General features: G+C 39.6%; 10 protein-coding genes across 14 annotated transcripts in view; 4 read left to right on the top strand and 6 right to left on the bottom strand.

Moving 5' to 3' along the window:
* fgf10a (fibroblast growth factor 10a) overlaps positions 1-8,376 on the bottom strand; it is a 12,802-nt gene extending 4,426 nt beyond the window's left edge. The window contains exon 1 of the mRNA XM_087792510.1: positions 7,133-8,376. Coding sequence (XP_087648636.1) covers positions 7,133-7,571 — 439 coding nt within the window. The 5' untranslated portion in view covers positions 7,572-8,376. The remainder of the gene's footprint in view (positions 1-7,132) is intronic.
* A 28,457-nt stretch (positions 8,377-36,833) lies between these two features.
* Positions 36,834-72,468, bottom strand: rai14 (retinoic acid induced 14). 3 transcript variants are annotated; one of them, XM_087791264.1, is made up of 21 exons: positions 72,253-72,468; positions 69,609-69,690; positions 51,020-51,150; positions 49,376-49,464; positions 49,228-49,292; positions 48,617-48,674; positions 48,286-48,356; positions 45,341-45,447; positions 45,090-45,274; positions 44,157-44,182; positions 43,896-43,982; positions 43,679-43,765; positions 43,014-43,136; positions 42,533-42,622; positions 40,629-41,165; positions 40,117-40,571; positions 39,401-39,563; positions 39,176-39,343; positions 38,953-39,108; positions 37,727-37,792; positions 36,834-37,604 (listed from the first exon to the last, which is right to left on the bottom strand). In XM_087791264.1, the coding sequence occupies exons 2-21, from the start codon at positions 69,642-69,644 to the stop codon at positions 37,518-37,520; spliced, it is 2,787 nt and encodes a 928-aa protein (XP_087647390.1). In that variant the 5' UTR covers positions 69,645-69,690; positions 72,253-72,468; the 3' UTR covers positions 36,834-37,517. The 3 variants fall into 3 exon arrangements, with proteins under 3 accessions (XP_087647390.1, XP_087647392.1, XP_087647391.1); XM_087791266.1 differs by lacking the exons at positions 42,533-42,622; positions 72,253-72,468 and having other exon boundaries at positions 69,609-69,701; XM_087791265.1 differs by lacking the exons at positions 43,896-43,982; positions 72,253-72,468 and having other exon boundaries at positions 69,609-69,701.
* A 3,532-nt stretch (positions 72,469-76,000) lies between these two features.
* Positions 76,001-83,780, top strand: scarb2c (scavenger receptor class B, member 2c). Its single transcript, XM_087791263.1, has 12 exons — positions 76,001-76,201; positions 76,504-76,661; positions 77,031-77,175; positions 77,993-78,184; positions 78,264-78,355; positions 78,680-78,799; positions 79,721-79,899; positions 79,976-80,094; positions 81,284-81,357; positions 82,445-82,496; positions 82,570-82,722; positions 82,815-83,780. Exons 1-12 carry the CDS (start codon positions 76,082-76,084, stop codon positions 82,851-82,853), a joined length of 1,443 nt encoding a protein of 480 aa, XP_087647389.1. The 5' UTR covers positions 76,001-76,081; the 3' UTR covers positions 82,854-83,780.
* Positions 83,781-84,955: 1,175 nt separating this feature from the next.
* On the top strand, positions 84,956-85,449 carry LOC148079626 (liver-expressed antimicrobial peptide 2). The gene is made up of 3 exons (XM_087792366.1): positions 84,956-85,018; positions 85,075-85,214; positions 85,317-85,449. The coding sequence occupies exons 1-3, from the start codon at positions 84,956-84,958 to the stop codon at positions 85,348-85,350; spliced, it is 237 nt and encodes a 78-aa protein (XP_087648492.1). The 3' UTR covers positions 85,351-85,449.
* A 1,597-nt stretch (positions 85,450-87,046) lies between these two features.
* On the top strand, positions 87,047-98,774 carry LOC148079625 (uncharacterized). Of its 2 annotated transcripts, XM_087791253.1 has the most exons (10): positions 87,047-87,225; positions 90,237-91,389; positions 92,325-92,478; positions 92,536-93,342; positions 94,518-94,594; positions 94,667-94,841; positions 95,708-95,813; positions 95,878-95,924; positions 95,992-96,583; positions 96,643-98,774. In XM_087791253.1, exons 2-10 carry the CDS (start codon positions 90,280-90,282, stop codon positions 96,752-96,754), a joined length of 3,180 nt encoding a protein of 1,059 aa, XP_087647379.1. In that variant the 5' UTR covers positions 87,047-87,225; positions 90,237-90,279; the 3' UTR covers positions 96,755-98,774. The 2 variants fall into 2 exon arrangements, with proteins under 2 accessions (XP_087647379.1, XP_087647378.1); XM_087791252.1 differs by having other exon boundaries at positions 92,325-93,342.
* cimip2b (ciliary microtubule inner protein 2B) lies at positions 98,756-107,173 on the bottom strand. Its single transcript, XM_087791262.1, has 7 exons — positions 107,104-107,173; positions 106,457-106,542; positions 105,235-105,443; positions 103,936-104,084; positions 103,487-103,571; positions 99,247-99,459; positions 98,756-99,171 (listed from the first exon to the last, which is right to left on the bottom strand). The coding sequence occupies exons 2-7, from the start codon at positions 106,492-106,494 to the stop codon at positions 99,050-99,052; spliced, it is 816 nt and encodes a 271-aa protein (XP_087647388.1). The 5' UTR covers positions 106,495-106,542; positions 107,104-107,173; the 3' UTR covers positions 98,756-99,049.
* Positions 107,174-107,932: 759 nt separating this feature from the next.
* Positions 107,933-113,258, top strand: LOC148079623 (uncharacterized). Of its 2 annotated transcripts, XM_087791244.1 has the most exons (7): positions 107,933-109,988; positions 110,110-110,740; positions 112,038-112,199; positions 112,309-112,492; positions 112,560-112,645; positions 112,741-112,811; positions 113,005-113,258. In XM_087791244.1, exons 2-7 carry the CDS (start codon positions 110,141-110,143, stop codon positions 113,090-113,092), a joined length of 1,191 nt encoding a protein of 396 aa, XP_087647370.1. In that variant the 5' UTR covers positions 107,933-109,988; positions 110,110-110,140; the 3' UTR covers positions 113,093-113,258. The 2 variants fall into 2 exon arrangements, with proteins under 2 accessions (XP_087647370.1, XP_087647369.1); XM_087791243.1 differs by having other exon boundaries at positions 107,933-110,740.
* A 704-nt stretch (positions 113,259-113,962) lies between these two features.
* rnf208 (ring finger protein 208) lies at positions 113,963-121,997 on the bottom strand. Its single transcript, XM_087791242.1, has 2 exons — positions 121,422-121,997; positions 113,963-115,863 (listed from the first exon to the last, which is right to left on the bottom strand). The coding sequence occupies exon 2, from the start codon at positions 115,059-115,061 to the stop codon at positions 114,288-114,290; it is 774 nt and encodes a 257-aa protein (XP_087647368.1). The 5' UTR covers positions 115,062-115,863; positions 121,422-121,997; the 3' UTR covers positions 113,963-114,287.
* Positions 121,998-124,136: 2,139 nt separating this feature from the next.
* Positions 124,137-132,724, bottom strand: slc5a1 (solute carrier family 5 member 1). Its single transcript, XM_087791240.1, has 15 exons — positions 132,572-132,724; positions 132,319-132,390; positions 131,507-131,611; positions 131,355-131,414; positions 131,163-131,267; positions 130,990-131,095; positions 130,519-130,599; positions 128,770-128,978; positions 127,240-127,375; positions 127,051-127,158; positions 126,842-126,992; positions 126,597-126,765; positions 125,304-125,519; positions 125,111-125,210; positions 124,137-124,761 (listed from the first exon to the last, which is right to left on the bottom strand). Exons 1-15 carry the CDS (start codon positions 132,698-132,700, stop codon positions 124,547-124,549), a joined length of 1,962 nt encoding a protein of 653 aa, XP_087647366.1. The 5' UTR covers positions 132,701-132,724; the 3' UTR covers positions 124,137-124,546.
* A 9,980-nt stretch (positions 132,725-142,704) lies between these two features.
* The window catches only part of gnaz (guanine nucleotide binding protein (G protein), alpha z polypeptide), a 26,995-nt gene continuing 26,206 nt past the window's right edge, over positions 142,705-143,493 (bottom strand). Inside the window, exon 3 of the mRNA XM_087791239.1 lies at positions 142,705-143,493. This exon is cut by the window's right edge and continues 1,064 nt beyond it. The gene's annotated coding sequence lies outside the window, so the exon portion shown is untranslated.

The following is a 143,493-nucleotide window of genomic DNA, read 5'->3' as shown; positions in this document are numbered from 1 at the left end:
TTTTTAGATTCATTTAAGGAATCAAAATACTGTCCTCGTTATCTGAATCTGCAAACAACGTCCTCTTATCTTATAATTTTATAATAAAATGTTAATTTAATACAAGTAATTTGCCTTTGTCACATGATCAATATCATACGGAGTAGATTGGGAAGTCCTGTCATTGTTTCTTTTGTAGTATTCTTGCAACTCAACCTTTAGAACTGTGGAATTTTGTGTTTCCTTAATAACTTCCATGGGAATTTTATGTCTTCCCACTGAAACAAAGTCAACGGGTTTGTAGCTACATCTAAAAGTTAAGGGCGGTTGTGAAAATGTCACAATAGTTTATTTTTCCACGACATTCCAATGTGTTTCAGCATTACACCGTGGTCGTTCACATTTTGACCTGAACACAGTGACCAGCTGTGAGTGTCGCCCGTCTGAAATATGGCTTCTTGTCGACCCAAGCAAAGGGAAAAAAAAAGCTTCCATGCTGATTCTTTGCTCAGTGGATTCATCATTGAGACAATCTGATACTATCTTCTTGGCTTCTTTAAGGAAAAGTCACATCGTGATCGGTGTGTTTTCGTCTTCATGTTGACAGAAATCTCCTTCTTTTGCAACAATGAGGTCTGTGATTGTCATGTTTGTCCCTCTGTTGACAAAGTTACTCAACATTTTTGTCAATTTCAATGGAATTTTTAGGAAATGGTAACAATGGGACCATGAAAGATGATGAGACTTTAGCTAGCAAGCAGTTGACATCGAAACAAGTTCAAATCATTCGACAGAGTTTCCGACAGTTTTGGATTGTAAAATATTTTTTCTTTATTTTAAGGCAGTTGGTTGATCATGTTATATGAGGTGTTATATGATTTGATGATTCTATAATGTGCTGGCAATCTTGTGTGTAATCTGTTTTCTATGATGGACTACGCTTTCTCTCTGTGTGCTATTGTGTGTTGTTTTAACAACTGTGATTGATTGTTGTGGACATACATGGCCGCAATGTCACCCTTTTAGCCACATCATGAATTTTAAGTTTCTCAACATCATAAATAACTGTTTCAGATTTTCACCATGGCCAACATTATTTCACAGACAAGGAAATCTAAAAGTGTTTTTCTCTGTGATTTCTTTTTTTTTATTATAATTTTTTATCAAAATTCCCAGCGGTAACTGTCTCCACAGTTCGCCTTTTGTTGAAGTTTTCTGGCATTTCTCATGTTTTTATTATTAGCAGATTTGTTTTATTTGTGATTCCTGACTTGAATTATTATCTGATTTTCGCTTCATAATGCTTTTATTTCCTACTCAGACGGGAAATCTCACCACTGTCTGTCCCGTCGGACAAGAATAGCCGTGTGTATATTGTTGCTGTGGCAGGACACCCTGGGATTATTTCAGAATCAAAAGAAAACCGTTAACTCTTCATTTAAACACCAAGCTATAGTGTCAGGATTCGTGTCCAACTTGCGTAACCTGAGACCACTTTACAAAGGCACGGCGAAGCCGCAACAAGTCGTATGACATATGCTTCACATCAGCTGGAAGGAAACCAAGAGTTGACGGCGCTGATGTAGAGGAGGGCAACGGTGTAAAATGGTTAACCACCAGAGCAGCCAGCTTCTGTCAGATGTATTTCAGGGTCGACGCGGCTGGACTTGTGTTTTTAAGGCATCGCGCTGCGGACGTCGTCTGCATTTCCCACATTTTTCATGTACAGTTCAGCTGCCAGCGTGACACAAGCCAACTGTTGTGGTTCAAGGGTTACAGCAGCAGAGCTATAACAACACGCTTCGGCGCTCTTTCGCTCGGACACCACGGCTCTGAGAAGCATCCTTGTAGTTTTATCGTTGAAAAACCTGCAGCAGTAAATGGCTAACCAGCACACAAACACACACAGTAATTAGCAGACATTCCTGCCTGCTTTGTTCAAACAGCCGGGCAGAGCGTTGACTACCTTTGATGACTCTATTAAGTGCCTCACTTTTATGCAGTGAGCATGTGTGTATTTGATGTTAAGCCACTCCTTGAGCGCTGGTGTGCGTGCGTGTTCACTTTTGTGTGTTTGTGTGCAGCCGTGGTCCTGGACGTTATCTGTCACAGTTGCTGTTCTTCCCCTCCCACTGCTTTACTGACAATTAACTTGTTCATGTATGTTAGATTTTAATATGTATTGGTTTTGATGATTTAAAAATAGTTTTAAAGCAGTTTTTACTGATCGCATTATGTAGGTTATATATTAATATAAATATCCTTAGACCCTAATAAAGTGTGCTTATTTCGTTGCAGAGCCTTTATACATGCTTAAAGTGCAACTAATGTCTTGATTTATTGGTCTTGGACCTCTGTTGTAATTGTCAGTATGTAAGTAAGTAAGTAATAGTTATTTGTAAAGCGCCTTTCTAGACCAGGGTTACAAAGCGCTTAAACAATGAAAAGCAATAGGGACTCGTTGTATAAACAAAGCGGGGCGTGATTACAGCTGGCTGGAGGAGGAAAGAAGCCATTATTACGTCATATTGGACTCTGCTCTCGTAACCTCTCGTTCGCTGGGATTTCAGATGCGGGAGAACTTCGTAAAGTAATAACTTCAAAACATCATCAGGATAAGGGAATTATTGAATCTTGTAAGTCGGGAGAGTTGGGTTTTTTGCACGAGTTTTCACCCTTTAAACTGGAAGTGTGATGTGAGGACTGGCAAGCATTGAAATGCATTATATAGTCTACATTAGATATGCATGACATTAGATATAGAAATTGTTAACGGTGCATTTTATGCTATTCTTGTTTCAACTGTGCTTTCTTGCCAACAGTGCGACTGCTGTGCTCTATTATTATTTAGAACAATGTTTATTCTACCAGCGGTTACAGCATTGATGAGTCACGTTCAAATTGATTAGAGGCCTTTTAAAATGACGCAAAGCTTGTATCTCCTCCTCCCTTCTGTCTCGAGGATATTTATGATCTTCCGCTCAAAGAATCCACCATGTAAACAATGAAAATGGCTGTCCATCAGAACCATGGTGTCCGACTTTAATTCTTGACAGAGAAGAATCGCCACTTGTTTTTTGTTTTTTTGTTTGTTTGTTTTCGAAGACACAACGTGCTTGCATCTTTTTCACGCTCTAAGGCTGTTGTTTAAGGTTGTGCTGAAACTGCTGGGGATTGTGCAGGATCCGCCCACAAAAATCTGGCTCTCGTTCTAGCATAGCGATGGCTGACACATTAATGGTACGCAGAGTGAACTGATGAAGAACAATCAAGCCGTGATGAAAAACAGTGATCGCACAATGAGATGGAGTGTGTTGGGACTTGTTACACAAATATTTTTGCTTGAAACGTGTAAAAAAATCTTTGAAGGGGCTTTTTTTAATGATTATAAAGAATTATTCTTGGTTCTATTCGTTAAAACCATTTGATAGTTTAGCAACTTTCCTGACAATTATGAAAAAGAAAGATGAATTAATTTTAATCTCTAAATCTCTTTATTGATATTAATGATATATTATACAATTTTTTAATACCAAAGGCTCCATTGAAAAATATGTTATAATGTATGTTGTATTTACGAATTACATTATAAAGTACAATTCTTCATTATTCACCTAAATTAAAAGTAAAATGCTTGAAGTGATCCAAAAACACAGTTGGCCTCCACATATGTCCCCGGCACTCCTTTAAATATCATTCGGGTCAGAAGATATTCCAAGTAATCGAAGTCCTTCTTAGGGGGCGTGGCTAGAAGAGGCAGGAATGAGAACTGTTGAGAATAAACTTGTTTTTCACTTTTATCTATCGCAGCTTTAACATTTAGTAAATGGTAACATCCATCACCTCATTCTCTTCTTTGCAAAACTTGGATAAATAGCCATTTATTGCATTGAAAAATGTTCCAGGTTATCGTAAATTATAATCAATGTGTCACTTAAGAATGTTACAAAAAGATACCTTGACTGTAGCCTTCTTAATTATTTCCTTATTTAAATAAATCAGAAAACTGTTAACTGTTAATAGTAGGTGAAGAACTCTGTGTTTCGAGGGGTCTTTATAAGATACAAAACTCTGAAAAACCTTTCGAAAGCTGTGCTAAAAGACGCCCAAAAATGTTGTAAGACTTGAGACTTTTGAAATGCTCTAACTTACCATACTATTTTTGTTACATAGCTTTACTAATAATAAGAGTAGTTGGAGCACGACCGCTTTCGACCCTTTTCGCCTTTGTGAACTAATGAGGCCAAGAACAAAACATCTGTCTTCTGTTTGAGTTGTTGGGGGGGAAAACAATGGTCAATCACACCCTGAAGTGGACATTTTTTAATCTGGTAAATGAAATAATACTAGTGGTGTAAATGGTCATTTACAGAACTTAACATAGGTCTAATGTTTTGACGATAAAACGCAGCGTTATTAATCCATGTTGGTGGAAACAAGTGTGTGAGTTTTAAGTGTTTCGAACGTCATGTGTTCAAGTCTTTTAAGGACAATTCATGAATTTTTAAAGAAACTTTTTTCATAGTCATGTTTTAAATTGCCACAATGATGAATTTAAATGAAAAAAAAACTTGAGTTCATGGCTTAATAGTGTCTCTTTTTCAAATACTTCTTGTTTATGTCACATTAGTTTTATTTGCTTTTTTCTTTTTAGCAACAATGTCATCACGTTCAGTTATTCTTCCAGAAAAGCAACCTCGTTCAGTGACGTGAGTGGAGCATTCTTATTTACGGTGGAAGGTCCATGAAGATGTCAAAGTAACTTTGAATGAAAAGCTATGCTGACACAGAATTCTGGTACATCCCCAGCACCTCATAACTCTCTTTTATGGGCCACACCGTTACCTTTTCCCACGAGAACTCTAAACACCACTCATCAAATGGAGAGCAGAGAGGAGTTTGAAGAGGGAATCCAACCATCTATTAAAAAATCCTCATGTGTATTCCAAACCTGTTTATATCCAGCTCACTTTAAATAGGACGAAGCTCAAGAGCTCCATTTGTATTAATTAATGGACCTTCAGACAGATTGAATCCCTTTTTTTTTTGTGCTGCGTACGTTTTGCTTGGATGCGTCAGTGGCTGGTTTTACAATACATCTGGCTCAAGTGAAAATCCAAGATCATTTAGCACCCTTCAGCACTAATTACCAATAGCATGACCACAGACTTTGTGTCCAACAACAAACACATGTTTGCTTCACAGCTTTGGTTTTTCTGGTTGTAAACAGGCTGCGACACTCACAGCAGCAGCAGCTCGAGACATGAAAGGGCAATAAAAATGATCATGGTCTTCATAAATATTGATGAATTGGAAGGACACACAACACAGAATGAAGTTCAACACTAAAGGTTGACAACTTGATTAAAACGAGGGAGGAGATCCTTGACCTCGGGCCCGGGCCTAAACTTCTGCCTCACCTCTGACACCCATCTAATGACTCGTATTTACACACTGACCCCCCGACCATTACCATGCCGGCGGAGCACAATAATCACTCCTGCCTCATTAGTTTTGCAATTGATGATTTCCTAAATGGATGCTTAATTTTCTCCTGCAAATACGCTCATTTTTGTAATGGGAAACACCTGAGAATTCTACTCGGGGATCCATTAGTTTGTCTTGGCCGATGTCTTGAAAGATGGATTAATGTGTGGAAATGTTTTGCGCTGGTCATGTTGTGAATATAAAAAGTTGTGGAAGATCAAAGACTGGCTTAAATAGCGAGTTGGAGAAGAATGATATATTCTGTTTCTCAACAGGGTATAATTTACTGAAGTACATGGAAATTACAACTACATCGGGGGTGGTGGCGCTAGCGTGTAATTTGCTGTGAATGTATGTTAGAGGACACTGGCTCAATTTATCAGCTGGATGCAGGCTGATGAAAATATGAAGCGGACATCATGTTTCGTTCACCGCCAGACTTTCTCTTTATTTTCCCGCCACGATTGGGGGGGCGTTCAAAAGCCGACGAATTACATCTTCAATGGCCTGACCTGATGCCATAATAGTTAGTGACACGTTGCACTCTAATAGTTATTTTTTATGGATGTGTGTGTGTGTGTGTGTGTGTCAAACAGGACTGCAGGCGAGGGGAGGAGGGAAGAGACGCTAATTGAAATTCCTTCAGCCATGTCTGGCAGAGCCGTGGTGTCTGAGTGGCACACACACGTATAGACACACTCGCATGCACACACATATTCACGCTGGCCCTGGCCCTAATAAAAGTGGGCTTTGCCATATGGAGGCCATGTGCAAGACTGGCCTCTCTGTGCTCAGGTTGGTGCGTGTTTGTGTGCATGTTTGCATACTCTCAGCAGGAGAAGCTTGTACAGCACCACAAACTGACCCGCAGACAGATGCATTAAAAACCCCGCGACATGTGCTATGCCCAGGTGTGCGAGCGACGGAGACGACTTTGCCCCTAATACTGGACAAACATGTTATGAGTATGAAGTTCGCATCTCTCCAGGAGATGTATTTTAGCGGCAGGTAGATGCAGGATTCGGTTTTTCTCTACATGACAGGACGTCTCGCCTCAGGACATGCAGCTATTCTGAGCTGCTCAGCCATGAAGCCAAAGAACTTCCAGATGTGTTAACTCTGAGATAAAGATGTGGACCGCTAATAATAACAACTCGTTATCAATATTTCAGGTCGTTGGTCCCAGATTTGAGAAATGTCTTTTTTAGAAAAAAGCACCTAAATGAGACACTTGAATAAAGGAATAAGAAGTATTTATTTCAACATGAAATGTACTTTCCTAGCTGACACTATTCAATCAAATAACATTATAAATGTGTTTAAGGTGACATTTGCATGAACGTTTCCACAAAAATACAATATCACTAATTTCCAGTTTTAAAAAAAAGGTCACCACATGTTCAACATGTGCCTCCATCATTTCTGCTCAATAATAGAAGAAATAACTTTCAAACTAAAGTTCTTGAGATACTAGATATTTCATTTCATTGACTCAGTTTACTAGTACAAAAGAAAAAAACTTCTTTTTTTTTTTTAGTAACAATGTCAAAATGTGTGTGATTAGTAATGTTATATTTTTGGTGGGAAAATATTGTTTTAAATTGGTCATAATGTTTAATATTATCGTGGGATTGACTGTATTATAGGGCATCAATAAGGCACTTACTGTATGGATCGTCCTCGCTCTTGGTGCCGTTAACTTTCCCCTTCTTGTCGATGCGGAGGAAGAACTTCTGGAAGGAGAAGAGTTTCCGCCGCCGCACATCTCCTTGCAGATGGTTGTAGCTGCTCCGCACGTGACGCCCGACGATCGTGGCGGAGGCGGACATGTTGATCGCCCGCGGCAACCTCGCCGACGAAGCGCCCACCGGCACGGGCGAGGTGGACGGCGGAGGGTTTGAGATGAACAGGTGACGGGGGATCCCCCTCTGTGCATCGCGGACCCTCGCGGAGGCCGGCGAGGACAAGGGCGACGAGGATGAAGGTCCCAGCAGCAGGAGGGCGAGCAGAAAGGTCAGGGAGACGAGGCGTGAGGGAGGTCTGCAGCAGGCGCAGGAGGAGAACCAGGCGACCGGTGCACCTTGTGTCACTGTCCATCTACACATGGTAGTGGAGCTGGGAGAGCTGTGGAGGTGCTCAGGGGCTGGTGCATGCTGAGCTGGGTGCAGAAGAAGGGAGCAAGAGTGGGAGAACCCCTCCTGTCAGACTGATATACTCCTCTGTCTGGACCCCCGACCCCTGCAGGACTGTAAGACGTGGGACCCTGTGAAGAAGCGGGCTTTTTATAGGAGCGCGATGTCTGTGGAGTCCTTCACCGAGCGAGCTGTTTGTGGCTGATTCTGGGCTGTTTATTCCTCAGCAGCTGGAATTTGCCAACATCCATAACTCAGATGACTTCGCAGCAGGAACAACTGGGGGCATGCCCCCGAGATCACTCGCCTCCTCCTTCCTCTCCCGCGGCTGCTCCTAATCTCTGCTTGTCCTCCAAACACACTCCAAACACTTGTTTTGCTGCACTATTGGAAAAAACGCTGATCGCAAAAAAAAAAAGCACAGTTCACATCACTCGTCCATTCATTCGATCAATACTCCAGGTTCTTCCCCGGCGCTCGACTGTCAGACGAGGGTGGAAATATGCCCGAGTGATCAGGATCACATGCGATGATTGAATTAGAAAGTTTGAAAAAGAAAATCTGTTTCTTGTTAAATGTCCAAACAAATTTCGATGAATTCAAATTTGAAAAGGTCCAAACTTTGTTGTTTGTTCTCCACGTCAGTCAGATGTGTTGAACTGAGTTCAGGAGTTTATCCTCTGGTCTCCGCCGAGCGTCCGTCCGTGAGCTCCTATCTCTTCCTCCGTCTCTCCTTCTCTGAGCGCCGGAGCGGTGAGTTTCCTCTCTTCTTTTCTCCTGTGTGTGGCTCTTTACGCCCCCTCCTCCTTTTTCCTCTGCCTCTCTCCCTCCTATCTCAATCAGTCCTGCCTCTCTGGTTATCTGGAGTTTCTCTTGAGGTGAGTGAATTTTGTCATTCCTTTCACCTTATTTATCTGCTGCAGCACCCACATGTCATCTCTTAGTGTAATTGGATGTCTATGAAAACCACTTGGCTTTGATGAGAGTGTGTTTGTGTGTGTTTGTGTGTGTGTGTGTGTGTGTGTGCGCGCTAAGAGGGGGGAGGTGGGGGGGGGTTTCTGTCACACCCCATTTTCATTTTCCCTCCTTCTCCCTTGCTTTTTTGTTGTCCACCCCTTCCAAACTCCAGCAGTTGAATGAACCCAAAAGGAAATAAATCTTCCCTTCATCCCACTTTCCTTTAATCATGGCCCACCACCCGTTTTTTCTGGTCTTTCAAATTGTAATGATGAACAGCATGCTTTCAAATCATAAATATACACAACATAAAAAAGTGTGTTCTTTACCATATTACTTACCGTTTGTTACACGATATGATTTAAACTTAACATGTGAAAAACTTGAAACAACATTGTTGTCGTCTACCTTTGTTCTAGAGGACAAGTTGGAAGACATGCCTAATGTCCATCCACATAAAAATCTTTTGTCAACCAGATAATGTAAAATGGTAAAAAGCTCTATATATTTGTGTTAGATCCTCTCTGTTTTTGACAGTTTTCATAAAATTGTTGGGTCACATGTGGTCGAATCTCTCCGTTCCAAAAGCCAACATATTTGGTAAACGTCTGAAGCTCCTAATCTCTTATCTGATCGGGGGGACACTGGCCACCGGAGAAGGGAGACATTTTTGTCACATGATATCTTGTTCTTTCATGCTGCAGAATGCAAGGCAACAGACGAGTCGACAAAACTAAACATTTAACCGATCTTTCACTCTCAAATTCAACACTAGCAAACTTCACAATCTGTTGCTTTTGTCTAGTATATAGTGAACAAGTGTTGTGCGTTCAGAAATGCTGCACACTGTAGTCGTAACAAGTGCTGATATTGGCTTGTGTTGCGTTCAAAGATTGTGTCTATTGTGGGTTTTCTTTGTCTGTCATGTCTAGTCTAACAACAGATCATTGTCACTGTAATGTCTTGTGTTCTGGTTGAGAGAGGATGATCCTGGACGCTGGTTGTTTGAAGAATCTAGGTCTGCCGTCTGGTTCAGAATTGTTTAATTTCCTTTCCTACATTGTCAGACAACAGCCATGTCTCCTCCTGTTCTTCTTTTTTTTTTACTGTTCTTTTATCATCCCAGTGTGAATGGAAACGTTCAGAATATGAAGCAAGCCTCACTGGGCATTATTTATAAACATTATCGCCAAGCTTTTATTACGGTAATATTCATTTTTAATTACTCAACTTCACAGTGGACATGTTCGGGTTACTTAACATGTGTTAATGACCTGATAATTCACACATTTGTCAACACCTGTTGATAACATTCAGCACCAAGGACAGCACTGAGATTCCTAGACCTGCCACATCTGATTGAAGATTCACTTAATTATGTTTAAGTATGAACCTTGAAACACTTCTACAGAAGCCCTATTTATAATTTTAAACATGTGCATATGCATGATTAAAATATACTTATGTAATAAATAAGTATGAAACAAATGTTCAGTGTTTTCAATTTGTTTGTTTGGTCTGTATGTGGCAAATGGGAGTTTTAAGAACCAAATGCAGTTGATAAAAGAAACAATAAGTAACATATTGACATCATATTCCATAGTGCTATTGGTAAATGTTGATGCCATCTAGTAGAACTCTAGCTATTATTTTAACAATACTCTTAACTATGTAACCATGTCTAGACGACCCAGGCCAGGAGAGTCTGTGAGTGTCATGTGACCATCAAACTACTTTCTAGTGGTGTGTCAGAGACAGTGTTTTATAGAACCGAGAGGTTTTTTTTTTTAATTAAAAGGAAAATAAGACAAGAAACTGACATTACAAGATCCATTATCTGTTTTTTCAACAATAGGGAAAAGCCATGACATTGCAGTTACACTCATCCAACATTAGGGGGAGAAACCGCATATTGGGGCTTTACAACTACTTTTGTTAAATTAAATGCACTTTCTTTTACAGAATAAAGAACTTGCATCGTTTAGTTGACTTTAAATGTTAATTATTTTGAACATGTAATATAATTGCTATTAGAAGCGGCAAATAAATAATGTATAATGTGAATAAGTCCTGTTGAATTGAATAAATCCATCATGAATTACAAAAGAAAGCAACAGGTTCCTTTGATGACCTCTTACTAATTGATGTACGAGCAATGTTTTCAGAGCCTCTCCCTGAGTCACGTTATTCTTTGTAGCAATTCTAATAAGTCTCAGATGTTGTGGTCCAGCCATGCTGGAGGGGAAAACTATTCGTCACACCAGAAAACAATTTGTTGGATGCAGCAGAGTTTTTTTTATGTTTGCATCTTTTTTTTTTTTCTTCCCCTGATTTACTTGAAAGGACTGTTGGGGGTTTCCCCCTCGAGGATCTTTGTCATCTCAAAGCGATTACATGGTTTTAAGCACATCTCTAAAAACCCAATAGAAACATGATCAATCAAGACAAATGCACCATTTTTGATCAGGTCAAATATAAATGCAGAAATGTTTTACCAATTTGGAAGTGGAGGTGGGGGGGTGTAACATCTGTGCTTACTTTCCTGACAACTGCCAAATAAAAGTCAACATCATGGAGAAGCTGCTCGGGTCTGTTCTGTATTCCGTCCTCGGACCTTTGGAAAGATACAACATGACACAGATTCTAGACTTCAAACTTCCCTTTGCCTCTTCCGGTCATGTCTTCCTAAAATCCCGAGCCTTTTCCTGAAGGGAGGACAAGAACCATCAGGGACCAGCGGTTCAGCTCAGAGATTCTAATTGGTCCATTGAAGTCGAACGGGGCAAATTTAAACTCATTATCTCATCAAAAAACCCTCTAAGAATTGGCTCTGGCAGTGAGACTTAATGAGACATATTAAAACACTTAGTGGGTAAATTAGTTTGTAATTTAACGTTTGTTATAAACAGTTGAAATAGTTATGGTTAAAACATCAGTTAGAAACATCATTTAATGTTCTCGTGTTGAGGCTTTTGAAATTCAAAACTCGAAAACGTCAACTTGGATTTGGTCATTTCGTCATTGCCTTGGAATGTTGAGTGTGAACTTTAAATGGAAGCAAACATGGATGAGTGTGTTAACTGCTGCTAAAAAAAGCAACATGACTTAAACACCTCTTTCCAAGGCGGCTTCTGAAGGTATGCTGGACTCCTAAGTGAGGAGATGTGACCTTCTTCTTGGAACATCACATAAACAAAGATGTTCCCAGACCGTGACATAAAACAATACGACCAGAGCATTGATTTAAAACTGTTTTGTTTTGGTTCTGACACCCGAGGTCCTATAAAAAGAAACAAAAAGTCACTTGAGTGCTACACTAGAAGTTAGTTATTCCTACCACATTGTTTCATCGTTTTGTTTGTTTTTTGTTTTACCAAAACATTTAAAATTAGGATCCAAAAGATCAAGTTGTTATTATCTGCTTATATTTAGTCTGATATAATTAATTTTATGTACATTTATTAGAGAAAATGACAATATAATATTTAATAGATGATGTGATTTGACAGAAAGACACAAAATATGACCTTAAATTCGCCTGCAAAGCTAGCAAGTTAACATTTGCTTTTAAATGTCCTTCACTTTACAATACAGTTAAGAAAAGATTTATTATTTTAGCCATCTAAATATTTATTACTATTGATTCATGGAGGCAACGAGGTATCTATCTAACTTACTAACTTATATATGACCTTGTCTTCCATAAAATGTTTTAATGATCATCTGTTACCAATTAAAGAAACAGTGTCTTTGTAGTAGCTGGACATGAAGCGTGAAGGGGTTGAATGTGAAACTTTGATGCATGATTTTGATTATAAGTACAGGATAATTTTAATAACGATATGAATGGGTTTTTTTTTTTTTTTTTAATGATTTGAATGAATATGTTAGTCATTCTATTCTTGACTCTCCAAACATGGGAAGTTTCCGTTTGCTTGGTTTTAATTTACAAATTTGTATATTTATCTTTATAAGACGTGTACACATGCATTATGTAATGCTTAGTAATGTTAGACTAAGCCTTATTGTCAACGGGTTTACTGTCCAGCAAGCGTGGCGTGACACTACACGGCACATAAACAGCGGCACTCTTACAGAAACAATGTTAATGTCACCATCATCGCGGGCGCCTGAAGATCTGGTTCCTGTCATTGAGGGGATTGTTTTATTGCATTGACTTTAGATCATGATGGAACATGATAAACTGTATATGTTTTAGCACTGCCTCTTGGCATTTAGGGGGCTCAACCGTCATGCGATAAAGGCATCAGTGGGATGGACTGTTATCCATCACTGTAAATGTATCTGAAGGTGCAAGTCGCAATAAATCATTGTCAGTAGAAACTACACAGGACAGTCTAAGTGCGTGGCTGTTCTTCTTCATCCACAATTGTGTCACGTAGGGGAATGACTGAAGTCATCATAGGTCTGACTTTATATCTGATTTTATTAAGCCACACCAATTAATTAAATGGATAGAAATGTGTATATACAGTATATAGTCCACACCTATATAAAAGTACTAGGTGTCCACATTCTAACAAGTTTACCCAGAATTCTTGGTTTTTTTAAATGCAGTGTTTGCTTGTGCTCATTTTTCAGCAAAAATACGACCAGATAAAAACAAATAAAATCCAGAATATTTATAGTCAAGTTGGGGCCATCTGCTTTTTTCTATGAAGGTTTATGTCATCTTTTGCCTGTCAGTTTCTTTACGCTGCTGTCTTCAATGATTTATATTTAACAGCCAAATCGATAGACTTTCAAATAACAGCATCTGCATTTCTGTCTATGTTTGGAAGATTACAGCGTGTTTATTATGCACAAATGTACTTGTTGTTTTCTTGGCATGTAGATTTTGGTGCATTACTGCCACCTCTCTGGAATCTATAGTTGCACTTTGTGTATTATCTCTACTTCCTGGTGGTCGCTAACAACTATAAACCCATAGCTAAGCCACAGTAGTCCTGTAATTATATTACATATTTGCCATGCTTACTCTTCACATGATCGAAGTGGAAGTACCACATCTCTGACATCTGCCCCACAGAAACGTCCTTTCACCAAACGCTATGATTCTGTAACGATCAGTGCGATCAACAAACAGTCGTCACCGAGCAGAGAGAATGTGTGTGAAGCAGGTGTTGATTTTATAAATGGCTGTAGGCTGCTCTGATGGGAAGTATTTGTTGCTTCTTTTGTGAGTTGGCTTGGTTCGGTCAGTATAAACTAACACCATCATTAATGCTTGATGTGGTTTCACATGAAGAACCAGTCGGTTGTAACACAATGCCCACCAGGCAAGAGTCAATCGAGCACTCAGACCTGACCGACCTGGCAAAACCTTCAAGGGAAACGGTGACAATAACTGTTATGTTGAGGCGGTGAGTTCACTCTCTGCTGAACCAGAACCACACATTAATTTGTTATTACAAAAAAAAGAAATACTTAGAGTCCATCTGCAGCCAGTTAAATTATTGATTGCTCAACCTGAAAAGTGTAATCCCCCCACCAGAGTGTACCAGCACTGAAATGAATTTACTTTGGCATAGTTGGAAAATTATTCACCAGAAGTCATGTGACTCTACAAGAACTACCCTTTGGAAGGAAATCCAAGAATACAAAGTTAGATTCTAGTTATGTTTTGAAGGTTAGGTTATTATAGAGATGACAAAAAAAGTTATTCAGATAACAAGAGAAATACCTTTGTGAACACGGATGCAATTTTAGGGAAAGGGTGTTAAGAGTGCACATCGGCTTCACTGAAATATTGATGGTGAGACTGTGAGCGAAGGTTCAAGTTGATTCGTGCAACAGGTGGAGAGGAGAGATGAATTAATGATGGCTCATTCTGTAGCTAAGACAGATGAAACGCTTGTTTCCAACTCTAAAAACTGGTCAATTAGCCCTTCGTTTTTTACTAAATTGCATCAAGAGTACAGATTTTATCAATGATGTACAACACTTGGCATGACCGTTCACAAAATTATGAAATGTTTTCGGTCAAAAGTACAGATGCTTGTTTTGTCAAACGTCCTTAATTTGTCGTTTCATATACCTTTACCTTTTCATCAACATCAGAAATAAAACAAGTACTTGATTGAAAAATGATTTGAAAAAGATTAAATTATGAGATAATTATAATTGAATCTGTTAGATTTTTACTGTTTTCAAGTTGTTGTAAAAAGGACTCTTTTCCTGTAAATGCCAAAATCTTGTCTGAAATGTTTCTAATTCTGGAAAACATTGAGATCCTGTGTAGTAATGATTCAATTGTACAAGACGTACAGTATCTGCTCATGTTGTGAAGCATGTTGAGCTAATGAATAGCAGAGATAATGGAGTGAGAGATGATTCTTGTCTTTTCTGCCGTTGAAGAAGGAACCAGTCAGTTCTTCTCCCTCTGAGCTGTCAGGAATAGTAAAAGCTTGAATATTGAGTTGCTCTATCCTGGCAGTCAGTTGTAGACAAATTTGTACGCACTTACAATCGTTTCCAATGATTCATACCACAGGCTGCAAGTGCTTGATTGCTGCAGCCGCAGACATGTTCTCTAGCAATAAACCACGATATCGCATCACCCCGCTGTTCAGTGCATTCTTGAAAGGTTCATTTGTACAGATTTAGACAGTGCCAGCTGAAGTATGATGCCTCATGTGATGCAAGGGATTCCAAGTATTTTGAATGAAACTAATCTAAATGTAATATCCGATATTTATTAGGTCAATTGTGATTCTATAATTTGAAAGAATCCCAAGTTGACCAAGACCGTTGGGTGTTTTTGACAGTGTTGATGAATATAAAGTTGTGTTGCACAATCTTGTTGGTGGACCAAAGTGCAAGATCCTAGCTAGCACATGTTTCTCTGCTTCTACTGGAATGGCCGTATTTTTCTTGAGTAACATTGATCAAATCCAACTGCTGTAGTCTTTGCCAGCCAGCCTTACTGGAACCAAACCATGACTCCAGACAGCTGCGAACTTGTTTCACCCGTTCCTTTAGGACCAAATTTAAGTAAGGAGAGGGTCATTTCCTTTGCCACCAAGCCTTCATGAAAGTGCTAAAAACTGATTCCTATCATCCCATCATCAGGAGGTCCAGCCATGGTGGACATCTGCTAGCAGAAACATTATTTGGCGAAAATGCTTCCAGACTTTTCAGGTTCAAAGAGTTTCCTCAAGAACTTATTCTTGTTTTTTTTTTGTTTTTTAAATCACATTTTAAACTGAGGCGCAGCAGAAAGCCGAGCACATGTTGCGCGAAGGTAAGTGACAGGTTAACGGAACCGAGGAAAAAGTGAGAAGTGGGTCTATTATGTTACCGGCGATGTGTCGCCTGACGACAGACGCCGGTGGTGCGACACACCAACTCTCTTCCACTACTTTGCTGATCGTTGCAACCAGAACCCTTCCTGGATCTGAGATTATGTTTCAGGTGTTAGGTTTAAGTGGAAACGATCACAGTGACCCCTTCCTCCCCCCCCCCCCCCCTCCTAGAAGTCACTCAACAAATGACCACTGTACTTGCGGCTCCTCCATAAATGCTCTCAGCAGATACCGATTATCTCCGTACACAATAGATTAGCGCAGCGAGGACACGGTGGCAGAGGTTTAAAGGCAATTATGTCTGGGTTTTTTTGTGTTTTTTTTAAGCTCTGTGATGTGGTGAGAAATCACAGGAGTCTCCAGGTATGTTCCTACACAATGAATGGCTAATTCAAAGCTCTGGAAATGCATCCCGTCTAGACATGTGAACAAACCGAAGGAAAAAGCAAGCCTGCCTACGAAAACAATTTGTTGAAATCACACAAAAAATATTAGTCTTTGAAGCCTTGGATTAATGCATGAATTAACCTGTCAAACGGTTTTAGTGTGTGGATCACTTTTTTTTGAAGTCACAAGTTTTATTCCTCTTGTCTATAATATATGTCTTGTCTATATATACATATATATACCTTAACATTTACTTTATTTTCAAGTCTTTCCATGTCAAAAATCATCAGTAATGATTGTGAATAATTCTAGAAACCACAAGATGATAAGTAAGACCTGTGAAAGAAAATTATAGGAGTTGAAAAGTCCTAGATTGAAAGGTATTTTATGGTCAACGTAGTTGTCAAGACACTGTTAAAACCGAAGCCGTGAACCTTTTTGTCCAATTATTTTGAACATTAACCCCTTTAAGCTTTCTTATTATCTATGTCATGGTCTCCATGTCTTTTTCTTCGTCTCTCTTGCCGTATTCTTCTGGCATTGATAGGGTTAATTTTGGAGAGTTGTGTTCAAGGCCACATAGAATAAAAATCAACAAGTTGAAAATAATATTAAACCACAGATTTGGTAATGAGGTCATGTATATTTCTTGTGGCCCACGGTGGACGAGATACATTTATATATTGGAGAATTTAAAATACAATGACATTTTTGATTGTAAAAATAAAAAAAGATTTTTAATGTCACATGCTTTTTATGACATGATGACATCAATCAATACTAAAAATCTCTTTTACTTTTTGTCCATTTTTGTCTTACTCGGCGAGTGTCCTGACCAGAGAAGACCCAGACACATAAAACTCTTAAGAAACTTCTTTAATAGAACCACAAGAAACATGTACAACTCAACTAATCCCGTGTGTTGACAGTGTTTTCGCCTGTTTACACTCTCCAGTAATGATGGCGTCATTAGAAGTGAGACGTCGTGGCACTTTAAAGGAGTCACACTTTACTCATTATTGCCTGTTGAGATGATGAAGAGATTCTCTGCTTCCCCCTTGTCTTGTTGTTGATGCCTGGGATACACATTCCACCAGCAGATGTCCTGACTGGAGCTGAAGCCCCCTGTTCATTTACAGTTTAATTCATCATTTAATTTACAATCATTCATTACATAACATTTTCTGTCGAATCACAGTTTAGTAAGTCTGTCAATTGGGACTGGCTTGAGATATGGTTTTCCCTCGACGATGAAATATCACGATAATGAGACTAACATTTTGAATAGCTTTGATAAATGTATGTTTTTTTAATAAGTCAATTAAACTGTCTTAATTGGTCACAAAGCGAATGGATAAACGGAGGATACACCAGTTGCATAATTTGTTTGAATTTAAAGCAGATAACTAACTTGGATGACTTGGATAACGCCGTTTTAAATTCCCATTGAGCAGCTACATTAACACAACTTTACTTACTTTTAAATAAATTGAAGAGTTATTAGTATAAATACCACATTTTTCGGACTACAAAGTGCTTAAAGCGCGGTGCGGGTTCTTAGTGCCAGAAGACTTGCTCTGTGGCTTTAATTCTTACCAAAGTTGTACTTAAGCATTTTTATAGACTTTTGAGAGCTGTGTACCAGATTACATCATTTCAAAGTCATTGAGCACAAAACAGAATGAGTAAATACGGTATAAGACACAAAGTCTGAAAACACGGTATGTTTTAAGATCATAAAATGTCTTTTTTAGAAAATATAAAATGAAGAGAAAAAGACACAAAGGTTTTAAATCGTTGTGTATTAGTTTGAGGTTAAATGCATGTTTGTTGACATTTAAGTCCAAAGTGTAGTATTTAAATTAAAAAATATATATAACTTGTACGTCAAATATATTGTTTTCTTATCATTGGTAAAGGTCTGATATCTAAATGTCTGAGTAACTTAACTTAAAATCCAAGTAATATTTCAAAAGTTTGATGCTCTAAAACTATTGTCTAAACTATTGTTTCTATATAGTAAACACACTAAAGGGACATATAGAAGGTGTGTGTGTTTTAAGTTGTGTAGCAGACAAACAGCTGCTGGTGCACCTGAGAAAGGAACAATATTAAACAGGGCTACACTCTGAAAGTGTTGCATTTGATGTCGTAAGTCAGCACCAGCGCTGCCATGTGTAAGAACCTCGAGCGCCAAAGCCAACTTAGTCATATGGAGGCAACAACAGAACCACACAGATCTTTGATGTGCGGAGGCAGTGCCGGCCGAGCCCACATGCTCGAATGATTAATGACTAATGGAAGAGACTTGGATGACGGGGAATCACAGTGAATTGGGTCATGACCTTTCACTACAACAAACAAACATGCCACATCACATTTGTTCGCCTAATAATGAGTCTTATGGTTGATCTTGAGCGTGATGACGTACCTTATGAGTGATGAGGCAACATGAGCCGCTCAGAAGAGAAGAATAACAATTTGCATGTGTGTAACATCAGCAACAGCAAGTAAATCAAATCACTTCTGGGCGTCTCACTCGCCGCAACAACATGACCACGCACCTGTAACTCATTTGAAAGGTATTGCAGCTCCAGAAATAATTACAGCGACTAATGGGCTTATTCAATACAACATAACTTTGTCCGTGGACTCACTGCCAACGCCATTTGTCGACAGGCTTGATCGGAATCTTCATGTATAATATCTCAAAGCAGGTTTATTTCCAATAGTCATGTAAGAAAATTGATGTTTCATGAAGCAGGATCAAGTGAATAAGTCTGGACAGACAGTTTGATTTACTGCAGGGATGGACAATGATATCTCCCAACAGATACATTACATACTGTTGTGAGGGGCGCGACGACCAAACAAACAGATGAAAAGAAAATAAGTTTTAAAATGATGAAGGGAAAAAATGTTTTATTTTATTTTACACAAATTTTATTTCAAATAAAATAAACTATGACAAATCATGTAGATATAATGTCAAGGCACTTTTTTCGTTCAAATCTATTTCAATGGCCAAGAAGTAATGAATTATTAAGAGTTCAACTATCGCATAATCCCTTTTTTTTGCTGCTGGAAACATTTCTGCAGGATTTCTTTCGAGTCAAAATCCTTATTTAAAGAGTCAAGGAAATTCAATTGCTTAATGACACACCAACACTTTCTTCATGACACTTTTTCACTGTATTTTTTTCAAGTAATAACATAGTATAATAATAGTAAAGATTTGTAAAATATAATAGTACATTTTTAAAGGGCAACTAATGTGTTATTTAAGTGTCTCTTAAATTGATCTTTATTGTATCTTCAGTATTTGTCTGTGTGTACAAGTTATTTACATTGAAATAATTGCATTAGTAAATGTTCTTAAGCCCCGCCCACTGAACAAACTTGACTGTACTTGGCTGATTGGTCAAGCATCAAGGTTTGTTGCGCAGAGTCATAAATCCTGGAAGCCAACTCCAAGGGACTCGTTGTATAACAAAACAGGGCGTGATTACAGATGGTAAAGCCCATTATTACGTCATAATGGACACCGCTTATGTAACCGCTCCTTCGCTAAGATTTAATACAGGTGAGAACTTTATAAGTTCTAAGTGTACAGCAGATCAACTGAAGCAATAAACCCCCTGTTTTTGGATTAATTTTGAGAAGATTATTTACTTATCTTTTCATACAACATTATAAGATTGTCGTTGTTTATGGCCTCTGTTAGAAGAAAAACTCTAAATTCTGTATCGAATTGAATTGCATTTTCAAAAGAAAGAAAACGATGTGATAATGCGGCACACGGAAAAGATTAAGTTTCTATCAGAATTTTTATTCTAGATAGAATCCAGAACATTTGGAAGGATTTTCATTCACTTGTATGAGCCACTACTTTGGCCTCACAAAATGTAGTCACACAAAAGATTTTATAAAAAGAGGTTACGTGGAGGTGGTTTATGGATTGTTTGTACAGGTTCTAGGTCCACAGTTAAGACCCTGAATCATTCTTGCATGTACTTTAATAGTATGTCAGAAGCAGATGAAACTGAGTTTCAATTAGTTTTTCTGATAGAAAAACATGATCTGCTTTGTTTACTCATAGCTAGTCTGCCTACTATTAGACTCAATATACATTTGTCTGTCCAAACGGATCAACCTTGTACAGATGGATAGTTCCTAACAGGGAAACTAAGATAATATTGGTAGCTTCTGAGCTCATGTTATTGTTTGTAGCAGATTCTCTTTTGTGTCACGTTTCTCAGTGTTATTGTGCAGCCATTCTTCTGCGCCTTTTCCGCTTAATTTGATCGAAGAACTTGTTCGTGTGTAACAGCTTAACTGAAATCAAACAAAATGAAAATGATTTAATACCAAAACAAGCAAGAACAGAAAGGAAAGACTTAGGATGTATAATTTCCATTTATTTTTTTTGAGCTAAACCTTTTTTGGAAGCAAATATTTCTTAAAATAGATTATTTATTTAGTCTGCTGTAGACTTAGCTGGAATATTTGCCTTCCTCTGAACATTCTTGGAAAAGTTTAGTCAGTATGGGAAAGATGACAAGATTTGATTCATTTATTACACTTCCTATAATTCTGTACCTGCTGTCAGGTGTGTTATGTGTGCAGTGGAAGAATGAATAGTGTATGTACGATAGAAAAGTAAGTGACAATGTTCATTGTCTATTTATAAAGTGTTATTCATCCATTTCAACGATTAAGCTGAATCATTATAAATCATTTTAACCTTAAAGTCTGGTCGTTGAAAGAAAACGATGTGATAAAGCGTTGACCTTGACCCATAAGGACATCAAATCACACCCAAAATATTATGGTATATTTCTTTTATTGTATAGTTTATTTAAAACACAATCTTTTTTCAATGCACATAAGTGGTTTGCATAATTTGCAACTTCCTTCTATCCTCTTTTCGTCTCTCACTTAATCCACACTTATATTTAAACATAAATCATGAAGGAGATAAAGCATGTTGAGGGACAAATAAAACTCATAAAAAGGACAGATATAGGAAGAACTTGAGTGAAATAATTCCTAATTTAAAGCAAAACCTCCCTCATGAGGGCCATGTATGGACGTGGACCGCACAAGTCATTATACGGAGTAAATGATATTGGTTACGATACTTTATTTTTGCTGATTTATTTTGATTCCATTATCATTCCAGGACAAACAAAGTCTTGTATTTTTGATACGCAATTGGCAGATATGGCTTCGACTAAGTAGAATGTGATTTGTATTGCGTCGCTAGTAAAACACCATTCGACAGTGAACTAAGCGTTTCATAGAAAGATTCCAGAATTTGTCACTATAGGTTTGAACCTCATTACGCTGTCGTTACTTATCTCTCCAGGTCTCTATGAATTTACACTAGAAAGGTAAAGTGTAGAACTGACACTAACAACATAAATAACAGGATCAGTTTCTAATTAAAAAGAACATAAATTCCTTGAAGGTTTCTTTCTCAACAGGCTCTCATCTCTTCCTCCGCTCACCCTCCAAACGCAGTGATCCCTGCAGTGGTAAATCTGTCAATATGTCGGACGTTTTATACGTGCGTCTCAATCATCCGGCATTTGCAGCCGCTGGCGTGAAATCAAGAGGAGTCTTCTTGATGTCGTGCTAACCAGACGACACTTCTCAAACATTTCTAGAGACGGGAATCACTATAACGCGGAGATTGAAAGAGAAACTTCACTGCAGCTCTCGGGACACAGAGTGAAGCAGAGAATCGGTGAAAGCTTTAAGGGATGTCGGAGTGAGGAGTGAGGAGTGAGGAGTGAGGAGGGGGAGCGTGAGAGATAACGCTGGGTGGGCTGTGATATATGGAGGATGACATCATAAAATGAATGTTGCTTCACGATAAAGACAGGCGTTGAGGTCGTTATCTACGAAAGAGACAAAATGTTTTACATTTCAGTAAATCTTCGTCTCGGATCATCTTTGACAAGTTGTTTTATTTTCAAGAACACTATATTTCATTTTTCTTTTTTTTATTTGAAGATACTTTTTAAGGAAATATATGAAGCAAATCACATGTTACACTATGAATAAATAACTTTATATGTTTAATCATAATTCATCCAACTCAACTATATCTATATATATACTTAATACATCAGCAAAATAACAAATACAAAATCTAGAATTTATTTCAGTTACATTTTTGGAAAAGTTAATTAACAGGCAACACCATTTTTTTTTTTTTTTGTATTTTTGTTTGCATTTCTTAATGTTCATAAGATGTTCGTCATGCACTATTAAGGTTCTATGAGCTGCTGCTTGTTTTAAGTTGGGTGTCCTGAATGAATGTTTTATTTGTTTGATAAAGTGTTTGGCAGAGAATTGCACGACTAATATATATATATATATATATGATACAAGTATTAGTTAAATGTCAAGCTTCTCTCATGACAAGTGATTGATATACAGCAACATTTCTACATTAACATTCCAAACTGATCCCTGAGCACTTTCTTTTTAAAAGCATCTGAGCTTATTTGTTTCTGTGGATCATCCTTCTCAGGGGGGGGGGAGAAAAAAAAGAAGATTACTCTGCTAATTTCTGCACTTGTCATTCCCTCAAGAAGCAGCGGAATCTTGTCAAAGTCCAGCTGTGGAGACAAATTCCAGAGCTTCCAGGAAAATGGTATCAGACGGCATCGAGCCAAATAATGCCGTTGATTAATCGTCCACTAACTGAGTCTGACGTGACTGTAGACCAGAGACATCCGAGGGCTCAGGCATTACTCATGGTGTCTCTGGTCAGGCACACACACACACACACACACACACACACACACACACACACACACACACACACACACACACACACAGTTGTAGATCAGTGCGGCGGGAACACACGCTGATGATTGCTGACAGAAGAACTCCATGCATGACCACAAAGAAGGCTCAGGATTCGTAAGCGTGTGCGCTCGCAGACGGCTTATTCGTGACCGAGGCTCAAGTTTGCTTTGTAATCCAAGCACCTATTTCTCACGCCGCTCTGCAGCAGGTGACGGGAGAAGGAGAACTCAAGATGTTTTGCGGCATATTTATTTGTTCATGCGAGAAATTAACCTCAGACCGATAAACAGGGATTAATTTTAAAGGATGAGAACCACATGGTTAAATAACTGCAGGGTCCGATGCGGGCCTGAGTCTTAATACTTATCCAGTTCATTACGGTAATTACTCCTGGATTTATTGGCTCCGCAAACGTCAGAGGATGAAAGCTTAAATCAGCTGATTAAATTACTGAACGTTCAGTAATGATGATTGCTTCGAACAGTGATGGCAGGGGAGATTTAAAAAAACCAGCCTAATATCTTGTTTCTCCGGCTCACCCTGTGTGATGACTTCATTATTCCAGTACATTACTACAGTGCAGCAGGACACGTGTTTGTTTGCGCTGGGAATTAAAGAGCCGTCACTCCGACACGCCGCCGCTTCCAAAATACAGTCAAATGAATCATCCTGATTGTTGTTCGGGAGACGCTGGAACGGAATTCCTCCTCCCGGGATAATCATCGCAGTGTCTTGTTAGCATGTCCGACGCTACAGCTGAGTCACAAGTGTGGGCGGATGCATCTGTCGTTTGTGTTTCTGCACATATTAATAACTCCCTTAAATCTTTAAGAGGCTAAACGTATCGTTTTTACCGAGACCCTGAGACGCAGATGCATGACGATATTGTTCTGACATTATTATATATTATGTTAGATGGTGAGTGCTAACATATATTTTAAGAACAGCCACACAGGCTCATGGGAAATTCGGAACCTCTCACACTTCAACATCAGTATCATCAGATACAGCTGAATGGTCACAACTTGTAATGTCCTTCTAACTTCAATAATATGAGAGTATTTGTGGAAAGGATGAATAAAGGTTGTAAGAAGAGGTCATGTGTGTATTATATATCATAGATCCATTTTCTTAATGTTTATGTGGGGTTTTACTGTTTGATTTGACTCGTTTATCACATTTGATGTGGGTGTTTCTCCTAGAAATAACAAAAAAAAAGTCACAAGATTTGACGTGATGATCTTTAATCTTCAAAATCTGACATAGACACAAAAATGGAGTCGATTGATCAGTCATTAGAACTACAGATATCAAATCAAGGGTCACAAGTCATCTAGACTAATGTATCTAAATACAGCTGACGGCTGTCATTAGGGATTGTTTACGGTTTTAAACAAAGCCCATAATAGTGATGAAGAAATGAATGAAACATTGTTATTTTTTTTCAATTTTAAAGTTAAACATTCTGAAAGATATCTGTTAGAATTATTTTGGGACTAATTTTTGTGAAATCTAGCACACTTTGATGTGATTTGCCATCACTAAATAAGGGGCTGTGAATCTTTCCAATACATTTTAAATGACACAAGAAAATGTGTATGATCAGTCACAAGTCACAAAGTACGATTATGGTATCTACACATTAGGGATGTTGAGATTCACCGATTCACTTCGGTTCATTGATACAAATGGGTATTATGTTCTCAAAACCTCACTAACTGTGTCAAATGATCACATTTCAAACCCAATTCTCTTATAATTAAGTCATATCTTGAGCAAACCGTTCAAATCGTATCGGGAAGAGGAGCGATTTGTATCTCATCGTATCGTCTGGGGATTTCTGTGTATCGCATCGTATCGCTGGAAGATATACATCCCTACTACACATGGAATTCCTTTAGACCACATGTTTAAAGCTCAAGGCCCAGGGGACAATTTTGGCCTGCGTGGTCTCAAAGATGATTGGTTGAAATTTAAAAAATAAATAAATGTTCATGTTGATATCCTGGCCTATAAAGATAATACACTGAGATTACTGATGTCAACAATTATACAGAGACTTCCAATAACGTTTAAAGTGATATTTAATGGGAAAGTTTTTATAGAGGAGGACAAACACAAAGATAAAAAGCATCGATTGGATTAGAATAAAATAGCATAGACAGTTTGATAAATATACATTTTGTTCAACCTGGAGCCTCTTTTGTAAATATTTTGGCCCCTTGTAAAATAAAGTTTGACCTACAACGGATACTTCTCCAGACCCCCAAGGTTTGATGACGAACTAGAGAAAAAAAGGCAGTTATTTAACAACTTGAAACAAGTTTTTTTTATTTTGGACGGAGCCGGGATTCGAACTAGCAGCACAACACAAGCAGGAGTGATGGCACCGTTGGCTCCTCCATCATCTCCTTCCAGGCCCCGGTGTAGTGTTGCCTCGACATCAGTCTCCACTGATTTCCCTTTGACCACTTCCTTGAACCATCAACCTCAGTTACTGTATCTTTGCCGCCATCTCCTCCTCCTCCTCCTCCTCCTCCTCCTCCTCCTCCTCCTCCTCTCCATCGTATGTCACTCTGCTGCCCCTCAGCCCTGACACCGGCCCCTCTTTGAAGTCCCCTTTAAGAGCACAATTAACCCTCCCCACCAGACACCGCACTCACTTCTCACCTTTTTAATAAGCCGCTCATAGACAAGTGTCAGGCCTTTTTTCTTTCTCTGCGCGTCTCACACCCGCTGGATCTACACGTCCTCACACCGGCCTGTAAATTCTTCCTCACTTGGCTGCAAATTCAGACTCTCTTTTCATGTGCAGATGTGGTGGCATCGCGCACCTTTGCTGCACGAATGAAAACGAGATAAATGAAGGCTTTGCTGACTCAGCATGAATGAAGCTTCCGGTGCTTTGATTCAAAGTGAGTCAGGGTGTGTGTGTGTGTGTGTGTGCGGGGGGGTTGAAGGAAGCTATTATGCCAGTTGACAGTTAAATTGTTGACCAGCTTACAACCTGTTGTGTATCGCCATGAGTTTGGGATTCAGTCCAACAGTGTTGCTCATCTGAGGCCATGGAAGCACCAGATGTGTTGTTCTGACTTATTCTTACTTTTTCAAACCAAAATGTTTGATTAAATGATCAGAAGTTGACGTCTCTAAAAGTGGGAACAACGTTTGAGTAAAACTGATGGACCATGACCTGAAATTTCAAGAACATAAAAACAAACTGAATCAGGATTTTTTTTTTTTTTTTTAAAGATTGTACCAAAGATAAACATGGAAAAAACATTCAGTGACCATGAGCGAGTGAATACAAATAAATCCAGATTCACTACAAAAAATCTGAATTTTGAAATTTTCGACAATACAAACAGAACAAAAAAAAAAAGTAGCAAAATACAAATAAAAATATATTTTCTCAACTTATAAAAGCTGTGGAGGAAACTAAAATATGTAATTAAAATGGAAAAAAAAAAGTTTAGGTCACTGTTGGCTATGTGGACTTAAAAGAATGTTACTGATTTTTTTCTCAAATAATTAGAAAAAATATTTTTTCAGTGGAAAAAGGCAGTTAGAAAACCTGATGTTCTTTTAAAATTGAAGAAAAAATAGCGCAAAATCAAAGTTATTTTCTAAAGTTAAAAAAATCTGGGGTTTGACAAATTTCCCAACATTGACGTCCCTAAAATGTAATAAAAAAAAGTTTAGTTCCTAGCAGCCCATGTAAACATAAAGAAACGTTACTGAATTATGGGAAACAGGATTTTCTGAAGTCTTGTAAATCAGAAAAAAACTAGATGTTTCCATCGAAGGAGTTAAAAAAAAAAAAGGCCAAAAGTTGACATCAAAGTTCAGGTCCGGGAGCATGTGAACACAAAGAAAAGTGACATGTGTGGTTCTGACTTATTGTTACGGTACAGAGATTCTCTTGATGTTCTATACGTGCAGCGTTTCTTTCAGCAGAAGGACTCGTTGCCTCTGGCTCCTACTTTAATGTAATGCAGGTGAATTTGTTGTTTGTGAATCACTCTTGAAACCGTTTTCATCCTAATCCAGGTTTAGGGGACTGACGTATATATAACCTCTAACTTAAGGACCATGTTTCTTGTCCTCTTCAAGTCTCTTCAGGTGGACCAACTGTGAGTAGACTTTGCTGTCTTTAGCCACCGGGTGCTTCCCGGAGTCATAGTCTTGCGCTGGTCCTTAATGGGGGGGGGGGGCTCTGAAACCGCAATGAAAAATAGAAGTTCAAGCTGCAACACGGTTCAGGAGCATTAAAGCAATGACATGCAGCTAAGCCTGCTGGGTATTGGACCGGACTGTGAGGGAATTCCGAATGCAAACACAGACCTGCTGCTCTCTTGAAATAACTTCCTCCGAGGCGGCCTCGGTGTGGAGCTCTGGTCCGGAGCCCCCTTTTTTTTTTTTGGTCGTCCTTAATTCTGCCTTCCTCGTGTCTCTTTTTGTCATTAATAATCCGATATTGTCCCATCTGTCGGGGGAGCCGCACGTGGTTCCAGTTAGGGCTCATCAGAACCTGATGTGGGGAGGCCGTGGTGAGCGAGAGGGACCGAGAAAGAGGGAGCGAGGGGACGTCTGGTCTTGATGCGAGCGGCTGGACGAGCCATTAAATCACAGGTCGCCTCTATCGCCGTACGCCGGGCTGACGTATGAACATCCACTGTGGGAAAGAAGCCGGGGGTCGACCCCGAGCTCCTCGTCCACGTCTCGGGGAGTGAAAGTCGTCGGGTCGGTTCGGGAACACGGGACGCGAGCTGTTGGACATATTTGTGCGACTCCATCATGTGAAAGACAAACACGAGAGGGTCCTGATCAAAGGTTCTGCCCTGCTGTAACACCACCTCCAGACAAGAGTTGCTGCAATCACTCGGCTAAATCAGATGCAGAAATAAACATCTCAGGGGTTTGGATCCGCGGCCAAATCTCTCTCACTTCAGGGACGTCTTCCAACAACCCCACGTCTAATGCGGGGGAGGAGGTTTTGCGAGGGAGGCGCTGATCCTCGGCGCGCTGGCTTTATTATTGATTACAGACCCGACCACTCCGGCAGAAAGACTGCAGATGCAGATGAACGGAGGGAGGAGTGGAACTCCATCAATTAATGTTGGATCATAAAACCACGAGGACCAAAAGTTGGCAGAGACGTTTGTGAGCTTTACATTTGAGAACAGCTGCAGCCACGGAGGTTCTTAGTCTGACACAAACACTTAGGGGACTTTTTTTTCATTCTTTACTTCACTGTGTTTCAGAAACTGAAGGTGTTCACTCGTTTAAACAAACCTTTGTCTTTAGATGACCTTGACGTGGACGACAATTATGGATCTAGCCATCATTAGATCAGTGGTGTCGCACAAGCGTCCTCTGAGATGATATTATGTTACATTGTTATGAGGCCTGCTGGGCCAGCAATGATGGAAAAAGATCATGTTAAATGTTATTATCCATAAAGATTTTGTTATATAGTTGAGATGGAATGGATTTATTTAAAAAATGTAACATGAAATTGGGAAATAAAGGTCCAATTTTAAAGTGAAACCACTCGATAATCCACAGAATATTAAAAGGAAAATTATAAATCCAATGTAATTTAAATGCAAAACAACAACTGAAAAACCCAAACGCTTAGTTTCAAATATTTCTATTGACTGAAGTACTTTCAAGTACTTTTAAAACTATTTTTTTGTTTACATAATTCTATAAAAAAGACAACATAAATGTCACCAAGAGACATAATACAATTAACAAAATAAGCACAAATTAATAATAATAAACCCATCCCATCCACTCCGTACTACTCAAGATCCCCAATATTATTTATGTATTTTTCAGCGCAGACTATCGGAACCCTACCACGGTTTTATGACGGAGCTAAACGGTCGCCAGATACTGTCATGAACCTCTGTCGGCCTCTAGTTGAGTTTGAGAAACCTGCTCGAGATGATGGAGAAAATACTGAACTGGGAAGAAAGATTAACATTCATTTTGACTCGTATAAAAACATTATATCAGTAGTTGGATTAAGCGAAAGAACATTTTTCCCATTGTAAGAAGATCTGAAAAAAAAAGCAAAAGATAACCTAAGGGAAAGTGGATTATCTCATTTTAAGTGTTTATTTTTGTCTCTTCATTTTATTTGTCGTTGGTATCTTTGTGGTTCCCCTTGAATGTTCTTGGAATAAAATAGAGGTAAAACGTAAGCCAGTACAGGAGTTTGTTCTGGCAGCTACTTCTGCTCCACAGAGAGTATATTTCTCTAATTATTTTAGTTAATTGTTGACTCTGAATGACGCCAAGTTACAGTAATACTTCCAGAAGTATTCAACATGTTTCCTAATAATGCCTTCACAACAACAAACCCTCGGTACTGACCTTCTGTCTACCCTGTGGTCTTCCACGGTTGTGCGGTTGTTTTTTTGTGTGTAACTGTATCTCGGTGACTCAGCAGAGTGATGTCAGTGAACACATCCGTGTGCCCAAACATGGCTTAAAAAAAGTGGGGAATACAATTGATTTACAAATCACATCCGCTGTCATCACGCTGTACAACCATCAAACTATGAGTGAGAGACCAGAGAAGAAAGATCTGTGACATCATTAAAAGACCCATGAAATACTTTAATAAATATGATGTTTCAAGGATATCGTAGTTATGAAATGTAAACTTGTCCTGGCAGAAAACTCACAGTCATGGTTCCATTTCCAGATGATTTTTTTTATGGACATGTGCCGCCATGACGGCATCATCATTTGAGTTGGAGAACGCTGATTCAGCAATCTGATAGTGGAGCTGTGACGCTGGTTCTGTGCCTGTGAGGAGAATCGAATAACATTTTAGAGATGTTTGAGAGGTATTTTGAAATGTGTAACGGACACTCACAGTCCCCGGTGCGGTCCAATGGCAACTTAGAGAAAAAATATATATATATATATATATATATAATTCTGATATAAAATGACTTAATTTATATTTTGATTTGGCTTGTTTTGAGGGGCAATATTAGAGCAAACAAGCTGATTATGAACAAGTTGTTTTTTGTAATTGAACTATTTATGAGGTGGTTAAGCACGACCGTCTCGCAGCAAGAAAGTTGCCGGTTTGCTTCCAGTTTTTAGGCGCCCTGTGTCTGTGTAGAGTTTGTGTGTTTTTCACATTCTTGTGTGGGTCTAACCTGGGCACTCTGGTTTCCTCCCACAGTCCAAAATATAGAGAGGTCGTTAAAGTTGGCGTGTGTTTTAGTTAAATGGATAAGTATTCATAATTTAGGACAACAATACTGTAAACGCAGTATAAAATGATTGGTTGGTTGTAAAAAATAATTCTGCTTGATTTGTTTTGTCGGTTTTTTATGTCTTTTTATATGTAGCTTGCATACTTGTGGTTTCTCTTGAATGTTCTTGCGTGTTGTGTAACCAAATAAACCCCCAGAAACGACGTAAACATCGAGCTAAACGAGTGTTTGTGCTGTAACCGCTGCTCAAATGAATCCAGGATCCCGGTGTTTTATTCCAAATTAAATCATCGTTTCCTGGAAAATAAAATCATTTAACAATTTTTCAAAAGCCTTTTTAATTCACGGACCCATGTAACTCTCCTTGCTGGGGTTAAGTGCACTTTCATTGTGCCAAAGATGATATTTAAAATGTTTATAAAAAATAGTCAAAGGCCTACATGTGACTCCCCTCCCCCCGGGACCACGTATGATCTATAAGATCCTGTGAATCTACTTTCTAAATGTTGTGATTTAACTTCAGTTCATGATGTGATGAAACCATCACACTTGGTGTCACATCTTAGACGTCCGGATGACGAACGACATCCTCCGACACCGACTTCTGTCTTCACGAACGTCGAATTGAAGCCTCATCTTGTTGGAGAGGCTCTGGACTTGGTTCGTCTCTCAACCCCTGGAGGAAACACAAACTTTAGATGATCTTGAGTGATTCCACTTTGGTTTGAGTCCATACGCTCGACTTCAGAGGGTGGAAGTCGTGAATGGTTCTGATCAACGACGGGCCATTTCAAATGAAAACCTGACTCTCAGTCGGAAAACAAACAAAAAGTGTCTGTGAAGTTTGGGTCTCTGCCCTCTTGTGAGGGGAAACATCTTGACGCTCTGAAAACTTCATCTTGTGTTGTTACATGATTGTGTTTGTGAACTTTATCGCACGTGTGTGTAAGCTTGTGTGTGTGTGTGTGTGTGAGGCTGTGTTTGTGGGCCGAGGTGGGCTGCAGGCGAGGTTACATCTTGCAGCAATTAAGCTACATGCGTCTCCTCCGCCCTCCACTCGTCTGCTGGGGTCGTGTTTCAAGGCCGGAGCTGCTTCAGACCAGCAGTGTGACAGTCGAGAGATAAAGCTTCGACGTGTAACGACCGACAACCTGTTTTCATGACGCACATCGTGTTCACCAGTGAGGGGGGATCCGACCAGGGGAGGGCGACAGACTCTGAGGTGGACCACAGGTCCTTCACGAGACCTTCAGAGAGAATGACGAATGAGAAATATCTGTGAGGGATTCATTTGCTCGCGGACACACAACTGGGTTCTCCTTGTTCTGCCAAACATTTCTCATCTTCCAATGTTCTTAGACGACTCTTGCTAGTCTTACTCACGGCCGACATTCCACGACTATCTTCTCGTTCACTGGAGGACAGAAGCCAAGAGTCTCCACCGGGAACGACCATGAGTCACAAGTATCACAGAAGCTATATCTCTAAATGGCGTGAGAAAATATCCATACGCGATATATCGCAATATATTTATTGTTTCACCATATAGTATTGATATTTAACCGAAAAGTATATTTTTTTGGCTTTAAATCGTATTTTATGGTTTATATTTAATCAAATGTGTACTAAATATCATTTTTTACAATAACATGCAAAAATATTCACGGCATTTGTCCATTTTTGTGTTGCAATTCAACTTAATGCAGCTAGATGGCAGCGGTAATGACCTGCTGCGCAGCAAAAGGAACAAGAAAATCCTGTGAGATCCATGTGATGACTGAGTATGAGAGGATACATTGGACTCCAACAGCTTTTAAAGCTGATGTTTGGACATATATTGGTTTCAAAAACGAATGAACGCAGTAGTAGCAGAAGTAACCCAGCAGCTGTATTATGATGTTTGTCAACCTCTTTCTAATCCACACCCGTATCTCTAATGCTGTCCACGGATTCATCTCCATCCGAGTGTGTCTTCTTTTGACTGGCAGGAAGAATTTGGCATCATCTCTCGGTGCATGACTTTTGGTGGTTCGCTTGTCTTGTGGCGCTCGTGTTGCTCTTTGAGGCGACATTAAAGAGTCGCAGACTTGTTTGTTCGGCTTCTAAGGAATGAAGAAATTAAACAGTGGTAGAGAGAGCTTTCAAAAAAGTCCATTTGCGTCTTGTATCTTCTTCCTCCTCTTCAACGGCACTAATTCAGAACCGGTGTTCTTTCTGTGTTCAGTGTGTTGTGACTTCCATCTGTGCGTCTCAGCTGGGTGTGTGTTACTCTGTGTGCAGAAGTGCAATTAAACTAGAAACGCACTTGTTTTCAAAATATCTCTCAAACATCTCAAATGTTTTAGTCTTTTCTTTTTTCAGCATTTACTTGATTTAAATTATGTCACAGAAACACAATAGCAATAACATGTTACTGGATCTTAGTCACATCAACAGTTAACTCCGAAAAAAAACAGTTTTTTCTTGCCCAAAATAATTGTGTACATTTACAAATATAATTTTATTTCGGTGGAGAAGTTGCTGAATCTTGTGAGTCAAGTTTTTTTATATATATAAATAGCATAGGTTGTTTCTTATGTGACGCGAAAAAGGTTTTCTTGTTGAGAGTTAATTGAAATACTTCCTCCCCCACTAGTGCTGGGCTGAATTGAACTGTAGCTGTTTTTCAACTGTAACATTCAGTGTAAACTGGACTTTATTATTGAGGGTTTTCCCAAAAGTCTTGTTGGTGCTGAGCAGTCTGAGGTTCTGAGCAGCTGGCCGGTCTCTCCCGAACTCCTCGACACTCGGGAATAACCGGACTGTCGTGTTTGACTCATGGGTGTTCATCGCATCATGCTTGGCTCCCGTGTTTTCCTAAAACGCTGCACATTCCAGAGAGCGTCACCCTTCAAGCACCACTTTCTGACCCTTGAGAAGGTCTCGTCTGAGGAGAAGCGTGACGACATTGTGACGCACAAACGTGCCGAAGCGTTGACTTCAGTCGGAAAATACAAACAAATAACGTATGAGGATGGAGGACACGTTCCTGCGAGGGTGTCCCACTTTCACTCGGTCACGTCCGGTCGAGCTGAGCGAGAGGAAGTCCTTCAGCGCCTCATCGCTCCGGCAGCTGGAGTCGAGATCCACCTCCAGCTAATACTCGCTTGTACTGTCGGGATTAAGGAAGTGACGGTTGAAGTTCATGGTTGGAACTTGGAAATGTTTTTAGGAAAATGTTCTCAATTTCTTCATTAACTTATTGAATTGATGTTTATATTGAAAAGTTGAATATGGTTTCTTTATATAATTAAATTAAATAGTAAAAAGTTTACACATAGTGTTTGATATTGTGATTCCAAAAATAAATAAATAAATGTTTTAAGTTTTATATTTTTTAATTGATAGCCTTTTAAATTCAGTATTGTCTGCTGCCTATTATTTACATTACATTTTTATATTAAATTAAAGACTACAAATAGAAAAATATTGAGTTTAGAACATTTATTTTGGAATTAGAATATCAAACTATACGTTTAAAAAAATATATATTCATTTTAAAATATTTAAAAAAGTGAATTCAATAAATACAAATTCAATATTTCAATATACATTTTTTTTCAAAGCAATGCTTAAAATAACAAAACAAGTTTCAACATTTTGAAGTTTGACTTCAACCATTCTTTCATATGTGAAGTCTTGTCGGCCACATTCTTTCATTTCCTCCCGGAGACGTGGTCTTCATGTGCGGCTCCTCTAGAGCTTCAGGTCCATAAGCTCCTCCTCGACTCTTTGTCTTCTTCTGTTCAAAGGTCGGTCGCCCAAGAGTCAAGGCCGTGTCGTGTTCTAGCATTTGTACAAGTGTCGTGTCGGAGCCGTCGGACGTGTTCGCAGTTCAATCCGGATGAAAATGTGGCCGAACCAGTTCCACGCGGCTCTTGGACTGACCTCTGCGTCGTCCTGCCAAGACGACATGATTTACGGCCGCTGCAGCTAATGGACTCCATCTCCACCAACCCTCTCTGACGCAGGGATGGTCCCAGGAATAGAGCAGATGACACATCTGGTCCGGCGTGTCCTCCCAGCCGGCGCTTGAACCTCTTCCAAGGGGAGGCCACATGCGCCTCAATATGCTGACCAAGCACCTTCACCACTGACCCCACCCGGTCCAGATCTACCTCCAGAACCAGAGGAGACGTTAGCTCACGATGACTGAAGTTTTCATCCTTCCAAACGTTTGGTTTCTACCAATGTCTGGTCCACACCGGCTGTACAGAGACATAGTATTTCCCTTCTGTCCTGGGTCTGCCCTGGGACCCCTGCCAAGTTTCAGGTTCCTGAACACCTCAGTAGGAAGTTCTCTAGGACCGGGTCCCCAAAACTTTTTGTGCAACGTGGACTGAGTTGATGTCGGAATTGTATTCACGGACCAAGTGTCTTGATTAGAAAATTCCATCTTTTTTTCCAAAATAAAACACCCTTCGGACAGAAATTATATTACTTGTTTTATATTTCTGTCCGGCCCTTGAAACAAATGGACCGGTATGAGTTCCTGGATCATGGGTCAGGAGACCACTGGTCTAGGGTTCATCCTGACTAGACCCCTAAATGTGGAGGACAGAGGCTCTACTCTGAGCCTCTCCTGGAAGACTGAGCTTCTCATCTGATCTCGGGAAGAAATTATTTTTATCAAATATTTTTATTCATTGGCCTTTTTTTTAATGTCCAAAAGATTGTGAATCTCAGCAACCAAACATGAGAAGATCTCCAGGAGAGGTTTTATTAAAAAATAATCCTGGGATGTCAATTTTTAATATCTTATTTACTCTGTGTTAAAGCTGGCTCTTCCAGTTCCCGGCTCAGTTCCATGTTCCCTTTTTTTTAATTTTGAAATCACACATAAACACATAAACAAAGATGACGCAGCATTTCTCAACTCCAGCCAATACAAACTCGAGGTAAATAATCCTTGGTTTGTTTTTCAGCTACTTCAGAAAGTTTGGAGACTTTCTTTACGGTCTGAGCAGTAAACTGGACCATTGATGCTCCTGTGAGCTGGACTCGGTTCCAGGACTGACCAGAACATGAAGCGGACGCAAATGAAATAAATCATGTTGTGGTTTCTCTGTAAACCGTTACATAATCCAGTGGTTTCTGAGTCGACTCTGGATCCGTTTGACTCGGATCCGGACACGACACGAGCGACAGGAAGTTGTCGTGTGATCCGTGTGTTTGCTCAGTGGGCAGAGAGCGGGACCAGGGCAGGAAGCGGTCCTGGTTCCAGCGGCCAGAGGAAACACAGGAGCGACTAATTGATCCAGAGTCCGGCTGGCAGGACTTGAGAGGACTGAGTGGACACGGAGGGAGGACAGTGTTGACACGGCAGAAGGAGTTCCTTCACAGCGGCAGAGCAAACAGTGACTCATATTTCCGTGGCCGGACTTCACCCTTTGGATCTGGAAGCTTCCGGAGACACGCTTCACTGGAGATGTCCAGGTTCAGTCCTGACCTCGTTCAGCAGATGGACTTCTCTGAAGTCTGGGACCACACTGCCCTCTCGTGGACAAACTATGTTTCGTCTATTTACTGATTTTTGAAAACTTCGTTAGAAAGTATTATGGTTAATTGTTGGTGTTGTTTTTTTAATATTTGTCACTTAACTTGTTTACTTGTTATTCGTTTTAATGAAATGTTCAGGATTGTGTGGAAATAACATGATTATGAATAATATTATTTAAGATATTTAGAAAAGTATCATTGGCTTGTGTGGTTGTTGACTGTTGTAAAATAAACATCCTAATAATTAAATTGTCTTAACGATTTGAGATTCCTGACTATTTGGGAAGGTATTTATTTGATTCAAGGTCATGTGAGTTCAGCATTTTTCTGCAAAAAACATGAATTTATAAATATTATAGTGTGGGTTTACACTCTAAGGGTGTTTTCCTAATTTTAAAAAATGTCTTCTGTCTTTGACAGAGACCTTCATGAAGGTCAAGACACGTCTGGCATCGACCCTGATCCACCAGGAATGAACTTCTGGAGGTGTTTGAGGTACGTGAGTGAGTGAGTGAAGGAACGTTTGGTATACTTCGGCTCCTCCTTTTATCATTTGACCATTTGTCAAACACAAGGATACACGGATGGATAAAACTTTATTGATCTCCTGGGAAAGTTCCACTTACACACAGATCAATAAGAGAATGAATAAGAAAGAAATAAAAAATAATATAAGATTTAATAAAAACATAAAGTCTAAATTGTAAAAATTAAATCTAGAAATATAAAGATGAAGATGAAACAAAGACTTAAAGAAATATTGACACCACATTAATTGTATATGAATATATTTAAGCGTTTTTCTACTCAATGTTCTAGTCGTCATGAAGGTCCATTAATACCAACAATTGTGAACATGAGATAATCAATGTAAAAGAAAACCATTTCTAGACTGAGGCGACTATTATGGGATGCAGTGAAGAGGGTCACAGCTGAACAAAGAGATTCTCGGAGACAGAAACTGTATTTAAAATGTTTATTTTCGTGGACAAGTCGAAGGAGCATTAAATTAGTACAAAACTGAAAGGTGTCGCTTCCTTTAACAGTACAAAGTTGTTGTTTCTCTTCAGTCATGGCACAGAGTGATGTTTTGAGTTCTCCACAGTGTGAAGCGGAGCATGCTAAACAAAAACAGTCCAAACATCCTGAGTTACAAACAAGAACCAGATTGATCCGAGAGCGTGAAACCTGCTCGGCACGAGGCGGAGGCGAGTTCGTCCGGTCGAGTTCTTCTTCGACTGAGCCTCGGACACGAGAACACGTCGTGCGACGACAAGAATCCTCGGAGGAGTCGGGAGTGAACGTTTCCAGGGAGTTCTCTTGTAATCTTCTTTTAAACACACAGAGATAAGAACTAGTTGTGCTCATTTAAACCGTAGCGTGAAACTAAGAAAACATTAAACTAAACTTGTGCTACACGACCGTAGCTCACGAGTCGACCAGCACTGGGGTCACACGAGGTCGCATGCACCGTGACGAGGACACGGATCGTTGAGACGGGAACACTATTTAACAGTCGGAGTGCAGCAGCAGGTCGATGAAAGGTCACTGCCGGGTGGATTAAGACGCTGGACCGGGACGCTCTGATTGGCTGAAGACTCAGAGACGACTGGTCGGTCTCCAGCACGGGTGGACGTCAGCGAGAGTCAACAGGCCTCCTTGGTGGGACTTGGCAGCTTACACATCATGAGGATCTGGCGTAAGGCTTTCTGGACGTCCTCGTCCATCTGACCCTGAGAGAGGAGACACGGGTCAGACGCGGGTCAGAAATGGGTCAGACGTGGGTCAGAAACGGGTCAGACGCGGGTCAGACACAGGTCAGCTGCGACCAGAGGTGGATTGTTGAAGGACGTACCTGGACGGCGTAGAGAAGGTGCATCCTGTAGACGGACACGATCTCGTGATGCTGCTTCTTGGACTCCTGCAGGAGAAATAATATCATATTATTATTTATCTCGACTGTGAACGTCTCACTTGTCTCTTGTTCCTTCTCTAGAGCAGTCAGTGACTCTTGAACTCTGACACTCATTTAATGGTTGAATAATATTTACTATACTTGTGTATTAGAATCCCTTATTAGTGCCAGTTGAACAGTTGAATTTAACACCTTAAATGTTGCTTTTTCATTTAATCATTTAAATGTTCTTTTTAATATTTTCAAAATGTATTTTTTTCATTTAATATTCGAATTCCAATAACTAAAATATACATTTTGAAAAATTCGATATTTTTTCAATAGAAGCTGTTTGTATTCAATCTAAAATTATTGGTGCCACCAAACAAAACTGATTATCACGTTTAAAATGCTACATTTTTTATATCAGTTATGTCAAACATATTCAACTTTTAATATTATGTTTTCCTGGATCTTTTACTACATTTTCAATATCTGCAGTTAATTCATGTATGTTCAATTTATGTGGCTTTAAATTTAGGAAAAAACAAAAACTTTATATAATATTCAAACAACATTGCTAAACAATTCAGTCACTTGTTTCTACTAGTGAATCACACACACTCATGCATACACACACACAGTAACTCTTCTAGTAAGATTTGAAAAAAAGTTCCTAAAACTTGTGTGAACCAAAACCTAAAATACAAATCACTCTCCGACTCATTTTCTATCTCAACATGCTTGTTTTCCCACACAGCTCTTTGCCTCACTCCCTCCCAGTGAACTCATCGCTAGAGCCGTGTGTGATTAGTGGATTTTAACCATCATCATGTGCAGATGTCAGTGACAATATAAAGTCTAGTCTTGGAAACTTGATCCTGAAATAAACTGGCAGCCAGTGAAGAGTTTTAAGGATCTGTGGAAATGTGAGTTCTTCTACTAGAGCAGCTCAGAGTTTTATATCGACTGCAGGCGAGACAGATCCTTCTTGTTTAGACACCAAAATAAACTGTTACAATAGTCTAAACAAGAAGACACAAACGTATGGATTACAAGCTCCAGATCATGTTGTGACAACATTTTCCTGAGTTTAGAGATTTTTCTCAGTTGAAGGAAACGGTTAATTGAGTGTTGCACTTGAGACACGTCTTCATCAAACCCAACAGCAGCTCAGACAGTCTTACATTGAGCTGGTACTGCAGCTGCTTGACCTGCTGCTGCAGCGTCTCCAGCTGCTGGCTCTGCTGCTGCCTCTTGCTGGGCGAGGACGAGTACGAGAGCTGAGAGAGGCTGTTCAGGGCGTCCTTCAGCTTCCCCACCTCCCGGGACAGGTCGTCGATCTGGACACGAGATGATGAAGATGAAGATGATGAAGGCTCGACAAACTCTAGTCCTCGTCTCTCTCACCCTCTTGTTCTTCTCCCTCTCCGAGGCCACGTGGTTCTCCACCACCTGCTTCAGCTGACACACGGCGTCCTGCGACTCGGCCAGTCTGGAGGTCAGAGAGACGTTCTTGTCGTCCGTCGTCCTCGCCGCCTCCTGCAGGACGTCCAGCTCGGCCCGACTCTCGCGCGCCTGCGTGAGTGTTGGTCGGTCAGAAGGGGGCGCTGCCGGGACGTGGGCGTGTCTCACCTTCTGCCAGGCTCCTGCCGCCTCCAGAGCCATGTCGTCCTGCTTCCTCAGGGCCTCCTGGAGGAGCTGCGTCACGTGACTCACCTCGCCCTCCAGCTGCTGCTTCATGGTCACGTGATCGAGGCTGGAGACGACGTCCTCTGAGGCGACGCCACCCTGCGCCCTGAAATAACAGGATGTAGTCATCAGAGACAAACTTCCTCACAGTGAGCAGAAGTTTTTCAGTGCATCGCAATATTTACTGGTTGACTATTACCTTTCAAATGTTGAAACTTTAATTAAATTCTATAATTATGATGAGAAAGTTGGAAATAGTTTTTCACTGAATTCTTTGATTCAATAATTTGTATATTTAAAGCTTACTTTTTTATTATTTCATAAAAAAAAATCAATTCTTTTAGTTTTTTACACATAGTATAATTTTATGAACTCTATATTATTTAATGCATAGCCTTTAAAATCAATATTAAATGTTGGTATAATATAGTGTCACCAGACAATAGTGGATAAAACGAAATTTAATTTAGAAAATTAAAACATTAAACTCTGTCTGAAAAAATTATTAATTTAAATAATATAAATATTGTTCTAATTCAATTTAGAACAAATAAATGTAACCTTTTAATATACAAATGATTAAAAACTTGTTTTCAACATTTGAACAGTTCAACCTCTGGATCAATATTCACAGTGTTCTCCACACGAGTCCTCCATACCTGCTCTGCAGATCCTCCACCTGCAGACTCTTCTGCTGCAGCTGCTCCGTCAGAGCTTCTCTCTGCTGCTCCAGCTCCTTGATGGCGTTCCCCAGAGACGACATGACCTGCATGTGGTCGTCCAGGGCGATGCTGTTCTGGGCCTGAGCCTCGGCCTCCTGCCTGAGCCGGCAGACGTCGCGCTGGGCCGCCGAGTTCTTCTCCTCGGCCTGGACCAGCAGCTCCTGCAGCTCCTGCACTCGGAGCTTCAGGTCGGCCTGTTGCTCCGGAGACGGAGCTCTGGAGTCGAGCAGCTGCTTCTGCGCGGCGCTCAGCTGGTTCTTGGCTTCGCTGTAGGAGTGCGAGAGCTCCAGCAGGCGGCGCTGCAGCCCAGAGTTGACCTCCTGGAGTTCGCCCTTCATCTCCTCAAAGTCTTTGGCCGCGGCCTCCACGGGAACCGTTCCTCGCAGAGCTTCCTGCACACGTGAAGGACGGGTGAGACTGGACAAGGAGCTTTGACGTGAAGGTCGTACCTGCAGCATCCTGATCTCCTCCTGCGCCTCCTTCAACATCTCCTCCACCTGACGCGCCTCCTCCTTCAGCCGCCGCCGCTCCTCCTGCAGGAGTCTGATCTGCTGAGCCGCTCGCTCCTGCTCCGACACGTACTGGGCCAGCCGGGTCTTCAGCTGCTTCGCCTCCTCCTCCATGCCCTCCCTCTTCTCCTCCGCCAGCTCTCCTCCTTCTCTTCCTGTCAGCGCTCTCAACTCCTCCACCTCCTCCACCGCCTGGTGGTATCTCTCCTGCGTGTCCGTCAGTTTGGCCTGTAGGTCGGCTAGACTCTCCATCAACTCCTCCTCTCTTCCCTTCCCTCCTTCGTCCTCCCTCCCTCGCTCCGGTGTCAGCTGGGCCTGGAGTGTTCGGTTCTCCTTCCTGGACTCCAGCAGCTTCACCTGGACGTTCTCCAGCGTCTCCCTCAACAGCCGGATCTCCTCGCCGTCCCTCGCCTCTCCAGGCTCCTGACCCGAGCCGTGAGCTGCCAGCTTGATGGACGTCAGAGACTCTAACTCATCCTGGAGGAGAAGAAGAAAAGAATCCTTCAAGCTCTCGTTTCCATGAGTCTGCAGATGTTTGTGAGGTGAGGAGAAACGTTGAGAAGATCCAAAACAAAGTTAACTCTGAGTCAAACTCGTTTCCATGAGTCTGCAGGTGTTTGTGAGGTGAGAAGAAACGTTGAGAAGATCCAAAACAAAGTTAACTCTGAGTCAAAGTATAAGAGTGAGAGAAACTGATACATGACTTTTATACATGACTCGGTTTCTTTTGGATTTCAAATAATATTATATGTATATATATCGTTTATATTTCAATATTGTATGTTCAATTAAACTTTTTTTTCATTCAGGTGCAATGATTCACAGCATTTTAAAGCAAGTAATAATTAAATCCTGTGAGATTCCAGGTGCGACTGAGGACGAGAGGATACAGTCGACTTTTTTAAAGCTAATGTTTTGGTTCACATATATTTGGGTCTTTTACCACTTCTTTGATGCCGCTTTGGTTTATATATTTTTTGGTTTAATGTTTTGTGGATTTTTGTGTTGTTGGAATTTGTAACTTGTTTTTTTTCTCTCTCATCTTCACCTATAGATTCAGATCAAATCAAATACATATGAATTAAGATCATAACACAAAAAGGACAAACAAACACTTTAAAGCCAGAGACAGGTGGAGAAAAGGGAGAACCTGAGAGCAAGACCTTAGACCAGGACTAACCCACTCACTGCTGTGATCCGCAGCCATAAACAATAAAGTGTAAATCTGCTGAACTTCGGGAAACTTTCCCGTCACTGTTGCTTTTACCTTCAGACGAGAAGCTCCAGCTAAGATGCAACATGTACCTAAAACAGAAGATTTAACCACGAGTTGACACAAAAGTATCTACAGAGAGCAAATTACGGATGCATTCCCATGAGCCTCTTGTGTCACAATGTCCGCACCGTCAACAACAAATATATGGTAGGAAGACATTTAGCTGTTGCTATTTTAATTCATGAGTTTTACAAAAGTGGTAGTTAAAGAAAATTCTGATCCATTTGTATCACATTCAACAGGAAGTCGTAGCAGAGGTTGACAAGGCCAGTTGAACAGCCCTGAACGAGACCACGAGACCACGAGACCACTCATTGGATCTCTCCATCTATTCCATCCACGCTCATCCATTTGTTGTCTTTTTGTATTTTGTGTTCAATTAAACTTACATTTGTGTCATTTGTGACCTAAATTAACAACATTTACTTCTATTGTCTGAAAGTGTCCATCAGTTATTGATCAATGTCCAGATTTAAGTCCGTATTTCTGGAGTTAGATTTGTGTTACGAAGGTTCCTCGTCGTGTCTTATTAACATTATAGTTTTAACTCCGTAATGAAGTGACCGACCTTGAACATGCTGGTCAGTCGCTGGTTCTCCTGCATGAGTGCATTGATTTTAGCCTGCAGAGCAGTGTGTGTGTCTCCTTCTGGATCCACCTGTTCACACACACACACACACACACACACATGAAACACACAGTTCACGACCACTGGCTTCTCGACGAAAACACAACGAGTTGTGACACGTTCCTGCTCAGCTAGACCTCCAAGAATGTAGCTCAGCCCTGATGTCACTGTCGTCACACAGAACAAAACCAGCGCTGACACTCAAAACTCAAAGACCTCACACAAACAAAAACAATATCTATCTTTCCATCTATCCATCTATAGATATCTATAGATATGTATATATCTATATATCTATATCTAAAGAGTTCAAAGTCATCCGTGTCGTTTGTTATCTCCAGTCTCGCTCCGACTAAACCTCGGTGACATAATAACATCTGTTCCTGCCGTAGTAAAACCGTGTGGCGTCGCCGTGAGTCACCTGCAGGTCTCTCTCCGGACTCGTCACCGGCGGCTCCACCGTCTGTTTCACGTCCTCCACCGTCTCCAGCAACATGTTCCTCTCCTGGTTACCTTTCTCACACTCATCTCCCACCTCATCCTCCTGCTCGTAAGAGGGAGAGAGAGGGGAGGGTGAGGGAGGAAGGATGGGAGGTCACGAGAGGAAAGGGATGGTTTGCTAAACGTGACTCTTTTTTTAAATACTTCTCGGGGTTAAACACGAGCTTAAAGTAAACATCTGAGTTTTATATACTGTTTGGAAACTTTAACATGAATGCATGTTGTGTTAATGTTGAGGAGGACACACAAAAGTTTCAAAATAATTATAACATTGTATTATTTTAGTGTATTTTATTGTAGTATTCTATTTTTTCACACCCATCTGAATTAGTTATATAGTATATATTCTTATAAGAAATCTGTTTTTAATATCTTCAATTATGTATATTTTTATATTTGTTCCCATCTTTGTTATTATTATTATTATTTTTCTTCTAATAATGCTGAGAGCTATGTTTAATTTTATTTTTTGTGAGCGGCGATTACATTTTTTTTTTTAAATAAAGGTTGATTTGAGTCTCATTAGAGTTTCTAAATGTTTGACAATTAAATCTAAGCTGGATTTAAAAGTTCATTCTTCCTCACCTTGTAGTGGAAATGTTTGGGTGTTTCGCTCGTGTTGGACGACGGAGAACCAGTGGATTTAACAGCTGGAGAGTTTGGGCCTGAGCTCTGGAATGTTTGAAACAAAAAAAATCTGTCATGAGTGGGAATCAAACCTATGACACGACTGAAGGAAGGCAGCATGTGTGTGAGGGAGAGAGAAGTCAAAGTGTCATTAAAGGAGTGAACATGCGTTTACCTGCGGTGGGCTAATAGGAGGTGCAGGTGCTTTTCGTTTTTTAGGAGTGGTGATCCGCTCATCACTTAGTTTAGCTACTTGATCATGCTGAGGGCAGCAGGTCGAGTGGAGTTAGTGGAAGAAGAATCAAAAATCCAAGTTAGATTTGTCTGTTGAAACAACAGCTTGACTTCCTCTACAAGCAAAAATCAGCTCGAAATATACTAAAGATAATGTTTGCTGGTCAAAGGTCAGACGGAGGAGAAAGAAGGTTGAACTCACCACAGGACTCTTGGGAGATTTTGTACCTGAGGAACAAGAAACATGTTTTTGATTCAAGGATGGAGGATCAGATTATTAATGAACTGGTCTGATGGTCTGCAGAGACATAAGTTAGGGTAACTTTTACTCTGACCTCTTGTAGAGTTTGTATCTTTGCATCATAGGTCATCGTATTCACCGTCTTTAATTTCTCTCTTTCTATCTGCTCTTATCATCATCATCATCAACCCTCAATTGGTCTCGAGGGGTTCGAACCCCACACTTGACATTATCAGTTTATGTGGTTAAAACAGAGACATTATTGTCTTGTGGCTGCAACAAATAAAACATTTTTTTACCCTTTTTGTTCAATGTTTGTGCAGTATTGATACATTTATTCATTGGCCATAAAATACATTGTTTTGAGGAATGGTCTAAACAAGACATTATTTTTATTGTTACATAATTGACATGAGGAAGTTCAATTAAGAAGACTGTACTACCTCTGTGTTTGAAATATTTGTTGTCTGGAAAAGATATAACACACAAACCTGAATATCTATACAGTATACTTTATACAACAACTAATACAGACTTTAATTTTTTTAAGAAGATATCATTTTTGCTACTAATTTTTGTTGTGAAATGCTTTAAATGACTGAATAGATTTTAAATGAAAAAAAAAAACGTGTGTCTTTTTGGCAATTCAGTAAATTCATTCAGCCGAGTTAAATAAACACTCGATCTGGACTGAACTGACTAAATTTGAGTGGATATTTATTACCTGAGAGGAATACTTGTTCTAAATGAATCATTTAAAAATGAAAAATATCGGAAACTCGCTGAAAATGAATAAGTCAAACTCAAAGTCATCGATATGGATTTCTAAGTTGCGGTTCACAGCGGCGCCACCAGAGGGCGGCAGAGGCAAAGACGCCATTCTCAGCGGCTCACCTGAGCTCACGTGTCTGCTCAGCGCTGCGGCGAGGCTCGTGTTGACCTCTGCGTTTCCGCTCAGCTTGGAAAAGTGCAGAACATCGTGACCTTGCGTGTCCAGAGCCGTCAGGTCGGCCCCGCGCTCCACCAACGCGTCGATCACGGCGACGGAACCGCACTCGGCCGCCAGCATCAGGGCGGTTCTGGAACCAATAAACACACGTTAACAACCTACACACTAACAGAACGACGTGTGATCGTTCGCACACCTGCCGCTGTTGTCGGGAATGTTGATTTGGGAGCCGAGGTCCAGCAGAGCGGCGCACACGTCGGCGTGAGCGTGTTTGGCCGACAGCAGCAGCGGCGTGAGTCCGTCCTGCGGGACAAACGCATGATTCATTGACGTGACATCAGCGCTCGAACATGTGGACGGTGAGAGAATCATCACGTCTTCGTGAGGAACGTTCTCTCTGCAGACACACTCTGGGAAAATCCCAGCCATGATTCACGAGCGGGTCAGCAGACGTGACGGCTCTCACTCCACTGCGAACGCTCCGACATATTTGCTAAGGTACTGGAGCAACTCGACCCTTTGGTTGACCTTTGACACCCCCTGATCCGACCTCTGACTGAGGTGAAGCAGTGCATTCTGGGTGTGGCCATGGTGAAGAGTTTTTTCGGAGCTGGAGAAGAAGCTGTGTCACCAAAGTTCTGACCCGACCACAGAGAACGAGCTCAACTATGTTGTGGCTTCTGCGTAAGTATGTCGGAGCCCGGCGAGCGGCGACTGCAGGGGATTTACACAACCCTGAGACCACGTCTCGCATCCCATCATGCTTTGCTCCCGGGGAGAAACTATGTGTCAGCGTCGGAGCAGGAATTCTCGGGGGAAAGTGTCACCTGACTTCCTACATTTAGCTGCGCAGCTGAGCTCACGCATCAGGACACACTTTATTATTACCATGAACCGAGTGACCTTGACATCCCGCCACGACAACTTCAACTTCTGCTTCTTAGAGCACGTTTGTGTAGTTCTTTTTGTGTAGTTGTCGTGCTGCAGACGACGACAAACACTTGTGTATGAACGTTGTTAATCCAGCTCAACTGACGCTTCATGTGTGGAAAAGATTCAGGATCTTCCTGCTGCAGCTTCACAGGAAGAAAGTTGCAGGTTCAAATCCATCCTGAGGCATTTTTGACTGAACCTGTGTCCTCTCTGTGCTTGTGTGGGTTTCTTGCAGGCACTCTGGTTTCCTCCCACGGTCAAAAACGGTCAATTTAATGCTTAAAATATGCTGTAGTCTGAGCAACAAAAGTCAAAATAGAGAAATTATTAGGAATTTTCATCTTAAGTCAACTTGTTTTATTTCTTATTAATGTTGTTATCATTTCCAATTGTATGTAACCAGACACATGGTCATCAAAAAGCAATGAAAACAATTCCAATTAAAGTGAAATATAGACCATGATACAATAAATAGGTGATTATATTATGATCCATCTGGATCCACAAATATGTTGAAGGTTGTCACACTAGCTAAAGTGCAAGCTACTGCCACCTTCTGTCCTGTTCAAGGTATTGAACTGTTCAGATGCATGAATGTGGGGCAGAAGCTCCGTCTGAGGGTGAACTCAAAGGATAGATGAGAACCTTCCAGATGTTAGTCTTCTGGGTGGTTCACGTCAGATCAGGAGGTTGACGCTGAAAGGGAACAATCTGCCGACAGATGAAAACATCTGCAGCTGTGACTATTATGGAGGTTCAGTGAAGGAGAAGTCTTACTCTTGAGGTGCTGACCTGAAGATCTGATAATACCGAGTTCTTAAGACACCGAGAGTCTAGTTTCATTCTCTGTCAAATCAAATCAATCAAGAGACTAAAATCCTTTAGGCGTCAAAGTTGCAGGTCAAACGAAATGTATATTTATTGCAGCATTATTAATACTTTTATAATATAAGTTAATATAATTCTTGGAGGTTCAATATATCTTATCACTATGTTCGTCCTTTTATTCAGAGAAATGTTTCCCCTCAACATCAGTTTTGAAAGTCCTTGTATAATTGTTGACATTAATAATCTATATCATCTTATATTAAACACTGGCATCTCTATAGGTCAAGATATCAAAACAAACATTAAAGCAGCTCTGGGTATTTTTGGGTACCTTAATATTTTGTTACTAAAATATTTTCACAAAACTAGTTGAATGACTCATATACCGTGACTTGAGGTGTTTTGCGTGATTTTTACTTTAACTGTAAAAGTTCTTGGGGATGGTGTGAACCGGGACATGGCAACTTTTGCGACGTTTAGCAAGCGCTCATGGGAAATGTGGTCTCCAGTCGGGCTAAACACACCACTTTAGTCCACTGGAGTCGCTCGACTTAAAATCGCATAGAATCGCTTAAAGCTCAGGCCATGTGTTGGACACGTTTAATCTAGCAAGTATAATTTAAACCTTACACCTCAGAACCTTAATTTTTTCTTCTGTGGCGTCCCTCGAGGCTCTTTGCTTGGTCCCTTTAGCTTCACATCTGCATTAGAGTAACTATGGAAGATTTCGGTGTCATGAGGAAGAATTCAGGGGAAGACAATTACATACATTTGGAGTAGTGCTGTCGTGAAACTGTCATGTTTTTCTTTTTAATTATTTTAATAACTTAATATTTATAATTATAACATTTGATTATTATTTATATAATAGAACATTTTACATAGATAAATTATTGTCAGTTTTTTCTCATAACAGACAAATCCTGAATTATCTTCTCAGTTTTCTTGAAGAATGAATAGAAATATGAACGTTTAAGAAATGGACTTCCTTTGCCAACTTTTCACTCGAATACACACTAACACACAAACACACTAACACACACACACACACTAACACACACACACTAACACAGAGGAGGCCACAGGCATCGAGCGTCACAGCGATGGAGACCACATGTCTGCGGTTCAAGTTCTCGCAGTACGCTGACCCCACACACACACACACACACACACACACACACACACAAGCTTCGTCTGTCAGTTAATGAGCAAAGCATCGTCCAATTTGTTTTCTCTCCAGCTGACAACCTTCATATGACGAGGTTCGACTCCTCTGAACTTTAACTCCAAGACGTAGCTTGGGTTTGGAACACGACGAGACGAAGACGACGTGATCGCGGACATGTTTGTTCTGCCAGTAGCAAACCAGAAGCTACTCACTGCATCTTTGAGGTTGAGGGGAGTCTTGAGTTCACACAGGAGCTGCACCGTCTGGATCTTCCCAGCAGCCGCTGAGGAACAAACGTTAAACACACCAGGATGAGTCCATGAATCTTCGTTAAATCCTCCAAAATCCTTCGCAGCGGTCGTGGGAACGAAGATGCCCTGAGCTGAACTGACATGCCCACATGTGCCGGAAGACTTCTACCGTATAACTCGAAGAGATTAATCTTAATCTCAAAAGATATGTTCCCACGTCCTCCGACATGCAGGCTAATCTTCAGCAGCAGGAGGTCCACGAACTTAACCCTGCGAGCGCCGGAACACTCACCGGCGTGATGCAGCGCCGTCTTCCCCGAGGCGTCCACACAGTCCACGGGACATTTGCTCTGCAGAGGACGATCAAAGATTAGAGGAGAATCTAACGTGGTCAAGAGCTTGAACACAGGGTTGGATTGAAGCTGTGCAGCAGATTATAAACTAGTTACAATTACAGTGGAATATTACATTTGTAGAAGTTTGTTTGGACTTTTTCTCGTTTTAAGTTAAGTTTAATAGTTTTATTAAGTGTTTTTACAAGTATTTTTTTAAAACCGATAAATGTCAGGAGTCTTTTTTTTGTCCTTCGTTGTCAACCTTCAACTATTTTGGTGCATTTACCCGAACATTTATGTGCAAACATCATTGTTGCTGAAATAAACAAACAAACAAAGATGTTTTGAGCACTTCTGCTCTTACAGCGTTGCTTTTATCTAAAGCTTCGATTTAAATTAGACTCTTAAAAATGTATTAACTTGTTTAACAATATTAAATAAAAAGGGCTTATTGGAATTGGAACAGCTTCAACAAAACAAAAAATAAAAATCCAGTTTCTGTGTAAATATATCATTCAAAACTAAACAGAAATAAGAGGAACATTAATTTCATTAAAAACTTTCAAACCTGGATCAACTTTCTGCAGCAGTCCACGTGGTTGTTTTTGGCAGCGAGATGTAACGGACCTAAACCTGAGAGAAAGTGAAACGTTCTTCAACGAGCTCTTGTTTTATTCAAACAAAAGTAAAAAATAAAAGGTCAAAGTTCCTCGGACCTGCGGCGTCGGTGACGGACCAGTCGGCGGCGTGAGACAGCAGCGCGCACAGACACTCCAGCTGACCACGTGACGCAGCGACGTGAAGACTGTGGAGACACAAGTGCAGATGTGTTCAGAGATCTGACTGGAGACAAGATTCTTTAGAGATCCTCGTCGGATCTCAAACGTTCATACAAGAGTTGTGCGGTCGTAGAAAAAATGTCCAGAGATAAAGTCAGAGTCGCCTGCATAACTTTTGCTTCATCCTTTTTTTTCTTTATTTGCTTTGACAACAGAAGTATTTTGTGTTTTTTAAAAGCCTCACATGGCGCAGTGTGGCCTGATCCAAAACCTGTGGTCCTCACATAACACATGTAAGAGTTGAGCTGCAAGTTACCAGAATTATTGAATATAAGACCTTAAGTTTCTCTGCTGTTGAATAGATTGGTTTAGGTTGGTTGTTCAGTGTGTGTGTGTGTGTGTTTCTCTGCTCCCTCAGGAGTCATCACCATAGTGATCCTCTTTTGTGAAAAATAGTGAATCACAAAAGCAGAACCAGTGATTTTCCTGAGTCACTACAAGCCTGTGAACTCATGGATGGATGGAACTGTAGCTGAAATATTTGAGCTCTCTGTGGGACACATGTGGGTCGGTCGGTTCTGCACCAAACAAACGGCTCAAATGTTGATTCAAAGTTATCCAACATGTATTAATGACTCTTCAATGAGTGAAGGTTTTTATAGCGGATCAGAACTTCCTTGTCTCACTCTCGTGATCATTAACCTCATGTTTCTCTGAATCAATTTCTGTTCTTTTGTGTTTTCCTGAGAGAAAATTGAGGTTAAGTTTAGACTCAAAACACAAGTTTCCAGTGAATCCAAACGAGTAATATTTGCGGTACTGCTGCTGAAATTCTACCTTAGATCATCATCTTCTACAAAGGAGCTTATTTAACTCAATTCATCACATTAAATACTTTCATACTCAAAACAATAACAACACATATTGTCGTGTGTGTAACATGGAAGTTGATTAATTTAACTGATTCTATTTTATGTTGTTTTTTTAAATAATATAGTGTAATGAATAAAAAACACTTTTAGACGTTACATTAATGTTTCTCGTCAATATTAAGTCAGTCTAGCAAAAATGTTACACACCTGAATAACAGTACTTTGCTGTACAAATCGCTTCTTGTTAGTGAAGAAGCCAGTTTGTTAATTTTGCGTTGCTCCGTTCAAGATAAAGTGTTGTGTTGACTTCTGAACAACACTTTTGTTCCTGCTCATGTGATCAATTAATTGTACACAATTTAAACAAGGAGATTGATTTGAATGATGTGTGTTTACATGTGCAAACAGGAGAGTCGTGTCAACACACCTTCTTAAGAAGCTCAATCCTACATGTTCAAGTCTGTACTGACGTCACACACTCGTACTCTGTGGTTTGATAATAGTAGCACTTGTGGCGTCAGATCCCTTAAGAGGTTCTATTAGATTCATTGACAGTTTTACTAGTCGTTCCAGTAAAATCCACGACTTGTTATTTTGTCTACGTCACTATTAGCTCATCTTTACGTGGACGCCTCGCCCTGAGGTCGATTTAGGCTTCGACAGTCGTTCTTTGTCAGCCGTCGGGGGAACAATAGTGAGGAACGCTCACGCTGATTTGCCCTCGCTGTCCAGCTTCACGGCGCTGGCGCCTTTCTTGGCCAGCAGCGACGCCAACTTGTCCACCTCGCCATGTTCCACGGCGGCGAGCAGGCGCTCGTCATTCTTGTTCCACTCGTTGACCTTTAGGGGAGAAAAGAGAAAAGTCGTTAACAGCCGCGACTGTTCAGCAGTCTGTTCCAGAAACCAAATCTCTTAATGACACAAACACACACAAGTCAGACTTTTCACACAATAAACTTAGTTTATATGTTTAATGTGTTCAGAAAATAACGTTAACAAATGAAATGTATATTAATTGAACTATTATTATGTCAAATTTTAACCATATGAATACTTTATTACATTTTTTCTTTCTAATAATTCAGATAGAACTTCCTAAAAAATGATTAAACAAGAAATGTTTGCCTTAAAGTTGAATAACTTTAAATATATTCCTTCTGATTTGGTCAATTTCTGGCGGTAATAATGTATCAGACTCTACTCATGATCCTACTGAAAGGTTAAATCCATTTCTGGACTAAACTGGATCCACATCCCGTCAGCAGAATCCTATTAGTTCAGTACTAGATCTGACCCGATGCTCCACTGACCTACACGTGATAGGTCACTGTAAATACTTATGCCGCGGAACTGTAAGCTATTTCAGGAAGAAACGCACCGACGTAGCAGTACTGGTGTAAATAGCTCGAGGGGCAAATTCCCAAATGCATTGGCTGCGAGTCAAACTGCAGCGCTGGTGGAAAACTGCTGGCTGAGAAGAAGAAAGTGTCAGAGAAGCAGCTTCAATGACCACCAGCTCCTCTGGCAGAAACTCCAGCGTCATTAAGAACGAGAAAAAAAAGAACTCGGAAGATCATTTCATTGTCGGTTTCCCGAAGGGTTGATGCTCGTCCAGAGAATGTTGCACAAACATTTCACTTGGTTGCTCTGATCACACTTCAAAGATGGAGTTGAGAAGGTGCAGGAAGATGAGAAGGTTCTCCGACCAGCTGGAAATGATGGAGTGTTTACTGAATCTAACAACTGAGCAATGAGAGTCATGTGGACGCGATCCACCAGAGGCTGAATCATGCAGCTGTTCCAACGCAAGAGCCATAAAAAAAATTAAATATACATTTACATAAAATCCTTTGATTACACATAAAGCCGACACAAATATTTGTAAAAGGATTCAACTGTAAGATTTAATCTGAGAATGTCAAGTACATATTTAAAATTGTGAAAAATAAAGAGATTTAACATTTACTCAAGCTTTTGAAGTCAAGATCTTACGAGTTTTTTGATAATAAAGTAATGATAATAAAGTAACAATAATAATGTCTGTCTGTCTGTCTAAATTCAACACTAATTCCTTAATACTGGTATGTTTTTTCCTCTCTTTTGGTGAGGAGTTGACAATTTCAAATAGTTGAAAATATTGAAGGTTTTAGTCATCACCCAGGATCTAGATCAGAGGTTCCAAAACTTCAACATGTTAAGGTCCGACAAACACCATTAGTCTATATTTGCAAAACACAGCAAATGCTACTAAAATATTTGAAGAAACATCACTTTTCAATATGTATTATTTGTTAAGCATTTCAGGCAATCCTGGCCATTCTTCTGTTTGACTGTTGGTTCCACTCCTTTTGCCCTGTCAATCTCCTGCTCACTAGCTAGCTACAAGCTAATTGGTAACAGGCCAGGTTGACACAGAATGGTGGTGTGTTTAGATACAACCAGAAACATAAAAATCCAAAGATCAAGGTAGTCTGCGTGTTGTATGTTCTTAGCAAATGGTTAAAAATATTTTCATGATACTATATAATATTTTGTTAAATTCCATTCCTCCCTTCCAATTTTCTGAAGCGCCCCCTGGCGGCCCCATATTTGAAACACTGATCAAGTGCATTTGTGTATCATAATAAAAGTTATAACAAAAAATCTAACACATTTTTTTGCAGGTATAAAAATTGCAAAGCAGGTAAAACAATTTTGTGATTATTTCCATGAATGAGCAGCACATTTTAAAAAACGTAGTATTTGTCGATCGTCTTATAACCCTTTGGTACTTTCTCAGAAGCCATCAACTCATCACATGCAGAACCACCAAGAACACCAGGACTCAGGTCGGCCCTAAAGCAGTTCTGTCTTCCTGCTGCGAGTTGCTGTTGTTCACACATACAATTAAAGTCTGAAGTCTTGTAAAAAGTTTATGTTGGAAATTACTCAATGACCTACAAAAACGGTAGTAATTAAGCCTTGTTTCCACCGAGAACCTGAACACAACCTCACAAATAACTATTGCTTACTTACGCCGTTTATAGTTCCCTGGAACATCTATAAAAAATGTATTTTATCTTGTCAAAATGAAGTTCCAAGTGAAAGTACACAAAGAGCAGGTGTTCAGGAGAAGAAGAAGAATGCTCTCCGGTATCTACTCTTGTTTGTTTTGACTTTTTATTATTGTTTGTTTTCAACAGCAGTGAAAGAGAGATCTTGCTGTTAGGTTTCCACAGACGTGACCACGTTATCGTCCCATTTTCATGCCGTCACATGTCTGATCCTGGGAGTTTTCTTTAACCGCTGAAACTATACAGTTATTAACAACAAAATGTGCTTTTGTCTGCGGGAGCACAAACACAGCTGGTCTGGTCTGTGACAGTAGACTGGAGCACTAAGACTGTCCATTTAGCTTGTTCTCCGGCGGCTTAACAGCAGATCAATCTTCCCCACCCCCGCTCCACATTTTTATCCAGATCAGTCATGAAATGGTCAGAAAATCCTTGAACGCACTCAGAGCCATCATTGTACACACGGATCTAAGCCTAGAATATTCTGTGAGTCTTAAAGACTAGGATTTATAAAGAAACTACCAGAAGAGAGAATATTAATAATATAAAAGAAGATAAGCACTTACTTCTCATTTGACCTTTTAAAACGACTAAATATAAATATGAATCCATTTAATGAAACAATTACATGATTCAAAGGTTGCTAATATTAACTATTTTACTCTAACTTTCTGACGTAGCAGTCTTCATGAAGTATTCATACATTATATACCATGTTTTTTTAACAACATTAACCTGTAAATATCGCAGAAGGAACCTAACCCCGAGCACCTGACGCCCACAAATCAAATATGGAAGTTAAATCAGGATCTACGGAGCTACTTCAGACCCTACATGGTTTTAAATCTCCTGTGAGGGGAAAAAAAATCATTTTCTTTGAAAGAATCTCTTTCAAGGCTGCCAAGTGTTGGCCTCCCGCCACTAGAGAGCAGCGTTTTGAAATTACAAAAGGTCAACAATTCATTGTAAAATGAATAAACAAACTGTTGCAGATGGAACGTGGCTTTAGAAAACAGTCGTTGGCAAAAAGTTAAACTTCATTCAATCAAACTATGGCACTGTAATGAATTGTGTTGAAATGGAAGCATTTGTTGTAAGTATGAGTTCCTTGTGATTGACTCAGATCAGGTTTTTCATTGCTCATATGACTGCTGCCATGGAAATGAGTTTGCCTTGAAGGCGATCTGATAGAAGGAAATACAAGGGAGAGGCCTTTATAAAACTTGAATAACAAAACATTTCAAAACACTGAGCTTCAGAATATGAATTGTATATTGTGTTCAAGATGCTGAAGAAAGTTGTTTTTGTATGAGGTTAACATTTAAACTTGAGCTCACAAGTAAGAATTCTTCTGTTCTATCCTACAGAAGAGAAGATCTGAAGAGTCCATACGTCCACTTCTGTTTAACTTCAGATTCGCTAGCGCTGTCGTAGCCTGTCAATCAAGGAACCGTAGAACATAAAAGGCTTGCTCACTTCTGTCTTTTATCAAAATTTTTGTTCACCCCATTTGAACCTGTCGGTCAGATACTTGAGGAAAACCTTTCTCAAACATTACACATTTGCCTTCTTATGATGCCATATTGTTTGGCTTGGCTACATGTCACATGGGGTGTGTATTGGAAAGAATCTGGCGATATGATACGAATCATGATACAGAGGCAGAGATACAATCTGTTGCGACATATTGTGATAGGATTTGCCCAAAGTCTTAACTGCTTTTATTTGTTCTGGGACCTAAATATGTCCAAACATCAGCTTTAAAAGCTGGAGTCGACTGTATCCTCTCGTCCTCAGTCATCGCTAGGATCTAGAATGACTGCGGACTAGTGGACATAAGTTTAATTGCAACACAATAATGAACGCTTCGAATATTTGCGTGTTAATTGTGAATAAATACTCTATACACAAATTACTGAAATATAAAGCATACAATAAATATGATGGTGACATGAAAGCCAGAAGAAATATACTTTTTTGGTATTATTTTGATTGTTTAGGTGCTTTGTGACCCTGGTCTGGAAAAGCGCTATACAAATATTACTTACTTACTTACTCTAATACGTCACATATTGTGTTATCTTTCACGGCGGTGGTCAAAGCGTTTGAAATTCAGAACTGCATATACGTTTGGAAGAAGCCGAAATAAACGTAGTTGCTCCACAAACACCTTCCAAAGCCATTCACAGAAATCATGTCAGTTCTGTGCCGAGCAGTGAGAGTAATGTCCGCTGTGATGCTAATCGACTGAACACAATTGACGGCCTGTCGCTGCAGAACCACACCAACATAATGGACAGGTTGAAGTGGAGCGGAATGCAATGCTGCACTCTGGGCCACGGATGCAGGGATGCAGCATTTACCCCAGGAGCGGGCCAGAGTAATCAGACTAGAGCAAAAGTTGTATGAGTTTATACTAAGATGATATATTACCATCTTCCTCACATACTTCTTGTCTTCTTCTGCCAGCAGATCATTTTGCAAGAGTAGACCAGAGGCACGAGCCAATCTCATGCTCCGATTGTCAGCAGGAAGTAAAAGTGTTGTCGACCAAAGTAAGTTCCAAGACTGGTGAGTAGTTTTCCTTTACTTGTTTTTAGAGATACTTTTCTCTTCCATTCAAATATAAAAAGGTAAATATGCAAACGCTGACTCTGAACCTCACCACTAACAATCCTCTTTTCTTAAAGCAACAGTCGGAGCTGCAAGAGCAGTTATTTTGGCAGCTTGAGCAATAATTCAATAATATTCTCTAATTATATTGTACCTCAAGTGTGGTGAGATAATAACAGACGTCTCTACGTGTACTTGGTTGAGCTCAAAAATCCCAAATGGGTCAGAAGATTTGGACCAATCACAGGCCTGCTCATCAAAGGGGAAGTGGCTAGAGGGACCTGCATCATTTGGGTGAGAGTCATTGTGATTTTTAAAATCTTGCATACTGCAGCTTTAATTTGGTTGACTCTTCACACTATTGCAATCTTGTTATCTTAATGCCCAACAGAACCGCATAATCCCTAACAAGTAGGGGTATTAGAAAATATCGATATGGCGTAATATACCGCTATTTTTTCTCAACGAAACTGTATCAATATGACAGCACTGTATTGTTTTTTTTTAATTCAAATTATGTCTTACCATAGTTATTTTAGAGTTTACAGATTAATAAAGTGTCTGTAAAATAAAATAATTCTACATTTATTTATTTTTTGAACATGCAAATATTTACGCTTTCTCATTTTTGTGTTGCAATTCAACTTTTTTCGGCTAGATGGCAGCAGTCATTACATCCTCACAAGCTATAGGTACATTGAGGACCTTGGTAATGACTGAGAATGAGAGGATGCAGTCGACTCCAGCAGCTTTTGAAGCTGATGTTTGGAAATATTTAGGTTTGAAAACAAATAAAAGCAGTTAAGGCTCATGTGGACTGTAACACCAGAGGAAAGTACTCGGACCATACTACAAATATACCCTTGTTCCTGGAGTATCGCAAAATATCACAATGAATTGTATTGTTGGCTCTGTATGGTGATGCGTATCATATCTCCAGATTCTTGCACAAAACACACATCTATTAACAAGCATTTCCTTTTGCTCATGCCAAGAAATTGTCCAGAAGTCCTTCAAAAACTGTCTTCACTTCAGGAAGACTTTCTTGTAGCTATCAACAGCAGATACGTTTGTGTTTTCCGTGGTCATTTGATGGCTTTAAAACGGACACTGAGATCAAACTGTTGCACTTAAGGAAATGTCTGGTGAAGTTCGATGACAATGATGTCATAACCGGTGACACCATTGTCATTGAATGTGTGTGACCAGACGGAGACACTTGTGCTGCACTAACCTAACTTCCTTTGCTGGAGGAAAAGTGTCTACAGAGAGATCAGGGTGTGGACAGAAGTCATCGTTGCCCGTCTTGCTCTACAATGACAATTACTACGCAAAAAGAACGGCTGATAACACTAAGTGTTTCCTGTTTGTCAAGGCAGGGGAAAACAAATGTTCTAGGCAGCGACGTCCAGGAAGCAACAATGGGATCCTTGATGTTAAAAATGTTTATTTCTGTTAATGACACTGTCATCAAAGTGCAATTCTCTCAATATAAATCTCGAAATCCTGAGGAGCCACTTCAAACGCGGACCTGTACCACAAGTTTGGATAGAACTGCCAAGGAAACGGACATTCTCAAGTGATTGCTAACGTTTGTTAGCCTAATGGTTTCTACGTAAACAGTGTACCTTCTTTGTTTATTGGAAACTTCTCAGTAACCTAAATGTTGAATCGCCATTCGCGTGTTTGCAAAGCCTCGGCCATTTTGTTTTCCCTGCGGACTAAAGAAACATTGATGTTTATCTGCAGATCAAGGTGCTTGTTTGATTCTCAACATGTTTATTCTGCCTTTACAAGATTATCCAACTGTTTTGTTTTTACTTCAACGTTGCATGGATGGCGCTATTTAACAAACCGCAGAGTAATTCAACAAATCCAATCGTGAACTCAGCCGACACTAAAATAAAAAATACGTTGATTTAAGCAAATACGCGATTGTTGGTGCCAGGAAATCGAAGGATTAGACAATTTGGGGCCAAACATGCTGCACATATCCAGAACTAATTCCAAAGAAATCCAGCTATTAAAGCCAGATGCTTGGACTCACATTAAGGCTCCAATGAATGTCAAACAACACTTCTCATCCACAAAGGCTCAAAAGATGAATATGCCTTTTTACATTATTCAAATTAAAAAAATAACAAGTTCGGACAAGCTCAATAACCAGGATGTGAATGAAAGCATGAAGTCGGAAATCGACTTTATAAATGAGTTTGACTTTTCGATTAACATGATAGATCACACATTGGGTTTCTTATCAAGCTTCAAATACTTGCCTAGAAGGAGGTCTGCATTAAGTCTCATAGATTTATCATATTTGTGGCCTGATGAGCTTGTATTTAAGTTAACTAACCTTGTTGACTTGTGGTTTGATGAAATGTATATCTCCATGTTATGTCTAAATATAAAACTACACCTATTGTAACATAATCCATCAAGATATCCTCTTTTTCTTATCTATGTGCTACATTATAGACAACTTAAGATACAACTTTTATGCTTTTAAGGGTTCATTTTGACAAAAGTATTGACAGATTGTCAGAAGACATACAAAACAGGTTAAAGGCTCTTGTGTTGTGGCTCTTCCTGGTTAGTGGAGAAAAAAATGTCTCTCAGTATATGAAAACACTGTCTCTAACCCACGGTTGTAAATCTGTTTGGTGGTCACGAGGAAACTCACAGACTCTCCGAGCCGGTTTACCTGGTGCAGTTTAAGAACATTGTTAAACTATTAGTTAGAAAGTTCTACTGCAAGAGTCAGAATTTTCAAAATTCAACCGATCATGGAAGCAAATAATAAGAGAAGAAAGTCAAAATGTTACAAATGGATGCTCTAATAGTTATGTAGTAATATATATATATATATATATATATATATATATATAAATATATATATATATATATATATCACCATAATGCTGTTATTTTCTCTATTAACCTTTGCTAATTGAACTAAAAGAAAAATAATTTTGACATTTTATGTCTCATGACCATTTTTATGTTCCAAAATTTACCATCAATAGCTGAGCTTGCGATATTTAAGTCACAACCAGAACTAACCAGGACAAGTTTTATCTAACACGTCTAACACTCACCGCCGTTTACTTTGAAAAAAAAATTGAATTTGTTGGTTCCGTGTCATTCCTCTTGTAAACAAAATTCTAGATTTCATGTTTAGCTCATTATCCAAATTTCTTTTTCAGATGGTGCCAAGTTGAGTAATCCATGGCAGAATACGTTCTCATGAGAGCAACCATCTGCTCTCTGTTTAACAAGCCCAGCGTCTGCTAACTATCTGATTCTGGGTTTCGCTTTCCCACTCAAGTCAACTGAAGTGTTGTATGTGCTCTTGTATTTACGTCTGCATGAAGTACAAAGCTGTTTAATCTGGGAGAAAGGAAGTATTGTTTGAGGACATTTGAGCATCTGCTTTGTTGCAGATAAGAGGTTTAACCGAACAGTCCTTCAGATGAAAGGCCAGAGATACTGTAGATTGTCGATCTCTTTCCTGAACTCCTTCTTTTTCCTGTCCTCTTAGGACGTTGGTATTTTCAGCCACCCTCTTCTACTTCCTGTCTCTCTTCTTTGAGTTTTCTTCTTTTCAATTTGTAATTATAAAATCCTTCCCAGTATTCCCCTCTCAAGTCACAACTCTCTGACAATTGAATCACTTCTTAAAAAAACGTAGAAACATGCATCGACAAACTCAGCATCCAGGACTCAAGACTCAAGACTGACTCAAATACACAGTAGTGAAAATTCTTTATCGAGGGATTTTACCTCCGTAATCTAACAGAAGGAAAAGAGGGAAAGAGATAACAGCAGCACGAGCAGGAGTTTAAAAAAAAAAAGCAAGCGTTTAACACTTCCTCCCGACACAAATAACATTTCCTGGCCCCAAAATAAACACGGCTGCACTTGGAAATCCAGCGGCTTCATCAAACTTGCATGTCCTCCATCAGGAAAACGCTAACTCTCAGTGGGAAGGTACACAGAGCGGTATTCACATGAGAAACAACATTTCTGGACGCAAACGTTTTGCCCTGTCATCACCTGAAACCGTCATCTCACATCAGCTGAGTTATTAGATGGAACTCAACACAACTTTCCAACCTCACGGAGGAAAACATGTTGAGGAAGTCGGCCACAAATCCAGCAGCCGAGTGCCAAAAGTCACTGGAGAAGGAAAGTTCTCAAGAGTTTTTTTCCAGGTGAACGGAGTCTAACCCCCCATCCGTCTCCCAGCTTGAATATTGTTCCAGTATTCCAGACAAGGCCAAACTAAACACGGCGTTCAGATTCAAGCAGTGGCAGCAAGCCTAACTTTCACAAACTCCACTATTTCACCAGCCTGTCACTAGATCTTTGACGTGAAGTTTGTTTCTAAAGTTTAAAAACAGGATTTATTTTGTGTTTCACAGTTAATTTATTACACAGGCCTTATAACGGTGGATTAACCTCTGTTGTTGTTGATCATAAACCGTAGCTTAGAAACTAAGAAACAGATCAAAAAACTACTCATGTGGCTGTTTTAGTGACGAAATAAGTTTTCAATTAAACTTCATTGTTTGGGTCACAAGAAGAATGCACTTGATTTAACAGATCTTTACTAGGTTTAAATGCAGAAACGGTGGTTTGGTGGGATGAAAAGGCTGGAAAATAAAACAATACCACCGCTGAGATTGTACCAGACACCTTACATCACCCCAGACGTCCTCACCCGCTCACACTAGACAAACATGCCTCTGCACAAACACAAACACACCCTCAGTTATGAGCATGCAAACACATGCAAAAACCAGGATCACAGGCTCGTGCTTTCATGTGAGGAACTTTGTGTGTTTGTGGATGAGCAGGTTTGAGTATCACGCTCTTGTTAAAGGCCCCGGCAGGAAATGATGTGATCCCAGGAGACAATCCTGCTTTTGACTGGCTTTAAAAAGAGTCTTTTCTTGTTTATGTTACAGTTCATTGTATTAAGAAGAGGACTTAACAGCAACGGTAAACCAACTGTAATTTGACAAGTATCTTGGGTAATTTAACAGTCAAGACACCATCATGTATACAAAATATTCTATGTAGTTTTGAGGCAGAGTAGTACATTTGTCAAAACTTATTGATGGATACAATATACATGAATGTGATGTGATAAACTATAACTCACATATTGTGAAGTGAACATACCGTACGTTGGGTCATGAACGACGTGGAATAACTTCCGATACATCGCCCCCTCGATTAGTTTCATGTATGTTAGTATCTCTCTGTACATGTGTATTTACAAACATCTAAATGTCAAACACAAGAGTAGGTCCTGAAGCGCTTCAACTGTGACCTTTTAAACCCTTGTTTATTCAAGAAAGAACTGTGGCTTAACTGTAATTATAGATAATTACTATAGTATATTGAATGATTAAATTGTTGTATTATTGTTGTATTGATTTGGGTTGGGTTGTCTATTGTTGTTAACATTTAGGGATGTTAATCAGTCCAAACAGAAAAAGTCTCTATTTCAACATTGAAGATTCAAAAGTCTTTATAGAGCATTTCAAATGCCAATAACGAACATATTCTGGTCAATGTTTGTTTTTTCGGAGTAACCTGAAGTCATCAGCTTGTGCATAATATATAAATCTGACTAATGTGGTAAATTTAGATATGTAGGAACAGAAACGTTTTTTGCACAGATTGTCATAAAACTATTATTGATAAAGTGTTGAAAGTAAGTTAGTAAGTAATGGTTATTTCTAGAGGGCCTTTCTAGACCAGGGTCACAAAGCACTTTAACAATCATAAACAATACACAGTTAAAATATATACTTGAAAAGGCCAAGATACACAAGACAAACACAAGAGTTCCAGGAAGTCAAATAAGAATGTCTTAAGATGTTTCTTAAACATCACTGTATTTTTTTTTTCTTTTCTTTGGCTTTCAAATCATATTTCATCATAGTTCTTGAATGGTTTATATTTAAATAAAGTGTTTATAAATATAAAATAATCAACATTTTTACTTACAATTAATAAGCCAATTTTCACAGCATTAGTAGCATTTTTGTGCTACAATTAAAGATCCCGGTGATGACTGAGGACGAGAGGATACAGTCGACCCCTAGCAGCTTTTAAAGGTATTGTTTGGACATATTTCGATTTTAAAACAAATGTAAGTAGCTACGACTTCATCAACAGTCATGTGGTCTGTAAATTCTGCAACACCAGAGTCAAGTACTCGAACAATACAACAAATATAACGTTCCTACACATATATCATGTCGTTGCCCCTGTACCGTGATGGGTATCGTAGCTCCGGAGTCTTGCCTGTAAACACTCCTAGATAAGAACAGAGTTGTTTTCGCAGGAGACCTTCAGGGCATTTTTGAGGATCGTAACCAACAAATCCCTAATGTAAGCACAAACCCCTCCCTGCTGCTGATATGACATCCAGACAGACACTCTCCTCAAGCAGATTAACGACGGGCTTTTCCTGAGGGTTTACCGTCACCCCCTGTCTGAATACTTGCCACTGCTCTCTGCCAGAATAAACTATTCCATGCCAAAATGAGCCGATGTAGGCCCAATACAAAAAAAAAAAAGCCAAGTGGACCATTTTAGCGTTAACAGTGAAATCATGTTGTGATAACATGAGACGTGTAGATTAATGACATTTACTTTACTATCTGGAGGATATTCTGGAAGTACGTGTAACTTTCCTTGCTCACACGTCGTACAATGGCCCCGAGAGAAACACGTTATCAGCTAACATTGCCGACATTTCTGTGCCGCTGATAAGAGTTTGTAGAGTTAAAAATAGACATAATAGTGGTTTGAAATGTTGGATTATATCCCCATCGTCCGACTGTGGCCCTGAAACAGCTGTGTAGAGTGAGAGGAGACTCCATAATCCACGTATCAATTAGACACACAGTGGGGAAGGGGGTGCGTTTGCTATTGCTTATCCTGCTTAGTCAAGCATCTGTGGGGGGGGCACGGGTAGAGCTGGGTTTAAGGTTTAAAACTGGGGCCAGTGACGACAACACCTCTGTTAATCTAAGAGTGAAATTATTTCAAGAAACAGTAAATAAACAGAGCAGGACCGTGGGGAAGTTGTGAATGTGATCTCGTGGGAAGGATGTAGATTAGATTAAATTAAGATTAAACTAATTAGACATGACTTGTTTACTTTAGCCCTGAACTCAAGATAACAATCCAGTTAAACACATTCCTCTTCCCTTTACAGTAACCAGAATAGTTCTAGCTCCATCAGCAACTTCTTTATTATTATATTGTAAGTGTTAAAGTGACACATTTCCAAAGCAAATTATATTTTTATTTAAATGATTTGAAAGACTAATATCATATATATATATAGAGAGAGACGTTTGATAACAGGCCACACAAAAATACAAAATAATGAATACAATTCACTAGTACTGAGAGAGAGTGTTTTATTTTGATACAGCAAAGCCTGTGACTCTCACTACTTCCCCAAAAAAAGGCAAAGCTAAAGCTCTATATTGCACAATGCTGTTGCACAGAAAAACAGTGTATTGAGTGTATTTTTGTTGCTTTTATCTTCAGGTCAGTCCATTAACCCGGTCCTTGTTGAAAAAAAAGGTTGAGGATCGCTGCTCTAGAAAACAGTAGACATTATTCAAAAGTCAGAGTGGAAAGAAGCAACATATTACCCCATAATAAACGATGTTCTTGTGGGACTCTTAGTAAGAGTTAGTAAGTAAGTAAAGAGCTGATCCCTTGAGCAGTGGGTCCGATACCAGTCTGTCCGTCTTTTTTTTCTGGTCCTGACAGTAGAATAAAATCGTTTATATATTAAGGTTCTATTGTTTGTTACTGTATGTGTTTTTATTTCTCTGTGAAACAAACATTAGTCTTTGACTCTTGACACGCCAAGATGCTCATTTCAGTCAAGTTTACAAGAAAAATAAATAGTGAAAATGAGTGCGACACAAACTCTATACAATTACTTTTTGTTGATTTCATCTGAAGGTCAGTCTTTGAATATAATGCCAACATTAAACCAGTGGTACAAATGTCGGGACCACTGCAGTAAAGGACCGACATAGACACTCGATTCAGGTAAAGAATCGGTGATAAAGTGAAGGAACACACAGGAAGGACAGCTGAATGCTCAGGCATCATTGAGGCGGAATAACTACATCCATGGGTGACTTTAGGCCAAACCCATTCCCAGAAACTGGATCATACCAACCACTTGTTCTAAACATTCTCACATCGAGACTCATCGGCAGCACAACCCTGCTCACACACACACACACACACACACACACGAAATGATCCACAGATGAAACCAAAACAAAAATTTGTGATCCAAACACATGCCCAGACAGACAGACACCACACTTATAACAGAAGTGAAGTCTACCACAGGAGTCATACACAACTCTGACTCATTTGGACCTTGCACAACACACACACATCCCCAATTGTAAGTGAAAGATTTGTATAGTTGAGTTGAGACGTATCAAGATACAAAACCCTCGAGTCTCCTATCTCAGGGTCGAGGTGACGCCTAAAGATAACACGAGGGTTGAAGACTGTATGAATGTCAACGTTTGAATGAGAGTTATTTCTAGAGAATGATCATCAAAATGTAAATACATAGATTTGTGTTCAACAATATAAAATGAATCAATTAATTGACAGTTAAACCTCGAAACTAAGAAAAAACAAGGACATTTTCTTAACTATGGAGAGATCAGCAGTGTTGTTTGGATGAGTCTTGGGGTGCTCACCAGCCCCCAACACTGGCAGGATTGACCCACTTTAGTGAGGAGCAGCATTTGCAACAGCACCGAACATCAATCACCGCTTCACAAAGAAGTGCTTCCCAAGCCGACTGTACCAAACCAGGATCTTTCTCCAGTTTGTATACATACATACATAATCTCATACACTGTAAACTCTTTTAGTAGCACGAGTCCCTAATATTTATCATTGGATAAACTTGCTGAAATCAAAATCTATTACTCAAAATTGCAATTGAAAAGAGGAAACTCATGAGAAAACTGGATCAACAGCTCCTACCAAGCTGGGTCTATTGTGTCTGAACGGATTGAGCCGCCTGTTGTTCTCGTTTAAGCTTCTGTGCCGCACTGCCACAGATTATTATTCAAATGTATAAATCTCTCCGAGGGAAGAACCCCTTTGCTCTTGTACTCACTTTTATGACAGAGATGTTTGCTGAATAATATACATGATAGTTTGACGATCAAAGGCCTAAACAACGTGAGTTAAACTAGATGTTTACGATGTTCTATTGTACAGAAGACGGCACTTATCCTTCTTCCAGCAGGAAACCTTTCCTCAAGTGTAGAGGTTTTGACATGTCGAGGTCTGGTTTTTGGGCGAGAGGATAATGGAGCGTTTGATTGATGAGAAAATTAGAGCAGTGGGAACGAACCCTGTTAAACAAAAGGGCTCCTAGGGTCATGACTGGAAGAACAACCGAGCGAATAGTTTCCCTTAAGCCAGGAGCTCACATTTCCCCTAAAATTGTGGCCAGAAACTATGTGAAATAAATATAAAAGTCTCTTCTAGGCAAGAAAGAGGAGCCAGTTTTAGGTTTATGTGGCATCTTGCAAAAAATGTCTTTGGCTCATTTCTAGGTGCACCAGTTCCAGATTTTTTCAGCCTTGACTTTTATACACGGATTTCGTAAATGACTCCTGCCCTGTAATAATTTAAATACCACTTTCATTACTCCATGTCACTGTTTTTTTTTTGCGGGGAAAGGACATTTTAAACAGTTTCCAACCATATTAGGATGTAATTGCCTGTTTTATTGATTCCGTCTGTGTAGTTAAATACATTTTTTAGCTTTTTAATTTATATTTTATCTGTCAAATCATGACAGTTGTCTCAAGATGGTATAAAGAACATTTTATAATAGAATAGAAAAACAAGTCCCAGCCAACCAAAATGAGCAACAGGGGTGAGGAAACGTTTGTTTTGTTTTGACAGGCAGAAAATGTTCCTGTAAGCAAGACTGATGAAAATAGACACCAAAAAACATCAAATATCAATCGTGGTTTTTGTTTTAAAATATATGATGAAGCTGCCAGTAGTTTACTACATTCGCCTAATGTATACAAAATTGGCTTAAATTACGTTAAAAAGTAGTGCAATTGCAAATACTAATAGTTTACTGCACCATTAACCTTAGTAAATCCATTTAAAAACAAATAAAAACAAACAAAAATGTACTTTAATAATATAAGTTAAGTATCGCGATAATTCAGCAAAAAATATTACTCAAAAAAGAAAAGGTTGACAAATAAATATATGAATAAAATACAGAAATAATTACCACAAAAGATCAAACTTCAAGTAATAGAATAATACTACATCTCAAATTTTAATTTTTTGGTAAAGCTACGACACACTTAAACAAAAACTATATCACAATGACCATAGTTGTGTTATCAGCCTTTTCTTTTCTCCCCATAAACCATTTTAAGTTTATCTCAGAATCAATAATGATTGTTTTCTTAAGCTGTCACAGTCTATTACTGTTAACTGCGCGTCTCACTGTAACTCTGAATAAAGTTATGATAGCGAGACACACCTAAGCACACACTGGCATGTGATAAGGACTTAACAGATCATTTTTTTTAAGTGTTTCATCAAACAATGACTTCACCAGACATTTCTTAACAGCAGAATACACTGTGGAATACAAGTTTTTGACTCTATAACCACCAGCGAGGGTGTATATATATATATATATATATATATATATATATATATATATGTCCGTCCGTGATGCCAAAAGTATATTAAATTCTCCAGCTAATAAAAGAGAAAGTTGAAAATGATGGAGTCTGTGTTTCATTATCATCTGGAGCTACATTAAACTCCAAGACTCTCTGGATCTCATTACATTAAGTACTCCTCTCTCCTCCTGTGCCACTTTTTATGTCTCTCCCTTATTTAGGCCTCATGTTATAGACGTGATTGAGCAAATTCTTGGCAGCCTGAAGTGTTCACTTCACTGAACTGCAGGAGGAGGAACTTTCGAGTCGAAGCGTTTACTTTTGATTTGACACCGAAACACAGATTTCATCGCAAATGGTTTGGAAATGACTTCATTGAAGAAAGAAATACGTGGACTTTTTGCGAGGAGTCGAACACACCAGCGCTCATGGTGGAGGTGCATTCCTGAGAGAGCCGTCTATGACACACTCACACTAAAATAAAACCAGAGGGATATTTCATGTTCATTATCGTTGTTCTTGGGTTCTATAAAAAGCCAAAGGAATGACTCTTGGCTCTGAGGTTAACACACGGGCCTGTGAAACATTCTTTCTCTGCCTGTCCATTAATTTTAATCACCGAGTATGGAGTGCAAAACTGACACTAACCAGAACAAATAAGCATTCTCCACTACATAAAACACGTGAAGTCGTTCTCTGTTCAAATGTTTGTGCAAACATGTTTGTTAAAATCTAGTTATTAACCAACGTAAAGTCTCAGCGACAACATTCATGATAACACGTGGGTCGTCGCCGAAAGAACTCCATGGATTATAGCTTTTGTAATTAGTTTTGCCATCAGGTTCGCTGGCGTCACCTTTTTAAGAAAAGGCTGCGTGGCTCACTCATGTGCCAGAAGGTTGGAGTCGAGCCAGTGCTGCTCCTCGCGGAGAAGATCCAGTCGAGCCGCGATCATAAGAGTGTCACCTTACGACCTTTGTCGGTACATCCTGGCTTTAACCCGGGACCTTGTTGAGTGGTCAGATCCACACTGTGGATTAGGAACATCTCGTGATATCAGGGAGGGCCAGTGGGTTTGGATTGACTATAACTCATAGAGGGGGGGATTGTATGTATGATATATGATGATTTGTTTTCTTAAAGAAAAACAATTACGTTTAAAAGTCTTATTTAGACTAAACATATTCTAGTGTTAGTTTTAAAAAATGTTAAGGTCAGACATTTAAAAAATGGAATTTAAAAAAAATGATGGAAATAGTTTTATATTGAATTGGGTTAATGTTTAAAAAATAATAATTAACTATAACTTGAATTACTGCTTAATTTTTTTTTGTTTTATCTTCGTTTATCTATTTTTCTTCTACAGTCTTCTCGTGCCTTAGTTGTTGGTGTAAAAAAGGTTGGTCAGTCTCACCCTGATTTTAACATTGATCAGTCTAATGAATCTTAAAATAGTATTAAATACACATATGGAATTATTTGGACAAAACTAAAGTTTGCAGGAAACACTTGAGTCTTAAATAAATCTGACTGTAAATGACTGCATCTATGTATATATAAATCTTTTTATCTGAAACTATTTTGAATTTAAATTAAAAAAAGGGGGAATTTGATTCAATAAATCTATTGGTTACAGATCATTATGATTAATTAATCCATGCATTATTGAATCTCTTTAATCCACAATTGATTCAGACAGTGATGAACAAAAGATTTGACTTAGAAAGTTCTAATCATGTATTAAATCGCCAGGCCTTCAGAAGAAACATGTCTCTTAGCAACAAACACACATTCACTGCTTTTCTCTTCTTCCTCGCCGCCTACTTCTGGTTATTTCAGTAAGTAACGGAGCATCGTCTGCAGTCCATGCAGTACCACAGAAAAGTCTTCTTAGAAAATAAACCATCCTGGCATCGAACACCACTTTGCTGCCTAACATTTCTCATGACAAAAGACACCATTGTCCTCCTCGCATACCTGACGGAATTTATAATAATTCACTTATTAGGTTACTTGTCAAACGCCAGAGCATTTTCATCTGCAAGGAGCAAAGAACGGCTGAGAAATTTCAACTGAATCTTCCCTCGTGTAAGATAGAAGTCATACGACAGGTTATTACATCTGACCAAAAATAAAGTGACCTCTTATAACCTCTGGTCAAACATCCTGAACATCAGAACAAATGTCCTGCATTGGTTAATAGTTGACACGATGATGGATCAATGACGAGGAGGTGATAAAATATACGCATTTTATGGTATTTATGAATCGAATAAAAAGGACGTTTGCGTCGTCAGTCGATGATGAAATTCATTTATCTTCCCAGTGTTATTTCAATGACATGAACTTTATAAAAACTCATTCAACAACTCAACAAGCTCTGACTCTTCCTGCCTGCAGTGAGTCAGGAAGGCCCGGGTGACAAAACACGCGTCAGACACAGTGGAGACGCCTCACTTCCTGTGCCTGTCGGAGTTCGTCCACATTCATCAGGTTTGTCTCGGGTCGACTCACATTAAATCAAGCCAGAACGAACACACACACACCTTCTTAAAAGTGACTCAGCACAGTTACAAACTATAGTAAGTCTGTGTAAAAGTATTGATGAGGATCTGCTGCTATGACCTACTATCAGGTTCCTACACATTTCTTAAGTGAATACAGTCATTGAATCACGTTCTGGATATGAAACGCTTTTTGGTTCTGCTGGATAAATGGTCTCGCGTCAATAATCCAGAGCCGTCTGGTTACAAGGTTGCAAAAACTCTGCAATAAATCATCTGCAAATCCTCACATACACAGACACTGACTCACACACACACACACACACACACATGCACATTTAACACAGCCACGAAAAAACACATGTTATATTACTTACATCAGTTTTTCTAAACTTGGCTTTGAGGCTCTTCATGTTCAGTCTGGTCCATGCAGCCTGTCACTCAATCATTTAATCCGCTCTGAAGAGAAAGAGAAATGACTTAGTGACATGTGAATATGTTGATAACCGAAGCAATAAATGCCCTTAAGTAAAAACTTAAGACCGTTCTCTGGCTCCAACGATGTCAGTCGTTCCGTAGAACAAAGCAAACCACGTGTTATTTTAATCCAAACCTGTTGCTTCCCTTTTTTCTTTTTTTTGACCAATGGTTTAAATGGTCTTGAGACCTGCTGGGTCTTAAATGCTTTTTCTTTGCCGTTTGCCCAGAAGCGAATTCCAATTCCTCCAGTCTAAAACGACCAGGTCAATTATTTACCCCCCCCCCCTCCACACCCCACCCCACCAGAACACATTGGTCAAAAGCATTCCAGGCCAAACCTGGTCACTCCAGCTCCACCATAAACACTAATATAATAATAGCTCAGGCCTTCAGCAGGATCCGGTTCCATCTTGGTGTTCACGAGCACGTGTTTAAAAGATTTTCAGCGGCGTATGGTTTCATGTGGGCAGACTGATAATGTGACACGAGAGGTTTTAACAACGGTGGGCGGGAGAATCAAGGACAGCTACTGCGAGTCTGGTCTCCTCTAGCAACAGTCCAGGCTTTTCACACAGAAGCTGCTGCTGGAGGAAGACGTTGCTGTGAAACTGAATCTTGAAAAAGTTATAAAACAAAAATACTTAAATGTTGTGTTTATCTGGATTCGCGAAATCTTTTTTCGAACTGACCTCTGATCAACCTTTGGTTTTACTGACCTGTTTTCAACACCTGGCTCGTGTAAATAAAGAAGCTTCCAAAACACACACTGAAACTACGCTTCAAGTCATCTTGACGAACAAACTGTAAGTAAGTAAGTAATTTGTATTTATAGAGAGCTTTTCCAGACCAGGGTCACAAGCGCTTAAACAATCAAAACAATACTCAATAAAATATATACTTTAAAAGGTCAAGATAATACTAAGAACAACGCAGGAGTCTCAGAAAATCAAGTGAAAGCATTAAAGAATAAAAACGTCTTAAGATGTTTCTTGAAAGCGTGAATAAACTGACTGTCTGGTCTGGTGTACGTTTGTACAAAGAACACCAGACGATGAATGGTGTCAGAAGTGGGATTGACCCAGAGGACTGATGAGAAAAGTATTTGGTTGTGTTTAAAGGTATTTGTTGTTGTTATTATTAATCGTGAAAAGGATCACTTTTTAACAATCGTTTCAATCTTGTAAGATTTTGTGGGTTTTTTTCTAAAACTGAATATTTCTGGGTTTACACATAAATATTTTCACATACATATTTACACATACATTATTGATCTTTAAAGTATGTACTTTTTTGAGTATTGTTTTGATTGTTTAAACACTTTGTGACCCTGGTCTGGAAAAGCGCTATATAAATTAAAATTACTTACTTACTTACATATTTACACATACATATTTACACATACATATTTACACACACATGTTCAAACACAACACCGACATGTGCAATAAAGGTGTGAGAAGATATATTGCAATGTTTTTATCAAGATACTGTATCGACAATGTTTTATTAGCATTGTATCATTTTGTTTTTTATTCATATTTATTTTATGATTTATATTTAAACAATGTGTGTAAAACATTTGTTATTATTATTTCACAATTAACCTGCAAATATTCACGCCGTTTGTTGCATTATTGTGTTCCAAACACATTTCTCGCCGCTACATAGCAGCTGTCATCACCTCCTCCGCAGCTAAAGAAACAATTAAATCCTCTGTGAGGTGACTGAGGACGAGAGGATACGGTCGACTCCAGCCTTTTTAGTTCAAAATGAATTAAAGTGGTTACTTTAGAGTCATGTGGCCTGTACATTCTGCAACACCGGTGTCAAGTACTCAGGACAAATACTGCAAATATATCCTTGTTACTACAGTATAAAAATAATTAATGTACATGATATGTATAGTATCATCAGATTCACTGTCTTGTTTTTTCTTCTCCATACCAGTTATTACCTTATTACATTGAATGGCTGACACTGGTATCAGCTAAGAAGTGAATCTGTGTCAGTAGTACTACGGGGCACCACACACACACACACACACACACACACACACACACACACACACACACACACACACACACACACAGTAGTGTGTTCCCTGACACAGTGAGATGGCTGGAAGTGTAATTGTTGTAACAACTGAACGTCATAACAGTGTCATTTCACATGAAGTAAACCACAGTTCACTACTATTAATTCTAATGGAAATGACAAATACTGTGAACTTAATAACAGTTTTCTAAAGCCACAAACGACTCCCTGTGAGGAGGTTATTAAAGAGTCGTTAAAAACACGTCTATGGTTAAAGATATCTTCACTAAACACACATGTTTGAATCCACACGAGTGGAATAAATGAATATATTGAACCACTGGGACGAACATGATGTTCCAAGAAGGTATGTTTCTGTAAAAACGAGAGAAAGTTGCAGACATTCATTGACACTTCGCGTCATACATGCATCCCTCGAACATGCCAACGTGCGCGTCACACGCACGAAAAGACCCGAGCACGGTTCGACACTTGTGTGACACTCACCGTGTGTTGTATGTGTGTGTGTGTGTGGAGTCCAAACAATTGACACACAAAACCGCTCTTTTTTCTCTCCCACGAATGGCGGGTCCGTGGGTTCGGAACCGCGAGCCCCCTTGTCCACGCGCGAGGCGAGCGTGGGCTGTGATGTGGAGCCGCGTGAGGGGGAAACACTAGCCTGTCCCGGCCCGGCTCGGTTCGCTCAAATTAAAAGTTGTGTTGTTCACAGAACCTTCCCTCTCTCTCTCTCTCTCTCCTTTTTTCTCTCTCTCTCTCTCTCTCCCCCTCTCTCTCTCTCTCTCTCTCTCTCTCTGGGTTTGTGCCAGTGACGTCACACTGCCCGTGCTAGCACATGAACGCGCAGATTTCGTGCCCGCCGCCTCGCCGCCATTGTGCCGCTATGATCCAGCCATTATTCTATATTATTCTACTAGGTTTATTTTAGCCAAAATAAAATGTTTGAAGCAGGAAAAACGAGTTCGATAAATCAGCCCTAAAGGTTCGAGATCATTGGTTGGGGTTTTTAGTTGATCAATACATTGATGTTTAGCGTCAGTTAATGGGAATAAACTGGGACATGTTTAATGATTGGACTGGTTGGAAGTCAGTCATTGAAAAAAAAAAGCTATTTTTGGTTATTGTATTTGTGTAGTTTATGTGTGATGTAAAAAAAAAAAACTGCCATAAGAGCTTGTTATAAAATAATTACTCAGTACTATATCAGTTATATGTGGGAAATAAATACATGAATATAATTCTGCCCTGCTCTAGTAGAAGAACTCACATTTCTCCGATCCTTAAAACTCTTCACTGGCTTCCAGTTTCTTTCAGGATCAACTTTAAAATTCTGGTTCTTACTTTCAGATCTATTCATGGTCAGGCTCCTCCTTACATCAGTGATCTGATCCAGCCTTACACCCCAGCTCGGGCTCTTAGGTCTGTGGATCAGAATCTACTGATGGTTCCTGAACACGGTTCAGGACCAGAGGTCATTGATTTTCTGGAACTCCTGTTGTGTTATCAGTTTTATCTTGATCTTTAAAGTATATACTTTATTGAATATTGTTTTGATTGTTTAAGCGCTTTGTGACCCTGGTCTGGAAAAGCGCTATACAAATAAAAATGACTTACTTACTTACTTACTATATCAGTTATATGTGGGAAATAAATACATGTATATAAGTATCTGAAATTGGAAACGCTTTCATTTGTATTTCTCGACACATTATTTGGATTTGTGTTTATTTAGCCAAATGCATGTTGTAGCAGGAAAACTAGCTCGGTAAATAGACTGCCTAAGAGTTTGAGGAGGATCAGGTTATTAAGACGCATTTGCCTATTGGTTACATTTTAATTTGAAAAATATATGTTCAGTTACTAAATGAGAAAAAACTGATTTGTGAAATGTGTGGTTGGAAGTTGACAGTCATGTTCAAATCAAATCGTCAATCTTTTTTTTATATATATATATTTGGTTATTGTATTTGCTTGGTAAATGAGTGAAAAAACACTATATTTTGTATTGTCAACACACTTTTTCCGATTTCTGTTTATTTAGCCAGATAAATGTCCATCTCCATAAATAGCCTGAGCAATAATTTGTGAAGGTTAAGGCTATACGGGTAAATTTGCACATTAGTTCACTTTAATTTTGATTTGACAAGTGAATTGACATTTTAATTACCTAAATATAAATAACCAGGATGGTGTTTCCTAATATAAAATGCCAAGATTGGTTGGCATTTGTTTCAGTCATATTGGTTTGTGTATCATATCAGCTTTAGGATCTTTTAATTTTATCTCATACTGTGTGGCATATAAAGACAACATTAAAGTAAATAATATTATCTAAAATTCATTCACATAGAGAAAGTCCCAAACGATCATGTGGATCAGCTTTATGTTTATAGAACACTTTTAATATTCTATACTTGAGATAAATACGGAATTGGTTATAAAATAAACCATCTTTTACATAATCGTTCCTACTATAAGTATTATGTATTAGATAAATATGTATACTTTACCCTCCAAAGAAAAAAAGTTCACTCAAAAGACACGGTGACTTGAGGACATCTAGCGGTACAACTGAGTATTGCATTGTACAAGCTGTCGCAGGGATCCACAAATCTTTTGGGACGATCCATCCATCCATCCATCCATCCATCCATCCATCCATCCATCCATCCATCCATCCATCCATCCATCCCTCCCTCCCTCCTTCCATCCATCCCTCCATCCATCCATCCATCCATCCATCCATCCATCCATCCATCCATCCATCCATCCATCCATCCATCCATCCATCCATCCATCCATCCATCCATCCATCCATCCATCCATCCATCCATCCATCCATCCTTGAATGTCGTGTATATTTAAAATCAAAATCTTTTATCGCATGAATATTTCACTATTTTGTGGTGTAACAGAGAAGCAATAAACGAGTGCAAGTAGGAACATGTCTGAGGTGTTTTCATCTTCTTTGTATAACATCATCTCTGCACTACAAACACAGCGGTTACCGAATATTTGTAGACCAGGGGTTTCAAACTAAATTGCACAAGGAGCCATGTTGTTGTTGTTATTGTTGTTGTTTTTTTTTCATTTTTGAGAACTCAATACATCTTAATTATCCATGTGTTTGTTATTATTTCCAATACAAAGTTGTTTCCTTTTACATTAGTTACACTGTTATTAAAAGTATCTGTAAAATTGTAGACATAAATAAAGTCTTTATCCATCATGAAATTAAATTAATCATTCGTCTATCCAAATGATGTGGGTAAGTGGGAATTGGCCCCCGGTCCTCATTTTGACACTGTTAGATTAGATTAGATTTTCCTTTATTAGTCCCAAAAGGGGAAAATCTAGACTATATGCATCTATCATACCATCATATCTACCATGGTTGTTTTTTTTTATCACGCAGCTCTTTATTTTGTGTCTATATAAATGCTTTTTTTGTTGTTTTTTCATTAACGTTAATTGCACTTGATATTATTACAAGTCAGGTCTACAAGAATTACAACAAAATATATTATTTTAATTTTATAAATACTTGTGATTCTTTTTTATTTATTGATAAGGAAGTTTACTTTCCCTTTCTTATAGTTTTTCTTATTGGTCATTTCTCTTTCAACTAGGACTTTCACCTTCATTTTTTAAATTAAATAAACTGTTGGAAGACTGGAGGAAAAGGAAGAAGAATCTTTGCATATGAAATTGCAAAAAAAATGCGCGTGTCGTCAACATATTACTTTCATTATGCAGTAATGATCTTATGAAAGCATGACAGTCAATTCAATTGTAAACATGACCCACATTTGGACAGAACTCAGAGCAGACGTGGATTCATGGGGTACAGGTTGAATGAGAAGGTGCTGGGAAGGATCAGATATTCTGACATTTTTGATTGATTTAAGTTTCGAGACGTTCAGGCTCGAGCGGTGACCTCATTCAGGGAGGGTACGATCATGTGACTTCAAAACAAAGAGTAACTGCTGCAAGATGAGAAACGCAGCCGACAAAACGTAAACAACGAGCTACAGTATAACTGATGGCGTAAACCTTATTTTTTTTTTATAATGATTTAAAATTGAATTATACTCTTAAAATACAACAATTAAGACCATTTTGTTTTAAAAAATGCGGTGTTTTAAGATGTATCCAGAATATACGCAAGGGCGAACGAAACAGGAAGTGGTTAACGCTCTTGAAACAGGAAGTCCTTGTCTTGGGGTCTTCACTGCCAGTTCCTGGGACATCAAAACAAACACATAGAAGGTGAAGTCGAGTGAGGTCTTCACATGCTGGACTTTCCCAGGCGGTCATCATGTTCAAGTCGTGCTGCATCTACTGCTCTGGCTTCTTCTCTCTCGCCTTCCTCATCGCGGGGATCGCGTTGGTTTTAACCAACGTTTTCCCACACCTTGTCCAGTCAATGGTCAAAAAGGTAAAGTAGATTTAAATTTTTACGTTTACTCTCATTGAAAGTCAGTCAAATGTCTGATTAAATATAGCTGATAAAATGACACATGCTCGTGTTTACATTGTGTTTCTAAATGTATTGTATTTAATAAAATTAGCAGTTGAACTATTGCCCCTATGATAACTTCCTCTTATTTATGCTACATTATAACATTTTAATTCTAATGCTAAGTCAGCATCTTAAGGTTCTTGAAAGTGACCTGTTTTTTTTTGTTTTTCTTTTGACAGAAGAAAAAAGGAACTGACTGTGTTTTTTGTCTCCTTCAGCAAGTGGTTCTACAAAATGGCACGATGGCATTTGATGCCTGGGAAAGTCCACCGGCGCCGATCTACATGCAGTTTTATTTCTTTAACCTGACCAACCCGGCAGAGGTGATGGATGGAGCCAGACCGGCGGTGCTGGAGAAGGGACCGTACACATACAGGTTAGAGAGAGGTTTGGGTTTATAAAATGTACTCTAATGAAAATGATACATGTTTCTGCAGTTATATTTTCTTGTGTATACCTCAGTTGGACGTTTAGACTAAACAACGTTGCAGTCGTGTGACCTTTTTCCGACTGATCAGAAGGATTAACTTTATGTGCAACAGTTGAGACTGAGAAGCTACGACAGTGAAGCTAGTGTCTGAGGGGGAAGAACTGCTGAGTAACGAAGGAGCAAAACAAACAACTTGTTGTGTGCAAAACAGCACCCTCTAGATATCACTGTTATTATCAGAGTGTTACTGTTTTTTTACAATGAGAAGGATCTGGTTGCAGTCCCTCACAACCCAAGTGTTCTTCTGTGATCCAGGGAGTACCGTCCGATGGAGGAAATCGACTTTCTTGACAACGGCACCAAGGTGGCGGCAGTCAACAATAAAACCTATATATTTCAGCGGAACATGTCCAGCGGTCCAGAGAGCGACCTGATCCGGACGGTGAACATCCCTGCCGTGGTGAGTATTTGGGTCGGGACAGACGGTTGTTATTACTGTTTAATTATCGACATGTTAGTTGTACCACTTGTTGTTCAAAGTGGTGGAACTGTCTTTTATAATTTGAACAATTTTTTACAAGAATAACTTAACTGATAAACATATAGAGCTGTCAAGCCTTTTGTAGTTTAACTGAGGAGTGAATCTATTTGTACTACACTTGAAAATCTATATTATTCTCCTAGATTTTAGCTTCTTATTCTATTTTAATAAAAACAAAGTCTCTATCCGGACATATTTTGTTATTCAAATGTATTACCAACGATTGCGATCACTTTTTATATATTTATGTTTTCTAATTTGTTGAGAGATTTACTCCAAAAGTGCACAGTAGTTGACAGTATTTTATATATATTTATATTTATATTTATATACAAAAATCAAAAGAATACATTTAATCTTACGGGAATAGTTTTGTATGGAACAAATACAAATATTTAATTGCTAATAAACCTTAAAGTAATTATGGAGGGAGTACATTTAATTTATATATCATTATATATAACATACCTTCTATTTTAATTCTTATAGTACATTTTTGAAAAGGATTCAAAATTTAGTTGATTTTTTTAATTCCGAAATGAGAAAATGGTTGCAGATAAGCTGTGCTGTAGCAAAGACTATTTTTGCAAATCTTGTCAAATCCCTTTCAATCATAACACACTGCAACAATGCAAGCTGATATGTCTTAATCTGCTTAATCTAATGTTTTTATATAAAAAATATAGTATATTTTTGTCTGGTCGAAGTACGATTCACCATTTTTTCCTCCTCACAGACGCTCATGGAGCGATTCAAAAACAACTCTTTTGTTGCACGTCTGATCTCTGACTACATGCGCTTCACCGGGGAAACTCTGTTCGCCACTCACAGTGTGGCAGAACTCTTGTGGGGGTACGAGGACGCTCTGCTCAAAGCAGTGCACCTCGTTCAGCACGACGTTGATGAAGAGTTTGGACTCTTTTACAAGGTTTGTTCTGATCTTCTAACATTAGTTGTTTTTTTTTTAAAAGTGGATCAACGACGAGTGTTTGTGTCTTCTGGTTCAGAACAACGGCTCTAATGACGGACAGTACGTGTTCCACACGGGCCTGGACAACTACAAAGACTTCGCCAGGGTGGATACGTGGAACGGTGGAAGGTATTTGCTCCTGGTTTTTCATCTCTTTTGTAAATCCAATCACTTATCTCTGGTTGACGATAACGACTTCTAACACTTCTGACTGACTTTGATGACATCATGATCAGTCACTTGATGATGTCAATGTGTCGTTTGATCTACAACAGCTGTCAATCAAGAATCATCACGAGAGAAAATCTAATCAAGACTCTTGTCTCACAATCGCCTGATGAGGCTTTTATTTATGAATTCAACCACCTTTCTCTTCTCCAACACCTTGTTTTCAACTCATTCCACTAACATTTGCTATTCTATTGTGTTGTAACTGAACATATCTCTCTGAAGATCCCTGGCCTGGTGGACGTCCGATCAGTGCAACATGATTAACGGAACCAACGGAGCATCTTTTCATCCTGTCGTCGAAAAGAATGAGTCACTTTACATGTTTTCCTCCGACCTGTGCAGGTGAGTCCCCGGAAAGAGTGACTCGTTTACAACGAACCAGGCAAATGATGATGATGATGATCTTTTATAGCTGAACATTTTTAATTTCTTTGTTTACTTAATCTCCGGTAAAACGGTTACAAGAGATTATAAAGGAGAGTTATTATGTTTATGTTTCTTTCTGATTGTCGGAACAACAATTATCGGTAAAAACCATAAAGTGTAAATTATTTAGATTTTATTATTATAATTTTATTTTTCAGGACTATAAGGAGTACTGGGTTATAATATGCAGAGTATATTTTTGAGGAAATTAAAGGATTTTATGTGCACTATAAAGTCTGAAAATATGGTAATATTAGCATCTTTAATGTATATTATTTAGACAGAATAGTGATGAATCAGATCTGACATTTGATAAGCTAAATATAGTTGTTTTTTTTTTAGCTTGAAAGTTTAATGATAATCCTGCAAATCATGATGAAACTAATAATTATCATTATTGAATTTCATCTGCCTCGGTTCAAAGTTATATTTTTTAACTGGGAAATAAACCAAAATCCAACATCCTTTATCATGAATCTTGCTGTCTTTGATTATTTTTTTTAAAGTAAAACGACTCCCTTTAGGTGATGATTGTCCTGCTGATCTTATTCTGACCCAGTATCCGAGTTGAACTAGAGATTATAGAGACAGATTTAGCTGCTCTTTACTCTCTAGAATGAGTCAGTGTTCGTGTTGTAAGCTAAGGTAGAACTTTATTGTATGTGCTGAGAGACATTTCACTTATAAAGAGACAAAGAAAGCTGCAGACAAACGTGTGTAAAAGTTGATGGGGATGTTAAAGACTTGTAAAAACATTCTCTACACAAAGTCCAGTTGCTCCTATATTGGATCAGCTGGATCCGGAGAGAGTCATTAACCAGCTGTGACTCCGCCCAGGTCTCTGTACGCTCTGTACGAGAAGGAAGTGACGGTGAAGGGGATCCCCGGGTATCGCTTCGTCCCCCCCAGCGAGGTGTTCGCCAACAAGACCGTGAACCCAGCGAACGCAGGCTTCTGCGTTCCGGCCGAAAATTGCCTCGGCTCCGGAGTCCTGAACGTCAGCCCCTGCAAACAAGGTGCGAAAAACGAGCCCGACGTGAATGAATGAAGCCGTTTTGAAAATATAATGATCGGTGTTGATTCGACCTGCAGGCGCTCCCATCATCATGTCCTCGCCACATTTCTACCAGGGCGATGAGAAGTTCATCCACGACGTGATTGGAATGAAGCCCAAGAAGGAATACCACGAGACCGCCATAGACATCAACCCGGTACGATTGCAAACCTGTTTTTAATTGTTTATTCTTTCCTGAAGCTTCTTTTAGAAAACCGCTTCATCCGTAACTCCTGAAACCACAAAGTAAAATGTTTATTCAACAACATCTCTGCACTCGAGTGTTTGTAGGTGTTGTGATCACTTATTTATCTAGCTCTGCCGATGCGTTCACTGAGAGGGAGTGAGATGAGAATTCTTAAAAGGGTTCACATTTTCTTTTCATTACCTTTGAGGCCATTGTCATCAATACTTGGAGTGGATTATCTGTGTCCTGTCAGTGTTGACTTCTTGACCTTCAGGACAGCCGTGGATTGAATCATTATTTCTGATTGATCAGCGTCAGACGTTAAGTATTGAATGAATGATGACATTATTAATTCAACTAGAGTGCTTTACTGTCTACATCGTTTAAGTTCAAAGTGGATGATTGTTGCTGCTGATGTGTGTTTAAAAGCTTAAAGATCACACATCCATTTACTGTGGAACATTGCACTACTCGTGGTGACCACTAGATAGCGCCCTTTGTTAGAGCGTAATGTGCCGCTGCTGCCTGTTATCCTCATGGCGGGGCAGTCTATTTATAAAACCCTGGTTAAACATTAAAAACAGGCAGTACAAGTCTCCTTGAGATAAGCACTCACAGCGCCCCTCATGTCAAATAATAACTCTGAGATAAGGTCAGAAGACGACAAACAGGACTTGTGTCGATTTAAAGATGATTGTTAAGAAGTCAATGATTAAAGGTTCAGTCAATGTCTTCATAATGGCGCAGAAATGCACCGATAACTCCTGGACGTGGGTTGAATATGAAAGAAAAATGAAAGAAAAAGCATAAATAAACCGCTCAGGATGGAATGAAACGAATAAAAGACAGATTTTTGTTTGGATCAAGTGACCTTGTCGTGCCAGAGGTGAGTCGTGGTGTCAGGAAAGATTAAATATGAATGATTCTCTAACCCGGTGTGTTGCTACTGTTTTCACTGAAAATCCCTCTAATCTCCTCACCAGAGTGTCACCAGATTAGACCTCAGATTAGTCGGTTATTCACCTGAGAGACGCTCGTAAAGATACTCGCCGGCGCCATTGTGTCATTCCATGGGTTCGCCCGAGGTCAATGTGACTGATCAGGAGAGGAAGTGGTTTAAAATGTGACTTATTTCCGAACAAACGTTTCTATCTTGCAGCTCACTGGGATCGTCCTGCGAGCGGCCAAGCGTCTCCAGATCAACGTGTTCATTGAAAAACTGCCAGCGTTCAGGTATTTCCTTGTTGTTCTTTAAAGGCATCTTTGAGTGTCGTAAAGTGCCACCATCACCTTTATGAACGGACTTTTGGACAGAGTGGCCGCTTGACGACAGAGAGAACAAAACACATCAACATGTTAGTAAATCACAAATTAATTATCTTGATTAGCTTCTTAATATCTGAACCTGAACAGCTGTGGTGATGCTTTAAAAGTCATGAAGATACCAACTCTTTATTTTAACATCATTATTTTGAAAATGATTTCACTCTTACTCTTTCTCTTTTTTTTAATTGCATTATTTTCACAGACCAACCTTCAGATAAATAAAGAGTCCTTTTGCTAAGTTTACAAGTTTTTTTTTTTTTTAGTAAACTTGACTGAAAAGAGCGTCTTGACTTGTCACGAGTCACAAGCTAATACACAAGTCACTCCTGAGTATGGAGAAAATTCTTTTTTTTTCTAAATAAAACACATTTTAGACATAATAATCTATAAAACTGAAATAATGTCAACATATTTGATGAAAGACGGAATAAAGAAAAAAAAACATTAATACACAAACTCAACCTAAACAACTACATAAAAACAATATTATAAAACGTAGTTATTGAATTAATTCCAAGTTATATTCATTTAATTTTAATATTCTCAATAAAGGCCATAAAAAAATCTATACATGAAACGCGTATATTTAATATTAAGGCACATTATTAAAAAAAAAAAACTTTAGTAACAAGGTATATAAAGAGTTAAACTAGTTTTATCAAATAAAATGTCATATAAAATGAAGCTCTCAGGAGCTATATTTTATAGTTTTACTCAGACCTCATGAGGGCCTCATAAATACAGTCCTACAAGGGGCCCCCGGGCTGAACATCGGTTTGTCGTCGAGTGTACTTCATCATGAAAACAAATGAAAAGACGTCTTTATGAATCCAAAAGATAAGGGACTTTATGTTCTTAATCTGTGACCTGTCCAGGTTATCGCCTGCCTTTTGCCCTAGGTAGCTGGGACAGAAAACAGAGAAGATGAACATGGATTTTCACAGATTCATGAAGATCCGACCTCTTCAAGTAGTGAATGTGTTCTTTCTTTCAGTGAAACCGAGAAGGTGACCCCGGTGTTCCTCCCGGTCTTGTACCTGAACGAGGTAAATCACGCTTAGTTTCGTCGATTTTGACTCGCGCTCGCCGACTCTGATCCGTCTCCGTGTGAAACCTCAGAGCGTCGTGATCGACGACGGCTCCGCCGCGAAGCTCAAGGCCATCGTCCTGGAGGAGAACCTGGTGGTGAACGTGCCCTTCATGCTCATGGGCATCGGCATCATCCTGGCCGTCGGCTTCATGTTCCTCATGTGTTGGCAGAAGGTCCCGGAGGTAACGCGAGCCGCCGAACTGAAACCAGATCCCGTCTGGAAATGTGTGATTTTTGGATTTGTGACGCGAGTTTGTGACTTTTTGTGTTGCAGAGCACTGTAGCCGAGCGACAGCCGCTGCTCACCTCGTAGAGTCGCACCACGACGCCTCCGGTCAAGCTATACACGCTAGTGACGAACGACCTTTGACCCCGCTTTGTCCGACGTCTGGTCGGAATATTTGACTTAGTAACACGAACAAAAATCAGTTCTACTGAGAGTTTTAAAAAAAAGTTAAAAGTGATTGTGACATTTTTATTTGACTTTTGAAAAAGCTTGACGTGACATGATATTCACTTTTATTGAATCGTACATGTAATGCTTTTAATTTAAAATTGTTGGATAATAATACAAATGATACATTTTAAAGAGGAGCCACCGTGGGATGTATTCAATTTGTTTGTACGAGGAGTTGCAGAACTAAACTGATGATCAGAAAAACCTGTTCTCACAGAAGGTTTTTAGTGCTAGAATTTTAAATAACGTTAAAACTGATTTTTTCTTTTTTTTGAATTGTCTCTTTAAAAAGAAATTTGTCTTTCCCAAAAAATGTATCGTGAAGCTTTTGGAATTGGCAACTTTCCTCCTTGATCTCAATTGTTCCAAATCTAAACCTCACTGCTGAACTTGTCCTTCTTCTGATATGTTCTCGCCATGTTGCTCACTAACTTCTCGTCAGACTTGTGTGAAAAAGGGAAGTATTTTCTGATGAATGGAGTTCGTGTGTCTAACATACCCTGAAGGGAAGAACCTTTTTTTTTTTGATGAGTCGGTGTTTATTGATGTGACGCCATTTTGTTGTTTTAACGTGAGTTTTGTACATTTGCGCGAACCAAGTAGAAGCAAAACCCTTGATCACTACGTGTTGCTGCTGCAGATAATCTTTGCATGCGGGAATGTCTCGTCGGGCTACCTGCTTGTTACCGCATGAGATAATCGAGTAACAGATTTTAAAGAACGTTATCCTTGTTTACATGTTGCTCATAGGTCAGTTGTTTGAAATAAACCGAGTTTGCTTCACACTGTTTATGACTGATCACTCTTTTACACCTGGTGGTCACTGTTAGGGACACCCTGGACAGGAGGGATGACATCATATAGACAACAACTTCTAACTACAGCTCTCACTATTCTTAGTCCGTGGGAGGAAACTTGAGGTCCCTGAGACGTATTTAAAATACAATTTAACGGAGCAAATGAAACATTTTATTTCACTAACAGTGTCCAGTCTTTTTTGTTGAAGAATATATTAAAAATATATCAATAAAGAGTACTTTTTTTTTACAATATTTCATTTCTTGTTTCTTATCAGAAATTGATTAATATCCAAAGATTATTTTTGGAAATAAATGTGTCGTATTTTGCATCAATACACTGCATATCGGTTCATTTATACTGACATTTTCATTTATATATTTTATAATGGAGTTTATTTTTCATTAACTATACTATTTCTTTATGCCAAATATTTATTCTTGATATTTGGGTTTTTATTAAATAATAACTAAAGTAAAATAAGGGCAACAAATGGCTTTATTTAAAACACAGACTTAAAACGACTTCCGAAGTGGTGAAGCTCGTTCATCTCGACCCAGAGACTGCACAAGGGATACCAGAAACACATTTGTTTTTATCTATAAATCAATGTGTGGAGATTTTGGTGATCTAGGAAAGCAATCAATGTCGAAAAAGTTGAAAAAAATGTATATTTAACAAACATTCTGTAGCAGAAAGTCTGATTGAAATATTGTATTTCCATTATTAGGCTCAATTTATTTCAACCCTTGTGGGTCACGGTGACCCAGAGACAACACAAGGGATATAACAACCAGATTTTGTTTTCGGGCCTACAGATAACACAAGTGTTAAACTTTGAGTCAACCGTCCAGGTGAGGATTCGTAGATGATTGTTCTGAATGCAAAGGAAATGGACGTAAACGGAAGAGAACGTGCCGATTAATTAATCTCTGTCGTGTAATCTCTCTCCAAGGGTTAAAGACTACTTTCTCTTCAGTGTTTCTGACCTTTGACCTCGGCTGCTTCTGATATGAACTCTGCATCACCACGACTTGACCGCCACTTCCTCGACAAACAGTCCAGGAAAACCGGTGATTTATCAGCAGGCGGCTCCTCCCTATAACCCAATTATCGGCGTTTAATAGCGAGCCTGGAGCGCTGCGCTGCAAGCCTGAGACATGACTCTGGAGCAGAAGGTCGTCTTGGTCTCCATCGTGATGCTGCTGATCTGTGCCACACAGGTGAGTCCTGCCAGAAGAAGTGTGTTCCCTCGGATGACTCTGACGCTCCCCCTCAGGTGGACTCGCTGCCCGTACCTGAGGACTGGACCGGTCTCATACGGAGGACCAAGAGGTCTTTGCTGTGGAGGTGGAACAGCATGAAGCCAGTAGGTTCCAGCTGCAGAGATCACCTGGAGTGCGGGACCAAATATTGCAGGTACAAGTTCTATCAAAATGTTGATGTTTATCAATCATATTGAAGTACAAGTTACATTACAGAGGCAGTCAGAGTAACGACTGTATCTATTTGTCTCTGCAGGAGAAGTATCTGCTCTTTCTGGATTTCACGTTGAAGAGCAATTCACGTCGCATGGAAGCTACTTTCCTACACACTTTTATCTTAATCCGCTCACATGGAAAAGTTGTGAAACATTAATTTGAAACCAGAGCTAATCACGCCTTAGTCATCGACGATTGTGCTGAGGCAGCGAACACGGCGCTATAATGTAGTATGTGCTGGATCTGTAATCATGTTTTAAAATATATAAATATCATGCAATGTCTGTTGTTTTATATTTATTTGTAGATACTGTGCATAATGTAAATATTCAAATACATGTTACGTTTTCTTCAAAGTGGTGCAAAAGACTACGTTTTGTTTGTGTGGAACATGTTTTACTCTCACACTGCTGAAGACATTCATGTTGCTCATTTATTAAATACGTCTTTATGGTTAAACTAGTGAAGTCAGAGATATTTTGAACAGCAGCTGATGCAGGTTTGTATCAACATGGTCATAATAGCTAAAATAAATTAAAGTAACATTAGAGTAGGTGTGTAAAGAGACACTAATGATAACATCTTGTGTGCTCTGGATCACACACTACAACTCTTAAAGGATTTGTAACTCTCTGTGGGGAAAGTTTAAGTGCGAGCTTCACTCACTTACAATCATGTGTGTCAAGTGAATTCCAGAACACTACTGCCACCTGCTGTTCAATTTCATTAGACTGCCAATGATTTGATATTAAAAAGAGGACAATTGGTTCATTCGTTCACTATCTAAAAATCACAATGCAGGTGTAAACGAGCTGCTTGGCAGGGGTCTACACTTCCTTTTCCATTTTCAAGTTGCAGTAAATTATTTCATTTTTTTAAGATCTTTCTCTTTCTCTAATTTTTCTTCGCTTTAAGTAATAAGCTTTTTATGTTAGTTACGAACCGCATCAACACAATATGATACAATTTATTTGCTCATTTTGCTCACGGACAGATCAATTAAGTTTCTGTTATGAATCTAAATAGTTTACTTGTCACTTAATAACTACAATCCTTCTGAACATTTACCACCATGTGACACTTTGTAAGTGTCTATATTTCTGTACATTATTATTATTATATGACAATTATTTAAATCTACATTTAAAGAACAAATATAACAAGTTATATTGTGATTTTCTTTTTAATGACAGGAAAACATGTAATGTTTTTTAAGTGTGTCAAAGAGAGTGTATATTATAAATAGTATTTGCTGGTGTTATTGTCGTAAAACGTCTTGTCCTTGTTAAGACGAAAAAAAAAAGAGTATGTTGATTGAAACAAGGTAAGAACAGAAAGATGGAGTTTGATTTCATCACATTATCTAAAAACTATAGTATGTTTGAGTGACAGCTGGTGAAGAGACTCAAGATCAAAAGAAAAAACTCAATATTTTAAAAATAATGTGGTTCTTGAAGGACTAGTTTATATTCTGCTTTGATCGCAATTGATCGCATGATTTAAATAAGATCATTAAATTATAATATTTAAAAAAAAAATCAAAACAACAACGTAAATAACTTGGATCAAAATAACATCTCAGTAGCTTCTTTTTTTTAATCCGCACTTGTTTTCGTTCAATCTCTTCGGCGCTGATCTAGTTTCCTCCTTGTTGTCATGGATACCACGAGTGACAATGGCGGCTCTCTTCTCATTGGCTGAAGGCGTCGTGACGTCACACCCCCCTCCGGCTCCTGGGGTCTCTGCTGAAGCGCATCTCTCCGGATCTTCACGTCGGACCTTCTGTCGCCAACGTCTCACTTGCGCTCGCATGATCGCAGTCATGTAGCGGACTTTCTTCTCCGAGAGTAACTATTTATGTTTTATGTATATATATATTTTTAAAGAGATCGAGGCTCGTTTTGATGACACAACAAAGTGACCCCGGGAGAAGAGGACGCGCCGGAAGAGTAAGTGACAGGAATCATAACAATGTTGTGTTTAAGTAAACATTTAAAGATGTTTAAGAAGAACCTTGTAAAGGTGAATAAATAAGTGTTTTTATATAAGATGTTTACTGGGTGAGAGCGTCTTGCGAACATGATAGCCTTGAAACACGATCCATGTGACTGTGGATGCTCCAGTGAACAAGCTCTGTGCTTCAGTGTCCTGGTTTTCTGCCTCATTTACAATCTTTTACACCGAAATATGTTCTATTGTTACGAGAAGGAGGGAAGACTATTAGTCAAAGCCGACAAAAAGAGTTTTATTGAATAACATGCTTTAATAATTCACAGGTTAAAGCTGGATTTTAAAGATTAAAAGCTACAGAAACATAGTTTTACATGACAAATATAGACTCTGGAGTTCAAACATACATGTATAATAATCAGTACTAGTATTATCTCTTTAATAATAATATTATTAGATTTATAGTCACACAAATGTGAAGATAACATCAAGTCAAGAAGATCAGAATCAGAAACTGTGGAAGCTGTACAGCATAGGAATGTTTTGTTGTGTCGGTACACAATAAAAGAATGACATAAGACACACACAATCAGGAATAGATGCTCACGTTGATTCTAAATGGATTTCAACTCCTGTAATGAATCATCAAAATAATAATTCCTATCACCGTCAATATCATAAACAATCACATGATCGCACATATAGGTTTCACAGCAACACTTTGACCTCATTTCTTGTCATAGAACCCCCGAGACGAGTGCTTCCTGTGAGACGCCTGACTCCGTCTGACGGATCCTCTTAAGTCATGCGCCTCATCAGAAGCATCAGAGAGCGCCTCGGTGCCTCGTCCTTCTCAAGGAACTTCCTGCGCTGTCACGACAGAAACCGTCCTCTTAGTCACTGTGTGTCTGCGCTGTCACTCTGGCCTACTTACGGACTGAACTCGTGACCCGCAGAACCTCTTCTGTCGGACACTTTTAAACACCACTTTTGATTCTATCGCTTAGTGTCGTGTCATGGAGTCATTGTAGCTATTTATCAATTAAAAATGTATCTCATTTATACCATAATAACAAGGTCTTCCAGCTTGTGTTTGCTTTTGTTGAGGGTTTTCTCAAGCTGGACACTTTTCATTCGTCACATTCTGTTTGACATTTGCTTTGAACTTCTCGTAGCTGGAGTGAAGCGTCATGGGACATCTGGTAGATTGTCATAAATGCATATTATCTAATGTGCATTTTATCTAAATAACGTATCGGGAAGTCTAAAGGTGCAGCTTTCAGGAGACATTAAGAGATTCAATTGGTTTCCTGTTTCTCTCAAGGAAAAAGAAGAAGCTACTGATTTCCATCTATGCTCGGGTGTTATTAAAGTCACTTCTTCTTCTTTTCAAGGTATTTACTTCAAACTGATCCCGATTCAGTGACAGCTGTCACTATTTTATTTATTTTTACAATATAATTGGCTGATATATGAAATTTAATCATTTTTTTAAGGAGTTAAAATTCATTTTTGGAAGCAATAACTCAGATAACTCAGAACGTAGCAACAACAACACAGTAGGCGAAGAAGAGTTGTTGAAGGTGGATAGAAAACCCACCTGACCACTATTTGACTAGAATAATAAAGACAACAGCTGTCAGAAAAATAATGTAGAGAGAGCGCAAACTAAAATCTCTATTAAATTATTTTGATACAAAGAGCGTCAAAGGCACTTCCTGTTTCATGTTTACCATTCAGTGGCAGTGCAGTGTTAGTGTGACCGTAAAGAGGATTATCTCCCTGACACATATTTAGGTTGTTTTTTAAAAGGCTAGAGGAAATCCTGTACGCGTCAAAACAAAAGATGTAATGCAGATACAGTCCAGCCAGCATTTAATCACTCATGATCATATTAAATCATCAACTTAATGTTGGATATTTTTTAAATGTATTTTGACGAAATGTTAATACACATGCGTGTTTACGATCATCAGTTTTTCGGTTTAATAGGGTTAAAATCCAAGAAGCCGTGCAGGAACAGAGGGACGTGAGAGTATATATTTAGAGGAATGCGGAGCTGGAGGAGCATCTCTGCAGTGGCCTAGTTTCACTGAGAGAGCAGAGAGAAGAGCTCGCTCATGCCTGACTGATGCCGACAGTCCGACAACATACACAGACGCTGAGGTCTAGTTGTGTCGGATCAATTCTCATATTTATGATGTTTTAATGTCCTAACTAAAGACGGATCATCGATTTTATTTTTATTTTTATTGTACGATTGTGTTTATGTTAGGGGTGTGTATTGTTGTTACGATACGTATCACGATACATGTGCAGCCATATGATATATTGCAATGTATTACGATACTGTAGGAACAAGGATATATTTGTAGTATTGTCCAAGTACTTGACTCTGGTGTTTCAGAATTTACAGACCACATGACTCTTGAAGTTATTACTAATTTCATTTGTTTTTTACACCAAAATATGTCTAAACATCAGCTTAAAAAGCTGCTGGAGGCGACTGTATCCTCTCGTCCTCAGTTATCGCCAAGCTGTGGCAGGATTGCATTGTTGCTTTAGGAAGTAATGACCGTTGAAGTTTAATTGCAACACATAAATGAACAATAGCCGTGGATATTTGTATGTTATTGTAAATAGACAATTGAATTATTTGATTTTACATAGACTTTATTGAAAAACAAACCATAAAAGAACAATGATAAAAATATAATATTGAACTTTTTTTTTTAATCGATACAGTGCCAAACAAAACGTAACATGTATTATTTTAAAGATAATTTTAATCATCATTTATTTATTCCATTTTTTGAAAAATATATTCTTGACATTTTTAATCTCTTTCTGTCATAATGCAGTGAATCATTATTGAGGTTTTTTTTTTGCTAACATTTATCTTCAAGCGCTTGTGGGCCACATCAAAATGGAGGTCGAGGCCTTGATTGACACATGTCATATAGGCGCTAATGATTTCATACTTATTGACCTGTTTTTTATCTTTTTAAAGTTTTCAAACTGAGGACCATGTGGGCTTTCCTCGCCGCCCCAGCATGATCGGATCATCGGGACTCTCGGGCGACACCCTCATCGCCTGCCACTTTCCAGTCCTTACTGTTCCCGCATGGCAGCTGCCCGTCCAGAACCTGTACGCCTCCGGCAGAAGGCCGGGTCGGCTGTGCACGGCGGTCCTGACGCGGGCGGCGTCCCTCCCCGAGCAGGACACGCTGAAGCAGGAGAGCGTCCTCGCCGCCGCCGCCAAACACTTCTCCAGCAGCCACGGCAGTCTGGTGGAGGACCGGGTGGAGGAGGAGGAGGGAGCCAGCGACACCTCATCCTCGTCGCCGGGAGACGAGAGCTGTGGAGGGAGAGGAGCCACGAGGACCCACAACTCCTTCCTCCCCAGCGGGGAGTTGGACGAGGAGGACGAGGACAGCGAGGGGGACAACCTCCACAGGTACCACGAAGACTCGTCCTTCGTGCTGCACGGAAACTGGCCCGCGGGGGGCGACGAGGGCCGGTACCTGATGACTCGGAAGGACCTGGGCGGGGAGTGGGGGCGGGAGGGGGGGACCCTGTTGGGGTGCGAGCGACGCACACGGCGTAAGGGAATGAACAAGTTCACCCCCGAGATGTTCTGCAACAGTCTGACGGAGGAGGCGAGCGACTGCTCGTCCAGCAGCTCCGACGGCGTCTTGGTCAACTTCTGCACCATCTACAGCCACAGCAGCAACCCTGCACTTCCTCTGGACCTCCAATCCCCCGACGGGTCCGTGTTCCTCAACCTGCAGCCCGTCCCCCGCCCTCTAACCCAGGAGCCCCACCACGATGCACCGGGGGTCCCCCCCACACCCAAGGAGGAGCAGCCCTGGTCGTCCTCCTACTGGTCCCAGGACTTCAACTGCAATCTCAGCTCTCTGGAGCCGACGGCTCCGTGCCTGACCTCTCTGGAGGTGTCCGACCTGGCCGCCTGTCTCCAGGGTCCAACAAGCGTGTCCTTGGAATCTCAACAGAAGTACTACAAGCTGGTGACCTGCGACCTCTCATCCCAGTCCCCCAGCCCGGCCTGGTCCAGTCAGGCCAGCTGCCCCGAGGGTCCGAGCACCAACCCGTTCCATCCCTCCCCTCACAGGAGAGAAGGACGGCTCATGGAAACTGAGATGGTGAGTTAAAGACCATCCTTCAACGGCAACCCTTGTGTTGTCTCTGGGTCAAGGTGACCCGAAGGCCCGCAAACAAATGTGTTCGCTGTATCCCTTGCGTTCACTTTACCCAGAGACAACACAAGGGATACCACAAACACATTTGTTTTCAGGCCTTCGGGTCACGATTTATTGATAAAGATACATTTAGCACCACATTTGTAACTTATGAATATTGTATTTATACTTGGCTCTCATGCATGGAAGTATTTCTGTGTCAGCAGAATATTGCATGGTGGAAATTTTATATATAGTATTTCTAATACCTTGTGTTGTCTCTGGGTCAAGGTGAACGACCTCCACCACTGCATATGTATTTCTGGTAGCCAGGTCGTTCACAATGACCCAGAGACAACACAAGGATACCACAAACATGTTTGTTTTCGGTTACCGGCTCACTTTGACCCACAGGTTTCAAAAGGGTTAATATATTTTTTAAATCATTTTATTATTTTATTTAAATAATTGTATTAAACTAAGAAATCGAATATTCAAAACAAATAATGATAATATTCAATCAAAATAAATGGCTTTTTAAACAATCTTTGATATTGTTTGATATTCTTGTTCCAATAATTCAAAAATACATTTTATAAATGACTTTTTTTTTTAATCTTCTGTGCATTCAATAATTGGCTGAAAGATCAAGTAACTCAGTATTGTTTGTTTTTTTCAACAACATTTTTATATTGAATTTAAAAGATTGAATAAAATTGAATTTAGATAGTATTTTTTAATTATTGGTATAAGAAGATAAAATGCTATGTGTACAGTTTTTTTTAATTCAAATAATGTATTTATTTAAACACATCATCCAACCATTCAATAATTCTCTGTCGCAGCTAATTCAATGTATTCATCCACATGTTGACTTGTTATTCATTCACCATTGACAGGAGAAGGATGATCGACATCAAAGCACTGAGAAGTTGAACAGCTCCTCTGACCTCCAGTCTGCTTCCACCTCAACTGAGAAGATCCACATCGTCTCCATCATGCCCACGTATCTGGACACGTCGTCCACGCAGCAGGACCAGCGTGAAGAACACGGTGAGACACCGTCTGACAAAAACATCCTCTGGTCTGACACCAATGTTCTTCTTCCAGGAGCAACACCAGCCGACACTCGGTGCTCGAGTCGACCTCAGAGACCCAGCTCTCTTCCCATCCAGCCCATCGTCCTCACACCCCCGGCCAAACCCGCCGCCCCGGCCCAGCACCTGGGCGGTCTGCTGGATCAGTTCATGAGTCAGAGGGACGGGTCCGGTCGTGGCAGCAGGTCTAGAGCTAAGAGTGAAAACATGGAGTCCTCGCCGGGAGACGCTCACTGGTCCATCTTCCTGGACGCTCCGTCCAGCTCCGACACCTGCTCCACCTGCACCCCGAGCCCCAAGTCCTCGACCGGCACGAACACATGGAGCCGAGAAAGTCCACGGAATCAGACCAGTTCGAGCCCGAAGCCGGGCAGATCCAGTAAAACAAACCCCTTTTTAAACGTGGTCTCACCCCTGGACCAGATCCACCGGGTCAAGATCCCGACCTACAAGACTCGCGACTCCAGTCCTGATCCTCCTCGGCTCTTCAACCATCCTTCAGTACCATACACCCCCCCGACTCTACCTCTGACCACACACCAGCCGACCCCCCCGTCCAGACCCACGACGACCTCAGAACCCCGGCTTCCTGGCCACCATCTTGGATCCGGCTCGGGCCTCTCGGCCGCCCTCTCCTCCGTCGTCCCCCTCTCCTCCCTGACCTCCCTCGTGTCCTTGGCTGCATCCGGGCTGCACCGACACCAGAACCACCAGAACGACGGCGAGTCGCTGATCCAGAGCGACAAGCCGCCCACCGAGTTCTGCCTCTCGCCCGAAACCTCTTACGAGTCCATGTCCATCAGCCACCTTCAGAGAAGAGGTGAGTGAAGGAGGATTCTGTCGTATCATGGTCTGTGTGTGTAGATGTGTGGAGACCTTCAGCAGCTCTTACTGCTCCCCGCAGGGGCTTCAGTTCAAACGTGACCTATTTATAACTCGCTCGAACCTGATTGGCTGACTCCTTTGCTCTGCAGCCAGAGTGTGTGTGTGTGTGTGTGTGTGCGTCCTCGTGGAGAAAGAGATGTTCATACTGTAGGTGAAGAGACTAATGAGTTACCACGAGACACTGCCGGTGTTTCATGTTGTCACTGTTGTGTCAACACGGGCCTGAGAGCAGCAGCTCTGCAGGAAGAGCGTAAAGAATTTAACGTTGACATTTACGGAGAGACGACGACAGACGAGGCTCAGCAGAGAAACACAATCCAATGAGCATCTGGGATGAAAGTGAGACGCAGGAAAAACGTGGCCGGAGAATTTTATGGAAATTATTTTCCACAAGATCCTGTTTTTTTTTCACCTTGACGGACCATCGTGTCACAGCTTAGCTTCAGGAAATCCAGTCGCTGGTGTGAAATAACAGCACAGTTTCAGGAGTACATGTGGTACTAAATATAACAGTGTCTTTAGATTATTTAACATTTGTAATGTTGAAAACGTTTTTTTGAGCATTTAACTCTTCTTTTTTTTTATTATTTAATTTAATATATAATAGTATATAATAATATATATTTATATATATGTATGTTTAATTATTATAAAATATATTGTTTAAATAATTGAATAAAAATGTATACATTTTGATATTGAAAATAAAAAATATAGAATTTTGAACATCTATTTCTAAATAATTGCAATTATAATATCACACCGTTTATGCCATTATTTACAAACTAAAGTGAAACTACAGACGGGAAAATAAACAGCAATAAAGAGTATTTTATTTATAAGCTAATGTCTGTTTTTTAATCCCACATTATGGAACTCCTGGCACTCAATAACAGCAGTGTCTCTCTTCTAACTGGAATATCAGGAGCGCCGTCATTTGTAAACATAAGTAAACTATTGGACATTTTTCAAAACTCATTGTGAATAGGAATTCTTCTGAAACCATAAATAGGAATACATTCAAAAGAAAGATAAATGCAACTTGTTTTATTTTTTAATTACTGGATCTTCCTGACATTCAAATCTCTAATTCTTTTGACTGACATCCAGGTCTGCTGAGGTCTGTGAGCAGGGCGGTGGATCTGATCATGGCACATTTCGGGAGCAGCAGGGACTTTGAAGAAAAGGTACGACTCGGTCAAAACACACCTAGACTTGATCAACTGTTTATTTTAAGGTGTTTTTTTTTTGTTTGGCAGATGCGTTTGGGCAACAGCTCATGGAGTCCAACCATCGGGGGTCTGGTCCTGGAGCACTTGTGTCCGGCTCTGCAGAACATTCTAGAGGACGGTCTGAGGGATCACAAACTGGATCTGATCATCGGTCAGCGCCGCAACCACTGCTGGAGCATCGTGGAAGTCTCCACTAAGATAGGTTTGTGACCAACTTTAAAATTCTGGTTCTTACTTTCAGAGCTATTCATGGTCAGGCTCCTCCCTACATCACTGATCTGATCCAGCCTTACACCCCAGCTCGGGTTCTGAGGTCTATGGATCAGAATCTACTGATGGTTCCACGAACACGGTTCAGGACCAGAGGAGAGAAATCCTTCCAGGCTGTTGCTCCTAAGCTTTGGAACGATCTTCCTCTCCCTATGTGTTTGATGATCTACTGACTCCTTCAAGAAACATCTTAAGACGTTTTTATTTGTTCAGGCTTTTCCCTGATTTTCTGGAACTCCTGTTGTGTTATCAGTTTTATCTTGATCTTTAAAGTATATACTTTATTGAATATTGTTTTGATTGTTTAAGCGCTTTATGACCCTGGTCTGGAAAAGCGCTATACAAATAAAAATTACTTACTTACTTACTTAATCAAATTTAAAGTTTTGCCTTCAAAAACCTTCACTAATATGCTTATTTGAAAGCCATTTCTTCGAGAGTCAATAACATAGAATCACATATATGTTTTAGAAGAGTAACTTTTTTAATCTCTTTTAATATAAACTATAACACATACAGAAGTATATGCTACAATAATATTGAATTCTTCAATTTAATTAAATAATTTCTATATTGAAAAGTGTTATTTTAAATAATCAAATTTCAAAATAAATTCTAATTATATGAATTTTCAAATCAAATGTTCTTAAGACAATTTGTTTTTAAATATTGTAAACATGTAAGTATAATAAAATGTATGTAAAATGTTAATTTCAACCATTCAATATTCTATTGACACTGATGTTCTTCCATACACACACCCGTCTCATGGCTGATGTAGTTTTTCTTTGGCATCAGGTCCGTCCACTAAGGTCCTTCACAGTCTGGTCTACAAGATCCGTCAGTATCCTCAGCTCACCAGCTCCTGCATGAGACTGCGAGCCTTCATCATGGGGCTGCTGAAGTGAGTGTTCCACACGTTTGATAGAAAAAAATGTGGGATTTATTATTATTTCCATGTGTTTTAGCTTGAGAGCTTTGGAATTCTGGCTCAGTCACCTGCTGAGTCTAAGAGGTAAGAACCTCCCAGAACTTCTTTTGTGGGCCACATCCATCTGACGTGAGTTTGACTCCTCCCACAGAGGTCGTGACATCACACTACCACTCCTGGGGCTTCCTGTCCATGTCTCTGGGACCATGTCAGCCCATGTTCCAGGAGCTTCTTCTTCTTCTGCAGCCTCTTTCCGTGTTGCCCTTCGACCTCAACCTGCTCCTGGAGCCGCGACTCTTGCAGAGCCAGCACCTCTGCTCCGAGGACCTGGGCGTGTCCTCGCCGCCGCCGTGCTCGGCTCTCCTGGCCACCAGCTGGCCGCGACTGCGGTGCGACAGGAAGATGAGCGGTCCTTCAGAACTGCTGACAAGCCTGCCCTATGACCCGAAGGAGAACCGGGGTCAGATCCTGTCTCCTATCGCCGAATGGTGGCCCCAGGATGTGGACGTTTTAGAAGCCAAGGACGAGGCGGAGCAGTGGAGGAAGAACAATGAGGACAACTGGTCCCAGATCAGCATGGAGAGCAGGCAGGGCGGGAGCAGAGAGGGGGCCGACGGAGGGTCACCAAGGGTGTCGCCCAGGGTCCCGGCGGAGGCCGCCGGTGGGCTTCGCTGGGCCAAACTGTTCGGAGCTGCCGACCCTTCAGCCAAGGTTGAGGCGGTTTCTCAAAGTCAGATAAGAAGGTAAGAGACGAATCAAAGGCTTGATATTGACAGTGATAACAACTGTTTTTGACCCGCAGGTGCAGTCGTCCCTCACAGTGGCTGGACCGGTCTCATCTTGGACTTTTGGCTCAGTCGTTACTGGCCCTGAGACCAAGACAAGATAAGACGGACATCCATGACGAGTGCTGATTTCTCAGTGGCAAGAGATTCAAGTCTAGAACAGAAACTTTAACATGGTTTTATAATCTCTGGGTCTTCAATGTATTTCCTGTTCTTGACGGACCACCAGCTGATTTGAACACTTTGAACTCGCACCAGTCTTTGTAACTAACCAGCAACACTGTGAAGAAATCCACAGCATTTTTCCCTCAAGTCACAGTGCAAGTGTTACTGTTACAGCTTTACAGTAGTAGAACTACTAACCCTGATCTCCACAAGTTTCCTTGAAATATTTTCTATTTTCTTTCTTATTGCTCCATTGGCGATCATCCATTATTATATTTATTTAGTTATTTCAGAAGTGTGTAACAAACTCCTTGTAGTAGCTCGCAGTTGCAAAAAGGTTGGCGAGGGAAAGTGGTCTCCAAGGATGAAAACCGGCCAAGAATTACAGAAATAAGTTACATTTCAAGCACCATTGGAATTCTGACCTCATTGCGGTGCACTCAGGTCAGCATTACATGTTTTCCCTTCGCTATCCGTGGGTCTTTCTCAGGTGTTTCAGAACCCTTTTGTTGGCCCACATTTTCGGTGCATCCCTAATAGCTCTCAACCAGAATGAGGACCAGATGTGGATTGAGGGATACACGCTAATATACAAGTGTTTGTGGAGCAGAATTCAACATCAGCTTGAACTACATTAGATTCCCCACAGGTCCCATCAACTTCTGTTAAGTGGTGATAACATCTCTAAATAGCCAAATGACTTATTTTGACTGTTCTGTTGGGCAATAGAAAGGATTTAAAGCGTAGTGTGGGGGGGAATAAAAGTCTCATTATAAAGAATTGGTAAAGTTTAAAGTAAAAGTATTTAAAGTATTAATAGTATAATACAGCGATAACATTATAAAAATGCTATTGTATTGCAAATTATTAGAATTTATACACATTATATTTTAGTATAAATTGTTCTATGTAGACTTGAACATTTATATTTGGCTGAAACATTTATTTTCTCCATGTTCAGTTTTAAACTTTTATTACGACCTCATGAGAGCATAAAAATTAAGTCTGGACGACACTTTATCCCGGTCTGCTATTCGTTGATAAAGTAACTATAGAAAGAAGCCAGTGTGGAAGAACCTTTGAATGAATAACCAGCAACATCTTCAAAAACATCTCGTTGTTTCTTTTGTTGGTAGAAGTTTCTATCATTGATTCTCATGAAACTTTCAATAGGTTTTGTAAGATGTCGATATAAAATAATTTCTTATTCATTGAAATTGAGCTGATATTTGACACAATTAGCATTTGGTGCTGCTAACTACTTAGCTCTCAGTCCTCTGTGATTATGGCTGGCTCGTCCAGTTCATAGAATTTACCAGGATTTGCTTTGCAATTTAAAGGTAGGGTAGGTGATCTCGGTAGCTTTGCTAAAATGTTTAAATGGCTTTATGAAGAAAATACTGGACATTAGGTTATCATTTTAAGTAACAATTAACGGTATAAATTAAATTAAATAATCTGTGTTACTACTAAAACTAGGCTACTCTTGATTATCCTCACACTTCTAATTAGCTCATTAAAACTAGCTAATAAGTAACTTGAGTGACAACTTACACCCTGAGTCTAAAACCACAAATTTCTCTCCCAGGTGTACGAGGTGCGACTATTATCTATTATAACACTTTATTTTGAACTTTACACATCATCGACTTTGATCGCGTCCATGTGTTATTCTTGTGTTTGTGATGTCTGTGCTTTGAATCCCACACCTGCATGAGTCATTCATACACTGACTTCCTGTTTCTTTAAGTACTGTAGATAAGGATGGATAAGGATATCGTCTTCCAGCGGCAGGTTCGGTTGCCCACTTTTTAAGCCATGCTCGGGTTGTTTCAGGTATTTAAACCGCGTCAGGTATTTTGTTACGAGGGAAGTAGCGATTTTTAAATTTACTTTTTCTCTTTTTTGCAATGGTGTGAAACATCCTTAAAACCTTGAACCAATCCTGTAATGACAATCTGCCAATAAAGATTCAACATGTTTATTACTGTATTGTTATCACCTATAGTGCTCCGATATTTATGAGCTCACATGAGTGTGTTGTTTCAATTGATATGTAGAAGTTTCTTTTTATAACACTGTCCCCAGATGAGACGTGGAGTTAGAATACTGGCATCTTCTTTCTCTTGACACCCTTGTGTACCATCTAGTTGTACACAACATTGTTCGTAGAGCAACCAACAGTTTGTTTCACTTGTGCAGGGTCAGGTTCTGGAGTGCGGTCGGGGTCAGACGCCCCCAACAGTCGGGCTTCAGGTACTAAATGCCGGTCGTAATGAGGTTGTTCTGGGCCTTCGCCATCCGGTTCTTCATGATTCCGCTCTTCTCCAGGGCGTTCTGAGAGAGCTGGCCAAAGGTTTGTCCGTACATGAACTTGTAACCTGCCAACGAGGAAGTTTATGTTCAGTCATTAAAATTCCTCGTACGTAACGTGTGATTAAGAGGGTTCAACACACCTGGAATATGTCCGGTGAATGAAGGCAGCACTCCTTTGTTCGTCGGGTAGATGTTTACGTTGGCTTTGATGACGCTGTCCGACCCGTCTGGGCTCTCTTCTGTGGCGGGGATACCTTGACGCTGCTTCCCAAACTGGATCAGGGCCTGTTTTGTTGTGATGGGGTAGCCTTTCCCGAACAGGAAGCGGGATTTTGGCACATGGCCGGTAAATCCTGTGGGAAGATGAACTGGTGTGTAAGTAGATAGTATATAGATAGATAGTATATTACATATACTATCTTATATATACATTAAAGGCGCCGACGAGGACGGCTGCCTCTTCCAGTAGCTCCGCAGCAATTTCTATAATTTTCTGTTTTTTATTAATTTTTTACTATAATCTTTTTAAATGGATACTTTTGAACATGGAAAGAATCGTCTTGTTTACTCAAGAGAGGATCTACTGTCGCTGAAGTCAATGGCACGGGCTGGAGATCGCCACGAGATCCCGATCGAACTTCAGCGCCGTTACAGAGGCTGTCGGGCAGGGAAGCGGCTAAAGGCTAAGCTAACGGACAATCGGAGACGTCACAGACCAACGATCCCAACGATCACGATGGGGAACGTCAATTCACTGACGAATAAGATGGACGAGCTGTCTGCCCTCAACAACCAGCGGATCTACAGAGAGAGCAGCTTGTTGATCTTCACAGAGACGTGGCTCACTCAGCTGACTCCGGACTCACACGTGGATCTGCCTGGTTTCAGCACCATCAGAGCGGACAGAGACGCGCGCGCGTGTGGGAAGCGCAGAGGAGGAGGACTGATCATGTACGTGAATAAACGCTGGTGTAGCCCGGGACACGTTACTGTAAAGAAAGTCTCTTGTTGTCAAGATTTAGAACTGTTGGCTGTCAGCATGCGTCCATATTATCTACCGCGTGAGTTCAGTCACGTGATCGCGCTGTGTGTCTACATTCCTCCGAGCGCTGCGGCTGCATCTGCCTGTGAGAAGATCCACACAATGACAGCTCGACTTCAGAATCAAAATCCTGACGCGTTTATCATCATCTCTGGAGACTTTAATCATGCCAACCTGGACTCTACTCTGCCTACTTTCCATCAGGCCGTGGATTGTCCAACCAGGAATAACAGGACAATTGACCTTCTTTATTCCAACTTGAAGGACGCCTACAGAGCCAAACCTCTTCCTCCACTTGGAAGGTCCGATCACAACCTGGTCCACCTTCAGTCACAGTACACTCCTCTGGTGCAGAGACAGACTGTGACCACTAAGACAATCAGAAAGTGGACACCAGCTGTGGAGGACGCCATCAGAGACTGCTTTGAAACAACAGACTGGGATGTGCTGCTGAGGTCTCATGGTGAGGACATCGAGGGACAGACACACTGTCTAACAGATTATTTAAATTTCTGTTTGGACGTTGTCGCCCCTACTAAGACTGTCCGCTGTTACCCTAATAATAAACCGTGGGTAACAAAGGAGGTCAAGGATGTCCTTAACAGGAAGAAAGTGGCATTCAGGAGCAGAGACAGGGACGCCATGAGGTCAGCTCAGCAGGAGGTGAAGCGATGCTTGAAGGAGGCAAAGGACACCTACAGGAGGAGGTTGGAGGAGAAGCTGAGCCGAGAAGAAATAAGAGAGGTCTGGGATGGTGTTAAAACCATCACTGGACACAAGACCAAGGCCTCTCTGACTGCAGTGGACACGGTGGATGAGGCAAATGGACTGAACAACTTTTTCAACAGGTTTGAGCAGGTCACCTCACCCTCACTGCTGCCCGCCTCAGGACCTGCCCCACCTTCTTGTGTCCCCCCCAGCTCCACAGAACCACTTCCCAGCTTCACCTCACTCCAGGTACAGGATGTACTTCGGAGGATTCGTCCAGGGAAGGCTGCTGGTCCTGATAAGGTGTCTGCTCGACTGCTAAAGACCTGCGCTGCTGAACTAGCTGAGCCACTCCAGCATGTCTTCAACCTCAGTCTACGGCTGGGGAAAGTACCAACTCTGTGGAAGACTTCCTGTATCGTTCCAGTCCCTAAAAAGATCCGACCGAGTGTGCTGAACGATTACAGACCGGTGGCACTGACTTCGCAGCTGATGAAGACACTGGAGCGGCTGGTCCTCAAACATCTCACGCCACAAGTCCAGCACGCGCAAGACCCCCTGCAGTTTGCCTACCAGCCAGCAGTTGGTGTGGAAGATGCCATCCTTCACCTCCTGCATCGGACCTACTCCCACTTGGATAAAGGAAGTGGTTCAGTGAGAATCCTGTTCCTGGACTTTTCTAGTGCCTTCAACACTATCCAACCCACTCTGCTGCAGGACAAACTGACTAAGATGCATGTGGACCCTGGTCTGGTCTCCTGGATTACGGACTATCTTACTGATCGACCACAGTATGTCAGGCTGAAGGACATCAAGTCTGACACTATGGTGTGCAGTACAGGAGCACCTCAGGGGACAGTACTGGCCCCTCTCCTCTTCACCATCTACACTTCAGACTTCTGCTACAACTCAGAGCTGAGTCTCGTCCAGAAGTATGCTGACGACACTGCCATTGTTGGATGCATCAGGGACAACAGCGAAGACGAGTACAGGAGTCTGATACGTGACTTTGTGGACTGGAGTGAGAGGAACCACTTGCAGCTGAACACCTCAAAAACCAAGGAGCTGGTCTTGGATTTCGGGAGGTCCAGGACAAAGCCACGTCCAGTGTCCATCAGAGGCGACGAGGTGGAGATAGTGGACAACTATAAGTACCTCGGTGTGTGGATGGACAGTAAACTGGACTGGTCCTGCAACACAGACCATGTGTATAAGAAGGTTCAGAGTAGACTGTACTTTCTGAGGAGGCTTCGTTCATTTAACATCTGCAAGAAGCTCCTCTGCATGTTCTACCAGTCTGTGGTGGCCAGTGTCCTGTTCTATGCTGTGGTGTGTTGGGGTGGAAATGTGTCCAAGAGGAGTGTCAACAGGTTGGACAGGTTGATCAGGAGGGCTGGTTCTGTGGTTGGAATGAAGCTGGACTCACTGGTGACAGTTGCTGAGAGGAGATCATTGAACAAACTACTGTCCATCATGGACGATGACAGTCATCCTCTCAGCACTGTCATCAGTGAGCAGAGAAGCAGAATGAGTGCACGAATGCTCCTACCCAGGTGCAAAACAAATAGACTCAGGGACTCATTCATCCCTCGGGCTATTAAATTGTACAATTCTGAGTTCGGGGGCAGGAGTGGAGTGAGAGTATCTGGATGTTCTGTTCCATGTTAGTCTTTGTATCTTTGTCTTTGTTGTTTTTCTTTCCTTGACCTATGTTCTTTGTCTTTGTCTTTAGACTTAGATTGTGTCATCTTGTTCTTCCTCTTTATGTTCTTCTTATTTTATTTTTTATGTATTATTTTTTATTGTTTATGAAAAATTGCTGGCTATTGTAAAAAAACAATTTCCCAAAGGAGACCTCCTGAGGGATCAATAAAGTTTTACCTTATATACTTTAAGTACCTGGCGCTGTCCAGAGATTTTAACAAGATACAAATTATTGAAATATTTTGAATTAAATTTGAATATTAGCACAATTTTCGGCCGATAGTGACAGAATCTGAAAGGAGGTAAAAAAAAAAAGCACAACACACGTAGGACTTGATACTTTTAAAATACTGTAACTTTCCTAATATTATTCTTAAGAACTTAAATATCTACTGTAAGAACTGCCTTAGAATGAGACAATGATATGTAAGTAGTTAGCGCACAACCGATTCCTGCCTATTTGGCGGACAAATGAGGAAAAAAAACGAGAAAAGAAAATCAGTAATATCAATATAAATTGATTCCATTCATTCTAGTTTATCCAAAATAAAACATAAAATCCCCATGTTGTTTTTATAATACTGGTTAATTAATGTTTGGGATACAGAGAACAGGAAAAGAGAAGAAGATGAAGAAGACCTAAGAAAAGCCCTTTCTATATATCATTATTTAGACTAGTCCAAGGCCTAAACAAAACTAACAAATCACTAGAAAGGTTTCATGATACATTGTCATTTTTAAAGGCCACTAGATGACACCTTCTGCTCTGTAACATTTTAAATTGTTTTAGTTTAATGAAAGCCCATCAACCCACTGCTCCACCTGCAGGTCAAGAAGAGCAATCTCTACTTCACACATCCCAAAACTGAATCAAGTCATCGTTTCAACTCGAAGGTTTTTAAATGTAAAAAAAAAACAATTCTCACCTGAGATGAAGTACTTCTGTGGGTCTTCATCATTCAGGAAATATGCTTTTCCACTCGGAGTGAAAGTGTTTAAAGGTTTGTAGACCTGTTGGCAAAACAAGTACATCAATCCCCAACTTTCTTTTTTAACTGATGCCCCTTAAATATCTACTCAAAATGTAGTTTATAAACAAACCTGGATCCATTAGTATTGATACAAATAGTGTATCTTTATCTATCTTTACATTAACACACAAATCACAATAACAATAAACTTAAAATTGAACTTGTAATCTGTAACATGATGTTCATTTTTATCCTTTCATGATTTAAGATTAAATTAGATTTTAATATCAAAACAACGCGCTTTAAATAAATAGCTATTATCACAGCAATCATACTACACAATATTTTTTACATGTTAATGTAGTCTAAAGTATTTTTGTGTGTGTTTGTGTGTGTAACGTTACATCAAACAGGTTGGTGGATTTGACCACCCGAGGTATCGGTGGTTTCTTTTGGATCTTGGTCCTTTGTTCCTTGTAGAACTCAGACAAGGCTTTGTGGCAAGTTTCTGTGAAGCTGCAGGCGAAATAGTTCTGCCTTTTGGGGATGAAGCCTGGAACACAAGGAAGAGTTATCATTTGACAAATAACATTTCCACATTTTGTTCAGACACACTTTGTGTAGAATAAAGCACGGATCTGATCCTAACAAGTCTGGATCAGGGGAGTCCAAACATTTGACATTGTTATTCTCAGTGGATCATCAGTAGGTTTGCAGAGATTAGTCGACAGACGTGTTTTTCCAGTGGAGTGAGACGTCCTGCTCAATTATAATCTCTGCGGAGAGTCGCGCATGCGCAAACGCACCCCTGTCGAGAGGCGGTGTATACGAACGTGATGGAGTCCTGACAGGCTGCTATAGTCTCTAACACTTCTTTGACACGTCCAATAAAAGGATAAAGCAGACATTTCATATCATGGCAGCACGTATGTGATGCATTTAAAGAGAAAACACGTCGCACTGTTCGACAGACGGATCTCGGTAAGTGACAGCATTTTTTGACACATGACAAACAAACAAACCCTTTTGGCTAAAATATACATTTAATGAGCGTATTTTAAATCAAAGAAAGGGTTAACATTATGGTAGAAATACGTTTTATAACCGTTGAGTTTGTAATTGTTGAAGTTCAGGTCATTGAAGGCATCATTAGGCTGTGATTGGCTGTAGTGTTGGCTGTTTTGTTTTCGGGTCAAAGGTTAACGCGAGCTACAGGTGTTGTTGAACAGTGCGAGAAAAGAGCTTCTTTTTTTTTTTAATAGTCGTTTTTCAGTAATCTTTTTAATGTGATTTTATTATTTGTATCTCACTATAACAAATTTAATTTAAAAATGACCGATTATTTATTTTTGTATGAAGCAGGCAATCAGCAAAGTGTTTCATAATAGTATCCATCTTTCTTTTGTTTATTGTCATTTGCACTTTATCAAAGAAACCTCAGGCTAAGTTGAATTACAATGGATGACTGTATAAACTGGTAGATCTCGACAAACTAGAATCGTGTCGAGAGGATCTTGAATCAAAAAAGGTTGGGCCCCGGCCCTCAATATGATTTTTGTTATTAATTACGATCGGTTTAAAAAAAAAAAAGGATTAGCTTTTCCTCAAGCCAAAACTATTTACTTAAATTTTCTCTACTATATAAATGAAGGCATAAGTTCCAGAGCCATAACAATCCCCTGCAGAAGATGTGTCACACCCACCTGTGTATCCCGGGATCATCTTTTTGGAGTGGCTGTCTGGAATATCTCTGGTGGTCAGAGGTTGTTCCTTTACAATAGCAGCAAAGTCGTCCCTTTGGACCACCCGACGGTTGGCTGTAGTGGACGAAGGCGTGGTCAGCAGCTCAGCTGTCAGTTGGCCATAGGACTTGCCCATGGTGTACTTGAGCTGAGGGATGTAACCAGTGTACCTGAACACAGCACAAATTAATAAAATACTTTAATTGATATAGAATTAAAGTTTTTATATGAATATGCAATGTCATTTGTTTTGTCGAATATTTACGAATGGAGGAATTGACGTGTCTTTTAGAACAAATAAAACCATCTTTTGATTTTAACTACAGAAGCAGATCTATGGAAGTATATATCGGAGCCAACAAAATACTGATAGGTTTGAATTTAAATTTTTATTTCTTTTTAAATTTCGAACCTTTTTTTAATTAACATATGGTTTGATATTCTAAAATTCTTACATTTCTTTGCAAGAATCCTTATAAATTTTATATAAAATACTGGTAGAATAGTTCCACTAGACAATACTGAATTTAATAGGCTACTATTATATTATTATAATGAATTAAAGTATGTTGAGAAATTCATTTTTGAAAATATAATATAAATTCAAGTAAAAAACAAAACAAAAAAAAACACCAAATTATTGAATTCATTTATTTACAAAAAATAATTAATGCTTAAAAATCAACAACATTTAAATAATAAAAAAAAACAATCAACATTTTAAATTCAAGCATTTAATAATCTAATTGAAATGATATGCTTCAATACAGATCAACTCATGTCTCACAACATGTTGATCTTCTCTTAAATTGACATTAACTTATAAATACAACCACACTTAATAATTGATATATAAGTAGTTAAAGTAAGGCAGAAATAACTACTATTTTGCAACTAATGCATTTGTAACATTTATTACTATTCAGGATGTAATTACTGTTTTGTTTTTTGTTTTTTAAATGGTGTCACAAATTCCTTAACCTTGTCAGTCATTTTAAGATCCCAGATGTCCAGCAACATGCTGCATGATGATACAAATAAACATTTAAACTAGGCAGAATATGAATGATCTACATGTGACATATTGCAGTGTGTACATGTTTTGTACTTGAATAAATCAAATAATTATTCTACTATAGATCTCTAAAGTCATGCGAGAGTTACTCGAGGAGTGGACGCTCACCCTGGTATGTAGTTGGTGTCGGGGGGGTATTTCTCCATCTTGAGAGCCAGAGAGTGAAACAAGTGGACTCAGGTGTCTGCTGGTTGCTATGGAGACAAGGCAACAGAGTTCAATTTCGAGACGTGTCGCTGGTCGGACAGATATTTGTTAAAATCATTCTTTTTTTTCTTTGACGTAACAGACGGTGTTTTGTTCTTGTTCTATGAGTCATGTCTAATATTGAGACTGCAGTGTCTTGGATCATTTATTTTATAATATTATTATTATTTCCAAATTAATGAAAACTAAGTTTAGGGAAAAAAAAGTTTCCAACTGTCTTTTGTGTTACTATTTCTAACTAACGTTATAATTATGTTTATTAAACTTCTAGTGGTCGTCACAAATTCTCAAATATATAATCAAATTGCAATATGTTCTTTTATCTTGTTTTACGAAACAAATGTATGTTTAGATATAATATATAATCTTAAGGTTTTATGTTTTATACCTATTAAATTAAAATTAAATGTTGGGAGAATCTATTAGTTTTCAATCAGTAGTCATTCATCATAATGATATGTATTTATTATTGTTATAATGAGTGATGTAGGAACATGGTTATTGGTAACTGTTGTGATCTTTACATGACGGGCGACCTTGACGCTCACCCTTGAGAACAGTGTATTCCGCCCGACTGATGGCTGGAAATACATCCTGCTGGTGGCCTTTGGTCGTACTTATAACCTCTGCAGGGCTGCTCCTTTCAAGTTCTGTCGGCATGGTAACAAAGACCATCGCAACGGAGTCTGACAAATGAAAGACGGAAGCCATCAAAGTTGGAGTCGACAAGGTAGACGTGAGCAGTCGAAGACAGAAGATCCTGCTCATGATGTTAACAGTTAAAAGTTTGATGTATAGCGACTAACCTTAAAGACTAAAGTACCTTCAAACTATCTGGTTATGTCTAAATATTGGAGGAAACTATTTCGTTTTGTTTGTTTAATATCCTCTAGTTGGATGTTTGTAATACATTTTAATTCAAATGCTAGCTTGTTAGCTTCCTTGCCTGATGGGGGGAAAGTATATATAACTTAAATTGTATCAAATAAGGAAAATGAGCCTTTAGAAAAACAACTGTTATTATTTACTTTTAATAAGAGAAAATACAGAATGTTGTATAATTATCCATGAAAATACGTTTAAAAAAAAGAATCATTAATCAGATAATATTTGAACTTTCAAAATTAACAACAATTCATTTTTGATTACAATCAAAATAAAATAATTAACTTTAACATAATTTAGTGTCTTGATAAAAAAGTTAGTTTACATCGTAGTTAAAACAGTTTTAACTACGATGTAATGCCCCTCATATGTCTGTACAATTATGAATCGGTATATTTAGTAAAAACATAACCTACTTTAAGAGGATATTATCTAGAAAACTGGTGTAGTTTCATACTTGTTAACCGAGTTTAGCACATGTAGATCTTTGTATGAGATAATTATGTAAAGTATATGTTATCAGGAACATTAAGAGTAGCAACAATTTCCGTTTATATCCATTAGAGCGAAACAATACATTCCTTTGTCTGGTGTTTTCTGACGGTTGTGTGTGTCGTGTGTGTGTGTCGGTACAGTCGGTGTCCACCTGAGGACCAGATCCTATCGGCCGCAGGAATCTTCATTCTACACATTCCAAACATCTCAGATACGTTCGTGACGCACACATCCTGGATGTTTCCGTTCACACAAGAGTTCCTTATTGGTGCTTTTTGACACGTGAGGGATTTTATTAGGTAACAAGAAAATTATTTTTATTCTCATTTCTCCTTCAAAACGAAAGTTTATCTCATTGATGTCTCTGGGATTCATCTGGATATGGATTGTGGAGATTTTCTGAAAATAATGACTGTGTGTGTGGGATCAGATTGTGTTAAAGACTCAGAAATATCAGTCTAAATGAATTGCTGTGAATGACTGATTTTCCAGTGGTAGAAATGAAGAATTTATTTGTACCCAACAGATCTAGCTAAAAAGGGTTGGAGGGTGAGGTAGGCATTAGCCTGTACCAACACCTGGGTGAGACTGAAACATCTTTTTTATAAAGCAGGTCTGGGCGACCTAGCTATGGGCCCACATCTCGTATACCTCGGCAAAGAAGAACATTTGTAACAACTTTTCAAAACCCAGGGTATGTATAAACCAATTAATAATATCCATAATTCAATAATTGGTATGAATTATAAGCTAGGATTAGGCTCCTCATGGAATTGTACCAGCACTGCCCAAAACCCATCTAGCAAAACTAAAACAATGTTAATTGAAGCCCGGGATAAGTTAGCTTTTGCTCAGAACTGAGTGGTATAAACTGGAAACTATACCATAGTGACTCTAACATAGGGGGTCTTAAACGTGTGGACTGTGATTCTGCGTATTTTTTTTATTTCTTTATAGGTGCAGGCAGAGTAAGGGTCTTACTTTTACTTACTTAATATTGAACTTATTTATAAACATAAATAAATACTACAATTGAACAAAAAAAGGCCACAGAAATCCATAAAACATTAAACAACAATATATAAATCCAATTATTCAGAGACATATAGATAAAGCTGAAAGCCAGTTTACTACGAGACCCTCACTGTCGGTTCATCATATGTTCCATGTTTTCTAAAATGTGTCTTCCAAGAGACTTTGACAATTCTAGCACCTCTTTGGCAGAATAAATCATTGATTAATGGTAAAAATAAAAGTTGTATTTACAACACCGGCAATACAAGTTTCTTTAGATTCTGAAAAACTAAAAGTCTGTGTACGCTTATACACCGGTACGAAAACAATTGAAAAATGTTTATTAAAACTATACAGAAATAAATAATGAAATAACATTGTTATTGTTGCAAATGTCCTGTACTGTATCTACAATTGATTAATATCTCTACTCCACATGTTTAAACTCATGGCACAGGGGCCAAATTGTGGCCTGTTGGATGGTTTGCTCAAAAATCAATGCGCACACACAGGTGACCTGTAAAGATGGATGAAGCTAAAATAAGATAAGATAAGGAATGGAGGTTAAAACAGTCAAACTGAAGTTGAAGGAAAGGAATTTATACTCCCTGTTAAAGACAGTTTGGTTACTGCAAATATCTTTTTGCCTGAATTCAAGAATGATAAAAAAAAAATGGCCTCTTTCTGATAAGTTTAAACCACTTCCTCAGCTCCATCATCTTCAGCCACATGTTTCACCTCATGTTTTTTCAGTTATTTGATCTACTGATCTTGCAGATAGAGAGCGAGTGTTACAATACATCAGAAGGTGTTTTGACTTCATGATCAGCCGCAGCCCTTCATGACTTCACAACATTCTTGGTCGATGTCTCAAGCGTTTTTTTGAATTAATCCGGTTAAGTCTTGTCTGGTCTCGCCTGCTCTCGCCAGCGAGAGCGGGAATAAAATAGCAGAGCAACTGTCTCACTGGTTCCCGGAGAGTGAGACGGGTATCAACAGGCAGATCAGCGTTACGACAGGCCGCCTGACGGAGGGAGAGGTGTGTCTGGAGTGCGGAGGAGGATCTGAGAATGTTTTGAATTCTATCTCACCACCTCACCTAATGACCGTGTGGGCCGTCTCTCATGTCTGCGTCTTCCTCTTCACTTTCCTGTTTTCAGTCGCAGTGACACGGCCGACGAGCCTTCGGACATGAACCTCTACAGGAGCTTTGGGAATCTTATGGAAGTTTGGGTCGCGGAACAAAACTCGCAGCAGGATTCGGGATGGAATAGGAACCAGGATGGGGACTCGGCCACGTCTTCACTGGACATAGGGACGACTCTGAGGACCGATTCCGTGGACTCTGGAGTGGAGACGGCCAGTTCTTCGACGTCTTACCCGGCGACTCCCAGCTCCATGTCGAAGGAGCTGGACGCATTCTTGACCGACAGAGAGGCGGACGGAGCAGACAACCCCGTCTCGCCGCTGGAGTCCCCGCTGCCGTCCTCCTCGTCCTCTCCACATCTGGGTTCTCACGGCAGATCCACGCCGCTGCACCTGAAGGTGGAGCGGGCTCTCCAGAGGACCGACCGGAAACATCCGGGGCCGACCCCGGTGTCGGTGGACGAGGTTCTCAAGAGAAGGCCGTGGTCGTCGGTGCAACAAAAGGGGTCTGCGGCGGAGGTCAAAGGTCAAAGGTCGCAGAGCTTCGCGGTCAAGAGGACGGTGGGCTCGTCGGCGCCGACCAGGCAGACGCCGGACTCGTGCAGGCGCCCGCTGTCCATGATACACGACAGCCAGTTGCTTCAGGTGAGAGCGTGTGAAAGAGGTTTTTTTGGTTTTTGGCTGCTGTTTCAGTTTGAAACTAGTTTCACAGTAACAAGTTTAGTCCTGCACATGCGAGAGAGGAACTTGACTTCAACCGCAGTTGAAAAAAAAACAACTGCTGGCAGGCTTGTCATTACTCACACTCGTGCACCATTGTGCCGCAAACTGTCACAAGTCTTTCTGTGGTCGTAAACCAGTCGGCCCACTCGCGCTCACGAACACCAGAACAAAGCTCTCTTGTGCCTCAGTGGAAAATACCACATGTGATTATTATTTTTTTTTGTCAGGAAGTAAATAAACTTGATAGTGTTAATGTAGTTCAGTGTGGCTTCAGTTTCTGGGTGTGTTTGTAAACTGTAGCTCAGCTTGAATCACTGCCAAAGGTTTGACGCAGCATCTTTCTTATTTAAATTCTATTATTTAAAGGTGGATATTCAGTCTTATTATACTTTTATTTGTTCACAATCTTCACTCGACATAACAAATGTGCCACTGAATTGATCAAACCATCTGTTACTGTAGCAAATACTATAGTTAGGACTGTTTATGTTAATGATATAATAGTAAGAAGCAGCAGCAGGTTCAGGTCCAGACTATTGATCCATGTAAACAACACTATCATTTTCTATTATTATCTTATCTATTCAAAAGCACTTTATTGATTTTTGACATTGATTTATTTAATTTAGTTTTCGGTTGTTAAATCATATTTGTCGTTACCATTGTTCTTATTAGCTTCGTATTTCAATAAAATGTGTGTAAAAATAAGTTTTTCTAGATTAAGAATTAAAATACATATATTTTTTTATGTTTTTTGCGATTAAACTTCTGACAGCTAGATAGCAGCAGTCATTGTGTCTTCCTAATGAAAACAATGAAACCCCGCGAGAACACAGCGATGACTGAGGACGAGAGGATGCAGTCGACTACAGCAGTATTTTGATTAAAAAAAAAATTGAAAGCAGTTATGATTTTGTCAAGAGTCATGCTGTCTGTAAATTCTGCAACAGAGATAAAAAAAATCACACATAAAGTTGAATCTTCTCAAAAATTAATTTTCTAAATTAAATTTTACGTAAAATGACAGTTTTCGTTAATAGACATCAACAAGGGATTGTTTTTGTTTGTTTGTAGACGGACTTATTGTGAGTAAAGTGTGTATTTTTATGTCTAAGTGTAAGTTATATGATTCAACATGACGTAAGTAGCTTTACTTTGATCCTTGTGTTGACACGTGTCCTATCAAAGCAACATTCCACGTTCTCAACTGTGCGTGCAGGAGGTGTGCGAGGAGGAGAACACGGACCTCAGTCCTGCGTTCAGTTACTTGGAGAATGTTTGCCAAATGCTCGAGAGAATTGCCAAAGACCAGATGAGCCTCCGGTCCTCGCAGATCGAGATGGATTCCCTGCAGAGTCACGAAAGCATGCCGGTCAACCAGGTGAGCGTCGTCACATTCTACTCTCTGGCGCTTTCATAACCGGGCCGGCTCAGGAGATTCACACGGTGCCAGAGAAGCGTCAGTGTCATTGATTCAGAGTCTCCTCCAGGCCACACACGCCTATCCCGAGCCTGACCTTCAGGCCTCCGAGGGAGAGTCGGCTGCTTGCCGGAGGCTCCGAACGGAAGGGTTGAACCGAATTGGCAGCGAACCGCAGAGACGCAAACACAACGTTTATGGACACATCCGGAAAAGATCGTCTTCCGACACGAGTGTCGCAACACTTCACCTGCGTGAGTATCGGTTGACGAGCTCAGATCAACCGTTTTTCCATTTTTGCTGAACCGTTTTGGTCAACAGGACGACTGAACACGGACAGTAGAGGGCAGCATCGGAGTAATGTTGACCTCCTGGAGGAGAGAGAAGAGGAGAGCCTGAAAAAAGAGGTAAAACACACAATTCATTTCGACTGATATTTCGGAGTCTTTTAACACAATCTGATCCCACACACACATGTGTAACTCTATCCTCCTGTGAGCAGGTCCCTCACAGAAAGAACTGGAAGTCTAAATTCCTCAGCCTGACAAAAGGAGATTGCAAAGCACTGAAGAGGTGAGACGTTTTGAGTCAGCAGGATTACCGAAATCAGAAACATGCTTCTCCAAGATGGCCGCCGGCCTCCCCCCCACCCCCACCACCTTACACGGCGGTCCAGAAATAACATTCATCTGTTGGTTCCGGCACATTTTCAGTGACTCTCTGTTCTCCGTGAAATGACCTAAATCTGAGTCTTGTATCCAAACAGCCACGGGAGTGTGTCGTCAGAGAGAGTCTCGCCACGGCGGCGGCTGAGCCAGCTGTTCCGGAGGACCAGGAAAACCGTGCCCGCATGAAAGATCCCACTGTGGACGCCATGTCTGGATACATTCTGTGGAAGAGATGAGACCCTCCAGCTCTGAGACTGTGTTTAATACCGTGTACAGATTTTATTTATACTGCAAAAAAAGATGTTTTATTTTATAAAATAACAGAATTGAATACACCGGTTTCTATATGTCAGTGTGAGAGATTGTATCAAGTTTATATAACTACATAGATTAGCTAGTGAAAAGAAAATAAGGGACAAATGTTGCGAAAAATACAAATTCAAAAACTGGTTTTATTTATAAGCTGTTTATACAGTGCATCGATTATAGTGAAAATGTTAATTTAATGGATAATAATAGAGGCAACAATAGCAAATTAATTTCAAAGCTAAAAAGATAATACTTGATTTATTATCTATTTTTTTATTTTTATTTTTATATTATATTTTCTGGATACATTTGTTCTTCTAACACTTTTAAAAATAATTACCAGTATAAACATGTCGTAATACTTTCTGGTTTAATTAGGTCTATTAGAGTTTTACAGTCAGTCTGAAGAACGGTTGATAAATACACAATCTATCTTCACCTAACCTGATGATCTACCTTGATCGGACCATCTGACCCCTAAAATGATTTGGCCCAGATTTAAACTAAACTTTTCTTTGTAAGTTTCACCGCCATTCCACGTACTTGTTTTTCTAATTATTTAGAATCTTGGTTTATTCATTTAAATGTATTCTAACCACATGTTAAACAACACAATATTAATATCTATTGAAAGAAAATACCTTTCTTTAAAAATAGCATAAAAGTTTAGGTGACCAACATTCTATAATGTAACGTGTGATGGTTATATTCTGGTAATCCCCACCTTTAGCGACAACACAAGCAGACTTTTCATCATTATTTAATCTTTATTCACCTAGGTTGGGGGGGTTGACCTCCCCTGGCATTCCCATGTAAAGAGATGTCAATGACAAACACATCCAACCAAACAGGAGGGTGAATAGGATTCCAGTTCATACATAAAATACATGTATTTACTATTTCTTCAACCGGCATCCAGTAGTCCCACACAGTGACCATCTGTGCTATTAAATATATATAGATAACATCTGTGGAGGGATTTGAGGGCTTGTGAAGGGTGGGCTCTGCAGAAAGGTGATAGCTTATTGGCAATAGTGGGTGAGGGGGCAGCAGCGTGAGTCCGGTCGTCGTCCTACATGATGCCGCAGGACGACAGGGGGTTGGCGATCTGGCAGGTGCAGGCCGACTGACAGTACTGACGCACCGTCTGGTAGCAGCTGCGGTCGGCCTCCCCGCCCCACTGCACCGGCCCGTTGGGGTCAGAGGGCAAACGGCTCAGGATGCTGGTGTTGATGGCCAGGGCAGCCAGGCCGTAGTCCGTGAACAGCACCGTCTCGCGCCTGCAGGTGGGGCAGGAGATGAACTTGTACTTGGGACAGGACTCGTAGAGGATCTGCAGGCACTCCTCACACACCGAGTGCAGGCAGGACAGGATGCGAGGACGCTTGCCGGCGAAGTTGTACGTGTGTCCGCAGGTGGGGCAGTCCAGGGGCTCGCAGGGCATGACGGGTCCCGACGAGGAGGACGACGACGAGGAGGAGGAGGTGGAGGAGGAGCGGAGCACGTACTGGTTGACTATCACGTCTTCCATCTTGTAGTGGAATTGGTGGTAGCAGATCTCGTTGGCACTGGTTTTACGCTGTGCAAGGAAGCTGTGCTCCCTGCGGATCAGGGGGACGGGCGAGGGCATCATGGGTCGCGGCGAGCCCGACATGTCCAGCGTCAGGTCGCTGCAGGCTTGGTTGACGATGATCTCGCCCTCGCCGCCGGCCCACGCCACTCTTGGGGGCGGGGCATAGCGGGGCTGGGTGACGGGGACGGGGCACTCTCTGGGGAACTTCTCCGACTGGATGATCTTGACGGTGTCCATCGGAATGGTGACGGGCTTACGCCTGAGGCAGGACATTCGCGAGTTTGTCTTTCTGGAGAGCGGTTGGATCAGGCTTCGGAGCGACGGGTTTCTACAAAGTCAGCCGTTTGACGGGACGTGAGGGCGAATGATGGCCTCCATGTTTCTTCTGACAGCCTGAGGCCTCGGAGGAGCAGAGCTCGAGCACCTTTGCAGCGAGAGTTCACGGATGCTGCAGCAGCTTACGCGTTCCGACCGGTGTTGACGGCTTGAAAGGTAGTTTTCTTCTCGTTTGTTTCTCACGAATGCTGATGGCTTTTTTTTCGACAACTTGGATTCACAGACACGTTAACAAACAGAAGCTCTCACGCGGAGAAACAATGATCAATAATCTCATATGCACATCGATATACACAAACGGTACACGTGAAGTTATCTGCAGTCACAGAGTGCAGGAAGTCCAGGGGAAAAAAAAGAGTCTTATGAGATATCCAGTGGTCCTTTTCGAGATGTTTTTTTTTCAGTGTTTCTTTTGGCTTCGACACCTGCAAGGCTTCCTGTTTTGGCGGTGGTTTTCACTTCCAGTGCACGACAGAAAGTCAACCTCTTTAGCAATGACCCATTTCCAAGGGGTCACTGGTAAGATTGCTGAAGGAGGACTTTTATTTCGAGATGTTAAATGCTTCACAGGGTAGGATTCTTTACTCAAAGGCTCATGGATTCCTTGAGATGAGGGGGGGGGGGCAGCTTTTCAAGCCACAAATGTAGGGAGGAAGTGACGAGTCTGAAGGTTTGCTTCTCTCTTCTGTTAGTGGCTTGAACTACTAATGTGTCTCCTCATCTGGTTCTGTCCATCAACCTGCAGAGAACAAAAGAAAAATGCTTGTGAAATCGTGTTCAAAATTCTATAACAATGAGTATTTGACATCTTTCTTGGTGAGTCTGCGCATATATGGTTGTTTGTCCCTTGAAATGCCAGTTTAGAGAGTCCCCCGCATCATACCCCGGTTAGCTGGGATAGGCCCAAGCCCCCTCTAATGTCTTTAGTAATAAACTATAAAAAATAGATGAATGGAACTTCCATGATGCTAGACCCAATCAAAGTAGATTAATTGTCACGATATGTTGACCTATAAAGATCTCAGTGTTTGAGATAAGATAAGAAAAGGTTACGAGTTTGATCTGTGCAAGTGAACAGACACAGAGAAAATTAAGTTAAATTAAGACTTTAATAATGAAATGACAACATCATACTAGGACTTGTACTTCGTATTTAGTAAATATACGTTAGTTTGGCCCATAACTTAGTCATATAAAGTCACTTGTATAATTGAATTTGTATGTTCTAGACTTAAGTCTTAAGACTTTAAACCTACTTAACATTGGCTTGAATTTTGTTGAGTTTTCAAAAAGATCTAGCAAACCAAAGAACATGTTGAATAAATAATAGCACATTTTCACATTACAGTAAATATATTTAAGTGATTTGATTGTACATTCTGTTATAAAATGACATAAAAGAGACCTTCAAAACTTCTATAAATCCAGATGGCACAGCAACAACAAACTATATTTTCATGTTCCTAAACATTCCTTGAAATAAATTCAGGGGTAAAACAAAAAACTGACTGCAACTTGCAGCTCGACTTTTCACTTCAATACAACTTTGAACTGTAACTGTAACTGAAAGACTTGCTCAATAAGGTGTCAAAATGCACATGAACGCACACACTGGTTGTAACATGTATGCGGTCTTGCTTTTGTCAAGCGTTCCGCTTCCTGTCGCCGCTCTGTGCTGCGTCAGTGAGTCGCTGACATGCGTAGGAACAAGTTACGGAGGCTTGTGTTGTACTGTGTGTGGGCTTTACCAAAAGACACAAGTGTATGGCTGAACAGTTGCAGATAAACCAACAAAAGCTGGCCACGCCAGACGAGGGCGGATGACACATCTATTCATTCTCGGCTGTTGACGGTGATGATTCAGTAGCAGCAGAAAGAAAAGTGAATAGAGGAGGTGACCTAGATGGCAGAGAATGAACACAGAACTTGTCCTAGCTTCTATTTCTGGTTTGTTTATCTTTGCATCATTCTGTGATTTCCTGCCCCCAACCTTTTAACTACACAGACGCACCTAACCAACAAAAGTGCTTTTGGTCGTCACGTGAGGCGGAGCTATTTTGGCGGATATTTGTTCCTCCATATAATCCTCTGTGCTCTTCACAAACACACAGTAAGAGTCATTTAGCAGCTGAGTGAAAGTGTCTCAGCAGCTGAAACCCGACGCCCCAAAATAGCGGCTGACTGCCAATCATCCTGTTTTCTGCACCGCTCGGAGACAGTACTCAGATTTGTCTGGTGCTTTGAACTTTTCGATTCGTCTTATTTGCCTTGAAGCTAAGATGATTAGAACAACGAGATCGACGACATTTTCCATCGGTGTTTTGAGCCCATATACAAGTAGATACAAGATAACGTTTTGCATTCAAGTCATTATTCATGTAGCAGAGATGTTTTTTTTTATTTCTTGCAGAGATTGAAATAAGTTAGTAGTAGGGGTTATCTTAGCTCTGATAATACTGATTCTAATGTATAACAAACTGAAGTAAACTAATGTATAAGATAACAGGAAATATCTTTGTCAAAAAGGTTCAGTGTGTATCAGACTCTAATGCATATTTAAGCTCATACAATCCTTGAAACGTCTATATTCATCCAACAGTGTCTGTATTAAGCATTAGTGTTTGATACGATCTATTAATTAGTTTATACAATTTTAGGTTGTACCTAAAATGCACAACTTAAAGCAATTGTTGGCTGGGTTAGGATTCACCTCTGAATCGAAAACCCTTGCTGTCTTGAAGAGAACCGAGTCTTTCTTGTTTAGGCTTTTCCTTGATTTTCTGGAACTCCTGTTGTGTTATCAGTTTTATCTTGACCTTTAAAGTATATACTTTATTGAATATTGTTTTAATTGTTTAAGCGCTTTGTGACCCTGGTCTAGAAAAGCGCTATACAAATAAAAATGACTTACTTACTTACCTACTTAAACAGTTTGTGGATATAAGTAATGGTGAATGTGAGCTAAGCCAGAAGGCAAACGTCTTCATTCTTAGAGAAGTATTGCTCCTTCTTTCGTGTACAACCTAGGCCAAATGAAAAAGATCAGAGGTCAAAATGCTTTAGGAGTAAGAGGCCTTGGAGATGAGTCCAAGGGTTTGGCCAGAGACTTGGAGTAGAGCCACAGCTTCTGAGACACAGTTGTGCCTGTTGAAATAGATTTGTCGTTTAAAAATGACGTGGTTAGATTATTGTCTTGAGGGGGAAAACTGGTAAAGTCTGCAATTTGTTTAAAGCAGCAACAAACACAAGACTAAGTAATTAATTATTTTTTAATATTAATTTCCTCCAAAATAGCACAACATTTTATTTAAAGAGTGATTATTGAGATAATTATACACTAACTAAAAACTAAATTTGTCTTTATAAATATGAATTAAAGTAAGTTTATTATGTGCAGAGCTTCCTTCTATTTAATAGCTTAATAACTTAAATTCCGAGAAATTCCTCTTTGGCTCGCGAGACGGTCAGGATTACTGCAGCAGGTGGACCATATGTTGCATGAGCTCAAGTTTTTTTGGCAGGATGCTCTTCTTGGCACCGCATTTCAGCAGAGCTTTGGACCGGAATTTTAACCCGGGACCTCTACAGAGAACAGCGGGTGTGAAGCAAAGAGGGAGTGGCGAACACATATTGACAACCTTCTGCTTTCGTTTCTTATTAAACCTTCATCATATTTTTGTGTTAATCCACATCATAGAGCCTCGCCGGGTGCGGCTATCAGACTTTTTAGATCTTTGTATCAGTCCGACCGCAGGGAACCCGGCTCACTCATAACCCGGTCCACAGAGGAATCTTTTGAGGCTTTGAGAGATGAAGCAGCTAAAAATGACTCTCTAATTGGTGCTGATGCTCTGGAAAAGAGCTGATAAAGGATGCAGATCGCCTGCTGATGGGCTCGCTTTGGCGCAGCCCTTTTCCTAACCGACAGTTCTCTGCTGTTACGTAAGAGGCTCATCTTCATCCCGGCGATCGACTAAGAGGGCCGCGGCTCCCTCACATATTTACATTGTGTGTTTACACTCTCTGCTGGGGAATTGTTAGACTAATGAAATCATGGCAGGCATTTGACCTCCAGGAGAAAGACGAACGCAAAACATTCTCACCCTCGGACGACCGACCGATCGATCGCAACAACCCCTTAAATTCCACAGCCGAGGAAAGCGATATCTAGTTTATATTAGGAAAAGGTCAGCCCGAGAGCTGAAGAAATATGTCTAGAATGTTCTTATCTAAAATCCCTCCCTGCACGTTTTCTCTCGCCAGCTATCCCCACCTCTGTGTGAGTCATACCGATCATCGACCTGCTCTCAATGAACACACACTCCCTTTCTGTCGTCCCCCCCCCCGTCCATCCGTCCCATGACCAGTCTTGACCCTGAGAGGACAGAGTCTGCGACTTCACATACCAGCAGCGTGCAGTCAGGTATTCCGACTATGTGGAGCTGAGAGTCCACATTCAGTGGAGGAGAAGCACGGCAGGATCTCGTACTCGTGTCCATTTGATTGCGTAACTTCTGACCCCAGAGGTTCCGAGGACAAATCCCCAGGTTTACCACGGCTTCATCTCTCGTGCCCGTGTTCTTCAAGTGGATTAAATGTTGCATAAATCCATTAAAACGACAGATGGATGCTGCTCTTTTATATTACATTCAAGAACGTGACATAATGTGTACAAACATGTGGATATTTCATGCGTAAAGTATTTTTTAATTAGAATCATTTTCTGATGACATAATAACATGTTTTTATCGTCTTGTAATTCCCTACTTTATAGCGAACACTATCTATTAAATGTATGCCCGTTCATAAGTTTGGTATATTTGTATACACGACCTTGATGTTTCTTATTTTAGCAAGCAGCACATCTTTGTGCGCTCATGCACACGTTCTTCTAAAATGCATGATGGTGGTCTGATGTTGGTCTCCCATGATGCTCAGAGTGCTGCGAGAGTTTGAGAGGAGGCTGTTGTTTTGAATAATTCAGCCCTGCTGTCAGCCACTGTAGGCCATTTTGACTCGCAATTCAAACCAGCCGCACGCTCTTTGTTGTTGCTCTCACGGCAAAACACCGTTGAACCTGAAGATGAACCTTTGCTGTTGATTATTGATCAGCAGGCCTCAGTGACATTTGCTTGATTAAAAGGGAGTGAGGAAATATAAATACACAGATATATCGCAATTTTTTTCTCCATGATACTGTATCTATATTTTTGAGAATTCTATCAATTAATTCATTTATTCTTTTATTTTGCATCATAGTTCATTAATGGTTTATGTTTCAACAAAGTGTGTGTAAATAGTTACATTTTGTACTAACAATTAACATGCAAATATTCAACTGTGTTTGTTCATTTAAACTTCCAGCCGCTGGATGGCGTTCTAAGTTGTTGTACGCTGTATGCATCTTAAGGAACAATAAAATCCAGTGAGATCTTGGCAATGACTGAGGACAAGAGGATACAGTCAACTCCAGCAGTTTTTTTAAAGATGATGATTGAACATGTTTCGGTTTCAAAACAAATTAAATCAGTTACGACTTTGTCAAGAGTCATGTGGTCTGTACATTTTGCAACACCAGAGTCAAGTACTCGACAATACTACACCATATATCCTTGTTCCTAGAGTATCATACTAATTTGTATTGGCCCTTTTTCATGATACTTATGGTATCTTTATGTTCTTGGCAATACACACCTCATTTGAGTAGTGGAATTGGTTTGTTAAAAAAATAAATCTGTTTCATTTACGGTGGAGCTCAGGTGGAAGATGTTAGCAAAAATATTTTGGATGGTGCAAAACGGCGTGAGGGAGGGGTGTGTTCCGGAGCGGACGTTATGCAATCGCAGCATGGTGTGCCCGGCAGCCTCACTGCAGCACAAATGTATGGAGAAGCCTCTGTGTTGCTGACCGATACAGAACATGCAGTTCTGTTCGACTGTCCCTCACCCCTTCCTCCCCCAAAAAACCCACGCTCACCTCCCTACCCCCCCACCCTCATGTCTGTCAGAGCAGACCTGTCTCAAAACATCCTGCACACGGTGACTGTTGTTGTTTACCCTCCTAACAATGTAGTCCATGTGTGTCTGAGCATGTGTCTCCATTCATCACGTCCAGCTAAAATGGAAGTCCATGATGCAACCGCCGTGCAAGTGTCACCGAGACGTCTCCATCCGTGGTTTTGAAGTCTTCGCAAAAACATCTCACCTGGTCGAACGTTACGCACCTGTCTCACCCTCTCACATCAGTTTTACAGCTGAGAATAAAGCAGGGATTATCTTAATTGAGGCGGTGACTCACCAGAGGGAGGATGCTCTCTTTTGTCCATTTCTGTGGCGGCGAAGGGTGGAAAAGATGGAGGAGATGTAAGATGGAGGAAGCAGTGACAAGGTGGACGCATCATGTCTGCTGTGGCCGCGCTCAGCATCGCTCCTTCCTCCTCTCCTCCGCCGGTAGCCTCGTCGTTCACTCTCTCACCCTCGCCTCTTGGTTTCCCAGCTGTAGTGGAGTGTCTTCCTCTTGTATCTTCCTCTCCATCCTTCCTCCTCTCCTCCCGTCGCTCCGAAGCCAGTCGAGAGTGGTGAGACGTCGACGCGGCGGAACCTTCTTTCTCGTCTGAATGTCCTCCTTTCTTTCGATCGGCTCCGTTTCTATGAACAATCTTCTCTCTTTTGTCTGACGTCCTCAGCTGCTGTTCATTCCTCCTCGTTCTTCTCCTCCGTCAGCTCCAGGCAGTGCACCTCACAGTCACACATGCGCAGTGTTTTCACACATTCATGCACACACACACCAACACATACGCTCCCCCCTTCCTCTCTGCTTCTGGCTGCGTCCTTATGAACGAGGCTTGTTTTTTCTGCCCTCCTCTCTCTCCCTCTCTCTCTCTCTCTCGCTCTGCCTCTCTCTTTCTCTATCTCACACACTCCCTCTTCTCTCTCTCGCTGCAGCACACACTGCAGTGCCTCTGCAGGCACCATCACAATTTTTTTTCAAGTTGCTAGAGAAAATAAATTTGCCGGTGAAAAACATTAACGATACTTCCTGCTGACCAACCCCTCATCACACAGATGTACACACACACACAACTTACATACACACATCTGACATACAATCTAGAGTGAAGAAGGGATATGAAGAAAAACCTGTCACCGTAGCTATGAAACAAGCAGCCAGGCACACAGGAAATGCAGGAAGCCGGTTCACGTAGATCTAATCTTCAGAGTGCGACACTGCTGAGGAAGGAAAACGGAACATAAATTCACTCTCATATTTTTCAATCTGGCTGCTGACCATTTCAGGGGAACTGAGGCTTCTTATGAAACACCAGATGGATCAAAGGCCACCTGTGTTTCATTTAACTCTTTATATATTTTCTACATTTTGTCATTTTGTTTACCCAATAATTATTTTAATTTTAAATAACATGGTCCTAAACTTTGCCTTTTTATTCAGTGTTTTGAAACATAGTGTACCACGATTATAGTTTTATGTTAAATAAATCCGGTTCGTGAAATATTGTTGATATTATTTACAAGCTTCATTTCCCTATAAAAATGTACTTCAGATGTTTATTGAACAATGGTTTAGAAAGTCAAACGAATAATCAGATTTAAAAAAAATCCTGACGAAGTTCAAACCTTTTCTATCAAGTCAAACTTAATAAATAGCTAACTTACTCACTCACTTACTTTCATGCCATCAATGTCATACCAAATAAAGTGTTCATTTAGTTTAAAACAGACAATCACAATGATCTAACAAGTACGATAACACTCAGATGTAAGAAAAAAAAGCATGTTTATTTAAAATGGCATTAATGCTAACAGGTATGTTTAAACAGAAGCATCACCACTACTTAATGGACTCTTTACTATTCTTTCTTTCCATTATAAATGTCATTAATGATGACAGATAAAGGGGGCTGGATGAAATCTGGGCCACAAATTGTTCATGCTTTACTTTGGTAATACCTGGCATACTTAATGTATAATAATAATAATAATTGTATTTTTATACCATCTTTTAGACATTTGATGTCACAACATACTTTATTTAGAATACAAACATCAATCGTTTACAAATAGCACAGTACATTTAAAACTGCACAATAGTAATAACAATATGATATAAATCAAGGTAAAACCCATTTATTATTGGTTAATAAAATAACATATAATGTACTGAGTGAAATGAACTAACATCTTTTTTTAAAGAGCATAATAATGATGATAATATATATTTTTAAACAGTATGCATGTTAAGTTTTTTATGTAGAGTTAAACTCAGTGACTTTGAATCATTTTAAATACTTTTTTCACTGCTCATGTTGACGTAAGACAGAATAAATAGTTAAAAACAAAATGTAATGCTGACAATCTAAAGTGAGTTAAATAAGGCTGATGTTACAACAACGTTTTAGTGATGAAAGCCAGAACAATGTACATTGAGGAGGTGAGTATTATTACGTTGTCAATAAATGTATTAGTTAAACCTACCATTTATCCGGCGATAGATGTGACTGTAACTTCAGTATTGTTCGAGTCAACCCTGGGAAAAGATTCAAGTTTAGCTAACTTATGCTAACGCTTAGCTGCCGTCACGTGGGACTTATTAAATGAACCCACGAAGAAGAAATGTTAACTCTGCTAACAATACACACAGTAGTTCATGCAGATTCATGCTATTGCTCAAAAATGAAGAAATATACATGTTTTCACCGGTAACGAGCAAAAGAAAAAGGAGTGACTCACCATGTGTTTCTGTCTCCCCCCAAAAAAGTCAGAAAGGTAACCAAAACAGCACAGGTAAGCTAACGTTAGCTTTCGACAAGTTTAAGCTAAAGCTATGGTTTGTTTTGACATAAATCATAATTTAAAAAAAACAAAACACTATGATAAAGAGCAAGCGTATTGTATTTAACGTACCACACGTTAAAACATATATTTTATGAATGTTGTTTTAATAAGTACATTATTAATTAAATAGTATAATAAACCAACCTTCAGCCTCTGTTTTTCTTCTCATTTCACTCTTTATTTGACAGTGTACACATTATTTTGGACGGGAAAGCCGTTTGGATCGAACCGGTTGAACAGGTAAATACAAGCATTTTCATTTCCATCGAGGTCATGTTAAATTTCTCCAACGCAATAATAGCCAATAAGGAAGCGTCATGAGATAAAAAGGAAACACGTGGCTGATCAGTGTCATTGATAAGGTTCACAAAATTACATTTAACAACTGCTCCTGTAATTTATAAATGTTCTTCCTGTACGTTGCTTTCATATAGATACATAAAACATATTAAAAAACATTATTTACTCTGCTACTTTTGTCTACCCATTCTCTTCATATGAACAAAACAATTAATTGTTTTGGCATTTAAACTACATGGTTATGTTAAGCATACAGGATCACCGAGGAAGTTAACCATAGAAACCATGGAAGAAAACAGCAACGGTCAGAAGGATTAAAGCATTTGCATTGACGATATTCCTCCATAGTGGAATCTCTGAGGTGTCTGTGAGCTTTTCTTTCATGGCAGCCTCCTCCTCTTTGGTCGGCTTTGGTCCCTTCGACTGCTCCAGACCACAGAAGCACATCAGTGCCTTTTTGAAGCAATTTGGTTCCGTATCGGGTTCTGTGATTTCAACAAAAGAATTAACAATCAAATATATTCATTGTATTTCTTGACATGTTGCAGCTACAAGAGGAACATCTTGCAAATGTGAAAATCATTTTTTCACATTTAGATTTAAATGTTCATGTTTAATAATTGATAGTGTTAATAAGACATAATAAGAAGAAAAATGTCAAGACAAATGTTCACCACTAGATGTCATTAAAGAGACAAGTATCGAGCGCATCCTCCACATATATAGACCAAACTTCTTAGTTACACCTTCATCATGTTTTTGACATTTGTTTGTTGGATTAATAGTAAGCTTTAATCTAACGTTTATAATCTGTGGATTCTTAAAACTGGTTACCTTCAGTCTCCATTGTATCGTTGTCAGCTACCCAGTCATCTTTTTCAAGATCCTCCCGCTCTTCAGTTGCGTTCCTCAAGCTCCAACATAATCTGTACAGCTAGACAAAGATATCCAGACACATACGTTTCATATTCACGCTACAGAATCTGCCCATGACATTTATAACCTCTGCTGCGCCTCAGATACTTACGTATTTGTCAGGTATAGGTTTGGTAATGAGAGAGATTCCAACGATGAGTATACACGAGATAGTGAAGAGGATCATGGCGAAGTAGAGATAGTGAACTCCACAAATAATCGTCGGGCACTCGCTTGGCTCTACGCAGCTCCCGGTCCCGAAAACAAACTCCGCGATCATCCTGGAAAGGCCGATGACTAGACCTATGGTGAGGCCATAGAACGCACCCTGTAGATCGAGAGACTATCGGTTAGTGTGCTTGTATTGGTCATGTGATACATAAAGTAAAAAATAATCCTGGCAACTTGTGTTAATAAAAAAAACACTAGATGGCAACACCTACTGAGAGAAACCACTTATCTACCTTTGTTTTTGTGTCATGATAATGGTTTAAGATTTACCTGTAACTTTATTCATTTTCTGTTGTATTATCTGCAACAATGTTGAGTCTAAAATAATGACAACATTAAGTCGGTTGATGGGAAATAAGGTTGGTGACCCGTGATGAACAATATTTACCAAAAAGAGATGTTAAAAACTGTTCGTCTTTCCTGTCTGTGACACCTTTGGTTTGGCACAAGGCGCAGCTTTTATACAACAAGGAAACTAACAAGAGACTTTGAACTGTAATAACGCAGGTCAATAATGATCTTGATCGCAGAGATGCTCTCTAATGTAGTCGACCATGTGGCTCAGTTAAAAGCATGAAACTTTGTATTGTAACACGACGCGATTATTCATTTAAAATCATGCCCGATTCTGTGCATCGTGTTGGTTATAGACTTGTTTTGAAGGAACAATATTGTCATTTTTTTTGCATTCTTTTTTTTCCCCATTTTTTTTATACCGTTATTTTTACTCTCTGGCTATTATTTTAATTATTATTTTAAATTTACAGTATCGCAGTACCATCATCCTGACGTTACAGCGAGAAACACTATTTGAAATCTGATGTATTAGGCCTTAAAATTAAGATCATTTAGATTTAAATCCTCTGGATTTGCTCACTTATACAGATGTTTTTTCAAATGAAGTTGACATTTTTTTATTCTTTTGCACTTTTCTTTCTTATCACAAGCCATTTTTCCAGTATGTTATGACATTATGAGTATATTTATCATTATAATTAAATATGTTTGAGATTGAGGTTTATAACAACAAAGTTTAGACCAAAACAAACGAGAGTTCATACTAACATACAATAAATGTAAATTCTACAATAAAATCCTCTCTTCTACCTCTGATCTCTTTATATTAATATCTTTATTATACCCTTTTGCAATATAAGATTAAATATATACTCACACTCTCATTCACGCGTTTGCAGAAGATAGCGAGAATAAAGACGGCGGCCACAGGCGGGGTGAGGTAACCAGTGATGGCCTGGATGTAGTCAAAGAGCTGGCCGCTCTGCGCAGACTGGACCATTGGAATCCAAGCGATGCTCACACCGATCAAAAACAAAATGAAGACCCTGCAGAAGTCAACAAGTCGTGTTAGTGGAGACGTTATCCGTAACATAGATCATTTCTCAGCTCATTAATTTTGACCTTCCAGCAATCATAAGTTCCTTTTCGCTAGCTCTGTTGCGGATTTTAGTATAAATGTCCATGGTGAAGAGAGTGCTGGCACTGTTGAAGATGGAGGTGAGCGAGCTCATCAGAGAGGCCAACATCACGGACAACATGAGACCACGCAGGCCTGAAATATCAGAGGTGATCAACTTTCATATATTCTTGTTCTAATGTCAGCCACTCACCGTTAGGCATGAGATCGACCACCAGTTTAGGGTAAGCGATGTTGGTGCAGCCCACTCGAGCACCGCAGTGTTTAAAACACTCGTCCGGGTCCACACAAGCGATCACATCTGGAAGTTGATGAGCAGCATATTAGGGGTCGATGAGGTTCAACACATGTTATCATTGAGGAAACTTTGGGTCTACTTTACCGGGGTAGAGGATCCGACTGATCATGCCAGGGAATACAATAATAAACATGGGAAACAGCTTGAGGTAACCACACAAGATGCAACCAGCCTTGACATGCGACAGATTCTTTGCTGAAAGACAACGCTGGACTATCACCTACAACATAATAGAGACCCTGAAGTTAGACCAACTTGTTTTTTCATTTGTTTGCAGCAACAGAAAACACACAGATTAATATTTGTACTTTAATAGAGTGATCCCTAATCATACCGCGGTACAAACTTTCGCGACCACCTTACATATGGTGCCATGACCTCCCATGATGCCTTTCTTCACACTGCTCTATTTAGTGAAAGTTCATTGGTCTAAAAAATACTGTTTTTAATATATGCTATATCAAAAGTGACTGCCAGCTGTGATCGGTTGGCTGGGCGGCAAAGCATTATGTGAGCTCTTCATGTCACATTCTGATCTGGTTTTTAAGGAGGGATGGTCCTCCATATGCAATGTTGAGTACAAAATAAATCTTTCTACATTTTTATTATCAATTACTTTGCAGATGTTGTTCAATTCGACTAGGGTTTCCGAATGTAACCCCCGCAATAAAGGAGGGACCGATGTAAACCCCTTAACAACTGCTCCTACTCAAAAGGTCCCACCTCCCTAAAATCTATAGAAAATATGTATCTCTTATAACTCAAAATGAAGGTCCTTATGTGCCAGTGTCCTCAGACTTGTAACATTATGGTAGTAGCGAACAATAATAAACCCATTTTTCTTCAAACAATTTAGGTCATGAAACAAGAGCCCAGTTTGTAGCAGACAATATTGTTGTTTTTTTCACCTACTTCCTCCACACAACCAGGAAATCTCTCTCTATGCCAAATCTTAAAACTACATTTCATTTACGCTAATGTTGTTTGAAGAGCCTGCTTTACTCTTACTCTGGTTATACTGGACAATTCTCAACTGGAGACTTCCTTGTTTGTTTTAACCTTTGCATAGCCTGGAAATGCATGATAGTGCTTCACTTAATCTTATCAGTGTGTCCCTGAGTGCATCCACGTCTAAATAAGAGCCTGTTTGTATTCTTGCAGCTGACTAGTTTCATCCTCAGAATGCTCTTAACGTGTCGTCCGAGATAAGGGTTATTGACATTTTGAGTAAATACACAACTAGAAAAACACTAAGGCAGAACAGACTCCCGCCAAGTTTGTTTGGTTCCATATTGTTGTCCCACATTGATTTCCTCTTTAAGATGATAGAACTCCTGACGTCTTATTGAAATCATTAATTTTAAAATATAGTCAATCTTCAAAGCTCTGTGGCGTTTAAAACACACACATTTAGCACAGTAAGGAAGAAGAAATCCTTTAAAAGATTTACGTCTCCACATGGTAATCTATAACACCACCAAATTATCGTTTTTTTACCTATTATTTACATTTTCTGACATATACATATTTTTTTTCTGTTTATGGAGTTATTTTCTTCCAACAGACAAGACTGACAATCACATCAACTTCTTAGTAGGCATTCATTTGGCTGACCTGATCGGTGCACCAGTACCAGACGGCTTGAATAGTGAGTCCAAACACCAGACCGGGCCATGGCAGGTCCCCAGTTATGGGGTCTCTGAAGATATGGAAGGAGTCTGCTCGTGGCTCGTAGCAATTTTCCGTGATGTTGCCCGTCACAGACGGGACTGCGTTCATGTAAAGCTCCTGGAAGTTCTCGTACCCGCCGACCTCAGTGAAGGCTTTCATAGTGTGACAGTGAAGTAAAAAAAAGATTAGTCTCAGACCACTTGAGAACATAGAAAGTAAATGAGGCAAGTTAAATGGGAAAATGATGACACAGAGTATATTAAGAAATTGAGAATCTCCTTGAATCAAATGTTTAGATGATGATAAACTATTTACATTTGTTTTCCTCTTATTTAAGTAATAAACGATAAAATGAAAACAGCACATGCCACTTCTTCACATTTTAAACAATGTATTGTAAGTGTCAAACTTCATGTTATGAGTTGAAAGAAATGACCATTAACTGACCCTACATTTAACAACATAACATAAAAGCCAGAAACCAAAAATGTGTTTTGAAAAGGAATTCCAAACAAAGGAGTGAACGCAGCCACTCTCATCTCCTCAGGCTGACTCGTCCAAAGTCAATTCAGCCTAATAAAAAAAGCACAGTCTCCCTTTTGATCTGAGGCACACATTAGAACAGGAGGAACCCGCCCGAGGATGTGATTCAGTGAGCCGGCTCGTATGTGGTCCGCATTCCACTGATTTACAGTAACCCTTGTTTCTTCAGTTCTTTTTAGTATAATGGTACAACGGTACATTTGTTTGGGCAAATATAATGATAACAAGTATCATATTTTGATGTGTTTTAAAATAACCACTTAATTTCTTAGAGCAACAGTGATATTGCATTACCATTTTAAGAAGGGAGACCTAATGTTTTTTTTCTGATTGTACAGTAGCTTGGTGCCCAAGGACACCATTTTTAACCATTTTAGAAGGGCAACTAATGTGTTGATTTAAGTGTATCTGTAATAGATCTTGGACTCTTTTGTCATCAGTATGTGTCTGTTTGTACAAAACTCTTTTTTAATTCAAATTTTGACAGTAGAAAATGTGCTTAAGCCCCGCCCAATGAACACATTTTACTTGAGATGAAACATTGTTTACCATAACCATGCCCACTCTGCTGTGATTTGTCAGGCATAGAGGTTTGTCACCAAGTGTCATCAATCCCGGAAGTCTCCAGCTCCTAGTGACTCGTTGTATAAACAAAGCGGGCGTGATAACAGCTGGTTGTAGAAGTGAAGACCATTATTTCGTAATAATGGGCTCTGCTCTCGTAACCTCTCGTTCGCCAAGATTTCAGACGGGGGAGAACTTTCTAAAGTAATAACTTCAAAATGGGGCAACGTCACGATGGGTGACTTACTGCATCTTGGAGAGGAAGAGCTAGTATTAGTTGCCCTTTAAATAATTTTGACAAGATAAAAATATAATTTTTTTGGCGGGGGGGAATTGTTTTAAAATAAAGGATTTTTAGTTACTGACATGTTATGAATATCGAGTAACGCATAGGATTGTGTCTTTTATTGTTGTGGCGTTAAAGGTTTTGCTGAAGAGAAGAGGAGTTTTCAAGGTGGAAGACAATGATTTCTTTTTTTTTATTTATTGGGAGGTGCATTGAAAAGCTTTTACAAAACTGATCCAAAAAATTTAGACCGATCAGGAGCTTGGCTTAAGACAATGTTTAGAAGGTTCCTTACTTACCAAATCCCATGAGAATGAACGATCCAACAACCATGATTATGGTCTGCAGGGTATCGGTGTAGATGACAGCAGCAAGTCCCCCTAGAAACCCACATTTTCAGATAATAACATTAAAATTGGTTAAAATCCCGCTTATAAAAATAAATAATGTTTTAATTTCACGTGAAGAGTTGTTCTACTCCCCTGGTGTGACTTGACCTTTGTGTCATAATCAGAGCTTTGCTAAAGTCAGTTTAAAGGTACTTGGTTACAAAATGGCAACAGAAGGACAGCTCCAGCTTATCACGCTTTATGGGTTATTAACCACAATAACACGCCACTGAAAGGCTGGCCTCTACATGTCCACATGACAACACATGACAAGACTTTACCCCCAACCTTAACAAGAGATAAATCACGCTTCAGTGGTTTATTGGCAATACACTGATTTATGGGCGTGAGCCGAGGGACAAATCTAAACATCGCACCCACCTGTGACGGTGTAGAGCGCCGTGATCAGAAGAAGTAGGATGACGGCAAGATAGATGTTCAAGCCCAGAGCCTGGTTGATGAAAATGGCCCCGGAGAACAAATCTGCCTGGAGAGACGGACAGAGAGTCAGTGACGTATCTCACGAGATGAACGTTTGTGTTTCAGGCACTTACAGAGATTTTGGTGAAGACGTACAGGAAGAGGGACAAGACGGAGAGATAGATACGAATACGCTGCCCCCCGAACCTCTTCTTCAAGTACTCGGGCATGGTGACCACCTTGTCACGCACAAGTAAGAGAAAGTGTCACCTTCAGTAAAACTTTGAAATGATTCATCTTCAATCTATGACTTGACTAATGCGTACCCCGGCTTTGATGTAAATGGGCACAAACAGCCAACCGAGGATCACAACCACGACAAGAGCCTGGAACACACACACATCAAGAACTACATTTTATGCATTTTTTGGGGGGGAAAGTAAACAGATTTTCAGCTTTTAAAGAAGATTTTACTCACGTTCCATTCAAATCCACCGGTGGCTATTCCAGATGCAGCAGCAGTGCCTGCAATGCCTACAAAGTGTCCGCTGCCAATGTTGCTGGCAAAGAGAGACGCACCGATCTGAGAAGGAAAAAACAAAACGCATCATTAACACAATTTTACTTAAAATCATTATTTTACAAAGTTGTTGTTTTTCTCTACAATCCCTTCTTTAAGCTTTAATGTCTTCGAATTTGCAAATTCTAATAATTATGTGGAGAGATTTCCCCATTTTTTAATATTCATCACTGAATTCATGCGTTGCCTTAATTTGTTACATAGTAACAAGTATTGATTTCTGATTTCTTGGCAGCAAGCCAAAACGATTTAGTCAATTAGGCTTTATTAGGAATTCTGTTTAGGGCTTTATTTATGGATTTTTATCAATAACTTATCATAGAAATTGTAGCATTGCGTAAACGATAAGGAAGAAAAAATGATAACGTACAAGGAGTTGAAGATAAGAGTGTGACTTAATATTCTTCAAATTGGTTTTAACTTAAGACTTTGTTGAATAGACTCATCAATAATTAAAAAATGATGGAATTTTTAAAAGTTACACATGAGGTTGAATTATTGTTTTACGACTACAGTTAGTTATAAATGTTTAAGATACTTTAAGATTATTTTAGCAAATGTAATCTGCAATATATAAATATGATTACATATTATTATTTGAATTCTGGTTATCAGACTTGAACTCATCTTGTATTTCTAGGTATATCAATGGGATGTCATTGAAATGATAAGAAGTGTTTGTTTATCTAACTGAGTAGTTGAGTACCCACCGGCCACCAGACCATACTGCGCCCCGCCAGGAAGAAACCACCTACTGTGGATCGGTTTGTCCGCACCATAGCCTGCAACATATGGGATATTATTACAATGACATTTCTTCGTATAGAAGTTCAAAGTTCAGAAGTCACAATTAGTTAAATTCCACTGTAAGCAGAAGAAGAGTTATATCCTGCAACGGTGTTGGTTTAAGGTGTTAAATATTCACAGGAGAGACAATGGTCAACAGAGAGCAGGAATACTCACCCATACTCCGACCGCCAAGACCAGGATGAAGTAAATCACAATAACTGATATATCGGCGGCGTTATTAATGGCCAGATCATCACCTGCGGAGCCATTCCGCATTTGCCCCATACGAAAGTGACCCGCCATTTTCCTCTGAGGGCGACAGGAGGACCGGAGTGAGCGAGTCACCTGCAGGCACACTTTTGTAGATGGGGGAGGAGAGAGTGGGGGAGGCAGGTGTAGGTCTGTACGTTCTTGTGAATTATAGGGCGGGCTTAAGTATATGATTGTGTTCCTCCTAAATTCATAAACAAGTGCGTCAATAAAAGCGGCTTAAAATACACATTTGAAATTAATGATCAACAAAGAAGGAAATGTGTTTGGAATAAATATTTAACTGACTGAAGCGGTTCAATATTCAGCTTTAATGAGTTCAATGTATGAGCAAAATGTAACTCTAATTCCTCACGTTCTTATTTCAAATAAAAAAAAAACAGTGTTCATGTAACAAGTCCACAGTTTTTATACCTGACATTGTAATAGGTGTACCGTGATAAAGTTTATAACCGATAACTTATCTTGAAGGAAAGAGAATCGTCAGGGAAACAACAATGAATTATAAAGTGATTTTCACAAGGAAATAATTGCAGTTGCTTCCTGTAAGTCTCATTTCGGCTGAGCCTGCCAACAACACATGCTCTGGTGTGAAAACAAGTGAGATTCTCTGTTAATTATTAGTCTTTCGACAGCGTCGACATTTTTCACTCACACATTAATCACTGCTTAAATGTGTGGGTTTTAAAGGAGAAAATAATAGTTATACAAATAATATTAGCTTATTTTTGTACTTCAGAATCTCAATCTGCTAAAGTCCCTTTTAAAAAATGAACAACCATTATCTTTTTTTTAAATAGTAATTATTAGGATGTTGTTTAGACTCTTGGTTACCGGTCTAGGGTAGAAGATGCGAATAAATCCTTTTAAGGATTCATCATTTTTATACATATTTAAATAAGTATTTGATTGATGGCCTTCTGGTGTCTGAACTAACGTTTTTCACAGGTTTTTAAACGATAGTTGCATCTCCAAAGAATGGAGTATTTGAAAACAGTTGGTATGCTTGTGTCCCAAATCCCTTCTTAATTAAAATGGAAGCTGTTGTTTAACATCACAAAAACGCAATAGCTAAACAATACTACCAGCAACCACTAGATGTCTTCACAGGACAGAGACTTTCTCTCGCAGCTCAGCCTCTGGTAATCTCTAACCATGTGTACTCATCTGTCCTAAAATGACAGACTGTTGTCATTGGCCGGGAGCTGCTGCTCTCTGGTGTAAAATCGAGACCAATAAAAGTCAAAACACACGTTAGATGTTTCCATTCAAATCAATCTTGTAACATCTCGCTGTAAAAGTCTAATTCACACTCTCGGCCATAGAAACAAGTTGCTCCGAGCCTCTGGGTGTTGAAGTTGTGACAACAACATGAAGACTCAGCACGCCACGCAGCACCATCGACAAAATCCTGAGCCCGGGAATTGAATTAGGTTGATATAAAGTTGATGGATGGTGTTGTGACTTGCACTATTGTTTTGAGAGCTGAACCCCGGCTGGCACTTCTGCTGGTTGCTGTAGCAAATGCTTTCTGTCTAATACTACTAAATGGGGACAATCAATATCCACTTGAATGAGAATCAATCCCTGGAATGAGGCCAGTGATTTGTGTTGGACTGATTAAAGCCTCGCCTCGCTCGCTGATTTGAGAACCTGCTTTAAAGCGCTGGAATTTATTCAGACGTGGAAAGGCATGTTGGACAAATGTTGATGTGCCAACGACTAAAGCGTCATTACACCGTGTCGACGAGGAGAAACAAGTGTAACCGATGGAGAGTGCAACAACAGAAGCATGTCGAGACTTTTATTGCCGAGCTAGGAGAGATGCATGTTTTCCAGCCAGCAAGATGAGCATTTTCCCGTCATTAGTTTGACACATAAGGAGCTTGTACGTCGTCATTGCTAATGTTGGAGGTTTTCCTAGTGTCCGTCACAATCTCTGCACATTCGTTCGGACAAAAACTGATTCTGATGGTCATCGCATTTTTCATCAGGATTGACGTCACGTTTTTTTTGTGGTCAACATTCTTTTTTTCTGTAACTAATTTGTCATCTGGATCATTTGATCAAGCATCAACTTTTTAAATCTCTTCTAATTGCCGGTTTCTCAAAATGTTTTCTTCCCATGATGCTGCTACAGTGAGGGGTTCAAGTTTAAATTTCTTTAGATTTCGGCTCTGGTTTGCTTAAAGCCATTTTCATGCAAGACTTGTTTCGCCGTGGATAATGTCGTCTTCTTGAGCTTTTGTCTTTGGCTGAGTACTCACACTTCACATATTTACACTTGTGTGTAAGTATATCAGGGCCATCACAGTATTGATTGATTGAATTTAACATTTCACATTAATATATTTATTTATCTATTTTCAGGCATTATGATTTTATTGAAAAATGTAATTCAATAACTTGAAAGGTTGAATATGATGGGGTTTTTTTTTCACATAGAGTTTAATAATCTCATTTCTAAATCCCTTCATATTTTTTCAATTGATAGAGTTTTTAATTAAATATACAAATGTTTGTATAACCTCCATGATTGACTGAAAGTTCAATCAAGTTGCTCAGTACTCACAGGTTATTGTTATTGTATGTTATTATCTGATGCTATTTTGTATTAAATTATTAAAAAGTAAGTTAAAACAATGTACAAATTATTTAATTCAATTATTATTATAAAAAAAATTCAACTTGACTCTACATGTTATTGATTTTTTTTTTCAAGCTAAAAAAGAATATAATTATATTAATTTTCAGTAAAAAAAATCAAAGTTTCATAATTTGAAATGTAAAATTCAAATATTCTATCTTATAATGTCACTGATACACTGAAACTACTATAAATACTATACATGCGCCAAGTTTACCAAAGATTCCACATCTTACAGAAAACAAGGTTTTGATTTGATGACGAGGAGGAACGGACTTAGATGAAAAGATGACTGTAAGTAAGTAAGTAAGTAATATTTATTTATATAGCGCTTTTCGAGACCAGGGTCACAAAGTGCTTAAACAATCAAAACAATACTCAAAAAAGTACATACTTTAAAGATCAAGATAATACTGAGAACAACACAGGAGTTCGAGAAATTCAAGGAAAAGCCTGAACAAATAGAAACGTCTTAAGATGTTTCTTAAAGGAGTCAGTAGACTCCGAGGTGAGACTGTGATGTAATACACTTTGTAAAAGTCTTCTAATATTATTTTAGAGTAAATCTGCTTCTATTCTAGACTAAGAGAAGTGTAGTTGAAAGATAAGACAATTCTTCTCTGATATACTGTGGAGTAACATGTTTCTTTTTAACGATTATTTATTCATTTGTCTCACACATACAGTACATAAAGCAATCGACTTGAATGCTGTGTTTATTTTGTAGGATAAGTGATACAGTATATATGGATATTTTCTGGTCTGAGTATTTTTCTTCTCCGTATTAAAAACAATAATCATGTTGTTTTGAATTCAATACATAACATGTTTATGTTGTATGTATAATCAATCCATTGATCATGACCTTTCCCCCTCGCATGCTCATCTCTGATTCAGTTACACTCATGGCATGACAAACCCACACATGTCACGGCGATTGTTTATTGTACTAATATGTTTTGTTGATGGTCGAATGAATAGATGTTTTCTGTTTTCCAAAGATGTTCTTTAAACTCAGTTTACTAAGAAGTAAGTGGACTCTAGAGTGCTGACCCACAGCCGGTGCAGCGGTGGAGATAGCTGAGTTGACTAATGGAGCCGAACATCACAAGTGACTCGACCTGACCGTGAGTAGCTAGAGCTGGAACATGACCTCTCAGGTGTGGGGTTAGTGCCGGGCCAGGAAATAGATATGAATGATGACATGGTGGTCGCTGATGCAAGGGACAGTAGGAAGAGACCCGACCGGCTTCATTCAGGTGGCGTTTTAGGGAAGTTGGCGCCAGAATAAGTTACACATGCGGGTGAAGGTTGTGCAGAAGTGCAAGATCAGAAAGAGATGAGTCGCGGAAAAATGATGTGATGAAACTGTAACTGACAAATCAATACGGAAAACTGCTGTGGCAGAGATTCTGCGAATGAAGGTTGGCGATGAGAATCCATCAAGCCGTGAGATCAGTATGCAGTTGTTAATCTCCGGGGCCTTTGTGGCTTTGTTTCAGTGAGTTGCAGGATCTCTTCACCACTGTAGCTCTTTCACATTCTTCTCCTGACTCATGCAAGTCTTATTCCCCAGAAGAACATCTGTTTAAATATCGTATAAGAATCCTGCCTGATAATATAAACCTTGATTTCAGTAACATGGGCAATAAAAAATAATTTACAGTACCAATTTATTATCACAAGACACTTCATTAAGAAAATGTTAAGGACATATTGAATTAATAAATAAATAACAACTGTGAAAAAGGTGTTTTTGAATCTTTTGCACTTTCAAAATGATAAGAATCATGTTGTTTATTTATACTTTTGAGTTAGACATTATGTGATTAAATCAGATTTTCAAGAGATACCAAATTGCCTCTAAGGTTTTTTTCCCTCCTTTTAATTAAACTAATTTATATAATTTTCTAATGTATGTTTTTATACTGTATTTATTTATATATTGGATTTAATATCAAAGTACTACCCTTAAGATAATGGGAGTCTGTTTCCTTGTCTGCTGGTGCCTCCAGGAGACTTCATCAAAAGGCAGCATAGCTGCAGACAAAACTGCCTGCAGTGCGGCCTTTTTTTTCCCAGATCTTAAACAATAACATCTTGAATTTTGACTGTCAACAAATGACCTCAGGCCACAGTTCAGACTCATGGCGGAACTTACGCTCCAATGAGAAGCACCAGGTCATCACTGTGGCAGGAGCGCTGCCTTCAGGGTGAGATTAGTATTTATGAAAGTGGAAATTAAAATGTCCTCACCAGGATAATATCAATAATACATTTGGAACATTAGATCCCACAAACAATAGTCTTTTAGAGGAAATAGAACATCTGAACATGTGCGGTTGTTTGAGTGGTTGCCGTGGTTATTGTGCTGTTAGCGTTCTCCAGTTCTATTTCTAGTAAGTCTTAAAGCAATGTTCAATGAACAATAGCAACATATTTGTCACTATAGTCACATGAAAGTTGAGTTTATTTGGTGTATTGATTGTATACTGTATGCTTTTTTCCCTTCAGGGCCACCATAGATCGTATTAGTAAGAGTTGCTAGAAGCCATACAAGTGAATGAATCGCTGCAATGTTCACAAATTCCAAGTTAAAGTACAATACAACAAAAATGAAATTGTTTGTTCATCTCCCCATTAGCCATATTTCCTGACATTTTCAAGTAATTTGACTGATTCATTGTTTATTTCACTCTTATTATTATCCCTCATTTTTAATATATATCATGTTATTTAGAATGTGAGTCACACCTACTTTGTATTCTGAAATATGGCACTGTAAAGATTGGAAGGTAGCAGAAAGAAAATATTGCTATTTTTTTATTCCCCTTATTCTAACTTCCTTCCTGATGTATTTATCTCTTAATTTTTGGAGTTGTTTGTTTTGAGTATGTCTTGGTTAATTTTGATGTTATTGTTTGACCCTTCAGTGATGCTTATTTAGTAAAGTGTGGATTTTTCTATGAAGGATCTCATATTTCAGTCGTATTTAAAAAAATTGATAGATGGATGGATGGATGGATAGATAAAACTGTATTGATCCCTCTGGAGGTCTCCTTCTGGAAATAGTTTTTCCAGTCAGCACATATAGTGTGAAGTATTATAGTACATTATATTGCAAGTAATAAACATGTATTTGCATTGAAAAATGTGTGGGGTTGGATCAGAAGGCCGTAGATGAGGTGGACGTAACAAACTCAGACACAGACGGTTCAAGGCCAGGTGCTCGATCGGTGTTGATGATATCGGTCGAACAGATCAACACTGTTGGTCAGGGGCAGTGAAGCGAGTGGGTTCGCAGGGTCACCAGTTAAGCCTTCCCGTGGGATTTTTTTTTTTCTTTGTCAGTAGCTTGACAGAGACATTGACTTCATGTTTAAGAGGTCAGAAGATAAAACGGTTGTCAAGGGTGGAATGAGGATAACGGTTGGTGGGATTCCTCTGAGGAAATAAGAGAAAAGTATGTGGATCAAATTTAGCGTCACATGGTGCTGACTGGCCTGACTGAAGCAGATTCACGATAGCAGCTGACTATATTGAACTCAAGTGAGGGGGAAAGAAGCACAAATCCAGTCTGTTTGTGTCATAAAAACATCCTTGTTTTATTTAAAAAATATATATTTAAAGCAGAGGGGCGGAAATGTTTCTTGGCAGTCCGGAAGGCTCGGGATTATACATATGTATTGTTTCAGAACTGTCAGAATGAATAAGCTTTGTGTCCATGGTTGTTTGTGAACCGTGTTTATATTTAGTAATGTCCTCAATCCCCTCTGCAGTTGAATTCTCAAGTGCTGATGGAAAATGTGTTTATCTTCTGACTGATTTGTCTTCCTGAAGCCATTTCAAACTCCTAATCGGTCAGTGTAGCTTGATAGCAAAATAAAGTTATAGAGATATTTGCTGTAACCTCTGGTTTGTATCAATAACATACTTCACCTCATAAAGAAAACCTGCATCATTTGATCCGTTTTTGAAGTAAGTTGTGGTCATATAAGGTATATTTGTACTACACAAAATGGTAATTCTTAATAAAGATTGAATAAAGTCCACCTATCTATTTCCTTGTGGAGGCTGTCCATGAATCATGTAAGAAAAATCACTTATCCAGATGTAGATGGTCTCCATGTCCAACGAATATCCCGTTCTCCTCTTAGACGGGTGGTTCCATTAGCCAAATAGTTTGGTGAGGCCGAAAATCAGAGACTACAGAAGTTGAGCTGGTTAGGAAATGTCTCTAGATGAGACGGAAAAATATCAGAAATATTTGAGACTCTGATATATAATTTTTTTTAGGTATTTTTAACAGGAAATAAATATATTCTAATGTCAAGTAGATAGATATTGGACCTCTATTGTACTTTTTAGCACATGTCTGTTTGTACAAAACTCTCTTTAAATAAAGATATTTACATTAGAAAATGTGCTTAAGCCCCGCCCACTGAAATCCCTTTTCTGAAGATAAAATCTTGTTACCATGACCACACCCACTCTGCTGTGATTGGTCACACATCAAGGTTTGTCACCACATGCCATCAATCCCGGAAGTCTCCCCCTCCAATGGACCTGTTGTATAAACAAAGCGAGGCATGATGCCAGCTGGCTGAATTGAAGCCTTTATTACATCATAATGGACTCTGCTCTCGTAACCTCTTGTTCAACGAGATTTCAGACGAGGGAGAACTTTATAAAGTTCAAAACATGGTCATGATGAGGGACTTACTGCATCTTGGAGATGAAACATTGACACATGTGAGTGAGTCAGGAAAGTTGGAGACATTAGCTAACAGGTCCACCAGATGACGACGTGAAATAAAGCCAAAATGTAACAATAAGATCGTTTTTACATCATCATTTTTGCCGTCAGTGTCGTTAATGTCAGATCTATTTTAATTTAGAAACACCGACAACACCAGTGAAACATCAATAAGCAATTAGCTGTTGATTTGTACGCTGCTAGCTTAGTATGCGTCTACAAAATTGAAAAAAATGAATGTACCAATGATTGATCTGAATTAAGCTTTTCCTGTCGTTTCTGTGCAAAGGCACAATGATTTGTGCTGATGAAAATAAAGTGATTAACGTGTTATTTCAGACAATTTAAAAATTGTTTCATAAGTAGACGAGTGTTGTATAACGACCTCTGCTGCGATCACAATTAAATTCCTAACATGCTTTCACACATTAGTATTATTTTTGGTGCGACGTAACCCCGAAGAGGCCTTCATCCATAAAGAAAACACAGGGGCCCATCACAGGCTCCATCTCTGGCTGCATGTTTTGAACTGAGACGAATGACCGTCTCCACGTCTTCACTGTCACACGTTGTTTGTTGTCCATCCATTTCGAAATTCTTCCCACATGATCAGTCACATGGGCAAAATCCATCTTCTGTGGTCACCAAAGTTAGACCCAAACTCGCTTTATCCAGCAAGCAATCACTGCTGTTGAAATTAATTTAAACATGAAATGTGGAAGCCGTGACTGACACTATTTAGTTTGGAGCAGAATTGGTGAGAATCCTCCTCCTGTTGCTGGTCACATCGTTTCTCGACGACACCCACTCGCCTCTGAAGCTGCGATTCCCATGAATATTCCAAATGACAAAATTGTGATTGTGTTTATCGGATAATGAGGACGGCTCGCTTGGATTACTGGAGGAGGGGAACCAGCAACTGAACAATACAGCGTTCAAATGTGGGAATCAACGTTTCTTAGAATTGCTGGTAATTATGGGACAATGTGAGACAAACCAATTTACTCATGGAGACAAATGTTTGTTTTGGTCAGATCATTGTCACATCATTTATTTGTTGAGCAAAAGGTTGTTTTTTTTATTCCTCTAGCAGTATTTATAATTCTCAGTCTGACATTTTGCTCGTGATACATTCTTTTTTTTGTCTGAACTTACCTGTTTGTCACAACGCGCTGAAACCTGGAGTAGAATTTGGTTCTATCTAAATCTACATACTGTTTCTAAAAAATAGGGAATTTGATCATAATTTTGAATGTCAACAAATAAAAAAAGCTTTGTCAGGTCAGGACAAGAATTAAAGTAAGTAAGTAAGTAATTTTTATTTGTATAGCGCTTTTCCAGAGCTAGGCAAGGGCTTAAACAATCAAAACAATACTCAATAAAGTATATACCTTTAAGGGAAAGATAAAAGGAACCAAGGAAAAGCCTGAACAAATAAAAACATATTCATAGAATTAATCTATTTAAACTTATTGAAAAATGGTTTCTTAAAACGATCAGATAATGTACTACTTTAACAGTCATTTTTTAATAAAGATCTATTATTTGGAAACACTGAAAATGTTGTAAATTTCATTTCCACCGTCTTATAGTTACTGCATCTTTATAACATTTAAATGAATTAACTGATCAAATTTATGTTCACAAAAGGTCAGAGTACATTCTGTATTACTCTTCCGTTCATAAAAATCTGTCCGCTTTTTATCAAATCTCTTTGATTTGTGTTTCGTAAGGATTGATGGAGGCAGATGGTTGCAGCTGTACAACAAATCTAATCAGAAACATGTTATATGTATTGTGGCTGCACAAGAGTGGGCTTGTCCATTGTGTTCTGGCTTCAGAGGTTGCATGAGATTTGTCTTTGCTCTCTTATCCTGTCATATCTCATGTTTTTTCTGATGCCGGCTGGATTTTTGAGTAGCAGGAAATGTCGATCGATGCTGTCATTGGTTGAACTTAATCACATGATGATAATCACTTCTAATGTTGTTCCTTGAAATATATATATGTAACTGTATCAGATATTCTGACATGTGGCTGGATTAGATTCTAGATGAACCTATTCCCATAAACCCCAGTCATCATAAAATATGTCTGGATTAGATGATGTCTGACTGGATCTGCTTGAATACAAATATTCCTCAAAGCTTGCACCTTTAGAGTGACATCTAATCAGAAATGCAAGCAAGCCTGTTTATTTGAGTGACAGCCCCATCAGCAGACTCGCCAGGTCACCCCGGGTTTACACACTTCCAATTAGAGCGGAATCTGTATTTCTCTGTGAATTGCCACCCCATCACACAAAGGCCAAGTTTATTCAGGAGTGATTTAATTGCACACTTTATGTCCAAATTACTCTTGCCCCAGCAGTTACATTGTATGTGGGGAACAAACACTTTTTTTTTAATGTCATGATTCTGGTCGCTGAGGAAATAAGCAGTGTTTTTTTTTTGTTTTTTTTTGAACAGTCTGTTCCATTTGAAGTTGCAAAACATTTGACGCCGCATGGTGAGAGAATATGGAAGATATGTGGCACATTTCTGGCAACATGGCTCCGTCATTCACGTCCCAAACACACTAGATACTGTTAGAGACGAGGCGACGTCCAAGAACACATGTACAACACCGTGGAAATTTGCATAAGTTGTTTTATTCATAGTTGTGTCCTTTTTTTTAATGTTTTATTTTGTCTTTTGTTGAAGTGGACATCCTTTAGAGTCAAGCCTAAAGCCCTTAGCTGTATTGTTTGCACATCACCGTCTCAACTGAAAAGAAAGGGTAAGAGGAGGAACGGAGGGGGATTTTTCCTCCTTCTCTTTCTCTCACTCTTGCTCTCCTTTGACCATTCTTTTTTTTTATTCATTTGGACAAAGAGTGCACCGTACAGTATATTTACACATCGCACTGACTGATTGACTGAACAATTGCCACTTAGATAATGCAAGGAAGTTTGAACGTTTTTAGTGTTTACGTCTTCTTTTTTTTAAAAATGTTTTCTACAGTCTTTATTCATCCAAACTCTCGTATCATGCTTTCTCTTGAGTGAGCCGTCATTCATCTGTCATCATCACCATCATCACTTCTTTTCATCATTATAGTATTGATAGAACTCTTCGATAGATTCCTCTCTGACAACTGTACAATCGCACACAGTGTTGGACTTCAATATATATTTTTGGGAATATATTATTTCAACCTAAGATAAGGGGAACAGAATACCAAAGAAAATATATTAATATCCCAAAGTAACAAAATCATGCATGTTGTACGTGTGTTTCAATATAAAAAAAAAAAAAAGAATGTTATCTATGGGATGTGGTTTTATTTACACACTGATCTTGGCACTGTTTTTTGTTGGCTCCTCTCTGGAAACTGAGAATACTTTGAAATTAAACACAAGCCAAATACTTTCTAGGTATCATG

This window comes from Callionymus lyra, chromosome 5, assembly GCF_982586985.1.
Source record: "Callionymus lyra chromosome 5, fCalLyr1.hap1.1, whole genome shotgun sequence".
Taxonomy (NCBI): domain Eukaryota; kingdom Metazoa; phylum Chordata; class Actinopteri; order Syngnathiformes; family Callionymidae; genus Callionymus; species Callionymus lyra.
This window is presented reverse-complemented; position numbering and strand designations above follow the sequence as displayed.

Bases quoted from the DNA above. Each gene is read 5' to 3' on its own strand.
- rai14 (XM_087791264.1), bottom strand. From the start codon at position 69,644: ATGAAGAGCCTCAAAGCCAAGTTTAGAAAAACTGAT. The intron at 43,983-44,156 runs GTGAGTTCAACC...TGCTGCCCTCAG, and splicing joins AATCTCCCAAGAGTCCTGTG to CATGATCAAGTAGCTAAACT. The intron at 39,109-39,175 runs GTGAGAGAGACG...TCTCGTGTCCAG, and splicing joins AGAGGGAGAAGAACAAGAGG to ATCGACGACCTGTCCCGGGA.
- scarb2c (XM_087791263.1), top strand. From the start codon at position 76,082: ATGTTCAAGTCGTGCTGCATCTACTGCTCTGGCTTCTTCTCTCTCGCC. The intron at 76,662-77,030 runs GTTAGAGAGAGG...TCTGTGATCCAG, and splicing joins AAGGGACCGTACACATACAG to GGAGTACCGTCCGATGGAGG. The intron at 79,900-79,975 runs GTGCGAAAAACG...TTCGACCTGCAG, and splicing joins CGTCAGCCCCTGCAAACAAG to GCGCTCCCATCATCATGTCC.
- LOC148079626 (XM_087792366.1), top strand. From the start codon at position 84,956: ATGACTCTGGAGCAGAAGGTCGTCTTGGTCTCCATCGTGATGCTGCTG. The intron at 85,019-85,074 runs GTGAGTCCTGCC...GCTCCCCCTCAG, and splicing joins TGCTGATCTGTGCCACACAG to GTGGACTCGCTGCCCGTACC. The intron at 85,215-85,316 runs GTACAAGTTCTA...TTGTCTCTGCAG, and splicing joins TGCGGGACCAAATATTGCAG to GAGAAGTATCTGCTCTTTCT.
- LOC148079625 (XM_087791252.1), top strand. From the start codon at position 90,280: ATGATCGGATCATCGGGACTCTCGGGCGACACCCTCATCGCCTGCCAC. The intron at 91,390-92,324 runs GTGAGTTAAAGA...CACCATTGACAG, and splicing joins GGCTCATGGAAACTGAGATG to GAGAAGGATGATCGACATCA. The intron at 96,584-96,642 runs GTAAGAGACGAA...TTTGACCCGCAG, and splicing joins TCTCAAAGTCAGATAAGAAG to GTGCAGTCGTCCCTCACAGT.
- cimip2b (XM_087791262.1), bottom strand. From the start codon at position 106,494: ATGGAGAAATACCCCCCCGACACCAACTACATACCAGG. The intron at 103,572-103,935 runs GTAACGTTACAC...TTTTGCCAACAG, and splicing joins AATCCACCAACCTGTTTGAT to GTCTACAAACCTTTAAACAC. The intron at 99,172-99,246 runs GTGTGTTGAACC...CCTCGTTGGCAG, and splicing joins ATTCACCGGACATATTCCAG to GTTACAAGTTCATGTACGGA.
- LOC148079623 (XM_087791244.1), top strand. From the start codon at position 110,141: ATGAACCTCTACAGGAGCTTTGGGAATCTTATGGAAGTTTGGGTCGCG. The intron at 112,200-112,308 runs GTGAGCGTCGTC...AGTCTCCTCCAG, and splicing joins AAAGCATGCCGGTCAACCAG to GCCACACACGCCTATCCCGA. The intron at 112,493-112,559 runs GTGAGTATCGGT...TTTGGTCAACAG, and splicing joins TGTCGCAACACTTCACCTGC to GACGACTGAACACGGACAGT.
- rnf208 (XM_087791242.1), bottom strand. From the start codon at position 115,061: ATGTCCTGCCTCAGGCGTAAGCCCGTCACCATTCCGATGGACACCGTC.
- slc5a1 (XM_087791240.1), bottom strand. From the start codon at position 132,700: ATGGCGGGTCACTTTCGTATGGGGCAAATGCGGAATGGCTCCGCAGGT. The intron at 132,391-132,571 runs GTGAGTATTCCT...CATATGTTGCAG, and splicing joins TCTTGGCGGTCGGAGTATGG to GCTATGGTGCGGACAAACCG. The intron at 127,159-127,239 runs GTAAAGTAGACC...ATCAACTTCCAG, and splicing joins CAGTCGGATCCTCTACCCCG to ATGTGATCGCTTGTGTGGAC.